At 38.7% G+C, this 144,179-nt stretch overlaps 1 protein-coding gene across 6 annotated transcripts; it reads left to right on the forward strand.

Moving 5' to 3' along the window:
- The first annotated feature begins 24,794 nt into the window (after positions 1-24,794).
- On the forward strand, positions 24,795-106,428 carry MAGED1 (MAGE family member D1). 6 transcript variants are annotated; one of them, XM_032620082.1, is made up of 15 exons: positions 24,795-24,855; positions 67,483-67,586; positions 67,691-67,778; positions 100,270-100,343; positions 101,054-101,782; positions 102,444-103,112; positions 103,245-103,308; positions 103,525-103,604; positions 103,833-103,924; positions 104,151-104,230; positions 104,322-104,364; positions 104,637-104,699; positions 105,273-105,387; positions 105,622-106,007; positions 106,217-106,428. In XM_032620082.1, the coding sequence occupies exons 4-14, from the start codon at positions 100,299-100,301 to the stop codon at positions 105,997-105,999; spliced, it is 2,358 nt and encodes a 785-aa protein (XP_032475973.1). In that variant the 5' UTR covers positions 24,795-24,855; positions 67,483-67,586; positions 67,691-67,778; positions 100,270-100,298; the 3' UTR covers positions 106,000-106,007; positions 106,217-106,428. The 6 variants fall into 6 exon arrangements, with proteins under 6 accessions (XP_032475973.1, XP_032475972.1, XP_032475970.1 ...); XM_032620079.1 differs by lacking the exon at positions 67,691-67,778 and having other exon boundaries at positions 24,815-24,855; XM_032620081.1 differs by lacking the exons at positions 67,483-67,586; positions 67,691-67,778 and having other exon boundaries at positions 24,801-24,855.
- The last annotated feature ends 37,751 nt before the right edge of the window (positions 106,429-144,179 follow it).

A 144,179-nucleotide genomic window follows, 5' to 3' on the forward strand; every position in this document is an offset into this window, starting at 1 on the left:
ATTCATTTTCCCTGGCTGCTTATTATCAGCAGGTCTCCTGATAAATCCTCCTGGCCATTGCCACCAGGCTCCATTGGGTGTTGGTGATGGTATTTCTATTCACCTCAGGAGAGAAATAAGCCTACCTGGGCTTTCTGCTGCTGATAGGTTGGAGTTTGGGAAATGCCAGGCCTGGTGTGTGTGTGTGTGTGTGTGTGTGTGTGTGTGTGTGTGTGTGTGTGTATGCGTGTGTGTGTGTATTGTGGTGGTGGTGGTGGGGTTGTCATAAGACACTCTGCCACCATGCTGTTCCCACAGTCCTGGGGCCCTAACTAGCTTGCCTTCCTCTTTCCACCTTTCAGAGTCCTCATTTAGTTCCTTCTTGCATTATTTCCAGAGTTTATAGTTAGAAGGGAGGAGCAGGAAAAAATGAGTCCATGGCTGCTCACTTATACCATTTTTAGAATTCCTTTTTTTTTTTTTTTTTTTTTTTTTGCGGTACGCGGGCCTCTCACTGTTGTGGCCTCTCCCGTTGCGGAGCACAGGCTCCAGACGCGCAGGCTCAGCGGCCATAGCTCACGGGCCCAGCCGCTCTGCTGCATGTGGGATCTTCCCAGAGTGGGGCACGAACCCATGTCCCCTGCATCGGCAGGCGGACTCTCAACCACTGCGCCACCAGGGAAGCCCAGAATTCCATTTTTATTTATCTGTAGTGTTTCTGAGTGTATCTCTCTGTATAGATTTTTAGTTATTGTTCTAAGTATTACATTATACACTATACATATTATTCCATTATACATTGTAGGTACATTACTTATCACAGTCCACCCATGTCTTCATTTTTTAGTTTAAGTAAAGTGTAGAAAACGTTCCAGTTTTTAAGTCCCTTTGCTCTCCCTTATTATAATATAATCATCTTAAATATTTCTCTACATACTTTGTGAACCACTTAATGCTATAATTTATCCTTCAATTCCTAAACATAGTTTAGAAAACTAAAGAGAAAGAAGTCTACTATATGTACCCCTAATTTTTCTCTTTTTGCTGTTCTTTCTTCCTTCTCAATGTTCCAAGACTCCTTTCATCATTTCCTTTCTATTTAAAAAAATTGTTTCTAGCCATTCTGTTGGGAACAAATTCTCTTAGTTTTCCTTCATCTGAGAATGCCTTCATCTCCTCCTTTTTTCTGACAGATATTTTCTCTGGATATAGATTTTTATGTTAACAGTTCTTTTCTTGCAGCACTTGAAAAATGTTTTACCACTTCCTTCTAGCCTCAATGTTTATGATGATAAATTTATTGCCAATCTAAATTGTTTCTTCCTTATGTATAATTCATCACTTCTCTCTTGCTGCTTTCAAGAATTTTCCCCCAAATTTGGGAAATTTTCTTCCAATATTTCTTCAAATACACTCACAGTTCCACTCTTTTTCTCTCTCCTGTGAGTCTCTGATGACAGGAATGTTAGGTATTTTGTAATAGTCCAAGTACCTGAGGCTCTGTCATTTTTTTTTCAGTCTCTCTCTCTGTTCATATTAGGTAAGTTTATTGTTCTATATTCAAGTTCACTTATTCAGTTCTGTCTTCTCTATTCTGGCTCCGAGTCCATCCAGTGATTTTATTTTGGTTTTTGTATTTTCAGTTTTAAAATTTCTATTTGAGCCTCCTTTATGTCTTCTATTTCTTTGCTGATACTTTATATTTCTTTGCTGAGATTTTCAACCTTTTTTGTTTCAGGTGTGTTTGTAATGCACATTGAAACATTTATATGAGGGCTGCTTTAAATACTTGTCAGATAATACCAATATCTGTGTCATCTCAGTGTTGGCACATGTAGATTGTCTTTTCTCATTCCAGTTGAGATTTTCCTGGTTCTTGATATGATGAGTGATTTGTGTTGTATTTTGGACATCTTTTGTAGCATGTTATGAAGACTCTGGATCTTATTTAAATCCTTCGTTTCAACAGAATCCCTCTGACACCATACAAGTGGGAGAAGGGGAAGTGCTGCTTTATCATTGCCAGGTGTATGTGGAAGTCTAGGTTCCTCACTCAGCTTCCCTTGATACCCAGGAAGGGAGGGGCTCCTCGTTACCGTTAAAAGGTGGACAGGAGTTCAGGCTCCCTACTTGGCCAACACTAAGACTACCCTATCTGTATGTTGTGGGGCACCTCATTACTGTTCCCTGTATGGCCTCTACTGAAACCACAGGGGAATGCTTCCTTGTCACTGGGTGAGGATAAATGTCTCAGCTCCCCACTGGGCTTTGTCTGAAACCACTCTGATTCAGGAAAAGACATGCCTTGTTACAGCCAGGTGAGAATGGAAGTCTAAGCTCTCCACTCAGCCTTTATTGACCAAGGGGTGAGGTAAGGCCACATTATTTTCCATGATGTTTGGCTGGAGTAAGGCAATAATTGCCTTAATTTTCCTACCTTGTTATGCTGATGCTTGTTATCTTTTCCCAGTTCTTTGGCTACAGAAATAAGGCTTTTCTTGAAAATGTACCCATTGGCATTTCTGGGTTGCTAGATTCTGTTGCACCCAGTCTTGGATATATGAGACAAAAGAAAAAAAATTTAGGAACTCACTGCTGTGTTGTACTTCATGTCCTGAGGTTCCTAGCTGGTCTGATTTCTTCTTTTTGCCTATCAAGTGTAAGGCTTTTAGCTGTTCTTAGTGGAAAGAATGAGAAGTGTGTCTACTTTATCTTGTCCCATAAACTGACAGGTGATTTTTAATGAGAATTTTAGTTTGCAAGTGGATCAATAATTTATATCTTTGCATCAGTATGTTCTCTTCATATCTACAATGGAAAAAGTCCTAATGAGAAGGTTTCCTTGGCGCACAAATAAGAGTCATAGTTCTTATGGGTTATGTCAATGAACCTAACATACTCATCGCTCCTACCAAAGGAATTAAATGTTTAAATTTTCTTCTTAATATACTACTTGCTGGACTCCATACTGACACCCCATTCTCTCTTTGTTTACTAGCTTTTCTACAGCCTGTGTCCAATATAGTCTATTAGATTTCAAGTTTCTTGGATTCTAGCCTATGCTTTTCATATTGTACTCGTCATTTTCATGGATCTAGGCATTGCTAAACTACTTCAGATACAAATTTGTAGACATGGTTGCAAATACAGCATACATAGTAGTCCATGATACATTATATAAGAGCATTTTGGTATCTGAATAATACATGATAATTTTTTTAAATGAAGTTAATATACCTTACTGGCATGATAAAATGACTTCATAAGTTTAGAGAAAGATAGAACTCAATTATCTAAAGTTCTTATGATCACTAACTTTAAAATATAACATGTTAAAGACGTTTAAGATGGTATATAGAATTGTACAGTGTAGGCCCATGCACCCACCATCCTGCCTAATAAATTAAACTATACTAATGCTAATGTTTTGTGTTCTTTGAATCATTATTATGGTTCTGCAAATTTTGAGTACAGAGTAAGGAACATAAGAGTTGATGTCGGGCCTAGGATCTAGTCCAAGCTTTACTATTCACTAGTTAATTGACCTAGGCAAGTCACTTAACCTCTTTGACACTCAGTTTACTCATCTGTAAAACGGGTAGGGAAGGTGCCTATTTCACAAGGTGGTTGTAACAGTTAAATTAGATGATTTTCTTAGTTAAGATGTTTTATCCAGTGCCTGGCACCCAATAAATGTAGTTTCTATTGTCATTTTTGTATCATCCCAAGCAGTGCGAGGAAAACAATAGTGAGTAGGCCATTATTCTAGTCTTCAAGGAGCTTGACAAAAAGTAAGAAGGATAAATTGGATACAAAAACAGCTACTATAAGAGCTGTGGTAAGATAAATACCACAAGGGTAGGATTGCCAAAATGCTGTGAGAGTTCAAAGGTTTGGAACATGGTAGCTGATGTCAGAATTTTGTACCCAATTGTTACATGTGTGATTTTGTTAACACTGAGGTCTGGATATACAGCATTAAATCTAGGAGGGCAAGTACGCTACCACCCCCCTTCTTATATCCATGGGCAGATACTACTTCTTGATCTCAGATATGGCCTTAAAATTTTCTTGACATACTGCCTCAAGTCATCATTATTAATCAACTGGAGTTGTCCCTGAAATAGCGTAGGTACCTAAAGTATGATGCTCCTGGGAGGACATCAAGAAGAAAGGGACATAGGCTAACAGTGCCAAATAGTAGAAGCAAGAGATAGAAAGGTATTAAATTTTGAAGAAAGTCATCATTGGTGAATTTTGAGAGACACATTACATTAAATTGGATCCATAGTAAAGGTCATAGAGTTTGGAGCTTGAAGTGGATAGAGTTAATGGTCATTGGTGTTGTGGGCATCAAGGAGCTTTGAGGCTAAATTTGGATGGGTAATCCAAATAAATGTTGAAGTTGCCCATGAAGACAGCAGAAATTGCAGTGAAAAACAAGAACTGACTACAGTAGTTCCACCTTATCCGAGGTTTTGCTTTCTGTGGTTTCAGTTATCCAGAGTCAACTGCAGTCCAAAAATACTAAATGGAAAATTCCAGAAATAAAAAATTCATAAGTTTTAAATTGCACGCCATTCTGAGTAGCATAATGAAATCTCTAGCTGTCCCGCTCTGTCGCAGGCATCCCTTTGTCCAACATGTCCTGCCTGTTAGTCTCTTAGTAGCCGTCTAGGTTATCAGATTGTTGCAGTTTCGCAATGTTTGTGTTCAAGTAACCTTATTTTACTTAATAATGGCCCCAAAGCACAAGAGTAGTGATGCTGACAATTTGGATACACCAAAGGGAAGCTGTAAAGTGTTTCTTTAAAGTGAAAAGGTAAAAGTTCTCTACTTAAGGAAAGTAAAATATATGCTGAGGTTGCTAAGATCTACAGTAAGAACAATCTTCTATCTGTGAAATTTTGAAGAAGGAAAAAGAAATTCATGCTAGTTTTGCTGTCGCACCTCAAACTGCAAAAGTTAGGGCCGCAGTGTGTGACAAGTACTTAGTTAAGATGGAAAAAGCATTAAATTTGTGCAATAAGATATTTTGAGAGAGAGAAAGACCATATTCACTTAACTTTTATTACAGTATATTATTATAATTGTTCTATTTTATTATTAGTTATTGTTAATCTCTTATTGTGCCTAATTTAGAAATTAAATTTTATCATGGGTATGTACATGTAGGAAAAACATTATATATATATATATATATATATATTTCAGTACTTTCTGCAGTTTCAGTCATCCACTGGGGGTCTGCTCTTGGAATGTATCCCCTGCAGATAAGTGGGGACTTCTATACATGTTGAAGAGGAATGACCTAGAACATAGTAGACTATAACAAGGAAGAAGATTTGTTTACATGTCTACTGCCTCCCTCTACTAGATTGTGGCATCTCAAAGCCAAGGAATTATATCTTATTTTCTTGTAATCTCAGCACCTAGTACAGAGTACAAAACATTGAATGAATGGTTGAATGAATAAGGGAATGTTTGGTGATGATCAAGCAAGTGAATGTAGGCAATGTATTAGAAAGCAAGTTGAAAAGACCACCACAAAAGAGATTAGATTGGGGACTAAAGAGAAGTGCTGAAAGCTGAGTTTCCCTTGAGCAAATTGTATCTTCCTTTTCCTGAGTCTTCAATAGGCAATTTGCCCTATTAAGCACTCATCCTTACCTCAGTCTATTTCAAAGGCTCTCATCCTTGTCTGCAAGTTAGAAACACCTAAGTAATTTTATTAAAAATTCAGTTGCCCTAGCTGTACTCCCCAGACCAATCAAATCAGAATCTCTGGAAGTATGGCTTAGTCATCAGTATTTTAAAAAGCTCCCCAGGTAATTTGTGCTGCCAAGATTGAGAACTACTGGGTTAGGACTGGCTAAAACAAAGTACAAGTGTATTAAATTATTTAATTACACAAAAATTCAGTTTTACAGCCAGAATTAATTTCTAGTACTTTTTAAAATAAGAAATGGGGCTTCCCTGGTGGCGCAGTGGTTGAGAGTCTACCTGCCAATGCAGGGGACACGGGTTCGTGCCCCAGTCCGGGAAGATCCCACATGCCACGGAGCAGCTGGGCCCGCGAGCCATGGCCACTGAGCCTGCGCGTCTGGAGCCTGTGCTCTGCAACGGGAGAGGCCACAACAGTGAGGGGCCCATGTACTGCAAAAAAAATTTTTTAATAAATAAATAAATAAAATAAAATTAGAAATGAAGTGTCTCAGTTCTCAACTTCTGTTTACAATGTTTATTCCATGATTACATAGTACCTGGAGGCCTACAGATGGGTTGTGTTAGGCCTTCATAGTGCTGAAAAGTTTTGAATTGATTGCCAACATTTAAAAATCAGATTTTACATAAAAATAGCAGCTTCCAACTTCTCTTGAAAATTAGAGGTGCTGGTAACATGATGTTTGCAAAATTTATTGAGAATGCAAGTTCACTAGTGGTACCAATCAGTCAAAACTGAATAGCTGATGCCCCAGTTAGATGGAAATATTCAGTTGTGTTTCCTTTTTTTTCTTTCTTTTTTTTTGTTCTGATTAGAGATTTACCCATTTTATTGATTTCATAGAATGAGCTTTTTGTTTCATTAATTATTCTGTGTTGTTTTTATATTTTCTTTTTCATCAGTTTCCACTTTGATCTTCACTATTCCCTTTCTTCTGCTTACTTTGGGATTAATGTTCTCTTCTTTATCTAGCTTCCTAAGGAGGTCATTAATTTGAAACCTTTCTTATTTTCTAATGTAGACGTTCAGTGCTATAAATTTCCTCCTAAGTACTTCTATATTTTTATATAATTGACATGTAACATTACATTAGTTTCAGGTGTAAAACATAATGATTCAATATCTATTCTAAGTACTTCTTTAGCAGTATCCCACAAAATTTGATATACTGTGTTTTCATTTTATTCAGTTAAAAGTAATTTTTAATTTCCTTCTTGATTTACCCTATAGTCCATGAGTTATTTAGAAGTTTATTATTTAGTTTCCAAATATTTAGGGATTTTCCAGAGTCTTTCTGTTATTGATTTCTAATTTAATAACTTTAGCATCTGATAATATACTTTGTATGACTCAGTTCCTTTAAAATGTATTAGGACTTGTTTTTATCCCACAGAATATGATCTATAACAGCAAATGTTCCATGTGTACTTGAGAAGAATGTGTATTCTACTGTTTTTGGGTACAGTGTTTTGTAAATGTCAATCAGGTCTAGCTGGTTGATTGTATTGTTCAAGTTGGCTTCATATCCTTGCTGATTTTCCGCTTACATTTTCTATTAGCTATTGAAACAGGAATATTGAAATCCCTGACTATAATTGTAGATTTGAATATTTCTCTTTGTAGCTGTGAGATAATAGAAAATGTATATTGGTCTCAGACCCCAGTTTCTGACACAGAGCTCCTAAAACCCTTGTAAGTTCCTAAGGGATAAGAGTACTAGAAACATCTTTTGTTACAATATTTGGTCTTTGACCTCAGTTCCTGAAACAGGGCTCCTGAAACCCTTGGAAATTTCTAAGTGATAATAGCACTAGGAGCATCTTTTGTGCTAATGAGGTGACTCTGGGTGGGCTTCTGGACAGGAGGTGGTCACCAGAATGATGAAGTCATGGTGAGAAGCTTGGAATTCTCAGTTTCACCCTCCCATCCTCAAGAGAGGGAAAAGGGGATGGAAATGGAGCTAATAATTCATTATGCCTACATGAGGAAGCCTTCATAATATCCCAGTAGTATAGTATTCGGAGAGCCTCCACGTACTAGGACGGTGATGCATCCCAAGTTCGTGGAAACAGAAGCTCCTGTGCTCAGGACCCTCCCAGGCCTTCATCTATGTATCTGTCTATTCATCTGTATCCTTTATCATATCCTTTAATAAACTGGTAAATATAAGTGTCTCCCTAAGTTCTGTGAGCTGCTGTAGCAAATTAATCAAACCTGAAGATGAGGCTATAAGAACCCAGTGGTCAGAAGCACAGGTGACAACCTGGACTTTCAGTTGGCATCTGAAGTGAGGGGAGCAGTCTTGTGGGACTGAATCCTTAAACCTGTGGGATCTGATGCTATCTCCAGGTAGTGTCAGATTTGAATTGAATTGAGTTAAATTGTAGGACACCCAGCTGGCATCACATAATTGCTTGGTGTGGGAAACCCACCCACACATCTGGTGTCAGAGTGTGATAGTAGTGTGAGAGTAAAGGAAAAACACAGGAAGAGGACTGGTTTGTTTTTTTTTCCTAACACAGTTCTATCAGGTTTTGCTCCATATATTTTGACACAATGTTATTAGGTACATAAGCATTTATGATTGTTATGTCCTCTTATTTAATTGACTAATTTATCATTATTAAATATCCTTCCTTTTCTGTGATAATATCCTTTACCCTAAAATGTACTTTGTCTCATAAATTTAACATCTCCAGGTTTCTCTCCACTAGAGTTAACATGGTATACCTTTATCAAATCTTTTATTATATTTTTGCCTTTGCCTATATTTCTTATAGGCAGCACGCAGCTGTGACTTGTATTTTTATCCAGTCTGCCAATCTATAACTTTAAATTGGGGTGTTCAGACCAGTTACATTTTGTCATTATTGATATGGTTTAGTTTGAGTTTAGTATTTTTCTATTTATTTTTATTATTTTCTATTCTATTTTTCTATTTATTTTCTATTTGTCCCATCTGTTCTCTGTTTCTTTCTTTCTCTTTCTCTGCCTTCTTTTCCATTAGTCAAGTATTTTTCTGATTCCATTTTATCCCCTTTGTCAGTTTATACTATAACTTTTTGTTTTGTTATTTTAATGGTCAGTCTTAGATGACATATATCTAACTTATTGTAGCCTACCTTCAAGTAATATTATACCACTTTGGGTACAATATAAGATCCTTAAAATAGTCTGCTCATTCTCCCCTCCTGGTCTTTATTCTATTGCTGTATACATTTTACTTTTACATATATTATAAAACTTACAATACATTATTATTTTTTTGTTTAAACAATCAATTTTCTTTTAAAAAGTTTTAAATAATAAGATAAATATTTTCATATAGTTATAGTTTTTGGTACCATTTCCAGAGGAAAAACACATTACTGTGTGTCTCCTCCATTTTCAATACTCTAACACTACTTCACTTCTGACACCAGATGTGTCAGGGTGGCAGGGAGGTTCCCCACAGCACACAATTCTGCACCAGCTGGGTGTCCTACAACTTAATTCTGACACTATCTACCTGGAGATACCGTCAGATACCAAAGGTTAAGGATTCAGTCCCACAAAACCGCCCCCATCACTTCAGATGTCAATCGCAAGTTCAAGTTGTTACCTGTGCTTCTGACCTGCTGACTATAAATCAGAGGTTTCCATGACCCCCTCCTCAGATTCAATTAATTTGCTAGAGCAGCTCACAGAACACAGGAAAACATTTATTTACTAAATTACTGGTTTATTATAAAAGGAATAGTCAGGTGAAAGAGTTGCATAGGGCAAGGTATGTGGGAAGGGGCAGAGTTTCCATGCTCTCTGGGCGCACCCCACTCTTCTTGCATCTCAGGATGTTCAGCAACCTGGAAGCTCTCTGAGCACGTCCATTTGGGTTTTCATGGAGGCTTTATTACATAAGCATGATGAATTAAATATTTGGCTATTGGTGATTGAACTCAATCTTCAGCCCCTCTCCTTTTGCTGGAGGTTGTGTGTGTGTGTGTGTGTGTGTGTGTGTGTGTGTGTTTAGGGGGTAAGCTGAAAGTTCTAACCCTCTGATCAAGGTTGTTTTCCCCTGGCAACCAGCCCCCATCCTTAGTGGCTTTTCAAAAACCACCTCATTAACATAATCTCAGACGTGGTTGAAAGGGGTTTGTTATGAATAAATAACAAGACACCCATTTCACCTTTATGCCCTAAAACTATTTCAGGAACTGAGGACAAAAGACCAAATATTATAACAAAAGATGCCCTTATGGCTCTTATGCAGGAAACTTCAAGAATTTTAGGAGCTATGTACCAAGAACAGCAGATGAAGACCAAATATATATTTCTTATTATTAATAACAATATCACACTATTTCTGGCCCTCTTTATTCCTTTCTGTAGATACATATTGCCATCTGGTATCATTTTTCTTTTTCCTGAAGCACTTTTAGTATTTCTTGTAGTACAAGTCTGCCAGTAATAAATTATTTCAGCTTTTATATGTCTGAAAAGTGTCTTTATTTTTGCCTTTATTTTTGAAAGATATTCTTGCCAGATACAGAATTTACCTTACCATTTTATTTCCTTTCAGTATTTTAAAGATTTTTCTGCACTGTCTTCTTACTTGCATCGTTTCCCAGGAGAAATCTGATGTCATCATTTTCTTTCTTCCTCTGTACATAACAAGTCTTTTATCTCTGGGTGCTTTTAAGATTTTATCTTTTTCACTGGTTTTAAACACTTTGATCATAATGTAATAGGTGTAGTTTTCTTCATTTTTCTTGTGCTTGGAATTCATTTATCTTCTTGGTTCTGTGAGTTTATAGTTTTTATCAAATTTATACATTTTCAGCCATTATTTCTTCAATTTATTTTCTGTCTCCTTCCCTTCTCCTCTCTTTCAGACTCCAATTATCCTTTCATTAGTTACTGGTCCATAGCCCACTGATACGCTGTTCATTTTTTATAACTCATTTTTCTCCTGTTTCATTTCAGATAGTTCATGCCATCAAGTACATTAATCTTTTCTTATGCAACGTCTAATCAGCCATTAATTCTATCCATCATATTTTTCATCATAAAAATTTTATTTTTCATCTCAAGAATGTCTATTTGGGTCTTTTTCATATATTCCACATCTCTACTTAACTTTTTGAACATTTGGAATTGGAATACAGTTATAATGTCTATTTAAATGTCTATGTCTGCTAATTCTAACATCTCAGCTTTGAATCAGTTCTAATTGAATTTTCTCCTCGATAATTTTTGTTTATATTTTTATGCTTTTTACATTCTTTGTAATTTTTAATTGAATACTAGCTAGATATTATAGATTTTACCTTGTTCAATGTTAAATATGTCTCTATTCCTATAAATATTCTTGACATAGTTCTGAGAAATAATTAAGGTACCTGGAAATGGTTTGATATTATTGGGTCATGCTTTTGTTTTATTACAGTACTGGAGTAGTGCTCATTCTAGGCCTAATGATTACCTGCTACGGAAGCTACCCCTCTGTGTACTCTAACCTCATGCTCCATGAATTTTGAGGTGTTTTAGTGTGGCTGGTGGGAACAGGCATTATTTCTGGCTCTACCTTCCCAGCATATACTGTTAGTTCTAATCCTATTGGGTGATTCTATATCTGGCCTTGGGTACTTTCCTCACATGCATGTTCTGATAAGTCATCAACTGAATGCTGAAGGGGAATCTCAGTAGATATCTGAAGTTTGACCTCTGTGCAGTTTCTTTTCTTTAGTACTCTCTCCTGAAAGTTCTAGCCACCTAGGTCTCTCTGGACGCTCAGCCCCATGTTCTCAATGCAAGGAGTCCATCAGTCTTCTCCTCAATTCTCCCTCCCTATGTAAATTGATACAGCCACTATGGAGAACAGTATGGAGGTTCCTTAAAAAACTACAAATAGAACTACCATACGACCCAGCAATCCCACTACTGGGCATATACCCTGAGAAAACCATAATTCAAAAAGAGTCATGTACCAAAATGTTCATTGCAGCTCTATTTACAATAGCCAGGACATGGAAGCAACCTAAGTGTTCTTCAACAGATGAAGGGATAAAGAAGATGTGGCACATATATACAATGGAATATTACTCAGCCATAAAAAGAAATGAAATTGAGTTAGTTGTAGTGAGTGGATGGACCTAGAGTCTGTCATACAGAGTGAAGTAAGTCAGAAAGAGAAAGACAAATACCATATGCTAACACATATATATGAAATTTAAGGGGAAAAAAAGGTCATGAAGAACCTAGGGGTAAGACGGGAATAAAGACACAGATCTACTAGAGAATGGACTTGAGGATATGGGGAGGGGGAAGGGTAAGCTGTGACAAAGTGAGAGAATGACATGGACATATATACACTACCAAACATAAAATAGATAGCTAGTGGGAAGCAGCCGCATAGCACAGGGAGATCAGCCCAGTGCTTTGTGACCACCTAGAGGGGTGGGAAAGGGAGGGTGGGAGGGAGGGGGACGCAAGAGGGAAGAGATGTGGAGATATATGTATATGTATAGCTGATTCATTTTGTTATACAGCAGAAACTAACACACCATTGTAAAGCAATTATACTCCAATAAAGATGTTAAAAAAAAATTCTCCCTCCCTGCACTATAGCCCAGAAAATCTCTCAAAGCAGTAAACTGGGGCAATCTTTGAGCTTACTTCATTTGTTTCCTGGATCTCTGGATTGCTAGATCTCTGGATATCCAGTGTCTTGAAAACTGATGTTTCATATTATTTAAAACATCTTTTGGTTGTCCCAGCTTTGAGGGTAAATCTTGTTTTTTTACTCCATATTATCCATAAGAGAAATATCTGTTCCTTTTTCTTATGGTCTTTTAAATTGAGGTATTTTACATGAAATAATATGCACTACTCATGTGTGTAGAGCTCAATTATCTAAATATCTGTGCAATCATTGTCCAGATCAAGTTATTAAAATTGTTAAGCACTCCTAGAAGGTTCCCTCATCCTCCTCCACTACTTTGTTTTATTGCAAGACAGCTACCTTGTTCTTATGCTACAGTCACGATAAATCCATGTAATTTTATTGCTGCCACACTTCAGCTATCAATCCCTGTCTTCTGTCTTCTAGAAGTAGTCTCACTTCAGATATTTTTTTAACAGGTGTCTATTATAGAACAGAGTGGATTTATTTGTACTTTTTAAAAATTGAGGTATAAAAACTGGACAGCTACATGTAAAAGAATGAAATTGGAACATTTCCTAACACCACATACAAAAATAAACTTAAAATTGATTAAAGACCTAAATCTAAGACCAGATACTCCTAGAGGAAAACATAGGCAGAACACTTTTTGACATAAATTGCAGCAATATATTTTTGGATCCGTATCCTAGAGTAATGGAAAAAAAAAAGTAAACAAATGGGACCTAATTACACGTAAAAGCTTCTGTACAGCAAAGGAAGCCATAAACAAAACAAAAAGACATCCCACAGAATCAGAGAAAATAGTTGCAAACAATGCAACTGACAAGAGATTAATTTCCAAAGTATACAAACAGCTCATACAGCTCAATATCAAAAAAAAAAAAAACAACCCAATCAAAAACTGGGCAGAAGACCTAAATAGACGTTTTTTCCAAAGAAGACATACAGATGGCCAACAAACACATGAAAGGATGCTCAACATCACTAATTATTAGAGAAATGCAAATCAAAACCACAATGAGATATCACCTCACACCAGTCAGAATGGTCATCATCAAAAAATCTACAAACAATACATGATGGAGAGGGTGTGGAGAAAAGGGAACCTTCCTACACTGTTGGTGGGAATGTACATTGGTGCAGTCACTATGGAGAATAGTATGGAGGTTGCTTAAGAAACTAAAAATAGAGTTACCATATGATCCAGCAGTCCCACTCCTGGGCATATATCTGGAGAAAACTCTAATTCAAAAAGATACATGCACCCCAATATTCATAGCAGCACAATTTACAATAGCCAAGACATGGAAGTGACCTAAGTGTCCATTGACAGATGAATGCATAAAGGAGATGTGGTAAATATATACAACAGAATATTACTCAGCCATAAAAAAGAATGAAATTGTGCCATCTGCAGCAACATGGATGGACCTAGAGATTATCATACTAAGTGAAGTAAGTCAGACAGAGAAATACAAATATCATATGATATCACTTATATGTGGAATGATACAAATGAGGTTATTTACCAAACAGAAATAGACTCACAGACTTAGAATACAAATTTATGGTTATCAAAGGGGAAGGGGGGAGAGATAAATTTGGAATTTGGGATTAACAGATACAGACTACTATATATAAAATAGATAGACAAGACCTACTGTATAGCACAAGAAACTATATTCAATATCTTGTAATAACCTATAATGCAAAAGAATTTGAAAAAGAAATATATATATAAATGAATCACTTTGCTATATACCTGAAACATTGTAAATCAACTCTACTTCAATAAAAAAAATAAAAATTAAAAAAATAAGTAAATAAGGTAGTGGAAAAGAATGATAAGGAATGTAAAGAACCCAAAATAGGTGCACAATTGGAGTTAATCCAGCTGGGCAACTCTGGGAGATAGTGAATGCATCTTAGAGTTATATCAATTAAGGTAGAAGAAACTACTGTATTTAGCCACTCACTCCCATCACTCATTAGTTGAGCATTACTTCTAAGGGAAATATCTCTCTAACACTTTTGGCTTGTTCTGATTGAAAATAAGTGTACTCCTGTAGCAAGAAACAAAATCAAAAGGTCCCTCAGACAGAAAGTTGAGATGTTCAATAAGGGCAACCTTCATTGTAAAGACGTGAGTGTGGGCAGGATATGGTCAGGGCAAAAATATCTGCCACAGTGTCTATTTGATACTTAGTGATTATGTGGGGTATACAAAACCTTCAAATGTCAAACAAGATATGAGTATTAAAGTGTTAATTGACAATATTAAATACTATAAAGATTTTCTTAAAGAACACGTGGATCAACATAAATAAAAAGTACAGATAAATCATTTACGTTCAAAGATATGACAGTTCTAGGTGGGAAATGAAAGTAATAAAAATAAGAAAATGCAGTATATTTTTTGATCAGCCAACATAGTGGAAAACAGATGGAAATCTAAACTTTGAAAAAAAATAAAATTGAGGTATAATTGACATATAACATTATATTAGTTTCAGGTGTACAACATAATGATTTGATATTTGTATGTATTACAAAATGATCACCACAATAAGCCTAGTTAACATTTGTCACCACATATAGCTGCAAAAACAATTTTTTTTATAAGGACTTTTAAGATTTACTTTCTTAGCAACTTTCAAATATACAATCCAGTATTATTAACTAACTATAATGACCATCTGTACATTACATTCCCATGACTTATTTATTTTATAACTGAAAGTTTGTACCTTTTGACCCCCTTCACTGATTTTGCCCACCCCCTACCCCCTGCCTCAGGCAACCACCAATCTGTTTTCTGTATCTATGAGCTTGTTTTTTTTGTTTCTTTGTTTTGTTTTGTTTTTAATTCCACATATAAGTGAGATCATCAGATACTTGTCTGTGACTTATTTTACTTAGCATAGTACCCCCAAGGTTTCCATCCATGTTGTCACAAATGGCAAGATTTCCTTCTTTTTTATGGCTGACTAGTAGTCCATTTCATATATATATATATATATATATATATATATATATATACCCATCTCTTTATCTATTCTTCCATTGATAGACACTTAGTTTTCTTGCATATCTTGTCTATTGTAAATAATGCTGCAATGAACATGGGGATGCTTATATCTTTTCTAATTAGTATTTTAGTTTTCTTTGGATAAATTCCCAGAAGTAGAATTGCTGGATCATAAGGTAGTTTTATTTTCAGTTTTCTGAAGATCCTCCATACTGTTTTTTATTGTGGCTGCACCAATTTACATTCCCATCAACAGTGAACAAGGGTTCCCTTTCCTTCACATCCTTGCCAACACTTTTTGTCAAATGATACTGAGCCTGAGTATTCATATTTTCCCAGTTTGACACCAAAACACACCCAATCTCACCATTACCAGTTATTTATCATTCACATAGTAGCCTATCAATAGATGCTAGTAAAAGTGAGCATTGCTAATAGAATTACAACCATGACTCCAATCAAGAAAAGTAGCATGATGCTGTGGAAAAAGTAGTGGCTTACCTCCTCTTTTTCATCTTTCCTGTCTAGATAGCAAGTCAAAAACTTTATTTTTAAATCCGTGGTATTCTTTCCTGAGTTTATGATATTTTTTCATCTGCCAATTACCAATTTTTCATGTTTCCCAGACTTCAACAGTCAAAAAACTTAAATAAGTAATAAAGGAATATTTCTTTGATTCTGCTCCCACCTAGTCTTCAGAAACTTCAGTCTTTGCCAAATTGCACCTAAATGACTTTGAGAGAACCCAGGGAGGTTTCTTTTGCCCTCCAGGTTTTCTTACCTTGCTTATCATAAGAATTACCTCAGAATCCTCTCACACCTACCCTTCTCCTCCTCTCCTCCTCCTCCTCCTCCTTCATCTCCTTCTCCTTCTCCTTCTCCTTCCTTCTCCTTCTCCTTCTTCTTCTTCTTCTTCCTCTTTTCCCTCTTCCTCTCCTTCTCCTTCTCCTTCTCCTTCTTCTGTTAACTTTTTTGTATAGTATGAGGTAGGGGTCCAAATTCATTATTTTGTATGTGGCTATTCAGTTACTGAGGACCACTGAAAATACTACTCTGTCACTATGAATTCTTGTCACTCTTGGTCTATGGTTGATGAAAATCAATAGACTAATTGCAAGAGTTAATTTCTGGACTTTCCACTTCATTCCATTTATCTATATGTCTATTTTTATGCCAATATCACAATGTCTTGACTGCTCTAGGTTTGTAGAAAATTTTAAGACCAGGGATTCTGTGTCCTTCGATTTTGACCTTATTTTAAAGACTGTTTTAGCCATTGTGAGCCCCATGAATTTCCATATGAATTTTAGGGCTACCTTGTGAATTTCTGCAAAAATAATCTATGTAGGATTTGATAAGGGATTCCACTGAATCTGTAGATCAACTTGGAGAGTATTGCCATCTGAACAGTACTAAGTTTTCTGATTCATGAACTTGGGATTTCTTTCCATTTACTTAGGTCTTCTTGAATTACTTTTAATAATGTTTTGTAGCCTAAGAGTATAATTTTTAAACTTCTTTTATTAAATTTATTCCTAATTATGTTTTCTGATTCTATGGTAAGTGGAATTATTTCCTTGATTTTATTTTTGGATTGTTCAATGTTAATGTATAAAAATATAACTGAGTTTCGTATATTGATCTTGTACTTTACAAGCATGCTAAACCCATTTAGTAGTTCTAATAGGTTTTCTTTTGGAGATTCTTAGGATTTTCTATAAACGAGATCACGTCTTCTACAAAGAGAGAGAGTTTACTTCTTTTCAATCAAGATTTCTTTTTTTTAAATCTTGTTGCATAACTGCCCTCTATAGAACCTCTAGTACAATGCTCTAGTACAATGTTGAATAGAAGTGGTGAAAGTGTATATCCTTGCCTTATCATTTATCTTACAGAGAAAGCATTCAATCTTTAATTATTAAATATGATAATAGCTGTGCATTTTTCATAGAAGACCTTTATAAGGTTGAGGAAGTTCCACTCTATTTCTAATTTGGCTTTATTTTTTTAATCATGAAGGGGTATTGGATTTTGTCAAATGCTCTTTCTGTGTCTGTTCAGATGATTTGTGGTTTTTGTCCTTTATTCTATTGATACGGTGACTTACTTTAATAGATTTTCAGATTTTATACTAACTTTGCATTTATAGGATATATTCTACTTAGTCATAATATGATCCCTTGTATATGCTGGTAGGTTTGGTTTGGTAGTATTTTTTTGAGGACTTTTGCATAGAGGTCTGTAGTTTTCTTTTCTTGTCATGCCTTTGTCTGCTTTTGTTAATAGGAAAATACTGGCCTTGTAGAATTTGGGAAATATTTCTTTTCTTCTATTTTCTGTAACAATTTGTAAAGAATTGGTATTGATTTTAATTAATCATTTAAAAGTTTGGTAGAATTTATCAGTGTGTCTGGACCTGGACTTTTCTTGTAGGAAGTTTTATAAATTACAAATTCAATCTCTATAGTTGTTATAAGTGTATTTTGATTCTCCACTTCTTGAGTTAGTTTCAGTAGTTAGATGAAATGGACAAATTCCTAGAAAGAATCAAAGTATTCTAATTTATTGGGAACAGTTGCTCATAGCATTCTCTTATATTCTTTCTTGTTTCTTTAATGCCAGTAGTAACACTCACTCTCTCATTCCTCATTTTAGTAATTTGAGTCTTCTGTCTTTTTTCTCTTGGTCATTCTAGATAAAGAGTTATGAATTTTGTTGCTCTTTTCAGAGAATTGATTTTTTTGTTTTGTTGATTTTCAATTTGTTGTTTTATGGCCTAGTATATTGTCTAACCTGGAGAACGTTCCACGTGTACTGGACAAGAATATGTAGTCTGCCTATTTTAGGTGGAGCATTCTATAGATGTCTGTTAAGTCTAGTTTCTTTATAGTGCTGTTCAGGTCTTCTAGTTCCTTGTTGATCTTCTGCTTTATTGTTCTAAACATTTCTGAAAATAGACTGTGAAAGTTTCCAACTATTATTGTTGAATTCTCCATAACTCTCTTCAATTCTGCAACTTTCTGCTTCTTTCATTTGAAGCTCTGTTTTGGGATGTATATATATTTACAAATTTAATATCTTACAGGCAGATATACTCTTTTATCCTTATAAAGTTTTTCCTTTATTTATAATAAACATTTCTGTTTTAAAGTCTATTTTTTCTAATATTATTGTAGCCACTCCAGCTTTTATACCTAATAGTGAAAAGCTGAATGCTTTCCCCTTAATTTCTGGAACAAGACAAAGAAACTATACTTACCTCTTCTATTCAACATTGTATTGGAAGTCCTAAACAGTGCAATTAAGCACGAAAAATAAATAAAATTTACACTAATTGGAAAGGGGGAAAAAACTTTCCGATTTGCAGACATAATTGTCTAGAAAAAAATTCATAAGCAATCTAGTGGGAGGGAGACGCAAGAGGGAAGAGATATGGGGACATATGTATATGTGTAACTGATTCACTTTGTTATAAAGCAGAAACTAACACACCATTGTAAAGCAATTATACTCCAATAAATATGTTTTCTTAAAAAAAAAAACCTAGAAGTATCAAGTGAGTTTAACAAAAACTCAGGATATCAGTCAACACACAAAATCAATCATATATCTAAATACTAGTAATGAAATTTTTAAAAATTATACTAACTCCAACATTTAAACAAAATAGAAGAAACAATACAATTTATGATAGCTCAAAAAGGGAAGCAATTAGGTGTGAATTTAACAACAACAACAACGAAACAAACAGGATCTGCATATTGAAAACTGTAGGACACTGATTAAAGGAAACTACGAAGATCTAAAGAAATGGAGACAGATCTAGTGCTCATGTATTTGTAGAGTCCTCTTTATAAGAGAAAAGGGAACACTCTTGCACTGTTGGTGGGAATGTAAATTGATACAGCCACTATGGAGAACAGTATGGAGGTTCCTTAAAAAACTACAAATAGAACTACCATACGACCCAGCAATCCCACTACTGGGCATATACCCTGAGAAAACCATAATTCAAAAAGAGTCATGTACCAAAATGTTCATTGCAGCTCTATTTACAATAGCCAGGACATGGAAGCAACCTAAGTGTTCTTCAACAGATGAATGGATAAAGAAGATGTGGCACATATATACAATGGAATATTACTCAGCCATAAAACAGAATGAAAGTGAGTTATTTGTAGTGAGGTGGATGGACCTAGAGTCTGTCATACAGAGTGAAGTAAGTCAGAAAGAGAAAAACAAATACCATATGCTAACACATATATATGGAATCTAAGAGAAAAACAAAAAAGGGCATGAAGAACCTAGGGGTAAGACGGGAATAAAGACACAGACCTACTAGAGCGTGGACTTGAGGATATGGGGAGGGGCAAGGGTAAGCTGTGACAAAGTGAGAGAGTGGCATGGACATATATACACTACCAAATGTAAAATAGATAGCTAGTGGGAAGTAGCTGCATAGCACAGGGAGATCAGCTAGGTGGTTTGTTACCACCTAGAGGGGTGGGATAGGTAGGGTGGGAGGGAGGGAGACGGAAGAGCGAAGAGCTATGGGAACATATGTATATGTATAACTGATTCACTTTGTTATAAAGCAGAAACTCACACCATTTTAAAGCAATTATACTCCAATAAAGATGTTAAAAAAGATGACAGGGCTTCCCTGGTGGCGCAGTGGTTGAGAGTCCACCTGCCAATACAGGGGACACGGGTTCGTGCCCCAGTCCGGGAGGATCCCACATGCCGCGGAGTGGCTAGGCCCGTGAGCCATGGCCGCTAAGCCTGCGCGTCTGGAGCCTATGCTCCGCAATGGGAGAGACCACAACAGTGAGAGGCACGCGTACCGCAAAAAAAAAAAAAAAAAAAAGATGACAATTATCTCAAGTTAATCTATAGATTTAACACAATTTCAATCAAATCACAACAGGATTTTTGGTTGTTATAGGAAACCTGATTCCTTAATTTATAGGGAAAGTCAAAGAATTAGAATCACCAAACCAACTTTGAAAAAGAAGAATATATTTGGAGGAATCACACACTACTTGAGATTAAGATTTACTTTAAAACTACAGTTATCGGGATAGCATGGTATTGGTGAAGGGATTACACATAGATCAGTGGAAAAGAATAGAGCATTCAGAAATAGACCAATACAAATATGGTGAATTGATTTTTTTAACAAAGGTACAGATTCAATGGAGAAATAATTGTCCTTTTAACAAATTGTGTGCATACTAAAATCACAGAGATTCTACTACATATCTATTAGAAGGCTAACGTAAAAGTAGTGTAAAGAATACCAAGTGCTGGCAAGGATGTAGAGCAACTATAATTCTCACACATTGATGGTGGGAACACAAAATGTTATAGTCAGTTTGGAAAACATTTTTGCAGTTTCTTATAAAGTTAAACATCTACACATCATAACCATTTATGAGCAGTCCTGTTTCTAGGCATTTCTTTTGAGAAATTAAAATTGATGTTCACACAGAAGACTGCATATGAATGCTATAGCTGCTTAATTCATCATCTTCAAAAGTGGAAACCACCCAAATGTTTTTCAACTGGTGAATTGATAAACAATTTGCAACACATCCATATGATGAAATACACTTCATAAATAAAGACTAATGAATGGTTGATATATGCATCAACTTGGATGAATCTCAAAGGTGTTATCCTAGGTAAAAGAAGCCTGGCTCAAAAGGTTACATATTCTATGCTTCCATTTATGTGACATTTTAGAAAAGAAGAAACTAGATTGAAAGAGAACATTAGGGATAGGGAAGACTGTGTGACTAAAACAGGATATCATAGGAACTTTTGGGGGTTATGGGAGCTGAACCATCTCTCAACCAAGATAATCATTAATAAATTTCCTTGGGCTATGCAGTCCTCCTCTGCCTCTCATCAACTACCCTATCCATCAATCCATGTCTTTCTGTTCATATAGGCATGTGTTTCCTTTTTAAAATTTTATTGAAATTTTTTATCCTATTCCATTTAATCCCTCTACAGGTTTAAATGTATGCATTTTTCCTTATTCTACTTTTTACTCTCACTGTGAATCTGTTATTTTAGCGGTAACTTTTGAATATTTCTTATAATTATTTAACTTAACAATGTCTGAACTTTAAAAATATATTAACCTCTCTCCCAAACAAATGAATTCTGATGTTCATCTCCTCCTGAGTTGTATGATATTTTTGTTCAGAATCTTTGAATCACCATTTTTTTCAACCCCAGCAATCAGTATGATTATTATGTTTTTATACACACCATGTTTTTTTAGATTGACATACATGTTTATCATTTTATTTGCTCTTAATTCCTTAGCTTTTCAGACTGTCCTTCTGGTATCATTTTCCATAGCCTGTAGTGCAGTAATTTTCAATCTTATCTTTGCATCAGAAAGGAGCTTTAGGGGCTTCCCTGGTGGCGCAGTGGTTGAGAAGTCTGCCTGCCGATGCGGGGGACGCGGGTTCGTGCCCCGGTCTGGGAGGATCCCACATGCCGTGGAGCGGTTGAGCCTGTGGGCCATGGCCGCTGAGCCGGCGCGTCCGGAGCCTGTGCTCCGCAGCGGGAGAGGCCACAGCAGTGAGAGGCCCGCGTACCCCAAAAAAAAAAAAAAAAAAAAAAAAAAAAAAGAAAGGAGCTTTAAAGGAGGTTTAAAAATATATGTAAATGCCTGACCTCACTCCTAAGCTTTAGATTAATTTTGGCTGGGATGGGGATCAGGCATTGGTATTTAAAAAAAGAAGAAAGACGAAAGCTCTCCTAGTGATTCTAATGGGCACCCAGAGTTGAGAACTACTGTTTTATAAGGTCCATATTTATGTTATTTTGTTTATTGCTTGTCTTCCTAACTAAGATGTAAGTTACAAAAGTGCAGGGATTTTTTTCACTCTTTTATTTATGCATGTATCTCTACTGCCTTGAACAGTGACAATTACACAGAAGTTGACCAACAAATGTTTGTTGAGTGAATGAAAGAAAGTGCTAAGAATACTAAACATGGCAGAGAAGGGGAGCAGTTGTCTGGTTTTGGTTAAGGAGTGAAACGAAACATCAGCAAGGTTTCATGAGAGATAAAATGTGAGCTGACCTTTGAAAGATGAATATGAGTTAGCGGAGTGTGAATGCACAGAGATTTGGGATCTTGGTGCACTTTCCAAATTATAAATGGTTGTGTAAGACTTGGATTTAGGGTGGGAGAGGTTGAGTGATGAGAGATGGGATGAGAGAAAGAGACAGAGTTAGACAACCAAGGCTTTTGTATACCATGGTTGGCATTTGGGGAGTAATATAGAAGGTCTGAACTAAGATAGTGATCCTGGTTACTGAGAGAAGTGAATAAAGTTTATAAATGTTCAGTGAGCTCTTCTATAATGGCAACCCTCTTCCCGTCCCCCACATAGTGTAACCCCCATAGTACATTGCTATCCCATTTACCTGGTTTATTTCTATGTAGCGCTTGTCACCACTTAACATGTGTTTTCTTAAATATTTTATTAGCCATGAAACAAGAATGTAAGTTCTGTGAGGGCAGAAATTTTTGTCCATTTTGGTCATGGTTCTATCCTCAGGGCCTGGTGCATATTAATCTGCTCAATAAATATTTGTTACATGAAATAATCAAAATTTTGATTGTGGAGGGCATCAAGGAAAATGCTCAGGTTTCACTGCCTCTGGATTTCTGATAATCCACTGACTATTTTTTTCCAGCTCAGTTCCAAATACAATTAATTCTTAATAGCGTAAACCCCTCATTTTCTGTATTTGGTCATTGATTACCACAATAGCCTCTAAACCAACCTCTCTGCCACCAGGTTGCACTGGTACAACCCATTTTCTATATTTTGGTTTAAAACATTACTAGATGCTTTTTGTTGTTGTTGTTGAGGCAAGAGATAGAGACTTTATGTGGAAAGCCAGCAGATGGAGAAGATGGCAGACTAGAGTCCCCAGAAAACCATCTTGACTAGATGCTTTCTCGCTTAAAATTCATTTTTGGTTTTCTGTTTTCTTCATAATAAGCCGTAACATGGCATGCAAGGTCCTTCTTTGTCTGGCCTCTTCTTACATCCAGGCTTCATCTCTCATCACCACTTCTTTCACACCACACTTCAAATCCACTGTCATTCTTCCTTTTCATTCATCCATTCAATCACTTATTGAACATTAAACCAGCCTTTATTGAGCACCTTCTAGGAGATAAGGTCTATTTTAGGTTTTTAGTATTCACCAGTCAATTGGATAGCCATAGTTGCAACACTGTCTTCTCTTTACCGATTATTATTGTCACATTACAGTGCTGCTAGTTGTTTATGTGTTCATTTCCCCCACTGGTTGGAGGGTCTTGAAATCCAGGACTATGTCTTATTCTTCTTTATATGGACAATATCAGAAGCAGAACCTTACATTGAGTGGTTGTTCAAAATCTGTTGGGTGAATGACAAAATATGAGTCAAATGTTGAAATGAACTATACAAATACTAGCAAAAGTAAGGAACTTGTGTCAGCCCCCGTCATTGCCTTGACCACATTTTGGTCGTTTACTCATTCTACAAACATTTATAATCACCTATTTTATGCTATACTCTATGTGTTTAAATGTCGCCTTTAGCCCCTCCCTATGTTGTGGGGTTCTAGTGCGATGCCTCTGGGTATAGAATAGTGTTTGGTACATTTGTGGATTTATTGAAAATAACCACAAAAGAGGAGGCCTGGGGTACAGATTTTGGGCCCAGAAGAGCTTTCTGGAGGTAATGACAATAGTTAACTCAATATTGAACTTTTAACCAGAGTAAGGATTATTCTTATTATTGAAACTTTTTGTCAAATTATCATTGTCTTCATTCTCAGGGGGAGTATACAAGTATACAAGAACGCTTTCTAAATGAGTTCACTTTTATTTATTTGGAAATTTGAGTATGGCACGTAGCTCTCTGGATACCATTCCAAGACAAAAATGATTCAGATTAAGAAGTTTTAAAAATCTTGAAATCGAAGTATGCCACTAATAAACATGAATTTATTATTATTTTTTTAATGTCAGGAAGCAGTATATCAGTATCGTAAATACGTAACTGTAGACATCCGAGAGTTAAGGGACTAAAGGTAAGGGAGGTATTTGAAAGTCTGAATCAGGAAGGCGAGGTGACAAATTGGATACGTAGAGTTTGGCGGAGATGCTGTAGTTCCTGGGATGACTAGGGCTAGGATTTGTAAAAAGTTACTGATTCCCTCTTCCAGACATCTTACGTCACTATCCGGGTTCCCATCTGGTGAGAGAGCCACTGAGATATAGTATTTCAAGAGCTTGCTAGAGAGGCACAGGAAGTTGTCTGGAGTGAAGGCGGGAGGAGGGTGTGGCGGCCCGGGCTAAAGCTTCCTCCAAACAAAAGAAAATAGCACTTCCGGTCACGCCATCGTCGCGTCGCGGCGTTCTTCATCAAGGTGAGTGTAAAGAAAGGGACTGGTAATTTTCACAAGTGAGTCCGCAGACACCTCAGGGACGGTTTCCTCCTTGCTTCAACACGAGGTGGAAAGAATTCATCCCCAGGGTACACTGAGGGATGTTTCTGACGCTTGTGGTTCCGATCGCTCACTCTCTCCTCTCTCTTACGCCTCAGGAGATGGCTGGCCGTCATCCCCTTCCGCCTTCTGACTTTCGTGGTCCTTTTATCCCTGATTATTCTTCACTTCTCCTCTTTATCCCGAATCCTCTAACCAGTCTTTCTGAGTTTGGGTCATTCCCTCTACCACCGATTTCTTTCCTACCTCTTACTCCCACCTTCCAACCCGCTCCCCTCTTAGCCTCAGAACTTTTGCTACCTCCTTCACCCACTCTGAACCTACATTCTTCCTTCTTTTTACTTTCGACCCCAGTATTTTACTCCCCCTGAAGACTTCTGATCTCTTCGGTCCCACTCCTGCAGAGGCCGGTGAATTATATACTTTCTGAAATTAGATGTGACTTCAATTTCAAGGGCAAGGCTGGCTTTTGTTCTTTTTAAAAATAAGAAAAGGAGCAGGAATTTTAGAGCTCTCAGAGACATAGGAACTTGTTCAAATTATGTCCTTTTATGTATTTATTTTTTACCCCAAATGAAATCACATATCAGGTATTGCACTGGTTTCAGCCCTCCACTCATGACACTTAAAAAATTTTTGGTATACAATTGAATCCCCAAATTTTTAGAGTGGCAAACATAGTAGATTTTGCCTATAATTTGGTGTCAGCTTTAGAGGCTGGAAGCTTTCCCATCCCCTTTAGAATTTCTCACAGAGCAGAAATGGTTGACAGATATGACATCCAATCACAAATTTATCGTTTCATATGAGTTCGGTTTATTATGTAAATCTTTTTCTGGTGTCCAGTAGCAACATTGAAGAGCAAGTTGGCAGAATTTTCAGGCAAAGATTTTTTTCTAGGAGCTTCGCATGTATTATCTATTTGGTGCAATATGAACTTTGTCTTTTTTTTTCATTTGTTGCAATGTGAAATGTATTTTTCTGCTCCATTTATCATGTGTAATTTGTCTTGTGAGAATATTCATTAATTATCACAATTTATTATTTCAGTTCTTTACCCAAGGGAGAGGTAATGATCATTAAATTTATAATGAGTGTCAGGGATTTTTCAGGCTCTAAAGAGGAATTTAACCAGAGATCTCTTTGAACAAGCAACTTATTCCTTCTTCCTCCTGTAGCTAATGTGTTAGGCTTGCCAAAATAAGAGATGATTCTTTTTTCTAGGCCAGGTATAATTTTCAGTTCTTTAACGAGGAGACTGAGGTTTCATGACACCAAAACACTTAGGAACTTTTTCAAAGGGTATTGCTGATGTCTATTTATTATCTATTCAAATAATAATTTAACAGCACTTAAATATCACACTGTCTTTAACCCACTGGGGGTGCATCCATCCATCCATTCATTCAAGAGTTTTTTTATTGAATAGCTTTTATACGCCAGACAGTGTTTTAAGCACTGAGGATACAACAGTGGAAAATAAAAACAAGAACAAAGTCCTTTAAACTACTCGAGAGGCAATAAGTGAATATATAAGAAATATATAATAGATTGTGATGGGGAGGCTGTACTATGTTAGATAGGATGGTCAGGAAGGCCTCCCTGGTATGGTGACATATGAGCAGAAACCTAAAGGAAGAGAGAGCACAAACTATACAGTTACTAGTGGAAAAAAATAGGGTATATCTATGACAGTGTCTCTGCATTTGTTGGTCACTCTGCTTCCAACATTCCCTCTCCTCCCTTCTGCTTGTGGTCACTTTACTGTATAGCATTAATGAACCACTCTGCATACTCAGATGATCTAATCTGTCCGTGTAAATTCCCCATATTCTCTTCTGCTTGGCTAGCTTCTTGCTACCATTTAAGTGAATTGTCAGTTACCAGCCCCTCTAGGAAGACGTATCTCTGTCTCTATCCTCACCTCTTCCTCAGTCTGTTTATTTGTGGTGCATTGTGTGCTGTCCTACAGCATACTTGCTTTCCTCTCTCACTGCTCTTATCACTGCGTGTTCATAATATGTTGCCCATAAATGTTTGGTATGGTAAATTGAAATGAATTTAGTGGCTCCCTAATTAATGTTCAAAACCACTCTCTAAAGTCAGTATCATCATTGTCATTTTCCTGATGATAAAACCAAGACTCAGGTGGATAGTAACTTGGTAGTGGAGTTAATGGAGTTAAAGTCTGTCAGACACTAAGTCCTGGCCTGGTCCTCTCTTTCTCTGTCTCTTTTCATTAATGAGAAATAGAAAATACACAGAATATTTTATTTTATTAGAAATAGTCTGGGTATAAAAATTTCATTTTGTAAGTTTCCTTTCACAAGTCAGATTATATCAGGTGCTTGATTTACTTCCTAGTTATAAATATTAAGAACTGAGAGGTGTGATTACTCTTTTTACTTGAATATTTTTTAATAAAATATTTAAACAAGCATAAGTTGAAAGAAGAGTACAATTAATGCTTTTATACTCTGAACCTAGATTCAACAGTTGTTAACTTTTGCCATATTAGCTCACTTATTCACTGACTTGCTCACTATTCATCCATCCAGTTTTTAAAAATTGAAGTATAATGTTTTATCTGTTTTTTGACCTATTTTGGCTGAACCATTTGAGATTTGTGGGCATTATTTTTAAGTAAACTTAAATACATGCAGAAAGGTGCACATATAAGTGTACAGCTCAAAGCATTTTCACCCCTGTGTAACCTACCATATGATCTATCAATTCCACTCCTGGGTATATATCCAGAAAAAATGAAAACACTAGTTTAAAAAGATGCATGCACCCCAGTGTCCATAGCACCACTAATTACAATAGCCAGGATATGGAAGCAACTCAAGTATCCATCAACAGATGAATGGATAAAGATGTGTATATATACAATGGAATATTACTCAGCCATAAAAAAGAATGAAATCCTGCCATTTGCAGCAATGTGTATGGACCTGGAGAATATTATGCTTAGTGAAATAAGTGAGACAGAAAGACGAATACATTATGGTATCACTTATATGTGGAATCTAAAAAACAATACAAACGAATGTATATAGCCAAACAGAAACAGACTTAGAGATATAGAAAACAAACTAGTGGTTACCAGAAGGGAGAGGGGCAAATTACAGGTATGGGATTAACAGATACAAACTACTATGTATAAAATAGATAAGCAAGGAGGATATGTTGTATAGCACAGGGAATTATAGCCATAATCTTGTAATAATTTTAATGCAGTATAATCTATAAAAATATTGTCACTGTGCTGTACACCTGAAACTAATATAATATTGTAAGTCAACTATACTTCAGTAAAAAAAAAATAGAAAATGATGAGTATTTGAAATCCCTTGAATGTATTCCCTACCAGTCACAAACTAAACTCCAAATTAATCACATCTTGGCTTCTATCACTGTATAATAATTTTGCCTGTTTTTGGACTCTATAAAAATATAATAGTATAGTATGTATTTTTTGGTGTTTGACTTATTTGGCTTAAGATTTTGCTTTTGAGATTGATCCAAGTTATTGGACGTAGTAGTAATTCCGTCATTCTTATTGCTGTGTATTCCATTGTGTGAATATACCACAACTGATGGGCATTTTGGTTTTTTACATCTTTGGCCTGCAAATAGTACTGTAAACATTCTAGAACATGTCTTTTGGTGATTATATGCACAGCTTTCTGTTGAGCATACACCTAATAGTAGAATTGATGAATCACAGGTTATAGATAAGATTAGCTTTAGTAGATACTGCCAATTGGTTTTCCAAATTGGTTGTACTAAAAAACTCCTAATAGAAAATTTTAAGAGTTCCATTTGCTCTAGAATATTGCCAACACTTGTCATTGTGTTGTCTTCCTAAGGAAAAAAAAAGTAGCCATTCTAGTGGTTATTAATGGTACCTCATTGTGGTTTTAATTTGCATATCTCTGGTGATAAATGTGTGTCTTTTCATGTTTGTTGGCCTGGGTATCTTTTTTTTGAGGTGCCTGTTCAAGTCTTTTGACCACTTTTTCTCTTTGACTCTCCTTTTCTTATTGATTTGTAGGAGATCTTTCTATATTAAGGATGTGAATACTTGTTAGATCTATTTATTTGCAAATCTCAGTTGCTTGCATTTTCAGTCTCTTAATGGTGTCTTTTGATGAACTGAATACAGGCACACCTTGGTTTGGTTCTAGACCATTACAATAAAGTGAATATCACAATAAAGCAAGTCTTATGAAATTTTTGGTTCCCAAGTACATATAAAAGTTAATTTTACACTATGCTGTAGTATAGTAAGTGTGCAATAGCATTGTCTAAAAAACAATGTACATACCTTAATTAAAAGATACTTTATTACTAAAAAAAGTTAACCATCATCTGACGACACAGGGTTGCCACAAACCTTTAATTTGTAAAAAATGCAATATCTGAAGTGCACTAAAACAAGATATGCCTGTATCTCAATTTTAATATTGTTCAATTTATAATTTTTCCCCTTCATGAGTAGTGCTTGTTTGTCCTGGTTAAGAAATCTTTGCCTTTCCCAAGGTCATGAAGATAGTTTTCTATGTGGTGTTACTGTTTAATCTCATTTATATTTCCAATTCATTTGATATTCATTTTATTGTATGTTGCCAGTATGAGTTATGGATATAGGTAAAGGCCCACTGTTTTGTTGTTATTGTTGAAACAGACATACAGTCAATCCAATACCACTTATTGAAAAGATCATCCTTTCCCTCCTATAGTGTCATCATCTTTTTCATAAATCAAAGGTTAGGTTATATATGACGGTTTGTTTCTGGATTCTGTTCATTTTGGTTTCTCTATTCTTATATGAGTACCACTGTTATAATTAATGTAACTTTATAATGTATCTCATTTATGGTCAGTAAGTCCTACAATTCAGCTCTTTTTCTTCAATAATGCTTTGGTTATTCTTTTCTTTTTTTATCGGTATGCGGGCCTCTCACTGTTGTGGCCTCTCCCGTTGCAGAGCACAGGCTCCGGACGCGCAGGCTCAGCGGCCATGGCTCACGGGCCTAGCCGCCTCGCGGCATGTGGGATCTTCCCGGACCGGGGCACGAACCCGTGTCCCCTGCATCGGCAGACGGACTCTCAACCACTGCACCACCAGGGAAGCCCTATTCTTGGCCTTTTGAATTCCAATATACATTGCTGAATCAGCTTGTCAATTTTCACAAAAATCTTTCTTGGCATTATGATTGAGATACCATTTTAATAGATCAGTTTGAAGAGGACATATGGCACTTTCCCCATAAATATCTCAGTGTTCATCTCCTAATAATAGGAACATTTTGTAAATAATTTTTTTTTAAAACATCTTTATTGGGGTATAATTGCTTTCAAATTGTGTGTTAGTTTCTGCTTTATAACAAAGTGAATCAGCTATACATATACATATGTTCCCATATGTCTTCCCTCTTGCGTCTCCCTCCCTCCCACTCTCCCCATCCCACCCCTCCAGGCTGTCACAAAGCACCAAGCTAATATCCCTGTGCCTTGCGGCTGCTTCCCCCTAGCTATCTACCTTACTACGTTTGTTAGTGTGTATATGTCCATGACTCTCTCTCGCCCTGTCAAAACTCACCCTTCCCCCTCCCCATATCCTCAAGTCCGTTCTCCAGTAGGTCTGCGTCTTTATTCCTGTCTTACCCCTAGGTTCTTCATGACATTTTTTCCCTTAAATTCCATATATATGTGTTAGCATACGGTATTTGTCTTTTTCTTTCTGACTTACTTCACTCTGTATGACAGACTCTAGGTCTATCCATCTCATTACAAATAGCTCAATTTCATTTCTTTTTAAGGCTGAGTAATATTCCATTGTGTATATGTGCCACATCTTCTTTATCCATTCATCCGATGATGGGCACTTAGGTTGTTTCCATCTCCGGGCTATTGTAAATAGAGCTGCAATGAACATTTTGGTACATGACTCTTTTTGAATTTTGGTTTTCTCAGGGTATATGCCCAGTAGTGGGATTGCTGGGTCATATGGTAATTCTATTTATAGTTTTTTAAGGAACCTCCATACTGTTCTCCATAGTGGCTGAACCAATTCACATTCCCACCAGCAGTGCAAGAGTGTACCCTTTTCTCCACACCCTCTCCAGCATTTATTGTTTCTAGATTTTTTGATGATGGCCATTCTGACTGGTGTGAGATGATATCTCATTGTAGTTTTGATTTGCATTTCTCTAATGATTAATGATGTTGAGCATTCTTTCATGTGTTTGTTGGCAGTCTGTATATCTTCTTTGGAGAAATGTCTGTTTAGGTCTTCTGCCCATTTTTGGATGGGGTTGTTTGTTTTCTTGTTATTGAGCTGCATGAGCTGCATGTAAATTTGGGAGATTAATCCTTTGTCAGTTGCTCCATTTGCAAATGTTTTCTCCCATTCTGAGGGTTCTCTTTTGGTCTTGATTATGGTTTCCTTGGCTGTGCAAAAGCTTTGAAGTTTCATTAGGTCCCATTTGTTTATTTTTGTTTTTATTTCCATTACTCTAGGAGGTGGGTCAGAAAGGATCTTCCTGTGATTTATGTCATAGAGTGTTCTGCCTATGTTTTCCTTTAAGAGTTTGATAGTTTCTGGCCTTACATTTAGGTCTTTAATCCATTTTGAGCTTATTTTTGTGTATGGTGTTAGGGAGTGATCTAATCTCATACTTTTACATTTGCCTGTCCAGTTTTCCCAGCACCATTTATTGAAGAGGCTGTCCTTTCTCCACTGTACATTCCTGCCTCCTTTATCAAAGATAAGGTGTCCATATGTGCGTGGGTTTATCTCTGGGCTTTCTATCCTGTTCCACTGATCTATCTTTCTGTTTTTGTGCCAGTACCATACTGTCTTGATTACTGTTGCTTTGTAGCATAGTCTGAAGTCAGGGAGCCTGATTCCTCCAGCTCCTTTTTTCGTTCTCAAGATTGCTTTGGCTATTCGGGGTCATTTGTGTTTCCATACAAATTGCAAAATTTTTTGTTCTAGTTCTGTGAAAAATGCCAGTGGTAGTTTGATAGGGATTGCATTGAATCTGTAGATTGCTTTGGGTAGTAGAGTCATTTTCACAATGTTGATTCTTCCCATCCAAGAACATGGTATATCTCTCCATCTATTTGTATCATCTTTAATTTCTTTCATCAGTGTCTTATAATTTTCTGCATACAGGTCTTTTGTCTCCTTAGGTAGGTTTATTCCTAGATATTTTATTCTTTTTGTTGCAGTGGTAAATGGGAGTGTTTTCTTGATTTCACTTTCAGATTTTTCATCATTAGTATATAGGAATGCCAGAGATTTCTGTGCATTAATTTTGTATCCTGCTACTTTACCAAATTCATTGATTAGCTCTAGTAGTTTTCTGGTAGCATCTTTAGGATTCTCTATGTATAGTATCATGTCATCTGCAAACAGTGACAGCTTTACTTCTTTTCCGATTTGGATTCCTTTTATTTCCTTTTCTTCTCTGATTGCTGTGGCTAAAACTGCCAAAACTATGCTGAATAAGAGAGGTGAGAGTGGGCAACCTTTTCTTTTTCCTGATCTTAGTGGAAATGCTTTCAGTTTTTCACCATTGAGGATGATGTTTGCTGTGGGCTTGTCATATATGGCCTTTATTATGTTGAGGAAAGTTCCCTCTATGCCTACTTTCTGGAGGGTTTTTATCATAAAAGGGTGTTGAATTTTGTCGAAAGCTTTCTCTGCATCTATTGAGATGATCATATGGTTTTTCCCCTTCAATTGGTTAATATGGTTTATCACATTGATAGATTTGCGTATATTGAAGAATCCTTGCATTCCTGGAATAAACCCCACTTGATCATGGTGTATGATCCTTTTAATGTGCTGTTGGATTCTGTTTGCTAGTATTTTGTTGAGGATTTTTGCATGTATGTTCATCAGTGGTATTGGCCTGTAGTTTTCTTTCTTTGTGACATCCTTGTCTGGTTTTGGTATCAAGGTGATGGTGGCCTCGTAGAAGGAATTTGGGAGTGTTCCTCCCTCTGCTATATTTTGGAAGAGTTCGAGAAGGATAGGTGTTAGCTCTTCTCTAAACGTTTGATAGAATTCACCTGTGAAGCCATCTGGTCCTGGACTTTTGTTTGTTGGAAGATTTTTAATCACAGTTTCAATTTCAGTGCTTGTGATTGGTCTATTCATATTTTCTATTTCTTCCTGATTCAGTCTTGGCAGGTTGTGCATTTCTAAGAATTTGTCCATTTCTTCCAGATTGTCCATTTTATTGGCATAGAGTTGCTTGTAGTAATCTCTCATGATTTTTTTTATTTCTGCAGTGTCAGTTGTTACTTCTCCTTTTTCATTTCTAATTCTATTGATTTGAGTCTTCTCCTTCTTTTTCTTGATGAGTCTGGCTAGTGGTTTATCTATTTTGTTTATCTTCTCAAAGAACCAGCTTTTAGTTTTATTGATCTTTGCTATCGTCTCCTTCATTTCTTTTTCATTTATTTCTGATCTGATTTTTATGATTTCTTTCCTTCTGCTAGCTTTGGGGTTTTTTTGTTCTTCTTTCTCTAATTGCTTGAGGTGCAAGGTTAGGTTGTTTATTCGAGATGTTTCCTGCTTCTTAAGGTGGGCTTGTATTGCTATAAACTTCCCCCTTAGAACTGCTTTTGCTGCATCCCATAGGTTTTGGGTCGTTGTGTCTCCATTGTCATTTGTTTCTAGGTATTTTTTTATTTCCTCTTTGATTTGTTCAGTGATCACTTCATTATTAAGTAGTGTATTGTTTAGCCTCCATGTGTTTGTATTTTTTACAGATCTTTTCCTGTAATTGATATCTAGTCTCATGGCGTTGTGGTCAGAAAAGATACTTGATACAATTTCAGTTTTCTTAAATTTACCAAGGCTTGATTTGTGACCCAAGATATGATCTATCCTGGAGAATGTTCCATGAGCACTTGAGAAAAATGTGTATTCTCTTGTTTTTGGATGGAGTGTCCTATAAATATCAATTAAGTCCATCTTGTTTAATGTATCATTTAAAGCTTGTGTTTCCTTATTTATTTTCATTTTGGATGATCTGTCCATGGGTGAAAGTGGGGTGTTAAAGTCCCCTACTATGAATGTGTTACTGTCGATCTCCCCTTTTATGGCTGTTAGTATTTGCCTTATGTATTGAGGTGCTCCTATGTTGGGTGCATAAATATTTACAATTGTTATATCTTCTTCTTGGATCGATCCCTTGATCATTATGTAGTGTCCTTCTTTGTCCCTTTTTTTTTTTTTTTAACATCTTTATTGGGGTATAATTGCTTTACAATAGTGTGTTAGTTTCTGATTTATAACAAAGTGAATCAGCTATACATACACATGTGCTCCCATGTGTCTTCCCTCTCTTTGTCCCTTTTAATAGTCCTTATTTTAAAGTCTATTTTGTCTGATATGAGAATTGCTACTCCAGCTTTCTTTTGGTTTCCATTTGCATGGAATATCTTTTTCCATCCCCTTACTTTCAGTCTGTATGTGTCTCTAGGTCTGAAGTGGGTCTCTTGTAGACAGCATATTTAAGGGTCTTGTTTTTGTATCCATTCAGCCAATCTGTGTCTTTTGGTGGGAGCATTTAGTCCATTTACATTTAAGGTAATTATCGATATGTATGTTCCTATTCCCATTTTCTATATTGTTTTGGGTTCGTTATTATAGGTCGTTTCCTTCTCTTGTGTTTCTTGTCTAGAGAAGTTCCTTTAGCATTTGTTGTAAAGCTGGTTTGGTGGTGCTGAACTCTCTCAGCTTTTGCTTGTCTGTAAAGGTTTTAATTTCTCAATCAAATCTGAATGAGATCCTTGCTGGGTAGAGTAGTCTTGGTTGCAGGTTTTTCTCCTTCATCACTTTCAGTATGTCCTGCCACTCCCTCTGGCTTGTAGGGTTTCTGCTGAGAGATCAGCTGTTAACCTGATGGGGATTCCCTTGTGTGTTATTTGTTGTTTTTCCCTTGCTGCTTTTAATATGCTTTCTTTGTATTTAATTTTTGACAGTTTGATTAATATGTGTCTTGGCGTATTTCTCCTTGTATTTATCCTGTATGGGACTCTCTGTGCTTCCTGGACTTGATTAACTGTTTCCTTTCCCATATTAGGGAAGTTTTCAACTATAATCTCTTCAAATATTTTCTCAGTCCCTTTCTTTTTTTCTTCTTCTTCTGGAACCCCTATAATTCGAATGTTGGTGCGTTTAATGTTGTCCCAGCGGTCTCGGAGACTGTCCTCAGTTCTTTTCATTCTTTTTTCTTTATTCTTCTCTGCAGTAGTTATTTCCACTACTTTATCTTCCAGGTCACTTATCCGTTCTTCTGCCTCAGTTATTCTGCTATTGATCCTATCTAGAGTACTTTTAATTTCATTTATTGCGTTGTTCATCGTTGCTTGTTTCATCTTTAGTTCTTGTAGGTCCTTGTTAACTGTTTCTTGCATTTTGTCCATTCTACTTCCAAGATTTCGGATCATCCTTACTATCATTATTCTGAATTCTTTTTCAGGTAGATTGCCTATTTCCTCTTCATTTGTTAGGTGTGGTGGGTTTTTTCTTGCTCCTTCATCTGCTGTGTGTTTTTCTGTCTTCTCATTTTGCCTATCTTACTGTGTTTGGAGTCTCTTTTTGCAGGCTGCACGTTCGTAGTTCCCGTTGTTTTTGATGTCTGTCTCCAGTGGCTAAGGTTGTTTCAGTGGGTTGTGTAGGCTTCCTGGTGGAGGGGACTAGTGCCTGTGTTGTGCTGGATGAGGCTGGATCTTGTCTCTCTAGTGGGCAGGTTCACGTCTGGTGGTGTGTTTTGGGGTGTCTGTGGCCTTATTATGATTTTAGGCAGTCTCTCTGCTAATGGGTGGGGTTGTGTTCCTGTTTTGCTAGTTGTTTGGCATAGGTTGTCCAGCACTGTGGCTTGCTGGTCGTTGAGTGAAGCTGGGTGCTGGTGTTAAGATGGAGGTCTCTGGGAGATTTCCACCGTTTAATATTATGTGGAGCTGGGAGGTCTCTTGTTGACCAGTGTCCTGAAGTTGGCTCTCCTACCTCAGAGGCAGAGCCCTGCCTCCTGGGCTGGAGCACCAAGAGCCTTTCATCCACACGGCTCAGAATAAAAGGGAGAAAAAGTAGAGAGAATTAGTAGAAGTATGAGGAAAGAAAGAAGGAAAGGAGGAAAGGAAGGAAGGAAGAAAGAAGCAAAGAAGGAAAGAAAGGAGGGAGGGAGGGAGGGAGGAAGGAAGGAAGGAGGGAAAGAAGGAAAAAAGACAGAAAGAAAGAAGATACAGTAAAAATAAAATAAAGTATAATATAGTTACTGAATTAAAAAATATTTAGAAAAAAAAAGGGACGGATAGAACCTTAGGACAAATGTTGGAAGCAAAGCTATACAGAGAAAATCTTACACAGAAGCATACACATACACGTTCACAAAAAGAGGTAAAGGGGGAAAAATCATAAATCTTGCTCTCAGAGACCACCTCCTCAATTTGGCGTGATTCATTGTCTAAAGGAGGGAAGGAAGGAAGGAAAGAAAGAAAGAAAGAACGAAGGTAAAGTATAATAAAGTTATTACAATTAAAATTACTTATTAAGAAAAAAAAAATTTTTAAAAGACCATGGACGGATAGAGCCCTAGGACAAATGGTGGAAGCAAGAGTATAGAGACAAGATCTCACACAGAAGCATACACGTACACATTCACAAAAGGAGGAAAATGGAAAAAAATCATAGATCTCGCTCCTAAATTCCCCCTCTTCAATTTGGGATCATTCCTTGTCTATTCTGGTATTCCACAGATGCAGGGTATATCAAGTTGATTGTGGAGCTTTAATCCGCTGCTTCTGTGGCTGCTGGGAGAGATTTCCCTTTCTCTTCTTTGTTCTCACAGCTCACAGGAGCTCAGCTTTGGATTTGGCCCTGCCTCTGCGTGTAGGTCGCTGGAGGGCGTCTGTTTTTTGCTCAGACAGGACGGGGTTAAAGGAGCCGCTGATTCGGGGGCTCCGGCTCACTCAGGCCGGGGGTTGGGGGATGGGGGAAGGAGGGGCACTGCGTGCGGGGCGGGCCTGCGGCGGCAGAGGCCGGCGTGATGCTGCGTGACGCTGCGGCAGAGGCCGGCGTGACGTTGCACCAGCCTGAGGCCCGCCGTGCGTACTCCCGGGGAAGTTGTCCCTGGATCCCGGGAACCTGGCAGTGGCGGGCTGCACAGGCTCCGCGGAAGAGGGGCGTGGAGAGTGACCCGCGCTCGCACACAGGCCCCTTGGTGGCGGCAGCAGCAGCCTTAGCGTCTCCCGCCCGTCTCTGGGGTCCGCGGTTTTAGCCGCAGCTCGCGCCCGTCTCTGGGGTCCGCGCTTTTAGCCGCAGCTCGCGCCCGTCTCTGGGGTTCACGCTTTTAGCCGTGGCTCGCGCCCGTCTCTGGAGTTCCTTTAAGCAGCACTCTTAAACCCCTCTCCTCGCGCACCAGGAAACAAAGAGGGAAGAAAAAGTCTCTTGCCTCTTCGGCAGGTGCAGGCTTTTCCCCGAACTCCCTCCCGGCTAGTCCTGGTGCACTAACCCCTTCAGGCTATGTTCAAGCCGCCAACCCCAGTCCTCTCCCTGCGCTCCGTCCAAAACCGAAACCCGAGCCTCAGCTCGCAGCCCCGCCCGCCCCGGCGGGTGAGCAGACAAGCCTCTCGGGTTGGTGAGTGCCGGTCGGCACCGATCGTCTGTGCAGGAATCTCCCCGCTTTGCCCTCCGCACCCGTCGCTGTGCACTACTCCGCTGTCCCGAAGCTCCCCCCTCCGCCTCCCGCAGTCTCCGCCCGCGGAGGGGCTTCCTAGTGTGTGGAAACTTTTCCTCCTTCACAGCTCCCTCCCACTGGTGCAGGTGCCGTCCTTATTCTTTTGTCTCTGTTTTTTCTTTTTTTCTTTTGCTCTACCCAGGTACGTGGGGAGTTTCTTGCCTTTTGGGAGGTCTGAGGTCTTCTGCCAGCCTTCAGTAGGTGTTCTGTAGGAGTTGTTCCACGTGTAGATGTATTTCTGGTGTATCCGTGGGGAGGAAGGCGATCTCCGCGTCTTACTCTTCCGCCATCTTCAAGGTTCCCCCCTCTTTTGTAAATAATTTAATTGCCATTATCTCACTAAGAAAAGTTAACAATAATTCCCTAATATCATCTAATACCTACCTACTCCATTTTCAAATTAATTTTTTTCCCCACAACTATTTTATACTTGGTATTTAAAACCATCAGCCAACATAATGTGTTTTTTTTTAACATCTTTATTGGAGTATAATTGCTTTGCAATGTTGTGTGTGTTTCTGCTGTATAACAAAGTGAATCAGCTATATGTATACATATATCCACATATCCGTTCCCGCTTGAATCTCCCACTTTCCCTATCCCACCACGCTAGGCGGTCACAAAACAGCGAGCTGATCTCCTTGTGCTAGGCAGCTGCTTCCCACTATCTATCTATTTTACATTTGTTAATGTATATATGTCATTGCTGCTCTCTCACTTTGTCCCAGCTTACCCTTCCCCCCCCCATGTCATCAAGTCCATTCTGTACTTCTGCGTCTTTATTCCTGTCCTGCCCCTAGGTTCATGAGAACCATTTTTTTTTAGATTCCCTATACATGTGTTAGCATATGGTATTTGTTTTTTCTTTCTGACTTACTTCACTCTATGACAGACTCTACGTCCATCCACCTCATTACAAATAACTCAATTTCATTTTTTTATGGCTGAGTAATATTCCACTGTATATATGTGCCACATCTTCTTTATCCATTCACATGTCAATGGACACTTAGGTTGCTTCCAGGTCCTGGCTATTGTAAATAGAGCTGCAATGAACATTGTGGTACATGACTCTTTTTGAATTATGGTTATCTTAGGGTACATGCCCAGTAGTGGAATTGCTGGGTCGTATGGTAGTTCTAGTTTTAGTTTCTTAAGGAACCTCCATACTGTTCTCCATAGTGGCTGTATCAATTTACATTCCCACCAACACTGCAAGAGGGTTCCCTTTTCTCCACACCCTCTCCAGCATTTATTGTTTGTAGGTTTTTTGATGATGGCCATTCTGACTGGTGTGAGGTGATACCTCATTGGAGTTTTGATTTGCATTTCTCTAATGATTAGTGATGTTGAGCATCCTTTCATGTGTTTGTTGGCAATCTGTATATCTTCTTTGGAGAAATGTCTATTTAGGGTTTCCACCCATTTTTGGATTGGTTTGTTTTTTTGATATTGAGCTGCATGAGCTGCTTATATATTTTGGAGATTAATCCTTTGTCAGTTGCTTCATTTGCAAATATTGGCTCCCATTCTGAGGGTTGTCTTTTCTTCTTGTTTATGGTTTCCTTTGCTGTGCAAAAGCTTTTAAGTTTCATTAGGTCACATTTGTTTATTTTTGTTTTTATTTCCATTTCTCTAGGAGGTGGGTCAGAAAGGATCTTGCTGTGATTTATGTCACAGAGTGTTCTGCCTGTGTTTTCTTCTAAGAGTTTGATAGCGTCTGGCCTTACATTTAGGTCTTTAATCCATTTTGAGTTTATTTTTGTATATGGTGTTAGGGAGTATTCTAATTTCATTCTTTCACATGTAGCTGTTCAGTTTTCCCAGCACCACTTACTGAAGAGGTTGTCTTTTCTCCATGGTTTATTCTTGCCTCCTTTATCAAAAATGAGGTGACCATATGTGCGTGGGTTTATCTCTGGGCTTTCTATCCTGTTCTATTCATCTGTATTTCTGTTTTTGTGCCAGTACCATACTGTCTTGATTACTGTAGCTTTGTAGTGTACTCTGAAGTCAGGGAGCCGACTTCTCCAGCTCAGCTTTTCTTTCTCAAGCTTGCTTTGGCTATTTGGGGTCTTTTGTGTTTCTGTACTAATCGTGAAATTTTTTGTTCTAGTTCTGTGAAAAATGCCGTTGGTAGTTTGATAGGGATTGCATTGATTCTATAGATTGCTTTGGGTAGTATAACCTGTTTCACAGTGTTGATTCTTCCAATCCAAAAACATGGTATAGCTCTCCATCTGTTTGTATCGTCTTTAATTTCTTTCACCAGTGTCTTATAGTTTTCTGCATAGAGGTCTTTTGTCTCCTTAGGTAGGTTTATTCCTAGGTTTTTTATTCTTTTTGTTGCAGTGGAAAATGGGAGTGTTTCCTTAATTTCTCTTTCAGATTTTTCGTCATTTGTGTATAGGAATGCAAGAGTTTCTGTGCATTAGTTTTGTATCCTGCTGCTTTACCAAATTCACCTCTAGCAGTTTTCTGGTAGCATCTTTAGGATTCTCTATGTATAGTATCATGTCATCTGCAAAGAGTGACAGCTTTACTTCTTCTTTTCTGATTTGGATTCCTTTTATTTCTTTTTCTTCTCTGATTGCTGTGGCTAAAAGTTCCAAAACTATGTTGGATAATGGTAGTGAGTGTGTACAACCCTGTCTTGTTTCTGATCTTTGAGGAAATGGTTTCAATTTTTCACCATTGAGAACGTTGCTGGCTGTGGGTTTGTAATATATGGACTTTATTATGTTGAGGTAAGTTCCCTTTATGCCTACTTTCTGAGGGCTTTTTATAATAAATGGGTGTTGAATTTTCTCAAAATCTTTTTTTTCATCTATTAAGATGATCATATGGTTTTTCTCCTTCAGTTGGTTAATATGGTGTATCCCATTGATTGATTTGTGTATATTGAAGAATCCTTGCATTCCTGGGATAAACCCCACTTGATTATGGTGTGTGATTCTTTTAATGTGCTGTTGGATTCTGTTTGCTAGTATTTTGTTGAGGATTTTTGCATCTATGTTCATCAGTAATATTGGCCTGTAGTTTTTGTTTTTTGTGACATCTTTGTTTGGTTTGGGAGTGTTCCTCCCTCTGCTATGTTTTGGCGGAATTATAGGTGTTAGCTCTTCTCTAAATGTGTGATAGAATTCGCCTGTGAAGTCCTCTGGTCCTGGGCTTTTGTTTGTTGGAAGATTTTTAATCACAGTCTCAATTTCAGTGCTTGTGATTGGTCTGTTCATATTTTCTACTTCTTCCTGGTTCAGTCTCAGAAAGTTGTGCTTTTCTAAGAATTTGTCCATGTCTTCCAGGTTGTCCATTTTATTGGCATATAGTTGCTTATAGTAATCCTCATGATCCTTTTTATTTCTGCAGTGTCAATGTTGCTTCTCCATTTTCATTTCTAATTCTATTGATTTGAGTCTTCTGCCTTTTTTTCTTGATGAGTCTGGCCAATGGTTTATCAATTTTGTTTATCTTCTTAAAGAACCAGCTTTTAGTTTTATTGATCTTTACTATCATTTTCTTCATTTCTTTTTCATTTATGTCTGATCTGATCTTTATGATTTCTTTCTGCTAACTTTGCGGTTTTTTTTGTTCTTCTTTCTCTAATTACTTTAGGTGTAAGGTTAGGTTGTTTATTTCAGATGTTTCTTGAGGTAGGATTTTATTGGTATAAACTTCCCTCTTAGAACTGCTTTTGCTGCATCCCATAGGTTTTGGGTCATCGCGTTTTCATTGTCACTTGTTTCTAGGTATTTTTTGATTTCTTCTTTGATGTCTTCAGTGATCTCTTGGTTATTTAGTAGTATATATATATATTTTTTTTTTTTTTTTGCAGTACGTGGGCCTCTCACTGTGGTGGCCTCTCCCGCTGCAGAGCACAGGCTCCGGACGTGCAGGCTCAGCGGTCATGGCTCACAGGCCCAGCCGCTCCACGACATGTGGGATCTTCCCAGACCGGGGCACGAACCCGTGTCCCCTGCATCGGCAGGCAGACTCTCAACCACTGCGCCACCAGGGAAGGCCTAGTAGTGTATTGTTTAGCCTACATGTGTTTGTAATTTTTAAAGATTCTTTCCTGTAATTGGTATCTAGTCTCATAGCGTTGTGGTCAGAAAAGATACTTGATACGGTTTCAATTTTCTTAAATTTACCAAGGCTTGATTTGTGACCCAATATATGATCTATCCTGGAGAATGTTCCATGAGCACTTGAGAAGAATGTGTATTCTGTTGTTTTGGGGTTGAATGTCCTATAAATATCAAATAAATCCATCTTGTTTCTTGTGTCATTTAAAGCTTGTGTTTCCTTATTTATTTTCATTTTGGATGATCTGTCCATTGGTGAAAGTGGGGTGTTAAATCCCCTACTATTACTGTGTTACTGTCGATTTCCCCGTTCATGGTTGTTAGCATTTGCCTTATGTATTGAGGTGCTCCTATGTTGGGTGTATAAATTTTACAAGTGTTATGTCATTTTGGATTGATCCCTTGATCATTATGTAGTGTCCTCATTTGTCTTTTATTTACGTTTATTTTAAAGTCTATTTTGTCTGATGTAAGAATTGCTCCTCCAGTTTTTTTTTTTGATTTCCATTTGCATGGAATATCTTTTTCCCTCCCCCTAGTTTCAGTCTGTATGTGTCCCTAGGTGTGAAGTGGGTCGCTTGTAGACAGCATATATACGGGTCTTGTTTTTGTATCGATTCAGCCAGTCTATGTCTTTTGACAGGAGCATTTAACCATTCACATTTAAGGTAATTATTGATATGTATGTTCGTATTACCATTTTCTTCATTGTTTTGCGTTTGTTTTTGTATGTATTTTTCTTCTCTTGTGTTTCTTGCCTAGAGAAGTTCCTTTAGCATTTGTTGTAAAGCTGGTTTGGTGGTGCTGAAATCTCTTAACCTTTGCCTGTCTGTAAAGGTTATAATTTATCCTTTGAATCTGAATGAGATCCTTGCTGGGGAGAGTAACCTTGGTTGTAGTTTTTTCCCTTTCATCACTTTAAATATGTCCTGTCAGTCCCTTTGGCTTACAGAGTTTCTGCTGTAATATCAGCTGTTAACTTTATGGGTGTTCCCTTGTATGTTATTTGTTGCTTTTCCCTTGCTACTTTGAATATTTTTTCTTAGTATTTAATTTTTGATAGTTTGATTAATATGTGTTTTGGCGTTTTTCTCTTGAATTTATCCTGTATGGGACTCTGCGCTTCCTAGACTTGATTGCCTATTTCCTTTCCCATATTAGGGAAGTTTTCAACTATAATCTCTTCAAATATTTTCTCAGTCCCTTTCGTTTTCTCTTCTTCTTCTGGGATCTCTATAATTCAAATGTTGGTGCGTTTAATGTTGTCCCAGCGGTCTCTGAGACTGTCCTCAATTCTTTTCATTCTTTTTTCTATATTCTGCTCTGACATTGTTATCTTTTTTCTTTTTTTTTTTTTAAATTATTTATGTATTTATTATTATTATTATTATTATTGGCTGTGTTGGGTCTTCTTTTCTGTGTGTGGGCTTTCTCCAGTTGCGGCGAGTGGGGGCCACTCTTCATCGCGGTGCGCGGGCCTCTCACTGTCGCGGCCCCTCTTGTTGCGGAGCACACGCTCCAGACGCGCAGGCTCAGTAGTTGTGGCTCATGGGCCTAGTTGCTCCACGGCATGTGGGATCTTCCCAGACCAGGGCTCGAACCCGTGTCCCCTGCATTGGCAGACAGATTCTCAACCACTGCGCCACCAGGGAAGCCCTATCTTTTTTCTTTATTCTGCTCTGCCATTGTTATTTCCCCTATTTTATCTTCCAGGTCACTTATCCGTTCTTCTGCCTCAGTTATTCTGCTATTGATTCCTTCTAGAGAATTTTTAATTTCACTTATTGTGTTGTTCGTCATTGTTTGTTTAGTCTTCAGTTCTCCTAGGTCCTTGTTAAACGCTTCTTGTATTTTCTATTTCCAAGATTTTGGAGTATTTTTGCTATCATTACTTGAATTCTTTTTCAGGTAGAATGCCTATTTCCTCTTCATTTGTTTGGTCTGGTGGGTTTTTACCTTGCTTCTTCATGTGCTGTGTGTTTTTCTGCCTTCTCATTTTACTTTACTTACTGTGTTTGGGGTCTCCTTTTTGCAGGCTACAGGTTCGTAGTTCCCCTTGTTTTTGGTGTCTGCCTGCAGTGGGTGAGGTTGGTTCAGTGGCTTGTGTAGGCTTCCTGTTAGAAGGGACTAGTGCCTTTGTTCTTGTGGGGGTGGCTGGATCTTGTCTTTTTGGTGGGCAGTGTTGCGTCTGGTGGTGTGTTTTGGCGTATCTGTGAACTTAGTATGATTTTAGGCACCCTCTCTGCTAATGGGTGGGGTTGTGTTCCTGTCTTGCTAGTTGTTTGGCATGGGACGTCCAGCACTGGAGTTTGCTGGCTGTTGGATGGACCTGGGTCTTAGCTTTGAGACAGAGATCTCCGGGAGAGCTCTTGCTGATTGATATTACATGCAGCCGGGAGGTTTTTGGTGGTCCAATGTCCTGAACTCGGCTCTCCCACCTCAGAGGCTTAGGCCTGACACCAGGCCCGAGCACCAAGACCTTGTCAGTCACACGGCTGGCGAATCAACTAGCCCTGAAAATGGATGGTGCTGGAGCGTGGGGCCCACACCCTCCATTGCTGGCAGATGGAGAGTGTGGGAGAGGTCAGGGGTGACAATGCAGTGTCCTAACATGTTTTTATATTTCTTAAGATTTTATTGTCATCATTTTCTATATTTTATTGAACTTGTTATATATTTAGTACTTTTCAATTCATTGCATTCATTATTTCTTCTATTGCTCAAACTATCAAGTTTGGAAGGAGCCAGTTGGAAGTCTTTCACATTGGCTTGTGTTTTTTTTTAATTGAAATTTTCAGATAGATTTAAAGTAGAAAATAGTAAAACACACACACACACCCAAAAACTGTGCATGACTCTATTCCTAAGCTTCAACAAGTAATACCATTTTGCCAATTTTGTTTGATCTTTTCTCCTGACCCACTTTTTTCACTGGGACATATTAAAGCAATCCCAGCCATCCTGTCATTGCACAGATAAATAACTCATTCTGTATCTCTAACTCATAGGTGCGTTATATAAGGAACCACTAGGCCATTATATTTACCTAATAAGTTTAATAATAATTCTTTATATTATCTAATGCTCAGTCCATATTCAAATTTCCATGATTGTCTTAAAAATGTCTATTTACAGTAGCTTTTTAAAATATATGTCCAAAGGCCATTTATTGCTACTGGATATTTTTCTCTTGAGTCTCCTTTCCTATAAATCCTCTATACACCCCTCCCCACCCCCAATTTTAAAGACCATTGATTTATTGGAGAAACTAAATCATTTGTCTGATTGACAAATGGATTTAGATGATTGTTTCTTTGAGGTGGTTTTTATTGTGTTTTCCCCTCCTCATGTTTCCTATTCACTGGCATTTAGAGCTAGAGGCTTGAGTAGATTCAGTTTAATTATTTTTTAAGGGAAAGAATCATTTCAGGCAGTGTTACACACTTTCTTTTGCATTTCATCATGTGTCATTTTATCTTTTTAACTGATGCTGGGATTGATTTGTGTTTGCAGGTGATCTCAGCCTGATACCTCCATTGTAGCATTTCCTACCACCCTTTCTCCTGTTGATTTTAGCAGCCATTGAAGATAATTGTCTAATTCATTATTTCAGTAGTGGTTGGAAAGTAGTGGTCTAATTCTAGCACTCATTCTCCATTTGTTAGCTGGGATTATTTTATAAAGGAGACCTTTTCCTTACCAGGTATCTTTTTCATCCTGAAATATGTTTCATGAAAAGAAAGTCAAGATTTACAAACAGAAATAGACTCACAGACATAGAAAACTAACTTATGGTTATCAAAGGGGATAGCAGGGTTGGGGGGAGGGAGAGATAAATTAGGAGTTTTGGATTAATGTATGCATACTACTATATATAAAATAGGTAAACAACAAGGACCTACTCTATAGCACAGGGAACCATACCCAATATCTTATAAAAACCTATAATGGAAAAGAATCTGAAAAATTATGTATATTATATATATATATATATATATATATATACATTTTCACATATGTGTGTGTAAATGAATCTCTTTGCCATACACTTGAAACTAACAGAATATTGTAAGTTAACTATACTTCAGTTAAAAAATGAGTTACCGTTAAAAAACAAAAGGATAAATACTTTTTTATCATTTATTAATTTTCAGAGAATTGGTTTCCTAGAGACCTTCATTGTTTAATATCATTAGGAATTCATGGATTTTTATGTAGTTAATGTGTATCCATTGTGATTAAAAAATGTTTTTTACTGTGGTTGGTTTACAATATTGTTTTAGTTTCATGTACAGCACAGTGATTCAGTTACATTTTTATTCAGATTATTTTCCATTATAGGTTATTACAAGATATTAAATATAGTTCTCTGTGCTATACATTAAATCCTTGTTACTTATCTATTTTATATATAGTAGTGTGTATCTATTAATCCCATACTCCTAATTTATCCCTCCTCCCCCCCTCTTTCCCCTGTGGTAATTATAAGTTTGTTTTCTATGTCTGTGAGTCTGTTTCTGTTTTTTTAAAATTTATTTATTTTTATTTTTATTTATTTTTGGCTGTGTTGGATCTTTGTTGCTGAGTGCAGACTTTAGTTGGGCGAGTGGGGGCTGCTTTTCTCTGCGGTGCATGGGTTTCTCATTGCGGTGGCTTCTCTTGTTGGGGAGCATGAGCTCTAGGCACGCAGGCTTCAGTAGTTGTGGCTCGCGGGCTCTAGAGCACAGGCTCAGTAGTTGTGGCGCATAGGCTTAGTTGCTCCGCGGCGTGTGGGATCTTCCCGGACCAGGGCTCGAACCCGTGTCCCCTGCATTGACAGGTGGATTCTTCCCACCAGGGAAGCCCTGTTTCTGTTTTGTAAATAGATTCATTTGTATTATTTTTTAGATTCCACCTGTAAGTGATATCATATGATATTTGTCTTTCTCTGCCTGACTTACTTCACTTAGTGTGATATTCTTTAGATCCATCCATGTTCCGGTGGCAATATTTCATTTTTTAAGTCTGAGTAGTATTCCATTGTATAGAAATACCATATCTCTTAAGCCTGTAGTCTGTTGATGGGCACTTGGGTTGCTTCCATGTCTTGGCTATTGTAAATAGTGCTGATATAAGCATTGGCGTGCATATATTTCTTTGAATTAGAGTTTTTGTCTTTTCCAGATACATGCCCAGGAGTGGGATTGCTGGATCATAGGATAGTTCTATTTTTAGTGTTTTAAGGAATCTCTGTACTGTTTTCCATAGTGGCTGCACCAATTTACATTCCCACCAACTGTATAGGAGGGTTCCCTTTTCTGCACACTCTTTCCAGTACTGATTATTTGTAGCATTATGATTTTTTTTGATGCTCAAATTGTGCCATTTTATTTTATTTATTTATTTTAAATATATTTTATTTTTTAATTATATTTTTATTTATTTGCCTGCGTTGGGTCTTCGTTGCTGCACTTGGGCTTTCTCTAGTTGCGGCAAGTCGGGGGCTACTCTTCATTTTGGGGCATGGGCTTCTTATTGCACTGGCTTCTCTTGTTGCAGAACATGGGCTCTAGGCACGCAGGTATCAGTAGTTGTGGCACGTGGGCTCAGCAGTTGTGGCTCACGGGCTCTAGAGAGCAGGCTCAGTAGTCATGGCGCACAGCCTCAGTTGCTCTGCAGCATGTGGGATCTTTCTGGACCAGGGATCGAACCCGTGTCTCCTGCATTGTCAGGTGGATTCTTAACAACTGCGCCACCAGGGAAGTCCTATTTATTTTCTTAACTTAATTTTTATTGTAGTATAGTTGCTTTACAATGTTGTGTTAGCTTCTACTGTACAGCAAAGTGAATCAGCTATACGTATACATATATCCCCTCTCTTTTGGATTTCCTTCCCATTTAGGTTACCACAGAGCATTGAGTAGAGTTCCCTGAGCTATACATGAGGGTCTCATTAGTTACCTATTTTATACATAGTATCAATAGTTGTATATATGTCAATCCCAATCTCCCAGTTCATCTCACACCCCCCTTGGTGTCAATATATTTGTTCTCTACATCTGTGTCTCTATTTCTCCTTTGCAAATAAGATCATCTATACCATCTTTCTCGATTCCCCATAAATGCATTAATATACGATATTTGTTTTTCTCCTTCAGACTTACTTGACTCTGTATGACAATCTCTAGGTCCATCCATATCTCTACAAGTGACCCAATTTACTCCTTTTTATGGCTCAGTAATATTCCATTGTATATACATACCACATCTTCTTTATCCATTCCTCTGTTGATGGACATTTAGGTTGCTTCCATGTCCTGGCTATTGTAAATAGTGCTGCAATGAATATTGGGGTGCATGTATTTATTGAGTTATGGCTTTTCTCTGGGTATATGCCCAGTAGTGGGATTGCTAGGTCATATGTTAGTTCTATTTTTTAGTTTTTTAAGGAACCTCCAGACTGTTCTCCATAGTGGCCATATCAGTTTACATTCCCACCAACAGTGCATGGTTCCCTTTTCTCCACACCCTCTCCAGCATTTATTGTTTGTAGATATTTTTTGATGATGGCCATTCTGACTGGTGTGAGATGATACCTCAGTGTAGTTTTGATTTGCATTTCTCTAATACTTAGTGATGTTGAGCACCTTTTCATGTGTTTGTTGACCACCTGTATGTCTTCTTTGCAGAAATGTCTATTTACGTCTTCTGCCCATTTTTTGATTTGGTTGTGAGTTTTTTTTGGTATTTAGCTGCATGAGCTGTTTGTATATTTTGGAGATTAATCCTTTGTAAGTTGCTTTGTTTGCAAATATTTTCTCCCATTGTGAGAGTTGTCCTTTTGTCCTATTTATGGTTTCTCTTGCTGTGCAAAAGCTTTTAAGTTTAATTAGGTCCCATTTGTTTATTTTTGTTTTTATTTTCATTACTCTAGGTGGTGGGTCAAAAAAGATTTTGTTGCATTTTACATCAAGCAGTGTTTGCCTATGTTTTCCTCTAAGAGTTTTACAGTGTCTGACCTTACATTCAGGTCTTTAATCCATTTTGAGTTTATTTTTGTGTAAGATGTTAGGGAGTTTTCTAATTTCATTGTTTTACATGTAGCTGTCCAGTTTTCCCAGCACCACTTGTTGAAGAGGCTGTCTTTTCTCCATTGTGTATTCCTACCTCCTTTGTCATAGATTAGGTGACCATAAGTGTGTGGGTTTATCTGTGGGCTTTCTATCCTGTTCCATTGATCTATATTTCTTTTTTTGTGTCAATACCATACTGTCTTCATTACTGTAGCTTGGTAGTATAGTCTGAAGTCAGTGATCCTGATTCCTCCGGCTCTATTTTTCTTTCACAAAATTGCTTTGGCTTTTCGGCGTCTTTTGTGTTTCCATACATAGTTCTTTGAAAAATGCGATTAGGAATTTGAAAGGGATTGCACTGAATCTGTAGATTACTATGAGTAAGATAGTCATTTTCTCAGTTATGTTTTTTTAACACCTTTATTGGAGTATAATTGCTTTACAATGGTCTGTTACTTTCTGCTTTATAACAAAGTGAATCAGCTATATGTATACATATATCCCCATATCTCCTCCCACTTGCTTCTCCCTCCCACCCGCCATATCCCACCCCTCTAGGTGGTCACAAATCACAGAGTTGTGCTATGTGGCTGCTTCCCGCTAGCTCTCTATTTTACATTTGGTAGTGTATATATGTCCATGCGACTGTCTCACTTAGTTCCAGCTTACCCTTCTCCCCGTGTCCTCAAGTCCATTCTCTACATCTGCGTCTATATTCCTGTCTTGCCCTTAGGTTCTTCAGAACCTTTTTTTTTTTTTTAGATTCCATATATGTGTTAGCATATGGATTTTTTTTAACATCTTTATTGGAGTATAATTGTTCTACAATGCTGTATTCGTTTCTGCTGTATAACAGTGAGTCAGCTATATGTATGCATATATCCCCATATCTCCTACCTCTTGGGTCTCCCTCCCATCCTCCCTATCCATCCCCTCTAGGTGGTGACAAAGCACCAAGCCAATCTCCCTGTGCTATGCGGCTGCTTCTTGCTAGCTATCTATTTTACATTTCGTAGCGTATGTATGTCCATGCCACTCTCTTTCTTCCTCCCAGCTTACCCTTCACCCTCCCTGTGTCCTCAAATCCATTCTCTACATCTGCATCGTTTGTCCTGTCCTGCGCCTAGGAATTTGAGGACCGTTTTTGTTTTTTTTTTTTTTTAGATTCCATATATATGTGTTAGCATACGGTATATGTTTTTCTCTTTCTGACTTACTTCACTCTGTATGACAGTCTCTAGGTCCATCCACCTCACTACAAATAACTCAGTTTCGTTTCTTTTTATGGCTGAGTAATATTCCATTGTATATATGTGCCACATCTTCTTTAGGCATTCATCTGTCAGTGGACACATAGGTTGCTTCCCTGTCCTGGCTATTATAAATAGAGCCACAATGAACAATGTGGTACATGTCTCTTTTTGAATTATGGTTCTGTCAGCGTATATGCCCAGTAGTGGGATTGCTGGGTCGTATGATAGTTCTATTTTTAGTTTTTTAAGGAACCTCCATACTGTTCTCCATAGTGGCTGTATCAATTTACATTCCCACCAACAGTGTAAGAGGGTTCTCTTTTCTCCACACCCTCTCCAGCATTTATTGTCTGTAGATTTTTGATGATGGCCATTCTGAGTGATGTGAGGTGATACCTCACTGTAGTTTTGATTTACATTTCTCTAATGATTATTGATGTTGAGCATCCTTTCCTGTGTTGGCAATCTGTATATCTTCTTTGGAGAAATGTCTGTTTAGATCTTCTACCCGTTTTTGGATTGGGTTCTTTAGTTTTTAGTTATTGAGCTGCATGAGCTGCTTGTAAATTTTGGAGATTAATCCTTTGTCAGTTGCTTCATTTGCAGATATTTTCTCCCATTCTGAGGGTTGTCTGTTGGTCTTGTTTATGGTTTCCTTTGCTGTGCAAAAGCTTTTAAGTTTCATTGGTCCCATTTGTTTATTTTTGTTTATATTTCCATTTCTCTAGGAGGTGGGTCAAAAAGGATCTTGCTGTGATTTATGTCATAGGGTGTTCTGCCTATGTTTTCCTCTAAGAGTTTGATACTTTCTGGCCTTGCATTTAGGTCTTTAATTCATTTTTAGCTTATTTTTGTGTATGGTGTTAGGGAGTGTTCTAATCTCATACTTTTACATGTACCTGTCCAGTTTTCCCAGCACCACTTTCTGAAGAGGCTGTCTTTTCTCCACTGTATTTTCTTGCTTTCTTTATCAAAGATAAGGTGACCATATGTGTGGGAGTTTATCTCTGGGCTTTCTATCCTGTTCCCTTGTTCTATATTTCTGTTTTTGTGCCAGTACCATACTGTCTTGATTACTGTAGCTTTGTAGTATAGTCAGAAGTCAGGGAGCCTGATTCCTCCAGCTCCATTTTTCGTTCTCAAGATTGCTTTGGCTATTCGGGGTCTTTTGTGTTTCCATACAAATTGTAAATTTTTTTGTTCTAGTTCTGTGAAAACTGCCAGTTGGAGTTTGACAGGGATTGCATTGAATCTGTAAATTGCTTTGGGTAGTAGAGTCATTTTCACAATGTTGATTCTTCCAATCCAAGAACGTGGTATATCTCTCCATCTATTTGTATCATCTTTAATTTCTTTCATCAATGTCTTATAATTTTCTGCATACAAGTCTTTTGTCTCCTTAGGTAGGTTTATTCCTAGATATTTTATTCTTTTTGTTGCAGTGGTAAATGGGAGTGTTTTCTTAATTTCTCTCTCAGATTTTTCATCATTGGTGTATAGGAATGCCAGAGATTTCTGTGCATTAATTTTGTATCCTGCTACTTTACCATATTCATTGATTAGCTCTAGTAGTTTTCTGGTAGCATCTTTAGGATGCTCTACGTATAGTATCATGTCATCTGCAGACAGTGACAGCTTTACTTCTTCTTTTCTGATTTGGATTCCTTTTCTTTCTTTTTCTTCTCTGATTGCTGTGGTTAAATCTTCCAAAACTATGTTGAATAAGAGAGGTGAGAGTGGGCAACCTTGTCTTGTTCCTGATCTTAGTGGAAATGCTTTCAGTTTTTCACCATTGAGGATGATGTTAGTTGTGGGTTTGTCATATATGGCCTTTTTCTGTTGAGGAAAGTTCCCTCTATGCCTACTTTCTGCAGGGTTTTTTTCATAAATGGGTGTTGAATTTTGTTGAAAGCTTTCTATGCATCTATTGAGATGATCATGTAGTTTTTCTCCTTCAGTTTGTTAATATGGTGTATCACATTGATTAATTTGCATATGTTGAAGAATCCTTGCATTCCTGGAATAAACCCCACTTGATCATGGTGTATGATCCTTTTAATGTGCTGTTGGATTCTGTCTGCTAGTATTTTGTTGAGGATTTTTGCATCTATATTCATCAGTGATATTGGCCTGTAGTTTTCTTTCTTTGTGACACCTTTGTCTGGTTTTAGTATCAGGGTGATAGTGTCCTCATAGAATGAGTTTGGCAGTGTTCCTCCCTCTGTTATATTTTGGAAGAGTTTGAGAAGGGTAGGTGTTAGCTCTTCTCTAAATGTTTGATAGAATTCGCTTGTGAAGCCATCTGGTCCTGGGCTTTTGTTTGTTGGAAGATTTTTAATCACAGTTTCAATTTCAGTGCTTGTGACTGGTCTGTTCATATTTTCTATTTCTTCCTGGTTCAGTCTCGGCAGGTTGTGCATTTCTAAGAATTTGTCCATTTCTTCCAGGTTGGCCATTTTATTGGCATAGAGTTGCTTCTAGTAATCTCTCCTGATCCTTTGTATTTCTGCAATGTCAGTTGTTACTTCTCCTTTTTCATTTCTAATTCTATTGATTTGAGTCTTCTTTTTTTTCTTGATGAATCTGGCTAATGGTTTATCAATTTTGTTTATCTTCTCAAAGAACCAGCTTTTAGTTTTTTTGATCTTTGCTCTTGTTTCTTGCATTTATTTCTGATCTGATCTTTATGATTTCCTTTCTTCTGCTAACTTTGGTTTTTTTTTGCTCTTCTTTCTCTAATTGCTGTAGGTGGAAGGTTAGGTTGTTTATTTGAAATGTTTCCTGTTTCTTAAAGTAGGATTGTATTGCTGTTAACTTCCCTCCTAGAACTGCTTTTGCTGTATCCCATAGGTTTTGGGTCATCATGTCTCCATTGTCATTTGTTTCTAGGTATTTTTTGATTTCCTGTTTGGTTTCTTCAGTGATCACCTCCTTACTAAGTAGTGTATTGTTTAGCCTCCTTGTGTTTGTATTTTTTACACATCTTTTCCTGTAATTGATATCTAGTCTCATTGCGTTGTGATTGGAAAAGATACTTGATACGATTTCAATTTTCTTAAATTTACCAAGGCTTGATTTGTGAACCAAGATATGATCTATCCTGGAGAATGTTCCATGAGCACTTGAGAAAAATGTGTATTCTGTTGTTTTTGGACGGAATGTCCTATAAATATCAATTAAGTCCATGTTGTTTAACGTATCATTTAAAGGTTGTGTTTCATTATTTATATTCATTTTGGTTGAACTGTCCTTTGGTGAAAGTGGGATGTTAAAATCCCCTATTATGATTGTGTTACTGTCAATTTCCCCTTTTGTGGCTGTTAGTGTTTGCCTTATATTTTGAGGTGCTCCTACGTTGGGTACATAAATATTTACAATTGTTATATCTTCTTCTTGGATTGATCCCTTGATCATTATGTAGTGTACTTCTTTGTCTCTTGTAATAGTCTTTATTTTAAAGTCTATTTTGTCTGATATGAGAATTTCTACTCCAGCTTTCTTTTGATTTCCTTTTGCACAGAATATCTTTTTCCCTCCCCTTAGTTTCAGTCTGTATGTGTCCCTAGGTCTGAAGTGGGTCTCTTGTAGACAGCGTATATATGGGTCTTGTTTTTTATCCATTCAGCCAGTCTGTGTCTTTTGGTGGGAGCATTTAATCCATTTACATTTAAGGAAATTATCAATATGTATGTTCCTATTACCATTTTCTTAATTGTTTTGCATTTGTTATTGTAGGTCTTTTCTTTCTCTTGTGTTTCCTGCCTAGAGAAGTTCCTTTAGCATTTGTTTTAAATCTGGTTTGGCGGTGCTGATTTCTCTTAATTTTTGCTTGCCTTTAACGTTTTAAATTTCTCCATCAAATCTGAATCAGATCCTTGCTGGGTCCAGTAATCTTGGTTGTAGGTTGTTCCCTTTCATCACTTTAAATATGTCCTGCCACTACCTTCTGGATTGCAGAGTTTCTGCTGAAAGATCAGCTGTTAACCTTATGGGGATTCCCTTGTGTGTTATTTGTTGTTTTCCCTTTGCTGTTTTTAATATGTTTTCTTTGTATTTAATTTTTGATTAAATACATATTTATTAAATATGTGTCTTGGCGTGTTTCTCCTTGGATTTATCCTGTATGGGGCTCTCTGTGCTTCCTGGACTTGATTAACTCTTTCCTTTCCCATATTAGGGAAGTTTTCAACTATAATCTCCTCAAATATTTTGTCAGTCCCTTTTTCTCTTCTTCTTCTGGAACCCCTATAATTCGAATGTTGTTGCGTTTAATGTTGTCCCAGAGGTCTCTGAGACTGTTCTCAATTCTTTTCATTCTTTTTTCTTTATTCTGCTCTGCAGTAGTTCTGCTCTGCACTGTTTTATCTTCCAGGTCACTTATCCGTTCTTCTGCCTCATTTATTCTGCTATTGATCCCATCTAGAGTATTTTTCATTTCATTTATTGTGTTGTTCATCATTGCTTGTTTCCTCTTTAGTTCTTCTAGGTCCTTGTTAAATGTTTCTTATACTTTCTCTATTCTATTTCCAAGATTTTGGATCATTTTTACTATCATTATTCTGAATTCTTTTTCAGGTAGACTGCCTATTTCCTCTTCATTTGTTAGGTCTGGTGGGTTTTTGCCTTGCTCTTTCATCTGCTGTGTGTTTTTCTGTCTTCTCATTTTGCTTATCTTACTGTGTTTGGGGTCTCCATTTTGCAGGCAGCTGGTTCGTAGATCCCGTTGTTTTTGGTGTCTGTCCCCAGTTGCTAAAGTTGGTTCAGTGGGTTGTGTAGCCTTCCTGGTGGAGGGGACTAGTGCCTGTGTTCTGGTGGATGAGGCTGGATCTTGTCTTTCTGGTGGGCAGGTGTACGTCTGGTGGTGTGTTTTGGGGTGTCTGTGGCCTAATTATGATTTTAGGCAGCCTCTCTGCTTACGGGTGGGGTTGTGTTCCTGTTTTGCTAGTTGTTTGGCGTAGGTTGTCCAGCACTGTAGCTTGCTGGTCGTTGAGTGAAGCTGGGTGCTGGTGTTAAGATGGAGGTCTCTGGGAGATTTTCACCGTTTGATATTACGTGGAGCTGGGAGGTCTCTTGTGGACCAGTGTCCTGAAGTTGGTTCTCCCCCCTCAGAGGCACAGCACTGACTCCTGGATGGAGCACCAAGAGCCTTTTATCCACTCGGCTTGTATCCAGAAGAAAGCACAGAGAGACCACTGGGAAAGACGCTTGGCTGCAGAAACCAGGCTGCCTAACCTGGCCGAACAAACCTGGAGCCAGGCCGAGTTTCACTTGCTCACAGGGTGCCTCGTGCAGAGGCCTTGCACAGCCCTTCAGCACAGATTCCCTGTATGCTATAATTTATAAACCACTCTGTCAACCTACGACAGTATTTTTCAAAAGCATTTTTGTTATTTTGAATCCCTGTGTGGACATATTGAAAACAGCACTCCAATGATTGTTGTAAAGCAAAGGATGCAACCTTTCACGCCACCGTAGTCTCGAAGCTCCCACCCCTGCTCCTCAGGCCGAGTCCCCATGGGAACCCTCCTTATTAATTTTCTGTCTGGATGATCTGTCCATTGGTGTAAGTGGGTTGTTAAAGTCTCCAACTATTAATGTGTTACTGTCGATTTCCCCTTTTATGGTTGTTAGCATTTGCCTTATGTACTGAGGTCCTCCTATGTTGGGTGCATAAGTATTTACAATTTTTATATATTCTTTTTGGATTGATCCTCTGACCATTATGTAGTGTCCTTCCTTGTCTCTTGTAACAGTCTTCATTTTAAAATCTATTTTGTCTGATATGAGTATTGCTACTCCAGCTTTCTTTTGATTTCCATTTGCATGGAATATCTTTTTCCCTCCCTTTAGTTTCAGTCTGTATGTGTCCCTAGGTCTGAAGTGGGTGTCTTGTAGACAGCATACATACGGGTCTTGTTTTTGTATCCATTCAGCCCGTCTGTGTCTTTTGGTTGGAGCATTTAATCCATTTACATTTAAGGTAATTATCAATATGTATATTCTTATTACCATTTTCTTAATTGTTTTGGGTTTGTTTTTATAGGTCTTTTTTCTTCTCGTGTTTCACACCTAGGGAAGTTCCTTTAGCATTTGTTGTAAAGTTGGTTTGGTGGTGCTGAATTCTGTTAGCTTTTGTTTGTCTGTAAAGGTATTAATTTTTCCGTTGAATCTGAATAAGATCCTTGCTGGGTAGACTAATCTTGTTTGTTGAAATTGTGCCTTTCTAGAAATTAGGAGTCCTTTTTGTTTGGTTCCTGTATCATTTTCACATGATTTCATTAGATCTTGATTTCACTGCTCTTTGATATATTTTCAGCTCATCGTGTATACTCCCTGCTCCAGCCCTGGAATCAGTTTTTTTGCAAGGAATTGTGTATTCTTTCAGTAGGGATTGGTACTTAGAAAACAAGATGTGAATTCTCAGAGGATTTTTTTTTTTAGTCCTGCTGCCTGACCTTTTGTTATGCCATTTTCCTCACTATTTTGAACATATTTGAATGACTCCATCAACATTGCATTGAAAATTTGCTGAGCATGACCATTATTTGTTTATGTACTCATTCATTCAGCAAAAATGTATGGAGCACTTACAACCAGGTATATGGTCTTATGTTCAGTGCAGGAGATGTGAAGGTAAACCTGACTGGTTTCCAGTCCTTGGTGAAGATTCATTATTGTGGGGATATGAGTAAATAAACAGGCAATGTCTAAAGACTGTGATCAGTACTATGGTGGACATAGGCAAGTGGGATTGACAGTCTGTGGGAGCACAGATTGGGCACCTGAAAATGCTTTGGAATGGGGAGATAATGGTTGATATTGGATGAGTAGAAGTATGAAGATGAAAGAGCCATGAAGGGTGTTCCAGTCAGAGGAAGCTGGAAGAGGCAGTGGGATCTTGATGTATTCAAGGAGAGGTATGTATGTAGTTAGTTATAAGCGGAACATAAATTTTATGTAGGGGAGGAGAGACAAAACTGGAAACATGAATGGGGGCCAGGACATTGAGAGCCCCAGAGGTCAGGTCAGAGAACTGGGATTTCACTCTGAAGGGTATGAGGGAGAAGTAATGCAGTTGTCTTAAGCAGATGAGATATATAATCACCCCTGTGATGTACTGATGATGCATTGGGTGGTAGATGGGAGTGGGGCAGTATGAGAATGGTAAGAAGGAGAGAAGTGTAACTGTCAGGAGAGAGATAATGTCATGTTACAGTGCACTTTAGATGTGTGTGTGATACGTGGGAGAATTGTGTGTGTGTGTGTTACAATAGGTTATAATATACACACTATAGGTTATATATACACACAATAGGTTATATATGTTATATATACAGTTGTATACAACAGATTATGTATAAAACACATAATATATAATGTATATACATATACATAACTTTCCCACACACCACACACATGTATAGAATAATATGTAATATATACACAATAGATCTGTGCATACACATGGATGTAGTGTTGTATGTCTGTAATTCTGTTTGCTCATGTATATCCAGGGGCCATCTCATTGCCACAGGTCTAAAATAGAGAATATTTCAGTGGAGAAACATCCCCCAAGGAAAGCTGAAGAGTGGGAAAGGGCTAACAAAGACTGTCTCCTTGACCAAACTTTAGTCATGTTCCTTTGAGCCCTCTTTTCAACTAAACCTCATCCTTGGGCATTGTCTTTGGCCTGCTTAGTTTTAGAAAGGATCCTGCTAATTCAATTTAGCCAGAATCCCCCAACCCTTGCTTGATATTTTAACACTCTGGTCTGCCTTCAGTGAGAATCCCAAGTTAGTTTAGCAACTATCACCTTCGTCTTGATGTTTCCTTTTAGTAATTTTCTATAGCTTCTTGGCTATAGATCCCCAGCTGTCTTTACTCAGAGTTGAGTCCAATCTCTCTCCCCTATAGCAATAGTCTTGACACCTATCACAATAGTCCTCAATAAAGTCTTTCTTACCATTTTAACAAGTGTCAGAATAATTTTTTCTTTAACAGGCCACACCAAAACTTTTGCCTATTGTGCTCTTCCTCGTCAAAGCTCCACCAGTTGGCACCGAGGCCCAGTTGTGTATCCTTGAGTAATCTGAGAATTCCTCTTCCTCCTCTCCTTCCTGGGATTTAAGGGTATGAGGTGATTTTTTTTTTTCAGCTTCTCCCAGAGGTTAGAATGTAGCTTTAACAGTTATCTCTGGGAGGGTGGAATGATGATTGAAGATGCTTATCTCCTTTTATGTGTTTCTCTGTGCCAGGCACTGTTGTACACTAATGAACATGTATTGCACTTCTTTTTTAAAACTACTATCTTAAACTTTTAAAAATATAAAATGTGAAATTTATCTACATGGATATATAACATGTGGATTTGAGAGGGTTCTGTTAGGTTAAGGATTTAGGGGAAACCAGAGCAGTGAGCGTGTATGGATCAGTGCATTGATGAAGGCTAAAATACAGCAGGCCAGTAGTGTAATTGGCGAAAGTGTTGATGAAGTGAATGTAGACTACTGTGTCAAGACTCTTGTCTATGAAAAGTAGAATAGATAACAAATGGTATGTGTATATTTTTAGGATGAGAGATCTGAGCGTGTTTATGTGTTCTGCAGAGGAGGAGCTAATAAAAACAGAGGTTATTGAAAATACAGGAGAGAAATGGGGTAACTGGAGAAGCAAATGTGAAAAAGCTGTGGTATCGAGAACACGTGGAAGGACTGGCCATGAACAAGAGAAAGGGTATCACTTCTGATATCGCAGTTAAAGAGGGTCAGAAAGGCTTGTTTGTGAGGTTTTGGAAAGGCAAGAGATTGAGGGAGTTTCTTTCTTGCCCCAATATATTCTCTCTGAATAAGGCAGTAAGGGCATTCTGGAGTGTGAGAGGGGATGACCAGGAGCCAGAGGAAAGAGGAAGAAGGTTGCACCCTTCTTTGGTTAATGAGAGAAGATTGATGGGCAGTAATGAACACCTCTGTGAGCTGGAAATAAAATGTTTTTAGTCTTATCCTTTTTTCCAGATGTGTTCGGCTGCCAAAAAGTGGGAGCTAGGAAGGCAAGCATTGGGTTTGATTTTAGACCTGTGAATGTGTGATGATGATTTTGGGTGGTGGGAGGTTTGAGGGGCTAAGTAGATTATTGAGGTTACTGATGAGATTAGTTCAGGTTATAGACCATGGGATTTAGTCTCATCAGGAAAAAGTGTGTTCTCAGGAGGATTCTGTAGAACCAGAGAAGGAGAAGCTGTGTGAATATGTGGGTGGGTGTCAGTGAAGCTGTGTGGAGGTTTCAAAGCTCAAAGAGTGGATGTTAGATAGAGGTGGAATGGCAGACAAGAAATCATGGTCAGAGTAGGATATAGGAGCTTAAGATTTCAGAGGGAAAGTAGTTCTGGATGATGAGAAGTTTCCGTGGGTGGGTGAGTTGGAGTAGAAGGAGGTCAAGGAACTGTGAAGCTGGGGTGATGGACAAGTTAGCCATGGATCATCAAAGATAGTAGGAAAGGTTTAGCGTGTAAGAGTAGAGAGGAAGGTGAGAAAGATGCTCTTTTGTGGAAGAAGGGGTGAGTGTAGCTAAGAGGCACATGGCATGACAAAGGAGTGGGGATTTTTACAGAAGGGAGGAAGAGTTAGGGAATGGAAGCAGCAATGGCCAGCGTGAGTAGTTGCCCTTAACCAGCTTTGCAGCAGATCCCTTGGATAGTCCTGGCTTTGTTTCAACTTTGTCGTTACTTCACAAACCTTATTTTATTTTTGCCAATAACCAGGGCCAAGAAAGGACTGGCGGTAAAATCTTGAATGTAAGGGGAGCTAAGATAGCATTCTATTCACTGCTTCCTGTACCTGGAGGGACTTGAACAACTGCCCTTAGCAACTTTAAGGGAAATGGCACTGCTGGTAGGACCCTGGCCTGCCCAGGCTTCCCTTTCCAAAAATCCTATCGTAAATGAATGTGGATAACCAGTCCTCATAGCTTTTACAGAGGGGTGGATGCTTTTTATGTCATTCCTTATCTCAGAAAGGTTGAGAACACGTGCACTTAGGGGATGCTTTAAGGGCGTTCCATAGGGAGGCCCGAATTCTTTCTTTTTTCTTTTTTAATGTTTTTTGAATTGTGCAATATAACAAAAATACCAAAAGTTGCATAAAATGTAAATGTACACTAAAATGAATAATTATAAAGTAAACACCCGTAAAAGAACCTTCCAGGGCCAAATATAGAACATTGCAAGTTCTCCAGAAGCCTCGTCTTATCCCTGTTTCTCTCCCAGAGGTAACCATTTATCCTGACTTGCCTTTTATGATAATCATTTCTTTGCCTATGTATACAGATACATGTGGACACACACATCTGTCTATACATTCTACTGTTTATGGACATTTGGATTGCTTTCAGTTTTGGGGTATTGTGAACGGTACTGCTGTTCTTATATATGTCTCCTGTTCCACATATGCTTGAGTTTCTCTAAGATATATATCTGGGAGAGGGATTATCTGGTATTAGTTTATGCATATTTTCAGCTTTACTAGATAGTGGAAAATTGATTTTCAAAAGGATTGCATCAATTTTAACTCCCACTAAAAGTATATGAGGATACATACCTTGGTTCTTTTCTCCCCCAGTCTTGAGGCCAGAAAACTATGGCTCAGAGATGATCAGGGGTAGCCAGGACTTGTAATTTGCTGTGGATATGGGGGCGGGTCTTGGTTACTATTTCACATTTCTCCTGGAACAATTGCCCTTAGCTGCTTCAGTAGGAGAACCTTGGTTTGGTCCTATCTTTTCCAGAGTTTCTAGGCCCAAGAATTGGGCCCTAGAATTGAGTGTGGTTGCTCAGCCTCTGAGGCCATTTGAGAATGAAGACAGCTGGGTTAGCATCCTACAATGCTCCTCTTTCTTGGATGGTCCAAACAATTGATCTTAGCAATTAGCCAGAGGTTCTGTGGGTGGGCTCTGACTCAGTTAACTCTTCCTCAAACTCAAGGGTCAAGAACCAGAACCAGGAAGTGATCAGAGATAATTAGCGTCTATGGCTAGCAGAATATGAAGACTGGGGTAGTGGCTTAGATGACCCTGTGTCTTTGGAGGATCCTTGAACAGCCATCTTTAGCCATCTCCAAGGAGGGAGCTGGCTTGTTCCTTTCTTTTACACAGTCTGTCCCTTAGGGAGTCTTTTCCTTAGGGAGGGCCCTGGCTTGTTTGTTTCTCACCCAAAATCTCAAAGATTGAGAACCTTGGTTGGTTTATTTCTGTGGCCAGTTAGAAGTGAAGATGGCTGGGTAAGCATTTGGAGTGCCTCCTACAGTCTCATCTTATGTTTGTTTGTTTATGGCACACCTTTAATTACCTGAATTTTGTAGAAATACAGTTGAAGTGATCAAAAATTGCATATGAGTTTATCAACTTTTAGAAAATTGACAAAATGTTTTATATGAAGGTGTGAAATATTATACATATGTATTATTTTTTAATTTTAAAACTAGTAATGGAATAATAAATAATTCCAAACCTTAATTAAAATTAGTATTTAATGTACTTCTTGGACCTGATTTACTTCACTAATATTAGAGCATATTTAAAATTAGGAGATGCTTATTTCGTATTTTAGTTCTCTGTTTCTTTACTTTTTACTATTGTTATTATTTTTGCTTTCTCTATGCATGTTGAGAATTTGAATTTTCAAGATATTGAAAACAGTGGCATATTTATTGTGGTTCTCCACTTGATGTCCTTTCATCCTTTGGCTTCTATTTGTGTCAATCTGTTTAATACTCTTGGCTGCATTTCCATACATACTCACAAGGCAGAGTTATTCTAGAAAACATCATCCTTCTTTACTACCAGTTGAACACTACAGTGTAGTCCTACAATACAGTTAGTATAGGACCCAGTTATCTTTTACAACACGTTGGGCTCTGCTCTGTATCACAGGGCAAGCCACCTGAGGATGTCCATCTGATAGATACTTCTTGAGTAGCATGTTATGCAGAGGTTTCACATAACAGTGTGTGTGGTTTACCAGTTGGGAATTTTGGGACCAGGGATGTGGGAGAACCAGCAGGCTCAGGAGAGAACTATTTCATTTATGGCTAGAAGGTGAAGGGGGTGTTCTATACATCACTGAAGGGTGTGGTAAGCTTATTTTTCAAGGAGGGGGATCCTGGAGGTCACAAAGGAAAGATTCTAGGTGGGAAGGAGAATAGTGAACTGATAGCTTCAAGAGGCAATGAGCGTGGCTTGCTACTTTTCATTCCCTCTATTTTCTTGATTATCAGAAAAATATTTTCCCAAGACCCTCGTAGACAGGAAGTATGAGTGAAGAAAGAGGGAAGTTACAGAAGGTGAGAGAGGAAAACATACATAGTCTGAGAATGTCAGAAGTGGTAGGATACCTGTGGGGAAGATAGATTGATTTCAAACCTTAGAAAAGTTAGCTAGACCATTAATTAATTAATCAATCAAGAAAATAAGTAAAAAATGTAGTGATATAGACTCTGCTGAATAATGAGGACATGTTGTTGAATTAGATATATTTTCTACTGAGTCTGGTGGGTGAGATAGACACAGACATTACAACAGGGAGTATTATGACAGAGAGACCAGGGTGTGGTGCTTTCAGTAGAAATATGGAGGAGGATATCTCTAACCCCGGGGCTCAGAGAAGGCCTCCTGGAAGGCACCATGGTAAGAACTTAATTTTCCATAGAAGTAGCAGTTAATCTGGCAGTGGCTGAGAATCCTCTGAGTGTGGGGACCAGAGAGCAGGTGGTCATTTAGACCATGTACGGTAGCTACCTGGGTATGTCATCTAGCCTTGAGCTTGGGAAGTACCCGAAGAAATGAGCAGTTGAGAGGCCATTCTGGTCTAGAAGAGCTAGGGAAAGGGGACAAATAGAAATAGTTTCATAAATGGTTCAGTTTATGCTATAATATTGATCACCTTAGCCTTCATGGAAGAGCAGCTACTTCCATTTCCCCATGAAATTATCAGTTTCTCTTTATGACATGTTTTTTGCATCTTGTTTAGGGAATTCTTTCTCACCTTGATTTCATAAAGGTGTTTTACGGTATCTTCCTGTAAAATTTTTATAATTTTCTTTTCACAATTAGGTTTATGATTCACTTGGAATTTATTTTTATGTACTATATGATGTAGAGATCTTTTTTTTTTTCTGAATGATTAATTGGTGGTTCAAGGACTATTTACTGAGTTGTCTGTTCTTTCTCCACAGATTTATAATGCTGTCTCTATAATATACCAAGTTGTAATGTATGTATATATCTGTTTCTAGGCTTTCTGTTCTCTTCCACTGGTCTATTTGTCTATTTCTATACTAGTATTACACTGTTAATTACTATAGTTTTGTAATGCATCTTAATATTTGGTAGGGAAAGACCCCTTCCTTAACTCTTCCTCAAAAGTATATTCTTTGCCTTTTACTTTTCCATATGAATTTTGAGATAAGCTTAATATGGTCTCTAAGAAACTGAAATTTTGATTAGAACTGCATTTTAGTTATAGATTATAGATACAGAAATGGCATCTTTACAACAATGAACGTGGTTTATCTCTCCTTTTATCTAGATATTTTTAACGTCTTTGAAAAAAGTTTATTATAATTTTCTCTGCAAGGGTCTCATGCATATCTTGTTAGGTATATTTCTGTGTACTGATAGTTTTTATGCTCTCGCTAATATTTTTAAATTACATTTTGTAATTCATTGTGACTGATATATGGGAATGCTTGTTTCTGGTGTATAGTTTCTAGATCCATTCACCTTACTAACCTCTTTCTCTAGATCCAATTGTTTGTTTGTAGATTTTATTGAGTTTTTATATAACATTTATGTAAGTCATACTTAAAAGTACGTGAATTATACCTGTACAGCTCAGTGAATTATCACAAAGTGGTTTTGGTTTGTTAATGTAATTTGTGAATAACTGTAATTATTTTTCCCTTTCAGTCCTTATACCTCTGTAAGTTGATATCATTGTGTATAAAGTAAAGTAGAATTCTTTTCTGAAACAAGTTCACTTGAGCATCTCTGAGGCCTCATGCTCTAATGAGCTGTGTTTGACGTGTAAATACTTTAGAAGTCATCAAAGAAAGGAAATTACCTTTATTTGGAAATTTTAACAGTACTTAATAAAAGAGCCTACAAGGTGGTAGTATTTCAGTTAATTGACTACTGTCCAGGATTTGGTCTTTAGCATTTGTGAAATGCTAAAATGAAACTTGGTGATAAACAAGTACAAATTAATTTACTGAGACTAAGATTCAGAGAGAAAAGCACACACGTCTCACACTAATATTTTCTTGTGGCGAGAACACTCAGGTCCTCTCTCTAGCATATGTCATTTGGGGTACTTGGGAAGTCAAACTAAGAAAAGAACATGTTGCTTACTGTGAGATCATCGAGTTAAAGCAAAAAGGTAGAGTATCTCACAAACATGGAGTCTTTTGTGCAACTGTGGATTGTTTGAGGAATACATTTAGATGTTCTACCCTGTCTTCATCACACCCCAAGCAGTTTGAGAGGCAGCAAGATGTAGTGAAATAATACTGGACTTTGTAGTCAGTAGACAGGGATTTAAATCCTAGCTTATAGTGTACTGACGTTAGGGGTTTCATTTTTCTCACTGGTGAAATAGAAATCATGACACTGTTCATTTAAAAGAAATATATCCTCTCAAAATATTTGTTACATAGTAAATCCAGCAGAATCATGGATTTATATTTGTTTATCCATGCCTATGGGTAGAGAGGAAAGTGCCAATGATCTTTTCCTAATTTGTCAGAATGGTCTTAGAAGTATTAATCTGTTTTTAAATATAGAGATGGCAATTTCAGCTTTATCACCAGATGTATTAGTTTCCTATTGCTGCTGTAATAAATTATGGCAAACATAGATAATAAACACAGATTTATTATCTTGTAGTTCTGGAGGTCAGCAGTCCTAAAATCAAGGTGTTGGCAGGGCCGAGCTCCCTCCAGAGGCTCTAGGGGAAATCGGTTTCCTTGCTTTTTCCGGCTTCTTAAAGGCTGCCGGCGTTCCCTTGGTTCATGGCCGTTTTCCCTATCTTCAGATCTACCAGTATATCGTCTTCAACTCTCTGACTCTGACCTTCTACTTTCATGATCATATCTCCTTCTCTGACTCTCATCCTCCTGCTTCCTTCTTATAGACTCTTGTAATTACATTGAGCCCACCAGTATAATTCAGGATAATCTCTCCATCTCAAGATCCTTAATCACACATGCAAAGTCCCATTTGCCATGTAAGGTGACATACTCACAGGATCAGGATGTGGCCATCTTGGGAAAGCCATTATTCTGTCTACCACACCAGGTTAATGAATTACCAAATAAGATACTTAATTAGAATTACGCATTTCTTTTGTGGGTTATTTTCATAGAAAAAAGCATCAATTTCTAAAGTTGCAAGAGTCTTATAAAATGCCTTTCTTTAAATAATACTTCTAAGGAAAGATATGTATTAACAGAGAATAGAATTAGTTGGTAACAGTTATGAATATTCATGTCTCCATATTGTAAAAGAGAACAAGATTGACATTCTCATTAAAATTCTCAATTTAACATCTTTCAAATTTAGATTATTTGAAATAATTGTGAAGCAAAATGGTTTCCACCCCTTCAAGGCTGTAGGGAGAGAGTACAGAGCCCACATTTCTTTTTGAGTTTCCTTTTGTTGATTGTGAACATTTGCATTTGTAAAGTTAGGCTCTGGAATTTCACTAGCTACTTTTAAAGAAAAAGCAGGTCTGGAGCCCAATTTTGCTTGTAGAAATGGAGAAAGGGCTGAAAAGGATTTTCTGTGTTATCAGTGAAATTATATATTTTGTGCCTTGTAAAGTAGTTGTTAAGATTCAGCGTGATCACTTTTACGAAGTCCTGACACCTGCTTCAGTGAGTGAGAGCAGTTTGAGTCTCTTACACTCTTCTGTACTTTCCATCTTTTGTCTCTTATAAATTTCCTGACTTGTCTTAAATTTTCATAAATTATTTTCCTAATCTCCTGATTAAAGCTATATCTTGAGTTTTTCATTTGGGGTATTGTATTTTTTTTAAGTTGATTAGGTTTACTTGTGATATACCACTTGTTACAGTTTTCTGTTGCTTGGAAATATCTTTAAGTTTGTTACTTATTTCTTTATCCATGGTAAAATACTGATTTTATGGTTTGTGTTTGCTAATCCCAGTGTTTGAAGTCTTTTCTGTTATCAGCTGACCCTGCTGAATTGCTTCTTTGTCTAATTCAAGGTTCAAGGATCCCAGGGCAAGTCCTGTGGTTCAACCTGAGCTACAAAATGACCTGCTTCCTACCCCGAGATGGTAGTCTTTGGGGTCCCAGCTTATTGTAGGGAGGGTCTCCTGATAGTTTTCCTACTCTGTGTAGTTCTGGGCTTTATCTGGTTTCCTTTGCCTTTCAAGGCAACTGAAATATAGAAAGTTAAATTTTGGGGAGATTGCCTCTCTGCTTATATTTACTTCTCTAGGTTCCCCTTTTCCCATGGTGTTGCTCTGATATTTCCATATTTTTATTGCCCTGTCTTTTTATTGTTTTCAAGTAGTTGTTACTTATTTCTCACCAAGATTTTTTTTAGTTGTTTTATCATGAGGGTTTGTCCAAACAAGCTGTGGGGGCAGAACTAGCAAATTTTCCTAGAACTCTTCCATTTTCTTTTGAGATTAGGTTTAGACTCAGAACGTCTCATTACCTTTTGGGTTTTTATTTGCTTTATTTTATAGAGGAAATATCTGTTGGCTGAGGAAATATGTACAACCTAAAAGTAGGGAGTTAAGTTTGATTCGGGGACCTTACTGAGGGAGGAGACAGGGTATATAGGAGTTCTTTGCTGGAAAAAAATGTAGTCGAACATCAAAATATTACTGCTAATCACAAAAATAGACATCTCAAGTTAACGATTTTAGTACTTTTCTATGTATGGGAAGATGCAAGAGTCCAGGCTCAAATTATTCCTTAGACACGCATCTTATAACTGTCTAGGGCCAGTATCCCCAGCACAGAATGCTTCCTGTTTTTCTCCATTGTGAATTCCTTTCAGGGCGCACCATGCGGGAGGGGTGGGGGGTGGCTGCAGTGGCTGCTGACTTGATGGCTGGCAACATTTGTTGTTTACTGGAATGGCAAGCAACACTCCCTTTGCACATCCAGTGCTCAGAAAAGTAAGGATATTTGCCCAAGGTCCAATAGCAAGTAAGAAGTAACATTGGGATTTTAGCCTTGCTCTCTTCAACCCCGAAGCCTATGTGCTTAACCAATTCAGTGCACTGTAACCTTTGGATTCCAGTGTTTTCTGTTCCTGGATTATGGAACAAATCCATGGAGAGTAAATGACTTGTGTTTTTCTTATCAGGTTTTCATCCCTCAAGGTCAGCGCCCTCTCCGTGGCTCTTGGGAACACAAGCATTTCTATGCCTCTTTCACAAGACCTTTGCCTGGTTCTAAAACATCTAATAAGTAAGAAACCCCCTTCTATCACCCCCCCTATACCCTTCAGAACTGAATTTGACATGCAGTACCCCACCTCTAACCACAAACTTTTATTTCCTTTTCAACTGCAGGATTTTCCACATCAAAAGACCAAAATAAATTCCTATCTGAATTTGGAAAGAGCTAAGGACAAAAGAACCCAGAAAGAAATCCTCTTAGGTGAGCAAAGGAAGGAAAATGAGGTAGGGAGGGACTTGTGAACTTACAGCTTTATTAGGTAGTGTTAGGATAGTTTTGGAATTTTGGTTGGTGAATGCCCACGAGGCCCCTTGGCATGGTAGAAAACACAGGAGCTTAAGAGCCAGGCATACTTGAATTGGCTGTCAGTTCCCCTACTTACTAATTCTAAAATATTGAGTAACTCAGTTTCCCTCTCTGACCATCAGTTTCTTCATCTATACATTTGTAATAATAATACCTATCTCTCAAGGTTTCCATGTGAAATATAGTATTTCAGTGAGTGTTTGTGCTTGGTATATGCTTACTAAATAGTTGTAGTAGTTGTTGTCTTTATTGTTGCAACTGTAGGGGTGGGAAAATTTTCCCTTCTTCCTTTATAGGTCCCTTGACTGGTCTAATAATTAAACTGACATAAGACAGATTAACAGGATAAAAACAAATTTAATTTTGTATGTACAGGAGTCCCACAAAAATGTGAGACTCAAGTGATCAGAACAGAGAGCTGTTATACCTTGTAGATTAAAAAAACAATGTATTGGGCTTCCCTGGTGGCGCAGTGGTTGAGAGTCTGCCTGCTGATGCAGGGGACACGGATTCGTGCCCCGGTCCGGGAAGATCCCACATGCCGCGGAGTGGCTAGGCCCGTGAGCCATGGCCGCTGAGCCTGCGCGTCTGGAGCCTATGCTCCGCAATGGGAGAGACCACAACAGTGAGAGGCCCGCATACCGAAAAAAAAAAAAAACAATGTATTTATGAAGAATCGACAAGGCAAAGGGGTTTGGCCTAGAAATAGTAAATAGTAAAGAATTAACAAGGTTTGTTTGTACAGCCTTCTCGGGCCCTAAATTCCCTGTCTCTGGTGATAAGGATGCCTTCTACCCTTCTGGTACAGGGAGGATATCTTTCTCTTGAGAAAGTTTTCTCCTGCTTTCAAGGGGACAAAGGAGGGTCAGAGTATTGTTCTTGCACCAGCTGGTTCTCAAGTACCTTTAATTCAAAATAATCAATATGCCAACATGGCATATTTTGGGGTTACATATTCTAAACCCCTGTACCCCTCTCAAACTCTCCATCTGGTGGGTACTGTAAAATCAGGCAAAAGAGAATCTTTCTTTTCCTGTTTTCTTTTTGGTTACCTTTTTGTTAGCATGCCCAGTTACTTCTCCCTTCTCTATTGCTTCCCCTTCTTCAGTGCCCTGAGAATGAATCTCTTGCCGTCTCCCTTCTTCCAAATCCTTGCTTTTCTCTCTTAGTTCTACACATTCAACACCTCCTTTGTTCAGGTCATCTTCCCATTGCCACTCAGTTGAATCTCTTTCGTTGTCTCTGCCATTAGCCTCCAAACAAACTAGTCATCCTCACATCACTTTGCTTCTCCAAGTCCCTCTCTCCCTGAGTTGGGAGGCCACCTAAAAGTGAGACAAAGCCATGAAGTCCCTAGACCTTAGTTTTCTGACTAATTTTCTTTCTACCTCATTTTGGCAGCTTCATTTCATCAAGTAAAAGTTATATGTGTTTTTTCTATCTATTCTGTGTTTGCTTATGGATATCTTTATCTTTTTTTTTTTTACATACTTTGTATTATAAAGGTAGACACATGCTCATCGTGAGGATTTTGGAGAACAACAAAACTTTGTAAGGAAGGAAATAAAAATTGTCCATTTCATTACCCAGATATAAATCCTATTAACTAATTGATATATTTCCTTTCAGTATATACAATTTTGTATCCTGCTGTGTTAGTTTCCTAGGACTGCCATAACAAAGTACCACAGGCTGGGTACCTTAAACGGCAGAAATTTATTTCCTCAGAATTCTGAGGCATAGAAGTCTAAGATCAAGGTGTTGACCAGGTTGGTTTCTTCTCAGTCCTCTCTCCTTGGCTCGTAGATGGCTATCTTTTCCTCCCTGTGTCTTTACATGGTCTTCCCTCTATGTGTCTCTGTGTTCTAACTTCTTCTTATAAGGACACCAGTCATATTGGATAAAGGCCTACCCTAATGATCTCATCTTAACTAAATTACCTCTTTAAAGGTCCTATATCCAGGTACAGTCACATTCTGAGGTACTGGAGGTTAGGACTTCAACATGTGAATTTTAAAGGGACACAATTCAGCCCATGCTTTCTCCTCTAAAACCTGTTTTCTTTAAAAATTATCTCACATGAGAATCTCCCTTGTCAGTAACAATTTTGGGCAACATTTTTGTTGGCTGCGTAATATCCCATCATAAAAGTATACTGCAATTTATTTAACCATTTCCATGTTTTTGGATATTTTGTGTGTTTCCATTTTTTCACTAATATAAATGCTTCAATGAATCGTTTTGTACATGAATCTTTATTTGCATATCTGACCATTTTGTTCGGTAGATTGTTTAAAGAGTAATTACTGGCTCAAAAGGTACGACTATTCTCTGGCTCATAATTACACACTGGAAAGTTGTTTTCTAGAAGTTTTTATCAGTTTACATTCATACCAGCAAGGACAGCAGTCAAACATGCACTCATATAAACTGCTTGGTGAGAGTGAGAGAGGAACAGTTAATCTCACATGGTTGTTTCAATTTAGTTATTGATGACTGATAAGGTAAAATATTTCATGTATTTATTTTTTATATTTCCTTTTTTGTGACTGGTTTACATATGTTTTTTGCCCATTTATGTTTGAGGATCTATCATTTTAGATGATAAGCTTATGACTAAGACTAGGATCTATTTCAATGAGGGAAATCTCAGAAAAAGCCAAATTCTGAAGAATATTATGGATCCAGAATCCAAGACCAATTGGTCAGAGTCTCTTCTGTGGAGAAGACTTGGCATGTGATGACATACACTGCAAGAAAGCTTTGCAGGGAAGAATCTAACATATTCCTTTCTCCAGGGAAGTCTGTTGTGGGCACAATACTGCCACTTATAAAAATAATCTTACTGGAGAGAAAGGCTGAGAGTGCATTGGCTGAGAAAAGGCTGAGCTAGATGTCTGTTATATGAGGAAAGCCCCTAGGAGAAAGAGCATAGAGATATGGTTCATAGGACTATGACTTTGCACAGTTTTTAGAATGTGTGAGACACTGGGAAATTTTTGATGCACAGAAGCCCTACATGTATGATTAGTGTCTAAAAGTATTTTGTTAGTGTTCAAGGTTGATGCCTCAGAGTACTCTAGTAGAGAGAAATCCTGTGAAGGTAATGAATATAAAGGAATTTTTAGTCATGAGGCCGATCTTAATTTGACATCTGAGGATTCACACCTGAGAACTTATTAATTAATATGGCTGTAAAAATGTGGGAAGGCCTTCAGGCAGAACTCAGTTCTCTTTCAACACCAGAAGTTTCATAGGGTGGGGAAACTTTCCCAATGTGAAAGAAATTGCAGTGAATAATCAAGGTTTTTCCACCATATGAAAATGCATAGTGAAGAGAAACCCTATGAGTGTATTAACTGGGAAAGACTTCAGGACAAGCTCAGACATTTTCTTTTGAAACATGAGAGAGTTCCAAGGTAAGAAAATGGTTGCAATGCCTGTGTGGAAGGCTTTTCAGATCTAGCTCAAATCTTATTAAGCCAAAAAAGAATTCATGGTGCAAAGAAAGCTTATGCATGTAATGAATGTGGGAAGGGTTTTGGTGATATCAGTCCTTATAGAATATCAGAAAATTCATAGTGGAGATGGAAGGAGATCCTTGTTTATCATCTGCAAATTCATAGTGGAGAGAAACTACTAGACTGAATAAGCCTTCAATTAGAGGCTAAGTCTTATCTATCATTAAGTGATTCATAAAGGCAAGACCCTCAATGTATGTAAAAAATATGAGTGGGCTTCCCTGATGCCGCATTAGTTGAGAGTCCGCCTGCCAATGCAGGGGACGCGGGTTCATGCCCCGGTCCGGGAAGATCCCACATGCCGCGGAGCAGCTAGGCCCGTGAGCCATGGCCGCTGGGCCTGCGCGTCCGGAGCCTGTGCTCCGCAACAGGAGAGGCCACAACAGTGAGAGGCCCGCGTACCGCAAAAAAAAAGAAAAAAAAAATGAGTATGCTTTCCTTAGGATTTAGCCTTATTTGGTATCAGTGAGTTCATAGTGCAGTGAATGTAGAAAGGCCTTCAATTTGAAGTGTAATCTTGCTCAGCATTAGACAGTACAGGAATTTGATTAATGTAATGCTGTGGAAAGGTCTTTGTGAGAAAAATCAAATCTTGGTAAAAATGAAAAAAGATTCATAATAAAAGTTAATTAAAATACTTTCCATTTATTGCATATAATTATACACCTACCATGTATACTACTACTATAAGAACTTTACATAGTTTGTTTAATCATTTAATTCTTGGAACAGTCGTATAATATAGGAACTCTCATCCTTGTTTTACATGTGAAGAAACCAAGAAAAAGAGATGGAAGAATTTTCCCAAGGTCACACAGCTATCACTGGAAGAGCCAGGGTTTGAATCCTAGACAGTTTAATTATTCTAGGTTTATACTGGCAATGTGTAAATCTTCAGAGATTTGTTAGCCTTTATTCATCATTAAGTGATTCATTCCAGAAATCACAATTCACTCTTCAGTGCAGTGAGTTTTGGTAGCCTTCAGTCAGTTTTGGAATCTGGTAAATACTGCCAGAAACTCCACATTGAGCTCCAGAAAATTGAGTAAAGGTTATAAAGAGTTTATTGCTTTGAATAGAGATCACCTCCAAACTTGAAAGATTTCATTAATAACTGGATTCTCTTCTTAAATGTTCACCACAACCACTTCTCATGGTGTAGGCTCTGAAATTGGCTAGGTCAGTTTCATCATCACGAAATAAGGGAGAATTGTCCAGTTCTACAAAAGACTGAGTAGGAATGGAGGCCAGACAGATGTGTGTGCTGGAAGCTTCAGGAAAGGTTCCAGATCATTTTAGGAATTATAACCATAAAAGCCAAAATAAACCGAGAAAATCTAGCCGATAAGAAGTGGAGAAACTAGTGTATATGGAATGATTTTCCTCCCGGTATGGGTATAGACATAGGTTGCTTGTCTATCACCCAGTATTCAGAGGAACTACTGCTTGAAATTGCCATAGGAATATTCAGTGCCTTAGCATTGACAGATCGGTATGCCTTCCAGAAACTCAAGGTATAAGAACTCTAATACATTGATTTTTATATCCTCTCACTTTAAGAAGGCAGCATGGCGATTTCCCTGGTGGTCCAGTGGTTAAGACTCTGCGCTTCCACTGCAGGGGGCATGGGTTCAATCCCTGGTTGGGGAAATAAGATCCCACATGCCGTGTGGCACGGCCAAAAGAATAAAAAAAAAAAGAGGCAGCATGGTACAGCAGAAAAGTATTTGTGTTCTAGAATCAGCTATACCTAGGTTTATTTACCAGCTTAACCACCTTCTAGCTGTGTGACCTTGGTTATATTTAATAAATCTCTCTGAGTCTCATGTTGCTCATTTTTTGGGTCAGAATATTAATACCACAACAAGTTGTAAAGATTCAAGGGATTTTAAGGGTTATAAAGTGTCTAGTGTAGTGCCTGGCACATAGTACACACTTAATGAATGTTTGCTATAATTTTTTTAGTTCTTCCAGGGCCTCAACCCTCTATAATACAGAGCTCCCCGACCCCAGTGTTTTACAGCTGTGTTGAGATATTAATCACTTTAGACCATGAGCTTCTGCTAAGTCATATGGTACCTTTGTGTGAATTGGAATATGGTATCTCTTCCTCAAAACATTTTATTACTACCTGCCAGAAAATTGTCATAATAAATGCAAATATCTATGATGTGCACAGTATGAATGATACCCTGCAGAATCATGTGATGCACAGCTTGCACAATCTGCAAATGGTAGGCTAAATAGTGGACCTCCAAAGATGTCTGTCTTAATTTCCAGAACCTGAATATGAACCTAATATGTTACTTGAAATGGTAAAAGGTTAAGGATTTTAAGATATGGAGATTGTCCTAGATGATTAGGGTGGGCTCAGTATAATCACAAGGCTCTTTATAAGAGATAGGCAAGATGGTCAGAGTTATAGAGAGAAGATATGTGGGCAGAAGCAGGGGTCAGAGAGGAAAGAAGATGCTAAGCTGATGACTTTGATGATGAAGAAAGGGACCATAAGCCAAAAAATGTAGACTCTCTAGAAACTAGAAAAAGCAAGGAAATGATTCTCCCCTAGAGCTTCCAGAACAAATGCAACCTTGTGAACCCATTTTAGACTTTCGACTTCTAGAACTGTAAAAGAATAAACTTATGTTGCTTTAAGCCACTAAGTTTGTGGTAATTTGTAGTGACAATAGGAAACTAATACACTGTACAGGCAGCCCAATTTGCCTGGAGCTTCCAGGCCAGTTACTTCTGGCAATGAACAGTCTTGTTCAGTATAGCCCCATGTCTGTAGATAAGTTATCATTTTGTATATGTGTTATGGTCTTAAGATTTGGAAACAGTGCTCCAATAGATTGTTGTTCCATTTGAGAAAGGAACTTTTTCTCTTCTGTACTTTCCCAGGGGTTCTGGATGCAGAAGGAATGAAGATAAGTTGATCCATTGTTTCTCCAAGTGTGATATGCCTGGTAGCTCAGGTGCAGCACTTTGCTTGTTATCAGATTTCTGATCCTTAGAGAGGAATATTTTCTGAATCAATTGAGATGAAATTGAAGTATAAATCAGAATACCAATATGTGGGGTTTTGTCTCTTCTGATGACAAGATGTCTCTTCAATGGGTAGTGCTGGATATATACAGACAGAATTTACCTCCTGATGCCAATTTTTGCTACAACATACTGTTGCAAAGAGTGTTTAGGAGATACTCAGCCATTAGTTATGTTAATTCTCCCATGTTAATTCTCTTAGATCAACTCCAGTAATTACTGAGGCACTCCATTGTGACAGCCTACATTCCAGGATAAGAAATAAATTTTATATCTTGTGCCAATTCCAATTGATTGAAATCGGTTTTCATAATATGCTGGCTTGACAATGATTCTGAGGTGCAAGGGGACAATTCTATGGTAGATTACTGATGTCTGCCATAGATAGGAGATTGGCATCAGGCTGGCCTCATATATTACATCCTTATGATGATTCTTTTATTTATTCAGAAACATTTGTTAAGCATCTTCTTTATACCAGGCACTGTGATATATATTTTGAATAGAGAGATGAAAAAGATATGTTCCTAGTCCTAGAGAAGCTGATATTAGTAGAAGAGACACATAAACAAATGTACACAGCAAAATATCACAGATGCTTGATAAAAGTCTATATAGAATACATTAGAGACACAGAGGAGGACCATAGTTAATTCTGTTGGGTGGGAGAGGGTTCCAGAAAGAAATTAATGCCTAAGTCCTGCAAGGTGTGTAGATGTTGTCAGCTTTAACTGTTGGGGCTGAGAAATAGAAGAGAGTCATTCCAAGCAGTGGTGGTATGAGCAAAGACACATTATATGAAATAATTCAATGTTTTCAGTATATTTATGGTATGTTCAAAATGGTTAGTATACTTGGAACATAGAAAGTGAGAGGGTATTTAATGAGAAGAAGATAGTGGCCAGATCATTGAGAGCCTTGAATGCTATACTAAGAACCGTGGGGAGATATTGGGATTTTAGTCAAGGGATTATTAACAGGAACAGATTTGCATTTTAGAAATATCCAGTGAATGAGTTTTTTTAAATTAATTTTTATTGGAGTATAGTTGCTTTACAATGCTGTGTCCATTTCTACTGCACAGCAAAATGAATCAGCCACACACATACATATATCTCCTCTTTTTTGGATTTCCTTCCCATTTAGGTCACCACAGTGCATTAAGTAGAGTTCCCTGTGCTATATAGTATGTCCTCATCAGTTGTCTAGTGGATGAGATTTTGATGGATAGACTGGAGAAGACAGAACTGGGTACAGGGAGATGAGTTCAGAGGCTATTACACAAGAGGAGAGATGTTGAAGCCTGAGTTAAGGCAGTGGGAATGAAATTAGAATACATGTATGTGAAAAATTAAGAACTCAGTGGCTGACTGGAGGATATAGGGAGGCCGATGAGAAGAAGGAATCTAGGATGATCTTCAGTTTTCTTTCTGCCTTGGGTGGTTGAAATGTAAAAACCATTCCATGAGCTGGAGAACTCAGAATGAGGAACAGGTTTGAGGGGAAAAAATGATGAGTTCAATTTTGAACAAAGTCTGAAGCACCTTTGGAATGTCCAAGAGGAAGTATCCAGTAGGCAGTCAGGAATTTATTCTGCTGTGAAGCAAGTAGGGTTACAGATAGATTTGGAGGTCATCAAGCATAGAGGTGCTGGTTTTAATTAAGGTATGAATGAGCTTGCCCCAGGAGAGTGTGTGGAGTGAGAAAAGGTGGGGGCGGGGCAGAATCTCAGAAATACTGGCATTTGGGAGTGGGGATGGGGGCAAAAAAGCTGAGAATGAGGGGCTTCCCTGGTGGCGCAGCGGTTGAGAGTCCGCCTGCCGATGCAGGGGACTCGGGTTCGCGCCCCGGTCCGGGAGGATCCCACATGCCGCGGAGCGGCTGGGCCTGCGCGTCCGGAGCCTGTGCTCCGCAACGGGAGAGGCCACAGCAGAGAGAGGCCCGCGTACCAAAAAAAAAAAAAAAAAAAAAAAAAAAAAGCTGAGAATGAGCAGCAGGAAAGGTAGGAGGGGAACCAGGGGAAATACTACATTCTTGTTGTGCTCTCTTGTGGCAGTCTGAGTTTCTTTCCCAGAATAAATTTCCCCTCTCCTGTCTTCAGTCTCCCCCGTCTCTGACTATCTTGGACCCATAATTTCCAGTTCCACCCTACCTGTGAGACTGGGGCTACCAGGTCCTGTGGTGGTCACTTCTCAAGTGTTAAACTCCCCTTTGACTATTGCTACAATTTAAGAACAATTTGGAACACCCACTTCCCTGAGTTGCAAAAGAATAAAAGGCAAACATTGGGGGCCCTTCACTTTCTACATTTATATGCTCCTCACCTCTTGATCTATTCTGTTGGCCATATTAATTTCAGTAAATCCCAGTTCTCATCATATCCCTTTCCTTTATAATTAACTAGCGCCCTTTATAATGAAAGTATATTCTATTTTGTATTTTTATTATAGTAAGTATAATATTTAGATACAATATATTCTATATTATAATAAGGCCTATATATGGCTTAAAAATATATAGTCATAACAAAAAATAGCAGTATTTAGCTTCACCTCCCCACACTCACCAGGCTCAAGTGCCTGAAGTAACCAACTTTGAAATGTGTTAGCTATTTATTTTGGTTTTTATCTCAATAATTCTAAACAATACGGCTATACTATTATTTCTTGAGTTACTTATTTCAGGTATTAGCTGTTGACTTCCTGTTGTGGTAGATGAAGATTAAACTTTCACTTTTCCTCTCCTACTTCCCTTCTCCATCCTTTTAATATAGTTATAGCATACATTTTTAATGATAACATTTACATTATTGTGTGTGCATTGTTCACTAAAGAGACCAGTAGTGAATTGTGATTACATTTTTCTTGTACACATTTTTATCAATTCTAGATTTAATAATTGCTTTTCACTTGCATTTTTTATATATTACTATCTTTTCCATCTAATCTGTATGTCTGTTTTTTTTGTTTTTGTTTGGGTTTTTGCATCATGCTCAAGTAAGTTAGGTTATCCAGAAAATTTATTTTCTGGAAATCCCCTTTCTAGAGCTTTCTGTCCTATTCCAGTCTGGACTATTTCCACCCCCAACTCCTGGAAGCTTTTAGAATTTCTACTTTATCACTGATATTCTGAAATTTCATGGTGATGTGTGGATATTTGTGTATCTATTGTACTGGACACTTGGTAGACTCTTTCAATGTGTATGTTCTTGTGCTTAAGCTCTGGAAAATTTTATTGCAAGCTCCATAAGGACGGAGATTTTTATCTAATTTATTTCTGTGTCCACAATGCCTAGAATAATGCCTGATACATGATGGGCACTTATTATTTGTTGAATGAATGAATTATTATTTACATTTAAAATAATATGAATAAAATAATGCCAGTAAACCCACCATCCAGGACAAGAAATAGAACATTAGCCATACCTTAGTGCCCCCCCTGCCATGTGCGCTTCTCCAATCACCCCTCCCGTTTACCTCCATCTAGAGGTAACACTTCTCCCTGACTTTTGTATTAACAGTCCCCTTGGTTTTCTTATAGTTTTATCACCTTATATGTATGTCCCTAAACAATATATTGTTAATTTAAAAAAAATTGAAAAGCACGCATTTAGTTGCATGAGAAAAGGGTAGTATTGCCCCTGTTAGATAATGTGTCCTAGGAAAACATAGGTTCTGAGTCAAAGACTGACTTCAGCGTTCCTGAGAATTTAGTAAAGCCATTTCTGGGAAAATTAGTGATTGAAATCATGAAGTTTCGTGTAAAGTTCTTTGCCTGTCTGGCTTTAATTTTTCTATTGTAGATAATTTTTTCTTTCTATCTGTAAGCTTGTAAGATGTTTTCTTTATTCTTTGAGTTCAGGAATTTGATCAGGGTATGCCTAAGTATGTTTTATAATGTAAGCTTCATGAAGGCAGGGATTTTTGTCTGTTTTGTTTACTGATATATCTCAAGGGCCTTAGAACCATGCCAGACACATAACAGGTCCTTATTAAATGTATTGATTAGATTAACATATAGCACCATAAAGTAATGAATGGATAGGTGAATGGATAAATGAATTAGTCAGTGTCAATCTTGTCTGGAATTCAGAGGGATCATATGGTTGTTCCATTTTTAGTTTTTTGAAGAGCTTCCATACTGTTTTCCATAGTGGCAATTTACATCCCCAGCAACAGTGTACAAGGGTTCTCTTTTCTCCACATCGTTGCCAACATCTGTTATTTGTGGACTTTTTGATGATAGCCATTCTGACAGGTGTGAGGTGATATCTCATTGTGTTTTTTTTTAATTGAGGTACAGTTGCTGTACAATATATGTTTCAGATGTACAATATGCTAATTCACAATTTTTAAAGGTTATATTCCATTTATAGTTATTATAAAATATTGGCTATATTCCCTATGTTGTACAGTATATCCTTGTAGCTTATTCACTTTATACCTAGTAGTTTCTGCCTCTTAAATGCCTACCTCTGTCTCGCCCCTCCCCCTTTCCCTCTCCCCACCGGTAACCACTAATTTGTTCTCCATATCTGTGAGTCTGTTTCTTTTTTGCTATATTCACAAGTTTGTTTTATCTTTCAGATTCCACGTATAAGTGATATCATAGAGTATTTGTCTTTCTCTGTCTAACTTATTTCACTTAACATAATACCCTCCAAGTCCATCCATGTTGCTGCAAATGGCAAAATTTCATTCTTTTTTTATGGCTGAGCAGTGTTTCATTGAATATATATGTCACATCTTCTTTATCCATTCGTCTGTTGATGAACACTTAAGTTGCTTCCATATCTTGGTAATTGTAAATAGTACTGCTAGTGGATTAGCAGTATTGACCTTGTTGTATTTGGGTCAGTACCACTAGAACACCCAACTATGTGCAAGTATGAAAAGTGTTCCTATGCAAAAGAGGTCACATGTGAAGTCCAGTTCTCACACTGCTTTATTTCCAGAGAACAGTTGGCATTTCTGTACAACACAAATTGTCCTAGGGTAAAAACTGAAAATTCCAATATTTGGGCCTAGTTACCTTGGACACAAATTGTACTCTGAAATGGTGTTATTTCACTAATAAGCAGACAAGCACAGTATTTAAGTTTGTATGCAAGGGCTCAAAAGCTAACACAAAGCTATCTAGCAAAAAGAAAACAAAAGAAATAGCCAAAATGTCTGTTAGAGTATAAATTTCCAGAAAACTTGTTAACAAGAACATCCTATCAGACTAAATTCTAGTTTTTTCTTAAAAGGGTTTTTTTACCCCTTAAGAAATGGTTCACCAATGTATAATCTTGTCTTTCTCTAGTAAGGCTTTCGTACATCTGGATGAATATCTAACTCCTTTTCTAGTATTTCACATAAAGGTTTGCCACCCTATCCCATGAAAGAATTCTAAGCAATCTTAAGTGCTAATCAAAAACAAACTCCACCTTGAAACTTGTTTGTGTTAAAGACAGATAAAGCCAGTAAAGAGAATTTACATGATTTCAGTGGTCTACATTGTGTGGGAATTGTAAGGGATCAATAAATAACACTTGTCTTCCCTGCCTAGGTTCAAAACCAATTGAAATATAAATGTAGGAATCAGATAGATGGAGATCAAAACATCATCTTCATTACTAATAAAGCTGGTTGGAGAAGATGGTTTTAGTGTGGAGTTCCAATTAGTGTGGACCCCAGAATTAGGCAAATTTGCCCAGACAACTGCAAAACCACAAGACTCCAGGCCAAAGTAGGCCCCTTATTGTATGGCAGGGAGCCAGTCAGAATGCATGTTCACTATAGGCACACAGATTCCTGAAAGAGAAGCAGAGAGCAAGGGCCCAAGCCAAGCCTGCTCAGATATTTCTCCTAAACATACTAGTCATATAACTCATCTCTTTTCCCATGGACAGAAAAGCAGGAACGTTAGTCTAGTTGAAGTTCTTCCACATGGAAGCATGAGAAGTAAAGATTAAGCGTTCCATCTAACATAGCTTAGTGATATCTTCAGTATTGCCATTTGCTTGAACCTGTCTATCCTCTACAGTACCAAAAATATCACAATTTTGCTTTTAGCTTCACAAAAAAACTGTTGGGATATTTTAGGAAGACTTAAGTATAGTGCAAATAACTTAACTGCATAGTTTCATATTAAAGTCATATCAATGGAATATTTAAAAACTTCATCTAAATGCAGTAACAAAACATGAAGAAATGTTTCTTAAAGGCAAATGTACCAAAAGGAATCCATTTACAACTAGCTAAAGTGGGAACACAAAATATTGTAACTTTTGACCATGGTCTGTTCCTCTACTTACTAAAGCTTTGAAATGAAGCTTCATGTAAGATATTTCCCTACTATATCTGCATTCATGTAATAACCACATATTGGGAAAGTATGTGGTATGGGGTGGGAGAGAAGAGAAGGGAAGGGAAAAAAGAGAAAATGAGAAAGATTGCAGGGGATGGGCACCATGTGTAAAATTGTGGATGATCTGAGCTGTGTATTTGATGCAGAGATGGGGAGAGTATTGAGTGACAGTGGGATAGTGGGGAGTGATGTGAGCAAGGTATGTGTGATCATGGTGGCAATGGGGACGGTGTGAATAATAGTGGAGGATGATATGAAATCACTGAAAATGAAGTCAGGGACAATGTGAATGTTAGTGACAGGACAAGATCAGAAAGTATGTGATAATGATAGGGATGCAGTGCATGTCATACTGTGGAAGATGAGAACTGTGCATATGTATGGTTGTGTGAAAGAGTAGGGAGGGAGAGAAAATAGTGAGAAAGGACACGATATTAATGAGACCCTGAGATGCTTGTGTGTTTGAAAATGTGGATGGGGCATTTCAAGCAATAATAGGAGGACGTAGACAGTGGGTGGAATGGGGAAAATGTAGTGTGATGGTAGAAGATAGGTACATGGTGGAAGTGATAGGGTTAGTGTGTTTGTATATTTGAGTGTGATGCTGGGGGCAATAAGAAGTATATCAATTAGTGGGGGCAGATAGGTACAGTGAGCATGCATGACAATGGGGAATGGTAATATTTATGATAACTTAGAGCATGGAAATCATGAGTGTCTGAGTGGAGTTGTTGAATAAAGTGTGTGATGGGTAAATGCAGTTTCTGAGTGTCAGTGAGGAATGGCAAAAGAGTGTGTGAGAATGGAGGTGATGTGGTTATTGATTGTGAGTGTGTATGATATGGAGATAGCATGAGCATGTGGGAAAGGAATTTTGGAGGATGATGGAGGTTTTATAGTGGGGATGTGGACTGTGTGTATGATAGTGGATATGGATAGGCACTGTGTGATAGTGTAGGGATTGAGGAATGGTAGATGTGACTGAGTGATGGAGATGGTGTGTGTGATAATGGAGGTTGATTAGAGGTACTTATATTTGACAGTGGGTGTCATGGTACTGTATGGACACTTGTGTGTATGATAGTACAGGATAGGATAATGTATGTGCAGAAATGGGAGTAATAAAGACAGTGTGTGGGTTAGTGTGATAGTTTGGAGAACTGGGATAGTGTGTGGAGATCATAAATCATAGTCATTATCATATAAGTCATAGAGGGAATCATGTGTGAATGAGATAGTGTATTAAAGATTCTGTGTGTGTGTTTGTCAGAGAGAGAGAGAGAGAGATTTCATGTTTTGTGATAGGCATTTGGAATTGCATTTGGATATGAGTAACAGAGACCTGAAAAGTAAGTTGCTTAAAATGACTAGAGGATATCTTTATCTTACTAAAACAAATCCAATGGTATAAAGCCCAGGACTTCCATGATTTCATCAGTGTCTCAGGTACCACATATTTTTTTGTTGTTATTCCATGATCCTTAGCATGTGGCTCCCATCATGGTTGCAGGATGGCTGCTGCAACTCCACCCATCATTTACATGTTCCAGGTAGGAAGATGAGGAAGAGGAGAGGGCAAAATAACTTGTCAGTAGAATTCATCTCCTTTATACAGAGCTTTCCCCCAAATCCTACCCAACAATTTCCATCTACATCCAGTGGACAGAACTGTGACACATGACCACCACTGTCTGCAAGGGTGTCTGGGAAGTATGTTTACAATTGGGAACATTATCACCCATAATAAAAATCAAGGTTTATTTAGTAAGAAAAAGGGATGTTGGGTTGGATACAGCCAGTAGAGAAAGAGGTTGAAGATACGGGAGAGAGGGTTTATAATTAATAGATTAAAATCCCAGAGGTGAGAGACACAGTATTCAGGGTACAGGAACACTATATGATTGGCACAGTTTGAGTTGCTGGGGATATCGTAGGCAGAAATAAACATGTTTTCTCTACCCTCATGGAACTTACTGTCTTGTGAAGAAGACAGACATTAATCACAGACCAAATTTTTGTGAAGTTGACACTGCTGTGGAGGGTAAGTAGGGGGCTTTGTGAGTAGGTTTAAAGAGGATTTGATCTACTCAGGGAGGTGAAAGATGGAGGAAGTGATGATTGAGCTGAGACTTGAAGGCAGATTCAGAGTTAACTGGATGAAGGATGGATGGATGGTTGGGATGGGGGAAAGTGTTCCCAAAAGAGGAAACAGTGTAAACAAGGGCATTTATGTGCTGTTTGTTTTTAAATTTTTATTTAATTTAGAATATTTGCTATTGTTATGTCTTCAAGTTCACTTGGAACTTGAATTAACTAGGAAAGTTCACTAATCTTTCCTAGTTAATTCCATCCAGTGTATTTTTTATTTCAATTCTGCTTTTTATCACTAAGCCCGTGATTTGCACCTTATTAAATATATCTCATTTCTCTACTTAACATGACCATTCTTTTTTCTAGCCTTTTGGACATATGGAACATAGTTATAATAACTTTTTTAATGTGCTTGTCTGCTAAATATAGCATCTGTGTAAGTTCTGGGTCAGTTTGGATTGATTAACTTTTTTTTCCTCCTCATGATGGGTCCCATTTTTCTGTTTCTTCATATGCTTGAGTTTTTTTTTTTTTAATTGCATGCCAGGCATTACGAACTTTACTTTTTGGTAAAATTTTGGTATAAAGGTTTACCTTTTGGTGCTATTATTGTATTATTATACATCTTCTTGAGCTTTATTATGAGAAGCAATTACTCGGAAGCAGTTAAATCTTTTTCAGGCCTTGCTTTTAAGATTTATTAGGCAGGACCACAGCATTGTTCTGCTAAATTATCCCAGCCTACTGAGGCAAGCCCATCTGAATACCCCATGCCTCAGGAATTGAGTTTTTCTGCTCTGGATGGTGGGAACAGGCATGATCCCCAGACCTGTCTGAGCTTCTGACACTTGTTCCCTCTAACACTTTCAGGTGGTTCTTTTCCAAGCCTTGGATAATTTCTTTATATGCATTCACTAATCAGTACTCTCCTGAATATTTTATGGCAATCCTTCAAAGGTGTCTGGAATTCTCCCTAAGTGCAGCGCTCTCCTTTTTGGTATTCTGTTCTCTGAACTCTAGCCACCTTGGTCTTTCTGGTCTCATCTCTGTCACCTAAACTGAGTGAATCCTTTGGACTTTGACTGCATTCTCCCTCATTGCACCACAAACTGGAAACTCCCCCAAGTTGTAAAGGTTCACCTCATTTTCCCTCATCTCTCAGGGATCACTGGTTTTCATTCCTGGATGTCCAGTGTCTTGAAAAGAATTATTTCACATTTTTTGTCCTCCATTTTTTTAGTATGTTTGTCAGGTTGGAGGGTAAATTGAGTCTCTAGCTTGCCTCTTAGGAAGCTATATGGTGGAGACTTGTTTAAGAATAATTTCCTTTCTTTTCTTTCCATTTTCATTTCCATTTCCTTTTTCTCTTCTTCTTTACTCTTCCTCTCCTCTCCTTTGAGCTGGTTGGTTTCCTCACTACTGCCAAGTATCAGATATAAGTGATAGCTGTACTTTAAAAATTTGTGTTATCAGATGAGGAGAAAGAGCCTGAAAAAGAACAAGAAATTTATTCAAAATCAAGGATTTGAGGAAGATTTTGGATCACGGGTAATATGACCACATATTCCAAGGATAACTTCATAACTCTGAGTTTAAGAAACTTCTGAGTGTAAAGACAGGTTAAAGAGACAGATTAACCTCCCTTCAAAGGATAGATGTTTAAGCCTTAGGATAGATACTCACAGAATTGGCTCCCAGCCAGGGAGCTTCCAAGACTATGGTAAGTATTAGAATAACTGTGCTCTAATCTTAGACACTGTCCTACGTTAGGATGAATCTATACATAGGACAGACAGCCCATGATGTGGGTCACATGATCATAGCTTCAGTCCAACTTCAGAGATTATAAGTCACCAAGAAGTTCATGATGGTGAGAAACATGTGCAAAGAGTATTGAAGAGCCTTTAACCAGGCTTCAGATCTCGTTAACATCAGAAAATTCATCAGCAGAGATAAGCCCATGTATGTAGTGATCATGGATGATCTTTCAACCAGAGTTCAAGTTGCTCAACATCGCTAATCATCAGAGGAGTGCAAGTCAAAATCAAAGTGAGGTATCACCTTACACCTGACAGAATGGCTATCATCAGGAAGAACACAAATAACAAATGTTGGCAAGGATGTGGAGGAGAAGGAACCCTCTACACTGTTGGTGGGAATGTAAATTGGTGCAGCCACTATGGAAAACAGTATGGAGGCTCCTCAAGAAACTAAAAATAGAACTACCATGTGATCCAGCAATTCTACTCCTGGGTATATATTCGAAAAAAACCAAAAAACACTAATTCAAAAAGATATATGCACCCCAGTGTTCATAGTAGCATTATTTACAATAGTCAAGATAAGGAAGCAACCTAAGTGTCCATCAACAGATGAATGCATAAAGAAGATGTGGTATATAAATACAGTGGAATATTAACCATAAAAACAAATGAAAGTCTGCCATTTGCAACAACATGAATGGACCTAGAGGTATTATGCTTATTGAAATGTCAGACAGAGAAAGACAAATACTGTATGTTATCACTTATATGTGGAATCTAAAAAATAAAACAAACAAATGAATATAACAAAACAGAAACAGACTCCCAGATACAGGGAACAAGCTAGTGGTTACTAGTGGGGAGAGGGAAGGAGGGAGGGGTAGGGGATTAAGAAGTATGAATTACCATTTATAAAATAAATAAATCACAAGGATATATTCTACAGCACAGGGAAATATAGCCATTGTTTTATAATAATTTTAAATGAATATAATGTATAAAAATATTGAACCACTATGTTGTATACCTTAAACTAATATAATATTGTAAAACAACTATAATTCAATATAAAAAAAAGTTATTAAGTGTAGTTGAATACATGGTGAAGAGAAGCCATAGGAATGCACTTAACGTAGAGAGGTCTTCAGGAGCGAGTCAAACCTTAGTAATCATCAGAAATTCCAATCTGGAGGGAAACTGTTGACTATCCAAAATGTGATAAAATACTCCCCTCTCTTCTTATCTCATGCAGATTCCCCCAGTCTCTATAAGTGGTTCTTTGGATCCCTCTTCACATGGTTTTGGCAAGGGAGTCGCATGCCCTTCCCTTCCTCAAGGGAGAGAAAGACAGTCTTTCCCAAGCCAAGGACTCACAACACTGTAAATTGTTCTCTAATTCTTTCTAGTCTCTTAAGTACATTTGGGCTGAGAAGGAATGGAATAAGTATCAGTAGTATGAGTAGTCTGCCACCCCTGCCTAAGCCCTATTGGATTGTGTTCAGGACTCCTTGGTGGCTCTCTTTAGAATATGGGGATACTTGGCATCTTTTTTTTTTTTAGCTATGTGGCTTTAACCAAAATTCTGAGGCAACTGTAAAAGTCCCAGTGAATATCCTGCTGAATTTGTATTGTGTTTTCTTACTTTATACTTCATGCTTCTGTCATGAAAATCATCAAAAGAGTTCAGATTTTTATCATTTCCCACTTAGAGCATAGTCTTGAAAGGTAAGTTACTGAGAAAGTATTTTTAGGCCCTAAATACACATTTCCAAATTAATCTCCAGAAAAATGAATATTTATTTGGCTTTTGGATTGGGAAGGACATCTGTAGCATTAAAAATATAGAGGAAATGACAATGGAAAAGAAAGTAATGGTTTACATTTTTTCCTAGATCGAGAATTCATGAACAAAATTAAGAGGCAAGCCACAAACTAAAAAATAAATTGCAGCAAATGAGCTAGATATAAGGTTAATAATCTTAATATTTAAAGAACTCTCACAACAGAAGTACAAATGTCTAATAAACATTGAAAGTGTGTTCCACTTCATTAATCTTGAAAGAAATGCAATTTAAATCAATTAAATATCATTTTGTCTATCAAACTGGAAAATATTTTTCAAGCAAACACTCAACACTATCAGAGGTACATGTGACCTCTTCTACATTACTAGTGTTGATCAAAATCTTTCTGGAAAGCATTTTGGTATTATTGAATAGCAACCTTAAAATAGTTCATACACCTTTGACCTAGTAATTCCATTTCTAATAATATACCATGAGAAAATAATTTGAAATATGCACCGAAGTTTGTGGGGAAAAAAATCACCACAATGATAATTTAATGAACAAAAATAAATAGAAATAATACTTTTGTTAATTAGTCATAGGTAAATTCATATCATTGGATATTGCATAGTTATTATAAAGGAAGTTTGCAAAGGCTTTTTAATGTCATGGAAAATGTTATGTCAAGATAATTGTGATGTAACATCATATACTAAAAAACAGTCTCAGGTGGAATATATCATTTACCATTGTGCATGTGCGTGTGTGTGTACTATGTTGGAGTTGGTATGGTATCCCAGTGCTTTTCAGATTATCCTTGTTTCATTAAATGAATCAGGAAATGCCATAAAGCTGAAGTATGTGATGACTTGTCTAAGCCCAGCTCCCTGTTATAGTTGTCGTTAAAGCTTTGTGATTCTCAAATTAGGCGGTTTAGAAGTTTTATATTGATGCTGAACATTAAAAGACACATATGGAGCTAAATCATATCCCAGGTATATGAGAACATTCAGATATACCTCTGGATTTTCCAATGCAAATGATAGAGGGCCTGTGTGTCACAAGATACCAAGAGCCCTTATGGCAAGATCATCTGATAAAATATCAAACATCCTCAAACTGTGTGGAAGTTCTACTTGCAGGCTTCTTCCTCTTGTCTCTTCTGGTAACCTTCTGCTTATTAATGGAATATTAATTGCTAGGTGGTGGGAGGGAGGAATTAACTGGAAGGGAAATGTGGAGTATGCAGGAAGGTGAAACCTATTTAAGTTTATAAAAAAATCATTTGATGTAACCTCGAGATGTCAGTTTGGCTGATCCCGTGATACAAATTGGCATGAACAGCTCAGTAAGGTTTCTTAAAATTGTGTGAGCATGACTGGACTCAGTTTGTTTACATTAGACTGAGATCCATTAGTCCTTGAAAGCAGGTAATATGTGTGTTTTTGCTCATCATTATTTCCCCAGCACTTACCACAATACATAGCACCTCTTAAGCATACAGTACTTTAAAATTTCTTTCTTCATTCTTACACATATGTAAATGAAACAGATGAAATCAAGTTACCTCCATTCCAGAAAACATGGAAGAAGGATTTAAGAATTCCATAATGCTCATTTTGAGGCACCATAATATTTTATGTTTGGGCCTCAATGAACAGTATCTTTGTAAGAGTTTTAAGAATCATATTTTGAATGATTAGTCTATCATTCACTTAGAAAGGGGTGTTATAATAGCATGATATGATTTTGGTTTTATTATTCCTTCTTGCACATCTATTAAATTATGATTTGTATATTATTCTGTTTACATTATGCAGTGAACTTTTAATCTAGAATGTTTTGCCTTAAAGTACTATGTCTAATATTAATACATCTTCTTTTTTTAATTGTGTGCCATAACTTAATTCATCCTTTTATTTTATCCTTGCTATATGTTTATGGTTGAAATATTTCTATTGTGAATTGCATGTAGTTGTTTAATAATGGAAAAATGTATTGCATAAATTTCCTTTGATTAAAGCATCCCAGAATGTCTATAATTGTAGTTTTGATTTCCTCTTTGAAGGAAAGCTTCATTTATTCCCTCTCTGATGCTTTTCCTGTCTTTATGTAGTTCTGCACTTCTGCCCTATATCATTTTCCTTGTGCCTGAAAAATCTTTTGACACTTCTTGCAGGGCAGATCTACTGGTGATGAATTCCTTCAGTCTTTGCTTGTCTGAGAAAGTCTTTATATCTCCTTCACTTTTAAATGATACTTTTGCTAGACATAGAAATCTAGGTCACTGGATTTTATTCTTTTAACATTTTAAATATTTCATTCCACTTTCTTCTTGCATGCTTGGTTTCTGCTGAAGTCTTCTGTAATTCTTATCCTTGTTCTGATATAAGTATACTTAGAATTTTTTTCCTCTGTCTTCTTCCAATATTTTTTTTTGTTTTTGGTTTTCTGCAGTTCGAATATGATGTTCCTCAGTGTAAATTTTTTAGTATTTACCTGCTTGGTGTTCTCTGAGTTTCTTGGACCTGTGATTTGTTCTCTTCATTAATTTTGGAAAAGTCTTAGCCATTATTATTTGCAATATTCTTCTGTTCCATTCTCTCTCTTTTCTCCTTCTAGTGTTCCAGTTATGACATAGTTGTATCCTTTGAAATTATCTCACAATTCTGGAATGTTCTGTTCTGTTTTTTTTCATTCTTCTTTCTATTTATATCAGTTTGGCAAGTATCTCTTGCCCTGTCTTCAAATTCACAAACTCTTTCCTCAGCTGTGTCCAGTCTACTAATGAGCCCATCAAATGCAGTCTTTATTTCTGTCATCAGATTTTTTTATTTCTAGCATTTCCTTTTGATTCTTTCTTAGGATTTTCATCTCTCTGCTTACATTACCCATCTGTTCTTGCATGTTGTTTGCTTTTTTCATTAGAGCCTTTAACATATTAATTATAGTATGTTAAATTCCCTAATAATTCCAATAGCTCTGTCACATTTGAGTCTGATGCTTGCTTTGTCTCTTCAGACTTTTTCTTCCTGCCTTTTGGTGTGCCTTGTAATTTTTTGTTGAAAGCTGGACAGGTCATAGGAACTGAGAGAAAGAGAAGCCTCTATTGTGAAGATTTATGTTAATCTTGTTAGGAGTTGGGCTTTGTTTAAAATTTACTTTAGCAACAGGTGGCAGAGGCTTCATATTCCTCTAGCGTCCTCTCCTCTCTTGACTTTGGGCTTCCTTAGAAAGTCTCTGTCTTGCAGCTCATTCCACTATAATCCACTATAATATAGTGGAGCCCTGTTGGTATGGTGGTATGGTGTGGGGGAAAGGGAGTGTTTTGTAATATTCCAATTAAATTTCAGTGTTTTAGTGGGCCTGTGACCCTTACAAGTACTTCTTGTATAGTCCCCACATCTCCACCCACACAACTGTCCCTCTGCCACACATACTCCTTAGGTGAGACAAGAAAGCTAGAGGGAGGCTGGAGTGAGAAAAATAATGTCCTACCTTCATAGCTCTGGGACAGGGCTCTGGTAGTCCTTCTTCCTGGAAAGTAGGGTGTTGTTACGGATAAGGCTCTGGGCATATTTCACAAGGATAATCACAAAGACTCTTACCCTCCTCCTGCTGGGGCTGCCAAGGTGTCTTTCTCGTATCTTTACTGTGAGAACCTGGTGAGATTCCTGGAAATAAAGCCCATGAAAGTGTGCTTTCTCAACAAGACTACCACTCCCAGGAGTTTCTCACTCTCATTCTAGTCCATATTCAGCCTCTAGCAGTTTGTCAAAATTTTCATTTAAGAGTTCCTACAAGGTTATGGCTCTAGTGGCTTCTGCCTTAGGTAAGCAGATCTTGTCTGTGACTCTTGATTTGCCTGTCCCTCAATATTTCAGGATGGTGGTTTGCTCTGAAACTTTGTTTCTCCTTGAAGTCCAAGAAAAGTCATTGACTTTTAGTTTGTTTAGCTTTTTGTTCTTGTTAGCACTTCTTTTCAAGACTGTATCTCTAGCCTCATATTCATTTTGGGAAGAAAAGCAAAGAAGAAGTAAGAAGTCAGTAGATATTGTGGGTTACTGAAAAAAGGAGAAACCTAGACCCTGTGTTACAGGGATGGGAAGAAACCCAAGATAGGTTTGTAAGATCCTCTAGCAATGTGGCCTTGTGCCTCACTTCTTGGGTAAGGCCAGGAAGAGGACAAGGACAAGACTACAAACTAAAAATGGTTGTGTGGTATCTATATGCTTTCTGAGCTTTGGGCTTCCTCACATAGTTTCTCTCAGCTCAGGATATCATGGGAGTATAAGAAGAATATGTTAATCAAAGACAGCCTCACAGAGATGAACATATGATAGGAGTAGCAGAATATTTCCCATGTATATGAGTGGGATATGACACCCTCAGAGAGAGTCAGACCCCAAAAGGGGCTTTGTGGTAAAGAATTAGGCTCAACTCAACAGCTACCTGCTTGGACAAACATTGGTAAACCAGATATGACATCATGTCATGCTGGCATGGACATGTGATACTCAACATATATCACCCATCCTGATGTTTTGACACTAAGATACCATAACTTACAATCCCAAAGAATGGGGTGAGGAGAATTTCACACTGCTGGAGTTGAGTTTCAACCACTCAGTAGATTGGGAACTTGACAGAGTTCAAGTTGAGTTGCAGAGAAAAAGAAAACTTACATTTCCTGCATACCTAAATTTGTCAGATAACATCCATACCTGATGAATAACGAGCAGCAGAAAGTATGTGATAAATGCTGAGTATCACACACAAATTTATCTATTCAAAATGTGGGGCACGTGGCGCTTACTGGTTGAAAACCACAGTGGTCTTACCTCTAGGCAAGAGTGACGTCCTGTGAGAAATTACCTCTGGCACTTTGATGGGTACCAAATATAAAGGGAACTAGGTATTTGAGGAGAAAAAAAAAGTTCTAACATTAAGCATTCTTCTCTCTACAGACTGAAATCTGCCAATAGTGAGGTGTGATTCCACATCATTCCTCCTTCTCCCTCTCCCCCATCCCCCTTCCTCTTCCTCCTCCACCCTGCCCCTCTTACTTCAGACACTCCTCTTTCCTCCCTAGTTATTTTCTCTACACCTTCCTTTCTCTTTCTCTTCCTTCCCCTTGTTTATTTTCCTTTCTTTTTCATTTACCCCTTAATCTCTCTATCTCCTTCCACCTCCCTTTCACTCTTCCATCCTACATCTCTTCTCCCTTATGCATTCTACTTCCTCATTCTCTTTCCTCCTGCTTTGTCTATTTCAACTTAGTATCCATTCCTTCTCCATTCTCTTATTTCTCCTTATCTTAATAATTCCATTTACTTGTAACTGCTATTGTCACTCATTCTTTCTTTTATTACTATTTTCTTTTTTCTTCTTTCCTTCCTCCCTTCTCTTTCTCTTCATCCCCTCTCTTTTCAACTTTTCTCTCCATTTCTCCCTCACTTCATGCATCCTTCTAGCAATAGGATGATGAAAAGTGAGAGAATAGAATGGAATTGAGGTGTACTTAAAATGGTAGAATCAACAAGAATAGGTGATGGATTAGATTTGGGAACAAGGCAGAAAGAAACATGAGTAACTAAGTAAAATAGGAAGAGAAATAAACTACTAAATATGTTGTTTGAAAGCTACTTATAAAAAAGCAACAAACATTCTAAATGGTAAAATCATTTCAAGAAAAAGAAAGGGATGTTACTTTTTCAGATTATTGCCCAATATTGTTTTTGTTATTTCAGCAAGTCATATAAGACATCAAAATGACTGCAATATATATTGTTAATTAAGTGATCAAATTATTTTTTTCTTATAGTATGATTTTACATTAGAAATCTCAATAGTTATAACTTTTTTAAAAGCCCCCAACTAGAATTGGGGGCTTCTGCTTCCAGCAGGAAGAGGTAGATGGTATAGATGTACTCTTCCCTATTTGTCACTGAGCATTATATATAAACCAAACGTGTGATGACCCTGAAAGTAGGAGATAAGATGGCATGCTCTCTAGGAAATTTGGATCCCAAGCAATGACGTGGTGGTGAGTTCCCTGGCTATGTAATTAGGCACCTGGTCTCTCCCAATCAGGGTGGTATCAGTAAAAGCTTAATATGGAGCTGGAACTCTCACTTAGCCCTCAGTAAAAAGAAGCCCCTCTCTCCCAGGTGTCAGTGGAGGCTGAGTAGGAATGTGGACTTCCACCCACATGTGGTAAACCAGAAGATTTAAGTAAGATTCAGATCCTTATAAGATGCAAAATATCCTGGATGCAATTGAAAATCAATTGTCATATCAAGAACTATGATAATCACAACTGGAATGAGAAAAGACAGTCAACACACACCAACACCAAGATGACAGATATTAGAATCATCTACAAGGGTTTCTAAACAGCCTTGATAAAAATGTTTCAATGAGCAATTGTTCATAGGACACATGAAAGAATAGAAAGTCTCAGCAAAGAAATAGAAAATCTTCAAAAGAATAGAAGATATAAAGAAGAATTTTTAAAATTTAGGAACTGAAAAATCCAATAAATGAACTTAATCAATAGATGAACTCAACAGCAGAATAAGATGACAGAAGAATGAATTAGTGAACTTGAAGGTGAAATGATAGAAATTATATCTGACAGAAAAATAGACTGAAAAACAAAAATAAATAGAGCCTTCAGGTATTTGTTGGACTATTGCAAAAGATCTAACATAGGTGTCATCATAGTCACAGAAGGAGAGAAGGAGGAAGGGCTGAAAAAGTGGCTGAAAACTTCCAAAATTTGGAGAAAAGCATAATCAGATAGACTCAACATCATCAGCCAACAGGATCTAATTGATATTTATAGAACACTCCACCCAACAACAGCAGAATACACAAAACTCTGATGAAAAAGTCAAAGAAGATCAAAATAAAAGGAGAGACATACTGTATTCATGAATTAGAACAATCAACATAGGAAAGATGTTAATTCTCCCTAAATTGATATACAGGTTGAATGCAGTTGCTATCAAAATTACAGTAAGATGCTTTGTAGATATAAATTATTCCAAAATGTGTGGAAAAACAGAAGAACTAGAATAATAGATAAAATAATTCTGAAAAAGAAGAATAAAATTCTATCCAACTTCAAGACTGTTGTATAACTACAGTAATCAGGACTATTGCAGTACTGATGGATGAGTAGACACATAGACCAGTGGAACAGAATAGAGAACTCAGAAATAGCCTCATGCAAGTATGGCCAACTGATTTTTGACAAAGGTGCAAAGATAACTCAATGGAAGGATTAGCTTTTAAACAAATTGTGCTGGGATGATCAGATGGATTTCTGTAGCTCTGCCTCTCCCATACCCCCAAATAAAACTCGACCTAGACCTCACATCTCATTCAAAATTTAAGTCCAAATGGATGATAGACTCCCATATGAAAGTTAAAACCTGGGCTTCCCTGGTGGCACAGTGGTTGAGAGTCCGCCTGCAGATGCAGGGGACACGGGTTTGTGCCCCGTTCCGGAAAGATCCCACATGCCGCGGAGCAGCTGGGCCCGTGATCCATGGCCGCTGAGCCTGCGCATCCGGAGCCTGTTCTCCGCAACGGGAGAGGCCACAACAGTAAGAGGCCCATGTACCACCAAAAAAAAAAAAAAGTTAAAACCTTAAGTCTTTTAGAATATAATATAGGATAAAATCTTCAGATCCTCATGGCTTGTTGAAGGGTTCTTAGAAATGACACAAAAACCACAGTCTTTGAAAGGAAAAAAAAATCAATAAATTGGACTTCTAAAAAATTTGCCATGTGACTCTGTTAAGAGGATGAAAACACAAGCTACAAACTGGGAGAAACCAGTTTGCGAACCATATATCTGACAAAAGACTCATACATAAAATATATAAATTCTCAAGGTTCAACACTTTAAAAAAAAGAAAGAAAACAATCAATTGAAAAATGGACAAAAGACATGAAGAAACATTTCTCCAAAGAGGATATATTGATGGCAAATAGGCATATGTTAAAAATGTTCAACATTATTAGCCATTAGGGAAATGTAAATTATAACCACAATGAGTTATTATTTCACATTTATCAGAATTCCTAAAAATATGCAACACATGCTGCCAAGGATTTGGAGAAAATAGATCCACTCACATATTGTTGGTGGGAATGTAAAATGATACAATCACTCTGGGAAAGTTTGGCAAGTTTCTTATAAACCTAGCATGCTCTTATTACACAATCCAGCAGTTGCCCTCTTGGGCATTTATCCCAGAGAAATGAGAACTTATGTTCACAGAAAAAACTGTACAAAAATGTTTATAGCAGCTTTATTCTAATAGCCCAAACTGGAAACCACACAGATGTACTTCAGTGGGTGAATGGTTAAACCAACTGTGGCACATCTATACCATTGAATAGTACTCAGCAATAAAAAGGAGAAAACCACACAACTTGGATGTATCTCACAGGCATTATGCTGAGTGGAAAAAGTCACTCAAAATGTGACATACTGTGTGATTCCAATTTTATAATCTTCTTGAAATGTTAAAATTACAGAGATGGAGAACACATTAATGGCTTCCAAGGGTTAGGGATAGTGGTGGGAATGGAGGTAAGTGTGACTATAAAGGGGTAGTACAGGGAAATCTTTTTGGTCACAGAATAGTTCTGTATCTTGGTTGTTGTGGTGATTACTGTGGAAACCTCCACATGTGATAAAGTGACATAGAACTATACACACATGTGATACCAATGTCAATTTCCTGGTTTTGATATTGTATTATATGTATATAGATATGCACACTGAGGGAAGCAGCTAAAGGGTACATAAGACCTCTCTGTACTATCTTTGCAATTTTCAGTGTATCCATAATTAATTTTTAAAGTTTAAATATTCTTTAGTATGTTAAAGTGGTAGAATTAATAAAATAATTTGCTAAGAGCAGCTGGCCCAGCTGTATTTCAAAAATCATGCCATAAATATTGGCATGGTTGGATACTATTACTGTCACCACTGAATACTGTATACTGGATGCTGCCCTTGGCCCTGCTACCAATGCTGTGCCTAGAAACTGGATTTTCTTGCGGTTCCTGCTCCCACCATCACAGATAAGGCATTGAATTCCATCATTGAATCTTTGAATCACTCCTTTCAGATCAAGTGTTAGGTTGGAATTATGACTGTGCAGTAGAAGACTTGACTCGGCAGGTCTGGGGTGTTCAAACCCTGTGCATTCCGAAAAATGTCTGCACATTCCAAAGAAAGGTCCAGCTCTTGACAAACCCCTGGGAGATAACCTCTAAGCCTTTGGCATATGGTGCCTGATTAGAGTCTCTTTGTTAACCCGGGGCTTTGGGCCAACAGATGGTTTATGTTAAGAGTATGATTTATAGTGGGACCTTGAGCCTTGCGGCATTATTTTGACCTCTGCACAGGCTGAAGACTGAGTAAACTAAGGTTAGCCACCCAGGTGTTCCATGCCTACGTGACTGACCTCCAGTAAAATCCCAGGCGCCAAGGCTCAGGTGAGCTTCCCTGGTTATCACACATCTTGCTGGGAGAATTAAGCACTGCCATACAACTCCACTGAGAGAGGACAACTGGAAGCTCATCCCTGTTCTCTCCTGGACTTTGACTTAATGCACCATTTAGCTTTGTGGATTTAAATCGGTATCCTTTCATTGTAATAAACCATAGCCATGAATGTAGCACCTGTCCTGAGTTCTGTGAGTGCTTCTAGTGAATCATTGAACCCGATGGTGGTCTTCAGGACCCCACCACACTGGTAAATCCTAGATCATATTCTCTTAGCTGCTAAGGGAATGTGCATAAGTGAATAATATATCTGGCCTTTTTGGCAGATATATTCTTGCAGTTGGAACTGTTACATAGTATAGAGTATACACACTTACTAAAATGTGAAAAAAAACATTTGCAATACATCTAGCTCTAAGGGATTTCAATAAGCATCTGTAGGACTGTACCAAGAAGTCCGCAAAATAATTAAGACAAAGACAACACAAGAAAAATAGGTAAAAGACTTGCGTAAGTACTTTCCAAAAGAAATCCAGTAGGTCCATTCTTATATGAATATGTGGTCCACTACTTACTTATCAGAAATGTAAATTAAAAACACAAGGAGATACCAATAAAATACACATCAGATTGGAAAAAAAATTGGAAAAGTCTTATGACACCAAACGTAGAGTATATCAGTCTTACTCCTGGGCATCTGATGTCATAGGAATAAATATTGAGCATTAAAATATAAGGATATATGTACAAGTATTTTATTGCAATGTTGTTGGTATGTGCTCCCTCCCTCCGCCAAAACACCTGGAACCAAAATGAATTACTATCAGTGAGGAAATGGTTGAATACATTGTGGTCCATCCCTATTATGGAATATTATGCAGGAATGTAAAGGAATGAATCAGAGGTAGATTAGCATTAACTAAGATAAATCAGATGCATTAAAGTGTATATAATATGATCTTAATTTTTGTAAAACAAAAAACATGGAACATGTTTGGACATAAAAGGATATTAAAATGGCTGTTAAAAATGCATGTCTCAGGACTTCCCTGGTGGTGCAGTGGTTGAGAATCCACCTGCTGATGCAGGGTACACAGGTTTGTGCCCCGGTCTGGGAAGATCCCACATGCCGCCGAGTAGCTGGGCCTGTGAGCCATGGCTGGCTGAGCCTGCGCGTCCGGAGCCTGTGCTCTGCAACGGGAGAGGCCTGCATACCGCAAAAAAAAAAAAAAACAACCATGTCTCAGATGAGGGTATAGAGGTGAAAGAAAGTGGGAGGCAGTAAGTAAAAGAATGCAATTTAAAGTATGGCATATATAATGTAATCCCATTTATGTAAGAATATATATGCATAAAGTGTATGAAAAGGTAGCATCAAAATCTTAATAGCAGTTATCTCAAGGTGGTGAGATTTGGAGTGATGGCTACTTAATTTCTAAAATATTTAGGTAATGTTTGAATTTTTAATGATGAATATGCATTATTTGTGTAATGAGTAAAAGTAAGTGAATTCATCACAGGAAAGAAAAAAGAGTGCCTCTCAGGTTTCTTGCATAAGCAGTAGGGTGGATGGTGGGATTCATTCATTCATTAAATATTTTTTGAGCATGTAAAATATGCCAGGCATCATTTTAGGTGCTAGGGATACAGCAATGAATAAAACAAAAATTCATCTCTCTAAAAGAGAAGGGCATGACTAAAGGAGAAACACAATGTGCTGAGGAGGAGGATATATGGGACCTGTTAATAGTAAAAATACCAAGACAATTGCAGAAGTGAGGTAGTCTGTTGGATTATAGATCTAGAACTCATAAGCCAAGTCAAGAACTGGAAATACAGATTTGGGAGCAGAAAGCATATAACATGGTGTTTCAGACCTTTCCTGAGTCTGATCACGTCCCACTGCAGACACTTTACAGAGGAAGTGCTGAGGAAAAACAGGCAGCTTGACAGGGGAGGTTGCTATGCAACAGATGAGGAAAGTCATCCAGCCAGGCAGAATTGATGTTGGCCCTTGGGGACCAAATGCTGCAGTTCTTCCCAGCATTAGCTTCCTTTCATATGTTGGCTCCTGGCAGGAGCTGATGCAAGAACAAATGTGAAGTGTACAAAGATCTACCTTGGATTTTTGGAGAGTATCAGTTCAATTTGAGTCATTTCACATCTGTATATCATTTTCTGCCTTTTTGAGCTTCTCCAGTCATTCTGGAAGTGCAGCATGTTTGTTGTTGGGTAGGACCCCAGTAAGTGCTACTTGTGCTTCCCGTTGAGAAGCCGGGCTCAGAGAATTCCAGTGGCCTGAGTGGGCTCATGCAGCTAGTGACACACTGGTCCAGCACTCCATCCCACGAATTGAGGCCCAGCCCTGGAAGGAAGCAGGGCAAACGTTTACTCTTAATCAAGGCTTGCCATGGCTCAGACATACAGGTGCCTTATTGTCCTGGCTGCTCCAGCAGGCACCAGAAAGGCCTCAGGGACAGCGTTTGTGCCACTCATAGCAAAGAGGCCTGACGGAGCAGGGAGTGGACCCCAAGGAGCAATTTGCACAACGGGATGGACGCACGTAGAGCAGGCGGGGAGGGGGGAGCGGGGGACTTCCACCTGTGCCCTCCGGGATGCAGAGCATGAGCTTAGGTCTCAGGGAACCGAACACTTGCTTGCTTGGGACAGGTGCTGACAGAGCAGGGGAGGTGGGGTGGATCTGTTGCTCAAACTGAAGAAGGGAGGGTCCCTCAGTCCCCAGGCCAGCGATGGTGCAACAAGGGTTTTTAGGGTCTGGAAGACCCAGGCCCACATTTTGCATTTTCTGTTTACTGGCTCAGTGTCCTTGTCTAGTTCATGTAATGTCTAGCTCAGCGTCTTTATCTGTACAATGGAGATGCTGATATCCACCTCCCAAGGCTGCTGTGAGAGGAAAACAAGCTCCAGCGTAGATCGTGCTGTGAAGTACACGTTGTGCCCTTCCCTCCCCTCCTCCCCGCCTCCACACACAAAATAAATAGCTGGAGCTGCAAAAGGGCAGGAAAGAAGCTAATGTTTATGAGTCTGGAAGCTGTTGGGTGGGGGGGAAGATCATGTAGAGTCACGTGACAGGCACAGACTTTTTCTACCTCCATTAATGTATCCTCTCTGGCCATTCCTTTTCCTAGGCCCCCTAAGTGGATGAGCTTATTTTTAGCAGGAGCCAAGCACTTGTTGCAATTAGAGACCCCACACAGAGACCTCCTTAATAGTGACCTAAGTGCTGCTAGACTAGAGGGTGGAGTTGCATGCCCACCTGACAGGAGGGGCCTTGAGAGGGAGGGATAGAACAGAGACGCATTGCGGAAAAGGTAGGGGGCCGGTGTGTGGGGCAAGGGGTGGGATCTAGAGGCACAGCGCATCTGTTTGGGGGAGGGGATATAGAGGAAGGGGAGGGACCGCTGTAAACTGTCCACCTGGTTGGTGGTGGGGTGGTGTGTTGGCAAAGGGGCGGGACTGCTTCCCGCTGCACATGCGCAGCATAGCCTTCAAGGCGAAGCTTTTGTTGGGGAAACGGGTGGGACTCTTATTTGGTCGGTCAGTTCTTGCGCATGCGTACAACCATGTGAGGCGGTGGGTGGTATATTAGGCGAAGAGGCGGGGTCGTCCTAGCTGCCGCGCTGGCATTTTCTCCTGGACAAGGAGAGGGTGCGGCTGCTGAGAGCAGAACACTGCAATCCCGATCCTCTGAGTCGTGAAGAAGGGAGGCAACGAGGGGGTTGGGGTTGGGACCTGAGGCAAGGTGAGAATTAGCCCCCAGACAGGGCATCTTGCCCCCTGGTGCGGGCCCCCCATTTTTCATCCCGATCCCTTTACCCCGGATTCTGATCCCTCTTCCACTCCCCGAACCCCGATTCACACACCCCTCACCTGAACCTCCCTTATTCAGAATCCCCGTTCGCTCTCTGAACCCCTCCCATCGTTCAGAATCTCTGCAGATTTCTCGACCTCGATCTGTACTGTTATACGATTCCTCCTGATTCGAAAACTCCATTCAATTTCCCAAATGCGAATCCCAACGCAATCTGCCTGGATTCAGAACTCTTATCTGAACCCCGATTTGAAGCTTCTCCCCGTCGTAGCTTCTCGGGATTCAGAACCTCCATCCGGACACCCATTCACTTTTCGCACTCCGATCTGGCCCGTTCCCCTCACATTCAGCACCTCATCCGCCCCCACAATCAAACCTCAAACACCACCATCTCCCCAAATTTGTTCCTTCGCATTTGCCCTCTGTAGTATAATGCCCAACTCCTCCTCCACACCCCCCAGGCTCTGCTCTTGCCAGAGGGACAGGAACCATGTCTCAGAAAATGGACTGTGGTGCGGGCCTCCTCGGCTTCCAGGTGAGATCTCCACTCCCCTCCCCACCATTTCCCTAGCCGACAGTTCCCCCCGGGCCCCTTTGGCTGTCCAGACGCCTGGATCCGATTTTGCCTTCTTGGTGCCTAGATTCCGTCGTTTTTCAAATTCCCATGGTTTAAGGGCGCGGGGTGGGGGGGGTCGTCCCTTTTCAGCCATCAGTCCCTGCTCAGAGAAAAGGGAGACCCTGTTAGTAGTCAGGGCAATCTGCCCAGAGAATCCTGGTTGGGTAAGGAACCTTTTTTTTCCGTAGTCCTGAGGCTTGTAGAGCTCTCTGCCGCCCCCTCCCCCAACCTCCCGCCTCCACCCTCCCTTTCTCCAGCATTCCCCACCCCCTGCGACCCCCTTATTCTCCTCAACTCCTCAAGGCGGCACTCTTGCTCCGCCTCCTCCTCCTGAGCTCCTACTTCACTCTGCATTGCCCTGTTCTAACCTCACTCCTAGATCAGCACCCCCCATCCACTTTGCCCCCTCTCCTCATTTGGCCCCACCCCTTGTTTAGCCCCTGCCCCACTCAGCCCCTACCACAAGTTTTGTTATCCCTTAATCCACGCAGGCTGCTAGATCTCTTCCTCAGCCTTCCTCTTTTTGCACCAACCGCTCGCCTGCACCATCCCTGCATGTTCTCTCCCCTATCCTCCCAACCCCACTTCGCAGACCCAGAGATTTAATTTTTTTCCCCCTGTATTTGCAGGCTGAGGCCTCCGTGGAAGACAGCACCTTGCTTATGCAGACCCTGATGGAGGCCATCCAGATCTCAGAGGCTCCGCCTACCAACCAGGCCACAGCAGCTGCCAGCGCACCGAATGCTAGTCCTCAGAGTTCACAGTCCCCAACAGCCAGTGAGATGGCTGATATGCAGGCTTTAGCAGCTGCCACTAAGCCTAAGACAGCTTTTAAGGCCCAGAATGCCACCACAAAAGGCCCAAATGCTGCCTATGATTTCTCTCAGGCTCTTAATGCCAAGGAGACTCCCAACACACCGCCTACAGCAGCCTTTAAGTCCCAGAATGCCCCCCAAAAGGGCCCAAATGCTGCCTATGATTTTTCCCAGGCAGCAACCACCAGTGAGTTAACTGCCAACAAGTCGGAGATGGCCTTTAAGGCCCAGAATACCACTACTACGGTGGGCCCAAATGCCACCTACAATTTCTCTCAGTCTCTCAGTGCCAGTGAGATGGTCAGCACTCAGCCCAAAACAGCCTTCAGGGCTTGGAATGATACCACTAAGGCCCCAGTAGCTGATACCCAGACCCAGAATGTTAACCAAGCCAAGATAGCCACTTCCCAGGCTGACATAGAGGCTGACCCATGCCCAGGTATCTGTGAATCTGATGGTGCAGCTGCACAGACATCAGCAGATGGTTCCCAGGCTCAGAATCTGGAGTCCAGGACTATAATTCGGGGCAAGAGGACCCGCAAGGTGAGATCCCTGCTAGTTCCACTTTGCTTTGGGCGCTCTCTTTTCTTCTCTGAGGTTGTTCATTTGTTCTAAACAAAACAAAACAATATATGCAACTGTCTGTATTTGACTAGGTTGTAGGGGATGATAAAGGTGAAAGTGTTAATTCCTGTTCTCTGAGTGTCCACAGACTAATGGGGAGAGGAGACATGGACACATAATATATACAGCCTGTATGTAATTCACTTTACGTTTTGAAAGTAGCCACCATGTGTTATGTCTTGGCCTAGACACATTCACACAGGTTATCTGACTCACTAAATCTTCAAGGTACCTCATACCGGCTAGGGATCATAGTTTCAGTTTTATGAGAAGGAAACTAAGTCCCAGAGAGGTGAAGTGACTTGAGTGATTTGTCCAGGGTGGTACAAGCAGAGCCAGTGGTGGACATGGGAAGAGGAGAAGCCTCAGGCCCCACCCTTGGGTTGCTCCTGGCCTGGTTCAGAGATGAAACTCCTGCCTGGAAGACAGTGAAAGACAAGCCCAGGACTCAGGGTGACCATTGGCTAGTGGGTCAGGCTGTCACTACAGGTGAGGGTTTTAGGGGGCCTTCCTGGAATAGATATGGTGAGGACATAGAAACAGTTGGTGACCCTGACCTTCCTTTTCTCTGATGATGCAGATTAATAACTTGAATGTGGAAGAGAGCAGCAGTGGGGATCAGAGGCGGGCCCCACTGGCTCCAGGGACCTGGAGGTCTGCACCAGTTCCAGTTACCACTCAGAGCCCACCTGGCGCACCCCCCAATGTGCTCTGGCAGACCCCATTGGCTTGGCAGAACCCATCAGGCTGGCAAAACCAGCCAGCCAGGCAGACCCCACCAGCACGTCAGAGCCCCCCAGCTAGGCAGACCCCACCAGCCTGGCAAAACCCAGTTGCTTGGCAGAACCCAGTGATCTGGCCAAACCCAGTGATCTGGCAGAACCCTGTGATCTGGCCGAACCCCATTGTCTGGCCTGGTCCAGTTGTCTGGCCGAACCCATTGGCCTGGCAGAATCCACCTGGATGGCAGACTCCACCTGGATGGCAGACTCCACCAGGCTGGCAGGGTCCTCCAGATTGGCAAGGCCCTCCCGACTGGCCACTACCCCCTGATTGGCCACTGCCACCCGATTGGCCACTTCCCACTGACTGGCCGCTCCCACCTGACTGGATCCCCACTGATTGGCCAGTTCCACCTGACTGGCAGAACCTGCGCCCCTCACCAAACCTGCGCCCCTCTCCCAACTCGCGTGCCTCACAGAACCTGGGTGCCTCACAGCCCCGAGATGTGGCCCTTCTTCAGGAAAGAGTAAGAACTGTAACTCCCCAGTCACTTCTCCCCCCACCCCTTGCTCTTTTCATTGTTGTCTTTCCATCTATAATTCAACCAAGTGTTCTGTAAATATCTTATAACTTTAATGATTTCCTTTTTCCCTCCCAGGCGAATAAGTTGGTCAAGTACCTGATGCTTAAAGATTACACAAAGGTGCCCATCAAGCGCTCAGGTAGGTATCCAGTGCCCTCTCCTGGAGCTCTGCTCTTCCCCTCACCCCGTGCTCTGTGGACATCTCTTTGCTTATATGTCCCCTCCTCTTCAATCCCGTCCTTCCATGGTTGAGTCTTCCTTTTTCACTGACTGTGCTCACCTGGGCAGGGCTGGCAAAGAGGTCGCAGCTCTGTGGTCCTTGCTCAGCTCAGGTGCTCCCTCCTCTCTCCTACAGAAATGCTGAGGGATATCATCCGTGAATACACTGATGTGTATCCAGAAATCATTGAACGCGCATGCTTTGTCCTGGAGAAGGTGAGAAGGCAGCCCTGAGGAACAGAATGATGGGGAAAGGGTTTTTGGTTTTTGTTTTTGATAGATATCATGGGAAAGTCTTGATTAAAAAGATTCATGGGATTCCTACTGGGAGTTTAGGGCAAATCTCACAGGGAGGCGAAGGAGTAGCTAAGTGTGGGTAGTACTGAGTGGGGGTAGCTTATGCTAGATTTTGTAATTTCATAGTCTGTTTTCTTGTCCCTGTAGAAATTTGGAATTCAGCTGAAGGAAATTGACAAGGAAGAACACCTGTATATTCTCATCAGTACCCCTGAGTCCCTGGCTGGCATACTGGGAACGTAAGATGGGAAAGGAGGTGGAACATTGCCTTTCTCAGTGATGCTTTTTTCCTGGAGTTTCGAGTAGGCCAGGGTCCAGGATTCAGGGTCACATAGCGGGTCATGGGCAGACCTGGGGTAGAATTATCCCCTAGCTGAGGAATACTGGGGAAGCTAGATGGGTAAGCTGCCTGGGGTGTCTCATGCAAATGACTGCTGAAAATATATTCTTTTTGTACTTCTTTAGGACCAAAGACACACCCAAGCTGGGTCTCCTCTTAGTGATTTTGGGTGTCATCTTTATGAATGGCAACCGTGCCAGTGAAGGTGAGTGGCTGGGCCAGCAGCTGGGGGTTGGCTACCGCCTGTTTTCCATGCTCATTTTCCGTCCCTTGTCTCCCCTTGCCTCCCATTGCAGCTGTCCTCTGGGAGGCACTACGCAAGATGGGACTGCGTCCTGGGTATGATTGGGCTCTCTCATCTCTTGCCTGTTTATATCATCCTTTGGCAACAGAGGATGGTCCCAGGATTGCATCAGCCTGGTGGTCTAAGGGAATTGGTTTGGGGAGGTACAGAGCCCAAGGATGTGACCTGGGTGGATGGGGAAATAGTCCTGACCTCTCTGCCTCTTCTCTTGTCTCTGACCTCTGTGCTGGAAAACTCTTTTCTTTCTTTTGGGCAATGTCATAGTGTGTGATTATGGATCCCTTTTTTTTGTTGTTGTTACTATCAGGGTAAGACATCCCCTCCTTGGAGATCTGAGAAAACTTCTCACTTACGAGTTTGTAAAGCAAAAGTAAGTGATGCCTAAGCAGCTTTGTCTGGTCTTCATGAATTCTGTGTGCTGGTCAGCCTCAGAAAGCCCTTTCCATGCTCATTTCTTATACTAACTATACCTATACCTATGCATATACACACACATATATACGCAGGAGTATTTATTGAGTATGCTCTTTGTGGTTGGATTTTCCTGCAGTATAGTGATCTTGCAAGTGGAGCCTGTCCACCACGCCCACAGTAGATATTCCAAAGGCTGAGCTTAGCTGAGGCTTTGCAATGGGCCTATCTGTGATTCAATGACAAGATTATAAGCACTTGGAGCTAGAGCTGTGACAGAGGGGGTGAAATTAAGTGTTGTCCTTTCTATGACCCTACTCAAGCCACCCTCCAGGCCTAGGTGACTGCTTTGTGTAAAAGCACTGGCACAGGAATTCAAAGGCCTGATTATTAGAGGGTAAATCTGTGTTTAGGAATGAGACTGGGGGGAGTTGCTACCTGAAATCTGGGATGTCAGAATCTCAGATTATTATGCATTGATGGACTATCATTCTGCCTGGGTAGAAACAAAGGCCTTTCTCCTCTTTCTAAGGTACCTAGACTACAGACGAGTGCCCAACAGCAACCCTCCTGAGTATGAGTTCCTCTGGGGCCTCCGTTCCTACCATGAGACTAGCAAGATGAAAGTGCTGCGATTCATTGCAGAGGTAATAGAGGAACTGCAAGACTCGATAGGTTAAGGGATGAACTATGACTGACTGGGAAAATTCCAGAGCAGGAATGAGATTTTAGGTATCGCACACGGTAGGTACCACATTATTGGTGGTATTTGTTGTTACTACATAAACAATAGCACAAAGTAGGGTGCTAAATATATAGTAGGTGCTTCATAAATATTAACTAATACTATTATGGGTTTTATTTTCTATTCCTCATCTCAGGTTCAGAAGAGAGACCCTCGTGACTGGACTGCGCAGTTCATGGAGGCCGCAGATGAGGCCTTGGATGCTCTGGATGCTGCTGCAGCTGAGGCCGAGGCCCGGGCTGAGGCAAGAACCCGCATGGGGATTGGAGATGAGGCCGTATCTGGGCCCTGGAGCTGGGATGACATTGAGTTTGAGCTGCTGACCTGGGACGAGGAAGGAGATTTTGGAGATCCCTGGTCCAGAATCCCATTTACCTTCTGGGCCAGATACCACCAGAATGCTCGCTCCAGATTTCCTCAGACCTTCGCTGGCCCCATTATTGGCCCTGGTGGTACAGCCAGTGCCAACTTTGCTGCCAACTTTGGTGCCATCGGTTTCTTCTGGGTTGAGTGAGATGTTGGGTAGGTATATCACTTTGGACTGGGCACTTAGGGTCATTGGGAGATACAGAATTCATGGGAATGTATTTATGTGCTCTAGCTGGGAGTCATAGGAAACACATGGTGGGGAGCAGAGGGAAGTATGTGGAAGCAGTATTTGTTATTTATGTTCCTTACTATTTGGTATATAGCATTGACTTTTACATTTTTTTTCTTTTTTATGTTCACAGATATTGCTAATCAGTTGCAATAGTCTTTCCCCTGAGTGAGGCTGAAGCCTCAGAATCCTTCTAAACACAGCTATCTAGAGAGCCACATCCTGTTGACTGAAAGTGGCATGCAAGATAAATTTATTTGCTGTTCCTTGTCTATTGCTTTCTTCCCCCCCTTGTGTGCTGTCAAGTTTTGGTATCAGAAATAAACGTTGAAACTGCAAAGTGAATTAGATGTGCTCCCTGTTTTTTCTGTGTTTAGGGAGAGATCAACATGTTTATATGGGAGAGATGGGGCCTCAGTTCTAGCTTGAAGGGCGGATCAGCTTTCTAACTAATGGATAGGGAAACAAAGGAGTGATTGATGAACACGAATGCTAATGAGGTCTAAAAAAAAGTATGGTATTAAATATCACTGATGTGACTCATATGTGATAGATATGCTGCTAGGTGTTTTGAAGTGACATTGAAAGATGAAATAATGAGAGAGGGTGTAGGCGGTCAGACAGTTGCATTTAAGAAGACGGAGGAGGTAGAACTCCAGGTAATAATAATAAAGTTCGGAGAGTGGGTAGTTGAAGGTAAGGGGAGATAACTGTTCCTGGAGATAATGTTCTGGGGACTCCAGGGTGTTGGTTATATTATCCATGTGGAAAGTGAAATGACCCCAGGATGGGGGCAGGAATAGGAGCAGAGAACATGATGAGCCAGGTGCCAGAGTTTCCTGTGTGAGAAGGAAGATCTCATACCCCTAGTCATATTGCTCATAAAGGGTCAGTCCCACTGGTGCCCCTTACTTCTGGAAATGCTGCCCAGGAATCTGCCTCTAGAAAGCCTTCACAATCCCCACCCCCACAGGAACAGGGCCTCATCACAGAGACAAGTTCTTATGCATAGTGAAGGAGGCCTCACAATGGCCACTTCTCCCCCTCCTGCAGGGAGAAAGAGGAACATTTGTTGCTCAGGGAACAAGAATTGAGAAAGTAAGACAAAGCTCCATGCAGAGCCAGACAGTCTTTCGGCTATGACTGTGAACAGGGATAGCTTGAGCTGCTGAGGTCTTGCTGGAAGCAGAGCTCTCTCGCTGAGGATCAACTTAGAGGCCATAACTTCCTCAGAGGCTTAGTGTTACCTGAGCATATGGGCAAGGGCAGACGCAGGAGCTCCTGCGGTAGAAGAAAGCAGGAGCAAAGGCAATTTGATCTGGGAAGGGCTCAGTAGTGGGCAGGGACAGTGTCCAGGGCTTCCACAGTTTCCCGGGTGACGTTCACATTCTGAGAGGAGAGAACCCAGTATTAGCAGGAAGCAGCCAGCAGTGTGGAGCCCCTGCCCCTCCCTGCCTCTTGTCCTTACTGCCAGGCTCCCCTCTTTCAGCCAGGCCTGGATCCTGACCCTCTTCTCAGGCAAGCCTGGGGGAACCTCAGCCAGAGAGGCCTTTTAGGCAGGGTTGCTCTAGCTGTGCGTGTCTATGGTGCCTCGGGTCTGGGCTGTGGTTCCTGCATTTCTGGGTGCTGGTTATTCTACCTGTTGGTGGAAACACCCAAGCTCTGTGGGACTGGGGCTGCCTTTCTGCAGGGGAGGGTGCTTTCACCGCGTGCCAGCTTAGGCCACAGAGTCCCTCACCTACCTCAGGCTTCACCCGATGTGTGTTTACAGCCTCCATGTTCAGGTAGATGGACTCCACTTTGCAGCCTCAGAAAAGAACAACCCGTTCATCCATAAGCCACCCGGGTAAGCACAGGTCTTCCCTGAGGTGTCATTCCCTCCTCCACCCGTCACCACCCACACCCCCAGCTCCACGCTGTGCGCAGACTGTGACTGCCCTTTAGGGAGGGGAATTTAGACCACTTGTGTGATGTCAGGGGAAGACACTAGGCCTAAGAGACAGGAATGGGGTATCCCCCCAGCTCTGCCCCTAATAGTCTCAGACTTCTCTGAGCCTCCCTTGCCCAGTTGTCAATGGGAATGAGAGATGACAAGAGATGATTTTTGCACCCCTCCCCAGCTCGTGTCTATGAGACAGAAACCTAATAATAACAATGGAGCTCTGTGGATCCTCCTAGCTGTGTTAGGTGCTAAAGTGGTGGAAGAGTCCTGGGGCCTCTGCCTTGTGGGGACCAGTCCCAGGTAAAGTTTATTTCCAGAACTATGCGGTTATGGCAACATCAGAGGTGTGGAAGATCACAAGGGAGTTCTAGGAAGCCTGAAGAAAGAGGAGGATGGTATCATTGGGGCCTGGAGCTGGCAGAGGAGGCCCAATGCCTATGGAAGCCCCCTTAGCTCCATCCCTGTGGATTGAACCCTAATCCAGACTTCAGTACACCATCTGCCCTATTCATACCCCAGAAGAGATTTGATTCCTTCCCTTCACTGCTCATGAAATTCTGGTGCAATTTGGACAGTTGGCAAAATCTGAATAAGGTCAGTTAGTGGTCTGTTAGTATCAATGTTAGTGGTCTGATTTTGATTATTCTACTGTTTTCTGTAAGAGAATGTGTTTGTAACTTACTCTCAAAATATTTTAAAATTTGTGTCCACATGTATGTGTGTATAGAGTGTGAGAGACAAGGAGAATAACACAAATATAGTAAAATACTTACATTGGAGAATCTAGGTTAAGTGTATATGGGAATTCTTTTTACTATCCTTGCAACTTTTTTGTGAGTCTTATCAGAATAAAAAGTTAAAAAATTATTTTTACTTTAACTAATATTTACTGAAGTTCACTTATCCAACATCTACACACACTCCTTGCCATTGCACCCTTTGGAAATATATATATATATATATATATATATATATATAATATGAATATATAGAATATTGCATCCAGATCTAAGTCCAGGGATAATGGTTCATCCTAATTAGCAGAGATTTTGAATGAGGACATTTGGGAAAATGGACACAAAACAGATCTAGGGAAGTGGTATATGGACTTCTTGGAACCAGTCAGGAGCATGAGACTATTAGTGTTAGATGTGACCGCTCACACCAATATGCTTTCAGTAATCAGGTGGGCAATATGACCCATTCAGTGGAGGTCAGTAAACCTCTTTTCTCAGACACTCCTGTGCTTCCTTAATGGGCACCTGTAGAAAGTGGTCATGGTGGCATGAACAGAGGCTAATACATGACCTCAGCAATATGGTTTCACTTTACAAAGGCTGATGTGACCACCCCCGCTGCTGAATGCCCAACTTGTCAACACTGTACTGAATTCCTGTTACATATCAATCTCAAGGGGACCAGCCAGGTACCTGGGGGTAAGTTAATTAATTTGGAGCCATTATATCATGGAGGAGTTAGTTGGCTTTATTTAACTCATCCCCAAAGGGAGCCAAACCTGAAGTGTTATCAGTCATAGTATCCATGTGCAAGTTCAGGGTCTTCAGATGGCATCCATTCTTCCTCTAGTTCAATACAATACTGCATCAATATTCTGTAATAAGATGGATAAATAAAAAATAAAACTACCACCAACTCACCATATATAAAATAGTAAGAAAAGAGAGTAATAGTAAAAAGAAAGTAATAAAAAGGGGCACACTAAAATATATACATATATGCATATTTTTGCATGAGTTAGTTGGGCAACTCATTTTGCATGAGTTGCATGGGGATGAGTTAGTTGGCTTTAATTTCTCTGGAATAAGTGAGTATTCTAGACATGGATTTGCCTTCACTGCCTGCAGTACTTCTGTCAGTACCACCATCTGTGATCTTACAGAATGTTTTATCCATAGTTGTGAAATTTTATGCAGACTTGCTTCCGATCAAGGGACATTTTAAAACTAAAAAAGTGTGGTGATTGGCTTATACCTACGGAATTCGTTGTTTTATCATGCACTCCATTACTCATAAAAAATGTTGTCCTTATAGAGTGGAGTAATGACTCTACTGAAGACAGTTATGCCACAAGTTGAGAGACAACACCTTGTGTGTTAGAGGTGCTGTCCTACAATATATGCTATGTGTCTTGAACTAGCCACCATATACAATATATAATGTCATCTAGTCAACAACCAGAATTCCTAGGTCTAAGAACTGAAGGATGGAATTTAGAGCTGCTCCTAAAGGCCTATTCACAAAATGTTTCTGGTCCTTGCAACTTTGGACTCTACTGGTTTAGAATTTTTAGTAGGCACCTGGCTCCAAGCTGTATAGTTACCTTCAGTCATAAAGAGATGAGAAGTTTGCTTTCCCTCTGTATAAAGCCAATTAGCTGACGCAGATGGTCACCCCAATTACCAGATAAAGTTAGTGACAAATGGTGCTGTCAAGTGCTAACATGACTGATTTCAATCTTCAAGGGAAAGTAGGGTTGCTGCTACATAATGGGTGCAGAAAGGAGTGTGTCTGGAGACCAGGAGATCTTCTAGTGTGCCTTATCATGTCCCAACATGGTTAAAATTATTAGACAGCTACAGCAATCCCATACAGGCAAGGCTACCAATCTCTCAGACTTCACATAAATAAATGTTTGAATCATTCTTCTACATAACCCATCCAACCCAGTCAACCCATGCTGACTGGATGAAAAGAAACATAACAGGAAGAGTGAAGAAAGAAAGTTTATATCAACTTTGACCTAGTAACCAGTTTTAGAAATGAAGGCTGCAGTAGCTACCATATTTGATTCTTTGCAAAAATATGCATATATGTATATATTTTAGTGTGCCCCTTTTTATTACTTTCTTTTTACTATTACTCTCTTTTCTTACTATTTTATATATGGTGAGTTGGTGGTAGTTTTATTTTTTATTTATCCATCTTATTACAGAATATTGATGCAGTATTGTATTGAACTAGAGGAAGAATGGATGCCATCTGAAGACCCTGAACTTGCACATGGATACTATGACTGATAACACTTCAGGTTTGGCTCCCTTTGGGGATGAGTGAATACATTTCTTCTTGTATGAAGAATAGTTGCATGTTGCCATTTTCCAAAGTATAAGATGGCAAAAAGTATGTGTAGATGTTGGACAAATGGACTGTAGAGAATATCTGTCTTGTTGGTATACATTCATTCTCCTAATGGCACTCAATTTCCTTTTAAAATAATAGAGTTCCCCCATTTTTGTGGTAGGAAGAATTCTAGGATGACTCATGAGATCCCCACCCTTGGTGTACATACACCTTCTCACCATTATTCAATAAAAGACTAATCTAGACACTGCTGTGAAGGGATTTTCCACATGTAATAAGGTCCCAAATCAGTTGACCTTAAAACAAGACGATCATCCTGGGTGGGCCGGACCTAATCAGGTGAGATCTTAGTGGGGCCTGTACTCTTCCTGTTAAGAGATATTTGAAGACTGAGAGAGATTTAATACATGGAAATCATACATTCCTGGATTTGAAGATTGAGGGGCTATATGACAAAGAAAATGGGTGGCCTCTATGAACTAAGTGAGGCCCTCAGCTGATAGCCAGCAAAGAAACGAGGACCTCAGACCTACAGCTCAAAGACAGGAGTTCTGCCAATAATCTGAATGTGCATGGAAGTGGATTCTTCCCCAGAGGTTACAGAAAGGAATGTAGCCTGCTGACTCCTTGATTTCGGGCTTGCCTGAACAGAGAACCCAGGCAAGCCATGCCTGGACTTCTGACCTACAATTACTATGAGATAATAAATGGATGTTGTTTTCCACTCAAATTGTGGTCATTTGTTTTTCATTAATAAAAAACTGATACATAGTCTTTGTGGGATGACATGTTCAGATGTGTGCCTCCTCCCACTGAAATGTTATAAGCCAGATTCTTCCTCTCCCTGTCCTGGTATTGTCAAGGGGCAGGCATGCAACCTACTCTTCTCAATCACATGTCCTTTCCTTGGACTTTGAAACTTAACTGATTGACACAAGAGTAAAAAAAATGGTTTATGGGATTTTTATCCCGAGGGCAGCATTCTGATCAGACTATTTCTGTCTTTGTGCTCCCTATCCAGTTCTTAAGTTCCTTTCTCCAGTCTCCCTCCAGTTCTGTGAGTCTCTGATATCTTTCTAATAAAGCCTACTTATTTACTTTGGCAAGAAAGACTTCCTATTGCTTATAAGCAGTGATGTGCTGCGGCCAGCTTGCGACTGTGTGCACTTCATCCTGCCTTTACATTCAGTGAAACTGGTAACTTGAAGTTGACCATGGTGAGATTATATACTCTATGAAAAGCGGCAAAGACTACCAATCAGGGATATTTTTGTTTTGTTTTGAGAACCAGTTGTTAACCATTTACCAGTATACCATTGCTTACAATAAAAATCTTAAGTGATGGAATATGTGAGTGCATGGAAAAGGGCAGGGATACTGTGAGCTCTAGGAGAGCTGAGACAGCAGGATGTTGTAGAAAGAACTTGGACTTTGCCATCAGAGAGCCCTAGCTTCTAATTCTGCCTCCCCCAGTGGTGTCACTTGGGGCAAGTATTTTCTCTTCTCTGTGTTTTAGCTTATTTATCTATGAAAGTATATGAGAAAGCCCATATACAACAAACCCACAGCAAACATCATTTTCAATGGTGAAAAACTGAAAGATTTCCTCTAAGATCAGAAACAAGACAAGGATGTCCACTCTTGCCACTTTTATTCAACATAGTTTTGGAAGTCCTAGCCACGGCAGAGAAGAAAAAGAAATAAAAGGAATCCAAATTGGAGTAGTAAAACTGTCACTATTTGCAGATGACATGATGCTATATGTAGAAAATCCTAAAGATGCTACCAGAAAACTACTAGAGCTAATCAATGAATTGGGTAAAGTTTTAAGATACAAAATTAATACACAGAAATCTCTTGCATTCCTATATGCTAACAATGAAAGATCAGAAAGAGAAATCAAGGAAACAATCCCATTTACCATTGCATCGAAAAGAATAAAATACCTAGGAAGAAACCTACCTAAGGAGGCAAAAGACCTGTACTCAGAAAACTATAAGATACTGATGAAAGAAATCAAAGATGTCACAAACAGATGGAGAGATATACCATGCTCTTGCATTGAAAGAATCAATATTGTCAAAATGACTATACAACCCAAAGTAATCTACAGATTCAATGCAATCCCCATCAAATTAGCAATAGCATTTTTCACAGAATTAGAACAAAAACTTTTACAATTTGTATGGAAACACAAAAGACCCGGAATAGCCAAGGCAATCAATTTTTTTGGTTTATTTTTAAATTTAATTTTATTTTTTATACAGCAGGCTCTTATTAGTTATCTAGTTTATACATAGTAGTGTATATATGTCAATCCCAACTTCCCAGTTCATTCCACCACCACCCCCTCCCTCCACGCTTTTCCTCCTTGGTGTCCATATGTTTGCTGTCTACATCTGTGTCTCTATTTCTGCAGCCAAGGCAATCTTGAGAAAGAAAAATGGAGCTGGAGGAATCAGGCTCCCTGACTTGAGACTATACTACAAAGCTACAGTAATCAGGACAGTATGGTACTGGCACAAAAACAGAAATATAGATCAATGGAACAGGATAGAAAGCCCAAATAAACCCACACACCTATGGTCACCTAATCTATGACAAAGGAGGAAAGAATATACAATGGGGAAAAGACAGTCTCTTCAATACCTGGTGCTAGGAAAACTGGATAGCTACATGTAAAAGAATGAAATTAGAACATTCTCTAACACTATACACAAAAGTAAACTCAAAATGGATTAAAGACCTAAATGTAAGACCAGATACTATAAAACTCTTAGAGGAAAACATAGGCAGGACACTCTCTGCCTGATCTTTTTTGATCCATCTCAGAGAGTAATGAAAATAAAAACAAAAATAAACAAATGGGACCTAATGAAACTTAAAAGCTTTTGCACAGCAAAGGAAACCATCAGCAAAATGAAAAGAAAACCCACAAAAATGGGAGAAAATATTTGAGAATGAAGCAATCGACAAGGGATTAATCTCCAAAATATACAAACAGCTTATGCAGCTCAATATCAAAAAAACAAACAACCCAATTTTAAAAACTGGGCAGAAGGTCTAAATAGACATTTCTCCAAAGAAGACATACAGATGGCCAAGAGGCACATGAAAAGATATTCAGCATCACTAATTATTAGAGAAATTCAAATCAAAACTACAATGAGTTATCACCTCACGCCGGTTAGAATGGCCATAATTTAAAAAATTCTACAAACAAGAAATGCTGGAGAGGGTGTGGAGAAAAGGGAACCCTCCTATACAGTTGGTGGGAATGTAAATTGGTAGAGCCACTATGGAGAACAGTATGGAGATTCCTTAAACAGTAAAAATAGAGCTACCATATGATTCAGCAATCCCACTCCTGGGCATATACCCAAAGAAAACTATAATTCGGAAGGATACATGCACCCCAATGTTCATTGCAGCACTATTTACAATACCCAGGACATGGAAGCAACCTAAATGTCCATTGATGGAGGAATGGATGAAGAAGATGTGGTACATATATACCATGGAATATTACTCAGCCATAAAAAGAATGAAATAATGCCATTTACAGCAACATGGATGGACCTAGAGATGGTCATAGTGAGTGAAGTAAGTCAGACAGAGAAAGACAAGTATTATATGATATCCTTTATATATGGAATCTAAAAAATATGGTACAAATGAACTTATTTACAGAACGGAAATTGAGTCACAGATGTAGAAAACAAACTTATGGTTACCAACGGGGAAACGGGGGTGGGGGATATTGACATATAGACACTACTATATATAAAAGATAACTAATTAAAATCTACTGCATAGCACAGGGAACTCTATTTGGTGCTCTGTAATGACCTATATGGGAATGGAGTCTAGAAGAGAGTGGATACATGTATATGTATGGCTGATTCACTTTGCTGTACAGCAGAAACTAACACAGCATTGTAAATCAGCTATACTCCAATAAAAAAACTTAATTAAAAAAAAGAAAGTACATGAGGAAAATTCAGTATTTGGCAACAAAGCAAAAAACAAACAAACCAACAAACAAAAAAACCCACCAAAACCACTTAGTGCTTACTTTTCCCAGGCACCTTTGCAATTTTGTTGGGATCATCTGACTATTTCTAGCCAATGGATAGAGGTAATATGTACATTTCCAGGACATCACCTAAGAGCCCATATATCTTTAAAATAATGTGTGCCCAGCAGACTCCTGGAGGAGGTTCCCTGCATGGGTAGCTTGATGTCATGGTGGAAGTGGGACTGTTAGTAGTAGAATGAGAACATGGAAGGACTGGGGTGGCCTCTAAATCCTGGGTCTGGCCCCAACTTTCTCTATCTCTGCCAGAGCACTGAAGTACAAAAAGGTTCACACGCAGAAGTAGTTTTTAGTAATTTGGTTTGTTATGGAGAGGTGCAGGTGAATGACATAGACAGACTGGATTGGGGGTTCCCAGTCCAAAGGGAAACAGAGGAACAAGTGTAAGCTGGGGCCAGATTAAAGAAAATCCCCAAAGACCAGCCTGGGCAGCTTAGACTCTCTTCTGGGGTATTAGTCATCCATGCACATGATGCCAAATTTTTTACCCATTAATTTTAGTATCATTGATAATTCTTGCCTCATTCAGTTATTACCATGCTTATTGTCCAGAGATGACTTTCTATTTTCATCACTTTTTCTACTTTTTAAAAGTTGGATTTCTACTATTGAATTCTCTGCTATAAAGAAATTTCTTTCTCTTCTCATGTAAGAATGTATATATGTATGTATGCATGTATGTGTGTGTATGTATATCAGTGTTGACTCTGATTATTATTCTATTCAATACAGTATAATCCTTTACTAAGATTTATTTAGATATGCAAATACTTACAGATTTGATCAGTAGGAATCCCTTCTAGTTGACTCTTCAGTTCATTTGATGCATCCCCATCATTTATTGAGCATTTCTTACATTTGGCACAGCAAGGTAATACAGACTCATTTTGTATGTTTCCTGCCTCAGCCATCATACATTTCACCATGGAGCTCTTGCTTTTTTTTCTTCAGTGGGAAATGGTGTTTATAAACCAAGACCTGTGTGCTAAATGTACTCACTGCTATTGAGGTATCATTGCTACAGGCCATCTCAGAAGACAGATCTAGGAGAAGTGTGTGTGTGTGTGTGTGTGTGTGTGTGTGTGTGTGTGTGTGCATCCACATTTTAATCTATTGATATTTTACATCCATTTAAAAAGCAATGAGTTCATACTGTTACCTCACTTCCAGTCCAACACAGGATTCATTTCAACCTTCTCCCTTTCAATAATTGTAATCCCCTTCTCCAACAGTGAGAAACCTGGCTCTCATTATCCACTAATTTATTTATTTGTTCAATGCTAGTCTACACAAAATTTAGTTTCCGAATTTTTAACCCATACTTCTTAAAGAAAAATAAAATCAACAACAAAAACGACAATAAAACTATTACTTAGGGCTTCCCTGGTGACGCAGTGGCTGAGAGTCCGCCTGCCGATGCAGGGGACACGGGTTCGTGCCCCGGTCCAGGAAGATCCCACATGCCGCCGAGCGGCTGGGCCCGTGAGCCATGGCCGCTGAGCCTGCGCGTCCGGAGCCTGTGCTCCGCAACGGGAGAGGCCACAACAGTGAGAGGCCCACGTACAGCAAAAAAAAAAAAAAAAAAAAAAAAAAAAAAAAAAAAAAAAAAAAACCCTATTACTTAGAGTTCAATATTTAAGTTGGTTTTGTTGTTAGTCCTAAGGCATACAACGCACTTTTCAAAAGTCACTTTGGGGGACTCTTGCTTCCAGAAATATGGAGTAGACGTACTTAAAAAATATTCCTTCCAGAAATAAACCTTTAGACAGTAACTGCAAAACATCATGAAAAATCTGCAGTGCACTCCAACACCCTCACCCCCAGTGAAGGTCAAATGGAGAGCCTAGATTTCTACCCTCGCATGGGTATAGACAGGCACTACAGACTCTGACCTTGCCAGGATGGTGTCAGAGAAAAGTAAATGGGGATCCAGAACTTTTGTCCTGTCTGGGTGGCAACTAGTTCCACTCCTCACCTCAGATGTCAAGACCATGTGCAGAAGTAATGAGTAGTCCTTCCCCCTTCTGATTGTGGTGATGTCAGAGAATACCCAAGTAGAGAGTCAGAAATTTCACCACCTCTAGGGTAAGGAGTCTACCATCATCTCTGGAAGTGTCAGTGAAGGCAATATGAGGAGCCTGGACTTCTACACCTACCCAGAAATAATGAAGCACCCCTCCATCTCCACTGGGATGGTGTCAGAGAAGGTCTGTAGAGAGCCAGGACTATCACTACCCCTTATCCTTAACAAGGCCACCATACCACTGTGTCAGTAGAAACCACATGGGGTGCAGTAACAAAACACTTCTGCGTCTACCAGCCAGGGTGATATCAGCAGAAGCCTAAAGAGGAGCCTGAACGCCTGCCCCTGCACAGTGGTAATAAGGAGTCTCTCTTGCACTCTGGGTATCAACAGAGGCCAAGTGGAGAACCTGCACTTCAACTCCTACCTAACAAGAATGAGGCAATGCCACCTTTCAACAGCTGGAGCAGTGTCAGAAGTTGCTTGCTAAAACATAAATTTAAGTAAGATATCGAGTCCCATCACAAAATACACCAAATTTCCAAATTTCAATATGAAATCACTCATCATAGTAAAACTCAATTTGTGTTTTAAATATTTTAGTTCAATTTTTTTTATTATGACAAAATACACATAACATAAAACTTACTATCTTAAGCATTGTGCAACCACCACCATCATCCATCTCCAGAATTCTTCATCTTGCAAAACTGAAACTCTGTACCATTAAATGATAACTTCCCATGACCCAGCCTCTGGTAACCACCACTCTACTCTTTGTTACTACAAGTTCAGGTTTTTTGTTTGTTTGTTTTTATTATATTCTACATATAAGTGAAATCATGTAGTATTTGTCTTTCTCTGACTTATTTCACTTAGCATAATGCCCTTAAGGTCCATCCATATTGTCACAAATGGCAGGATTACCTCCTTTTTATGACTGAATAATATTCCATCATATATAATTGGCTATTGTGAATAATGCTGTAATGAACATGGGGGTGCTGATCTCTTTAAGATAGTTGATTGCATTTTCTTCAGATATATACCTAGAAGTGGGATTGCTGAATCATATGTTAGTTCTATTTTTAGTTTCTTGAGGAATGTTCATACCGTTTTCCATAGTGGCTGTACCAGTTTACTTTCCCACCAAGAGTGCGTAAAAGTTCCCTTTTCTTCACAGTCTCTCCAACACTTGTTGTTGCTTGTCTTTTTGATAATAGCCATTCAAACAGGTGTGAGGTGATAGCACATGGTAGTTTTGATTTGTATTTCCTTGATAATTAGTGAAGTTGAGCATCTTTTCATGTGCCTGCGGGCCATTTGTATGTCTTTGGGGAAATGTCTGTTCAAGTCCTTTGCCCATTTTTTAATAGGATTCTTTATTGTTTTGCTATTCAGTTGTATGCATTCTTCATATGTTTGGATATTAACCTCTTATCAGATAGATGGTTTGTAAGTATTTTCTCCCAGTCTGTAGTGTACCTTTTTATTGTATGGATTGCTTCTTTTCCTGTGCAGAAGTTTTTTTTGTTTCATGCAATGCCACTTGTTTACTTTTGCTTTTCTTACTTGTGCTTTTGTTGTCATATCCAAAAAAATCATTGCTAAGACCAATTTCAAGGAGGTTTTTACCTATGTTTTCTTTTAGTAATTTTACAGTTTTGAGTCCTATGTTTAAGTCTTTATCCACTTTGAGTAAACTTTTTGTGAGTGGTGTAAGATAGAGGTCTGATTTCATTCTTTTGCATGTGAATATACAGTTTTCCCAACACCATTTGCTGAAGACACTATCTTTTCCCCATTGAATATTCTTGGCTCTCTTATCAAATATTACTTGACCATATACGCATGGGTTTATTTCTGGGCTCTTGATTCTATTCCTTTGGGCTATGTGTCTGTCTTTATGCCAGTGCTATATGGTTCTGATTACTATAAATTTGTAATAAAATTTGAATTCAGGAAGTGTGATGCCTCTGCTTTGTTCTTCTATCTCAGGGGTTGCTTTGACTATGCAGGGTCTTTTGTGGTTCCATACAAGTTTTAGGATTATTTTTTCTACATCTGTGAAAAATACCATTGGAGTATTGATATGGATTTCACTGAATCTATAGATGGTTTGGGGTAGTATGGATATTTTAACAATATAAGTTCTTCCCATACATGAACATGGAATATCTTTCCACTTGTGTCTTCCTCAATGTCTTTCATCAATGTTTCATAGTATTCAGTGTACACATCTTTCACTTCTTTGGTTAAATTTATTCCTAAATATTTTATTATTTTTATGGTATTGTAAATGGGATTATTTTCTTCATCGTTTCAGATAAGTTGTTGTTAGTGAGTAGAAACATAAGTGATTTTTGTATGTTGACTTTGTAATCCTGCAAATTTAGTGAGTTTGTTTATCAGTTCTAACAGATTTTTCGTGGAGTCTTTAAGGTTTTCTATCATGTCATCTGCAAACGGAGACAATTTTATTCTTCCATTCTGATTTGTGTGCCTTTTATTTCTTTTTTCTTGCCTAATTTCTACTAGAACTTCCAGTACTATGTTTAATGGGAGTGGTGAGAGTGGGCAACCTTTTCTTATTCCTGACCTTAGCAGAAAAGCTTTCATAGTTTCACCATTATGATGTTAGCTGTGAATTTGTCATATATGGCCTTTATTATGTTGAGGTACATTCCTACTACAGCCAAGTTGTTGAGAGTTTTTATTATGAAAGGATGCTGAATCTTGTTAAATGCTTCTTCTGCATACATTGAGATTATGATATGATTTTTGTATTTCATTCTATTAATGTATGTTACATTTGTTGATTTGCATATTTAGACCCATCCTTGCATCACAGGGATAAATCCCACTTGATCGTGGTGTATGATCCTTTGAATCTGCTGTGAAATTTGGTTTGCTAGTATTTTGTTGGGAATTTTTATAAATATATTCATCAGGGATATTGGCCTATGTTTTTCTTTTCTTGTATGTCTTTATCTGGCTTTGCTATTAGGGTAATGCTGGCCTCATAAAGTGAGTTTGGGAGTGTTTCCTTCACTTCAATTTTTTGGAAGAGCGTGAGAAGGATTGGTATTAATTCTTCATTGAATGTTTGGTAGAATTCACCTGTGAAGTCATCTGATCGAGGGCTTTTATTTGTTGGGAGTTTTTTTTGTTTTGTTTTTAATTACTGATTCAATCTTCTTAGTCATTAGCCTGTTCAGCTTTTTTATTTCTTCATGATGCAGACTTGGTAGGTTGTATGTTTCCATAAATTTATCCATTTCTTTTAGAATATCTAATATTATGGCATAAAAGTGTTCTCTCTTTTTTTCTTAGTATAATTAAAAGTTTGTCAATTTTGTTTATGTTTTCAAAAAAACCAAATCTTGGTCCCAGTTCAGAAAGCTTCCTGGGCATGAAGGCTCGAGAGTTATTTCATAATAAGAGTGAGAGCCAGTGCAATGAGGATCGCATGATCATCAGCAGCCTTTCTGAGACCCTAAAGACAGAGCTGGGCAAAGATTTAGGTATGGAAACCAATACTGCCCTGAATCTAGATGGCCTGCACCCATCTCCCTCACACCTGGACAGTGTTGGATGTCTCTGTGTCCTGGACTACAATGAGACTCATCATGAACACAGCTAAAGATGATGGTAAATCAGTGTTAACTTGTGTATTGCTGGAAAAGAACAGGAGGTGTGAAAAAAACCCACTCAGTTTCATTCATCTTTTATATTGTGTTCTTTGGTCTCTTTTTCATTTATTTGTGTTCTGATCTTTGTTATCTTCTTCCTTCTGATAACTTTGGGCTTAGTTTGTTCTTTTTCTATTTCACTGAGGTGTAAAGTTAGGTTGTTTATTTCAGATTTTCTTTTTTCCTAAGTCCCTCTTAGAACTGCTTTTGCTGCATCCCATAAATTTTGGAATGTTGTGCTTCCATTATTGTTTCTTTTAACATATTTTTTATTTGCTTTTAATTTCTTCTTTGATCTATTGGTTGTTCATAAACATGTTTAATCTCTACCTGTTTTTAAATTTTTCAGTTTTCCTCCTGCTATTTAGTGTCATACCACTGTGGTCTGGAAAACTACATGATATGATTTCATTCATCTTAAGTTTAAAAAAACTTATTTATTTATTTATTTACTTACCTAGGCTGTGCTGGGTCATAGTTGTGGCACACAGAATATCCATTGCGACATGCAGGAACTTTAGTTGCATCATGTGAACTCTCAGTTGCAGCATGCATGCAGGATATAGTTTCCTGAAGAGGGATCGAACCCAGGCTCGCAGCAAAGGGAGTTCATAGTCCTACCCACTGGACCACCAGGGAAGTACCTCATTCATCTTTTTTTTTAAACATCTTCATTGGAGTATAATTGCTTTACATTGTTGTGTTAGTTTCTGCTGTATAACAAATTGAATCAGCTATATGTACACATATATCTCCATATCCACTCCCTCTTGCACCTCCCTCCCACCCTTCCTATGCCACCCTTCTAGGTGGTCTAAAGCACCGAGCTGATCTCCCTGTGCTATGCAGCTGCTTCCCACTAGCTATCTATTTTATATTTGGTAGTGTATATATATGAATACTACTCTCTCTCTTCATCCCAGCTTACACTTACCCCTCCCTGTGTCCTCAAGTCCATTTTCTACGTCTGCAACTTTATTCCTGTACTGCCCATAGGTTCATCAGAACAATTTTTTTTAAGATTCCATATATGTGTTAGCATATGGTATATGTTTTTCTCTTTCTAACTTACTTCACTCTGTATGACAGACTCTAGGCCCATCCACCTCACTACAAATAACTCAATTTTGTTTTTTATGGCTGAGTAATCTTCCATTGTATATATGTGCCAGATCTTCTTTATGCATTTATCTGCCGACGGACACTTAGGTTGATTCCAAGTCCTGACTACTGTAAATACTGCTGCAATGAACATTGTGGTACATGTCTCTTTTTGAACTATGGTTTTCTCAGGATATATGCCCAGTAGTGGGATTTCTGGGTCATATGGTAGTTCTATTTTTAGATTTTTAAGGAACATCCATAAGGTTCTCCATAGTGGCTGTATCAATTTACATTCCCACCAACAGTGCAAGAGGGTTCCCTTTTCTCCACATTCTTTCCAGCAGTTATTATTTGTAGATATTTTGATGATGGCCATTCTGACCAGTGTGAGGTGATACCTCACTGTTGATTTGATTTGTACTTCTCCAATGATTAGAGATGTTGAGAATTCTTTTGTGTGTTTGTTGGCAATCTGTATATCTTCTTTGGAGAAATGTTATTTAAGTCTTCTGCCCATTTTTAGATTGGGTTTTTTTCTTGATTCTGAACTGCATGAGCTGCTTCATATTTTGGGGATTAATCCTTTGTCAGCTGCTTCGTGTGCAAATATTTCCCCCCATTATGAGGGTGGTCTTTTCGTCTTCTTTATGGATTCTTTTGCTGTGTAAAAACTTTTAAGTTTCATTATGTCCCACTTGTTTATTTTTGTATTTATTTCCATTTCTCTAGGAGGTGAGTCAAAAGGGATCTTGCTGTGATTTATGCCATAGAGTGTTGTGACTGTATTTTCCTCTAAGAGTTTTATAGTATCTGACCTTTCATTTAGTGCTTTAATCCATTTCGAGTTTATTTTTGTGTATGGTGTTAGGAAGTATTCTAATTTCACTCCTTTACATGTAGCTATCCAATTTTTCCAGCACCACTTACTGAAGAGGTTGTCTTTGCTCCATTGTATATTCTTGCCTCCTTTATCAAAGGTAAGGTGACCATATGTGTATGGGTTTATCTCTGGGCTTTCTATCCTGTTGCATTGATCTATATTTCTGTTTTTGTGCCAGTGCCACACTGTCTTGATTACTGTAGCTTTGTAGTATAGTCTGATGTCAGGGATTCTGATTCCTCCACCTCCATTTTTCTATCTCAACATTGCTTTGGGTCTTTTGTGTTTGCATACAAATTGTGAAATTTTTTGTTCTAGTTCTGTGAAAAATGCCAGTGGTAATTTGATAGGTATTGCACTGAATCTGTCAAATGCTTTGGGTAGTATAGTCATTTTCACAATGCTGATTCTTCAAATCCAAGAACATAGTATATCTCTCTTTCATCAGTGTCTTATAGTTTTCTGCATACAGGTCTTTTGTCTCCTTAGGTAGGTTTATTCCTAGGTATTCTATTCTTTATGTTGCAGTGGTAAATGGGAGTGTTTCCTTAATTTCTCTTTCAGATTTTTCGTTAATACTATATAGGAACACAAGAGATTTGCATTAAATTTGTATCCTGCGACTTTACCAAACTCACTGATAGCTTTAGTAGTTTTCTGGTAACATCTTTAGGATTCTCTATGTATAGTTATCATGTCATCTGCAAACAGTGACAGCTTTAGTCCTTCTTTTCCAATTTGGCTTCTTTTTATGTCTTTTTCTTCTCTGATTGCTGTGGCTAAAACTTCCAAAACTATGTTGAATAATAGTGGTGAGTGTGGGAAACCTTGTATTGTTCCTGATCTCGGTGGAAATGGTTTCAATTTTTCACCATAGAGAATGATGTTGGCTGTGGGTTTGTCATATATGGTCTTTATTATTTTGAGGTAAGTTCCCTCTACACCTACTTTCTGGAGGGTTTTTTTCATAAATAGGTGTTGAATTTTGTTGAAAACTTTTTCTGCGTCTATTGAGAAGATCATATGGTTTTTATCCTTCAATTGGTTAATATGGTGTATCACATTGATTGATTTGCATATATTGAAGAATCCTTGTAATCCTGATATAAACGACACTTGCTCATGGCACATGATCCTTCCAATGTGTTGTTGGATTCTGTTTGCTAGTATTTTGCTGAGGATTTTTGCATCTATGTTCATCAGTGATATTGACCTGTAGCTTTCTCTCTTTGTGATATCTTTGTCTGGTTTTGGTATCAGGCTGATGGTGGCCTTGTAGAATGAGTTTGGGAGTGTTCCTCCCTGTGCTATAATTCGGAAGAGTTTGAGAAGGATAGGTGTTAGCTCTTCTTTAAATGCTTGATAGAATTCGCCTGTGAAACCATCTTGTCCTGGGCTTTTGTTTGTTGGAAAATTGTTGATAACAGTCTCAATTTCAGTGCTTGTGATGGGACTTTTTTTTCTGTTTATTTCTGGTTCAGTCTCAGAAGGTTGTGCATTTCTAAGAATTTGTCCATTTCTTCCAGGTTGTCCATTTTATTGGCATATACTGCTTGTATTAATCTCTCATGATCCTTTATATTTCTGAAGTGTCAGTTGTTACTTCTCCTTTTTCATTTCTAATTCTATTGATTTGAGTCTTCTCCCTTTTTTCTTGATAAATCTGGCTAATTGTTTATCAATTTTGTTTATCTTCTCAAAAATCACCTTTTAGTTTTATTGATCTTTGCTCTTGTTTCCTTCATTTCTTTTCCATTTACTTCTGATATGATATTTATGATTTCTTGCCTTCTAACTTTGGGTTTTTTTTGTTCTTCTTTCTCTTATTGCTTTAGGTGTAAGGTTAGGTTGTTTATTTCCGATGTTTCTTGTTTCTTGACGTAGGATTCTATTGCTATATACTTCCCTCTTAGAATTGCTTTTGCTGCATCCCATAGGTTTTGGGTCATTGTGGTTTCATTGTCATTTGTTTCTAGGTATTTTTTGATTTCTTCTTTGATTTCTTCAGTGATCTCTCGAATAGTACGTAGTGTATTGTTTAGCCTCCATGAGTTTGTATGTTTTACAGATTTCTTCCTGTAATTGATATCTAGTCTCATAGCATTGTGGTCGGAAAAGATACTTGATATGATTTCAATTTTCTTAAATATGCCAAGGCTTGATTTGTGTTGCAAGATGTGATATATCCTGGAGAATTTACCATGAGCACTTGAAAAGAAAGAGTATTCTGTTGATTTTGGTTGGAATGTCCTATAAATATCAATTAAATCCATCTTGTTTAATGTATCTCTTAAATGCTGAATTCTCTTAGCTTTTGCTTGTCTGCCAAGGTTTTAATATCTCTATTGAATCTGAATGAGATCCTTCCTCGGTAGAGTAATTGTGGCTGTAGCTTTTACCCTTTCAGCACTTTAAATATGTCCTGCCACTCCCTTCTGGCTTGCAGAGTTTCTGCTGATAGATCAGCTGTTAACCTTATGGGGATTCCCTTGTATATTATTTGTTGTTTTCCCCTTGCTGCTTTTAATATTTTTTCTTTGTATTTAATTTTTGATAGTTTGATTGATATGGGTCTTGGCATGTTTCTCCTTGGATTTATCCTCTATGAGACTCTCTGCACTTTCTGGATTTGGTAGACTATTTTCTTTCCCATGTTAGGGAAGTTTTCAACTATAACCTCTTCAAATGTTTTATCAGACCCTTTCTTTTTCTCTTCTTCTTCTGGGACATATATAATTCGAATGTTGGGGTGTTTAATATTGTCCCAGGTGTCTTGGAGACTGTCCTCAATTCTTTTCATTCTTTTTTCTTTATGCTGCTCTGTGGTAAGTATTTCCACTATTTTTTTTCCATGTAACTTATCCGTTCTTCTGCCTCAGCTGTCCTGCTATTGATTCCTTCTAGAGAATTTTTAATTTCATTTATTGTGTTGTTCATCACTGTTTGTTTGTGCTTTAGTTCTTCTAGGTCCTGGTTAATAGTTTCTTGTATTTTCTCCATTCTATTTCGAAGATTGTGGATCATCTTTACTATCATTACTCTGAATTATTTTCAGGTAGACTGCCAATTTCCTCTTCATTTGTTTGGTCTGGTGGGTTTTTATCTTGCTCCTTCATCTTCTGTGTGTTTCTCTGTCTTCTCATTTTGCTTAACTTACTGTGTTTGGGGTCTCCTTTTCACAGCCTGCAGGTTTGAAGTTCCTGTTGTTTTAGGCATCTGCACCCAGTGGCTTAGGTTGGTTCAGTGGGTTGTGTAGGATTCCTGGTGTAGGGGACAGGTGCCTGTGTTCTGGTAGATGGGGCTGGATCTTGTCTTTCTGGTGGGCAAGGCCGTGGCCAGTGGTGTTTTGGGGTGTCTGTGAACTTAGTATGACTTTAGGCAGCCTCTCTGCTAATGGGTGGGATTGTGTTCATATCTTGCTAGTTTTTTGGCATGGGGCGTACAGCATTGGAACTTGTTGGCCGCTGGGTGGAGCTGGGTCTTAGTGTTGAGATGGAGATCTCTGGGAGAGCTGTCACCGATTGATATTATGTGTGGCAGGGAGGTCTCTGGTGGTCCAATGTCCTGGAATCAGCTCTCCCACCTCCAAGGCTCAGGGCTGACACCTGGCTGGAGCACCAAGACCCTACCAGCCACCAGTCTCAGAAGAAAAGGAAGAAAGAAATGGCAAAATAGTAATAATAGAATTTTAAAAAGAGAGCAACCAAACCAATAAACAAATCCACCAATGATAACAAGCACTAAAAAATAAACTAAGATAAATGTAAAACTCAGAAACAAATCCATCGCAGAAAGCAAGCTCCAAGTTTACAGTTGCCCCCAAAGTCCACTTCTTCAATTTTTGAAACATTCCTTGTCTATTCAGTTATTCCACAGACGCAGGGTTTATCAAGTTGATTGTGGAGATTTAATCCACTGCTCCTGAGGCTGCACGGAGAAATATCCCTTTCTCTTCTTTATTTGGCCAGCTCCTGGGGTTCAGCTTCGATTTTGGCCCTGCCTCTGCATGTAGGTCCTCTTCAGGCATCTGTTCCCCACCCAGACAGGAAGGGTTTAAAGCAGCGTCTAATTAGGGCTCTCTTGCTCAATCAGGCTGTGGAGAGGGAGGGGTACAGTAGTCATAATTGAAATGCAGGGCAAGCCTGAGGTGACAGAGGCTGGTGTGATGTTGCCACAGCCTGAGATGTGCCGTGCATTCTCCCAGGGAAGTTGTCCCTGGATCTCGGGACTCCCTCCCGGGTAGTTGTAGCACACTAGCCCCCTTCAGGCTGTCATCACACAGCCAACCCCAGTAGTCTCCCTGGGACTCAGCAACAGGGGTGCAGAGGGCAAAGCGGAGAGATTCCTGCACAGAGGATCAGTGTCAACCAGCACTCACCAACCTGAGACACTTGTCTGCTCACCCACCGTGGTGGGTGGGCGATGGGTGCTGAGGCTCAGGCTTTGGAAGTCAGATCCCAGGGAGACTACTGGGTTTCGCTGTGTGAAGACAGCCTGAAGGGGGCCAGTGTGCCACAACTAGCTGGGAGGTAGTCTGTAAAAATGTCTGGACCTGCCGAAGAGGCAAAAGACCATTGTTCTAGGGTGCACAAAGAAAAGGGATTCCTTCCACATGTGCCCACAGAAGGCAGAGCACCGCCTAAGTGAGCTTCAGAGACAGGCGTGAGCTGCAGCTATCAGCTCAGATCAGAGAAACAGGCATGAAATGCTAATTCTGCTGCCACTGCCACCAATAATCCTGTGTGCAAGCACAGGTCACTACCCACACCCCTCCGGGAGCCTGTGTAGCACACCACTGCCCGGGTCCTGAGATCCAGGGACAACTTCCCTGGGAGAATACATGGCACACCTCAGGCTGTGGCAATGTCACTCTGGCCTCTGTCACTGCAGGCTTGCCCCGTATCTCAATTATGACTACTGTACCCCTCCCTCTCCACAGCCTGAGTGAGCAAGAAAGCGCTAATTAGATGCTGCCTTAACCCCTTCCTGTCTGGGTGGGAAACAGATGCCTGAAGAGGACCTACATAGAGAGGCAGGGCCAAAATTGAAGCTGAACCCCAGGAGCTGGGTGAACAAAGATGATAAAGGAATGTTTCTTTGTGCAGCCTCAGGAGCAGTGGATTAAATCCCCGAAATCAACTTGATAAACCCTGCATCTGGGAATACTTGAATAGACAAGGAATGTTTCAAAAATTGAAGCAGTGGACTTTGGGAGCAAATGTAGACTTGGGGTTTGCTTTCTGCAATGGATTTGTTTCTGAGTTGTATATTTATCTTAGTTTAGTTTTTAGTGCTTGTTATCATTGGTGGATTTGTTTATAGGTTTTGTTACTCTCTTCATTTTTTAAATTTTTAAAAATTTTATTGTTACAATTTTACCTTTACTTTCTGCCTTTTCTTCTGAGACTGCTGGGTGGCAGGGTCTTGGTGTTCCAGCTTGGTGTCAGGCCTGAGCCTTGGAGGTGGGAGAGCCAAGTCCAGGACATTGGACAACCAGAGACGTCCCAGCCACACATAATATCAAATAGCGAGAGCTCTCCCAGAGATCTCCATCTCAACACGAGGACCCAGCTACACCCAACGGCCAGCAAGCTCAAATACTGGATGCCCCATGCCAAACAATGAGCAAGATACGAACACAATCCTACCCATTAGCAGATAGGCTGTCTAAAGTCATACTAAGTTAACATAGTAAGTTAAGCAAAATGAGAAGACAGAGAAACACACAGCAGATGAAGGAGCAACGTAAAAACCCACCAGACCAAACAAATGAAGAGGAAGTGGGCAGTCTACCTGAAAAAGAATTCAGAGCAATGATAGTAAACATGATCCAAAATCTTCAAAATAGAATGGAGAAAATACAAGAAACTATTAACCAGGACCTAGAAGAACTAAAACGCAAAGAAGCAATGATGAACAACACAATAACTGAAATTAAAAATTCTCTTAAAGTAATCAATAGCAGAATAACTGAGGCAGAAGAACGGGTAAGTGACATGGAAGATAAAATAGTAGAAAGAACTACCACAGGGCAGAATAAAGAAAAAAGAATGAAAAGAATTGAGGACAGTCTCAGAGACATCTGGGACAATATTAAACACACCAACATTTCAAATTATAGGAGTCCCAGAAGAAGAGAAAAAGAAAGGGTCTGAGAAAATATTTGAAGAGGTTATAGTACAAAACTTCCCTGACATGTGAAAGGAAATAGTCTATCAAGTCCAGGAAGTGCAGAGAGTCCCACACAGGATAAATCCAAGGAGAAACATGCCAAGACACATATTAATCAAACTATCAAAAATTTTTTTTAAATAGTAAAGAAAAAACGGAAAAACAGAAGAAAACGTACAAGGGAATCCCCATAAGCTAAACAACTCATCTTTCAGCAGAAACTCTGCAAGCCAAAGGGAGTAGCAGGACATATTTAAACTGATGAAAAGGAAAAAGCTACAACCAAGATTACTCTACCCAGCAAGGATCTCATTCAGGTTCGACAGAGAAGTTAAAACCTTGGCAGCCAAGCAAAAGCTAAGAGAATTCAGCATACAAATGATACATTAAACAAGATGGACTTAATTGATATTTATAGGACATTCCATCCAAAATCAACAGAATACACTTTCCTCTCAAGTGCTCAAGGACATTCTCCACGATATATCATATCTTGGGTCACAAATCAAGCCTTGGTATATTTAAAATTTGAAATCATATCAGGTATCTTTTCCAACTACAACACTACGAGACTAGATATAAACTACAAGAAAAGATCTGTAAGAAATACGAACACACGGAGGGTAAACCATACACTACTTAATAATCATGTGGTGGCTGGAGAAATCAAAGAGGAAATTAAAAAATGCCTAGAGACAAATGACAATGGAGACACGATGACTGAAAACCTATGGGATGCAGCAAAAGCAGTTCTAAGAGGGAAGTTTATAGCAATACAATCCTACTTTAAGAAACTGGAAACACCTCAAATAAACAACCTAAACTTGCACATAAAGCAATTAGAGAAAGGACAAAAACCCCCAAAGTTAGCAGAAGGAAAGAAATCATAAAGATCAGATCAGAAAAAGAAATAAAGGAAATGAGAACAAAGATCAATAAAACTAAAAGCTGGCTCTTTGAGAAGATAAACAAAATTAATAAACCATTAGCCAGAAGCATCAAGAAAAAAAGACAGAAGACACAAATCAATAGAATTAGAAATGAAAAAGGAGAAGTAATAACTGACACTGCAGAAATACAAAGGATCATGAGAGATTACTACGAGCAACTCTATGCCAATAAAATGGACAACCTGGAAGAAATGGACAAATTCTTAGAAATGCACAACCTACCGAGACTGAACCAGAAAGAAATAGAAAATATGAAAAGACAAATCACAAGCACTGAAATTGAAACTGTGATTAAAAATCTTAAAACAAACAAAAGCCCAGGACCAGGTGGCTAAACAAGGGAATTCTATCAAATATTTAGAGAAGAGCTAACATCGATCCTTCTCAAAATCCTCCAAAATATAGCAGAGGGAGGAACACTCCCAAACTCATTCTATGAGCCCACCATCACCCTGAAACCAAAACCAAACAAAGATGTCACAAAGAAAGAAAATTACAGGCCAATATCACTGATGAACATACATGAAAAAATCCACAACAAAATACTAGCAAACAGAATCCAACAGCACATTAAAAGGATCATACACCATAATCAAGTGGGGTTTATTCCAGGAATGCAAGGATTCTTCAATATACGCAAATCAAACAGCGTGATACACCATATTAACAAATTGAAGGAGAAAAACGACATGATCATCTCAATAGATGCAGAGAAACCTTTTGACAAAATTCAACACCCATTTATGACAAAAACCCTGCAGAAACTAGGTACAGAGGGAACTTTCCTCAACATAATAAAGGCCATATATGACAAACTCACAGGCAACATCATCCTCAATGGTGAAAAACTGAAACGATTTCCACTAAGATCAGGAGCAAGAAAAGGTTGCCCACTCTCACCAATATTATTCAACATAGTTTTGGAAGTTTTAGCCACAGCAATCAGAGAAGAAAGAGAAATAAAAGGAATCCCAATCGGAAAAGAAAAAGTAAACCTGTCACTGTTTACAGATGACATGATACTTTTCATAGAGAATCCTAAAGATGCTACCAGAAAACTACTAGAGCTAATCAATGAACCTGGTAAAGTAACAGAATACAAAATTAATGCACAGAAATCTCTGGCATTCCTATACACTTATGGTGAAAATTTTGAAAGTGAAATTAAGAAAACACTCCCATTTACCATTGCAACAAAAAGAATAAAATATCTAGGAATAAACCTACCTAAGGATACAAACAACCTGTATGTAGAAAAGTATATGACACTGATGAAAGAAATTAAAGATGATAGAAATAGATGGAGAGATATACCATGTTCTTGGATTGGAAGAATCAACATTGAGAAAATGACTGTACTACCCAAAGCAATCTACAGATTCAATGCAATACCTATCAAACTACCACTGGCATATTGCACAGAACTAGAACAAAAAATTTCACAATTTGTATGGAAACAAAAAAGACCCTGAATAACCAAAACCATCTTGAGAATGAAAAATGAAGCTGCAAGAATCAGGCTCCCTGGCTTCAGACTATACTACAAAGCTACAGTAATCAAGACATAACAATACTGGCACAAAAACAGAAATATAGATCAATGGAACAGGATAGCAAGGCCAGAGATAATCCCACACACATACGGTCACCTTACCTTTGATAAAGGAGGCAAGAATATACAGTGGAGAAAAGACAGCCTCTTCGATATGTGGTGCTGGGAAAACTGGACAGGTACATGAAAAAGTATGAAATTAGAACACTCCCTAATACCATACACAAAAATGAACTGAAAATGGATTAAAGACCTAAGTGTAAGGCCAGACACTATCAAAGTCTTAGAGGAAAACGTAGGCAGAACACTCTATGACATCAATCACAGCAAGATCCTTTTTGACCCAATTCCTAGAAAAATGGAAATAAAAACAAAAATAAACAAATGGGACCTAATGAAACTTAAAAGCTTTTGCACAGCAAAGGAAACCATAAACAAGACCAATAGACAACCATCAGAATGGGAGAAAATATTTGCAAATGAAGCAACTGACAAAGGATTACTCTCCAAGATTTACAAGCAGCTCATGCAGCTCAATAACAAAAAAACAAACAACCCAATCCAAAAATGAGAAGAAGACCTAAATAGACATTTGTCCAAGTAGATATACAGATTGCCAACAAACACATGAAAGAATACTCAAAATCATTAATCATTAGAGATATGCAAATCAAAACTACAATGAGATATCATTTCACACCGGTCAGAATGACCATCATCAAAATATCTAGAAACAATAAATGCTGGTGAGGGTGTGGAGAAAAGGGAACACTCTTGCACTGTTTGTGGGAATGTAAATTGATACAGCCACTATGGAGAACAGTATGGAGGTTCCTTAAACAACTACAAATAGAACTAGCTTACGACCCAGCAATCCCACTACTGGGCATATACCCTGAAAAAACCATAATTCAAAAAGGGTCATGTACCAAAATGCTCATTGCAGCTCTATTTACAATAGCCAGGACATGGAAGCAACCTAAGTGTCCATCATCAGATGAATGGATAAAGAAGATGTGGCGCATATATACAATGGAAAATTACTCAGCGATGCAGGGAAACGAAATTGAGATATTTGTAGTGAGGTTGATGGACCTAGAGTCTGTCATACAGAGTGAAGTAAGTCAGAAAGAGAAAAACAAATATCATATGCTAACACATATATATGGAATCTAAAAAAAAATGGTCATGAAGAGCCTAGGAGAAGACGGGAATAAAGACCCAGACCTACTAGAGTGTGGACTTGAGGATACGGGGAGGGGGAAGGGTAAGCTGGGACAAAGTGAGAGAGTGGCATGGACATATATACGCTACCAAACATAAAATAGATAGCTAGTGGGAAGCAGCCGCATAGCACAGGGAGGTCAGCTCGGTTCTTTGTGACCGCCTGGAGGGGTGGGATAGGGAGAGTGGGAGGAAAGGAGACGCAAGAGGGAAGAGATACGGGAACATACGTATATGTATAACTGATTCACTTTGTTATAAAGCAGAAACTAACACACCATTTTAAAGCAATTATACTCCAATAAATATGTTTAAAAATCAAACAAACAAATAAACAAACAACTGAATCCAAATCTGGGCAAAAACCCTAAATAGACATTTCTCCAAAGAAGCTATACAGATTGCCAACAAACGCATGAAAGGATGCTCAACATCCCCAATCATTAGAGAAATGCAAATCAAAACTACAATGAGGTATGACCTCACACCAGTCATAATGGCCATCCTCAAAATATCTACAAACAATAAATGCTGGAAAGGGTGTGGAGAAAAGGGAACCCTCTTGCACTATTGGTGGGAATGTAAGTTGATACCGCCATTATGGAGAACATTATGGAGGTTCCTTAAAAAGTAAAAATAGAACTACCATACCACCCAGCAATCCCAGTACTGGGCATATACCATGTGAAAAGCGTAATTCAAAAATAGTCATGTACCACAATGTTCATTGCAGCTCCAATTACAATAGCCAGGACATGGAAACAACTAAGTGTCCATCGACAGATGAATGGATAAAGAAGATGTGGCACATATATACAATGGAATATTACTCAGCCATACAATGAAATGAAATTGATTTATTTATAGTGAGGTGGATGGACCTAGAGTCTGTCATGCAGAGTGAAGTAAGTCAGAAAGAGAAAATCAAGTACCATATTCTAACACATATATATATGGAATCTAAAAAAAAAAAAGTTTCTTAAGAACCTAGGCAAGGGGTAGGAATGAAGACGCAGACCTAGAGAATGGACTCTGGACCCGGGGAGGGGGAAGGTTAAGCTGGGACGAAGTGAGACAGTGGCATGGACTTATATGTATTACCAAATATAAAATAGCTAGCTAGTGGGAAGCAGCCGGATACCACAGGGAGGTCAGCTTAGGGCTTTGTGACCATATAGAGGGGTGGTATAAGGAGGGTGGGAGGGAGATGCAAGACGGACGAGATATGGGAATATATGTATATGTATAGCTGATTCACTTTGTTATAAATCAGAAATTAACACACCATTTTAAAGCAATTATACTCCAATAAAGATGTTTAAAAAAACCAGAAAAACAAAACAAAAATCTTAAATTTGAACACACCCTAAAGTTCTACATTTTACTCTCCCTCCCCACATTTTCTGTATTTGATGTCACCATTTACATCTTTAATATAGTATATTCATTAAGAAATTATTAAGCTGTATTGAATACTTTTGCCTTACAACTTTTATACTACAGTTATAACTAATTTACACACCACCATTAGAATATTAGAGTATTCTGAATTTAACTATACATCTACCTTTACCAGTGAGTTTATACTTTCATATATTTTCATGACACTAATTAACTTCCTTTCATTTCAGCTTGAAAAACTCCCTTTAACCTTTCTTATCAGGCTGGTCTAGTTATGGTGAACTCTTTCATGCTTTGTTTGGCAAAATTTTTATCTCTTTTTCAGTTCCAAAGACAGCTTTGCCAGGTAAAGTATTCTTGTTTGGAATTTTTTTTTTCTTTCAGTGCTCCCTTTTGACTTACAAAATTTCTACTGAAAAATCCACTGATGTCCTTAAGGGGGTTCCCTTGTATATAACAAGTCAGTTTTCTCTTGTTGCTTCTAAGATTACCTGTGTCTTTAACTTTGGACAATTTCAATATGTCTCAGCATCGGTCTCTTTTGATTTATATTTTTGTTATCATTTGGGTTTCCTGCATCTGGATTTTTGTTTCTTTCCCCAGGTTTGAATAAGCTTCATAACCCTTTCTCTCTCTCTCTTCTCTTCTGAGACACTTATAATTCATATATTGATCCACTTGATAGTGTCTCATAAGTCCCTTAAACTATCTTCACTATTTTCATTCTTTTTTATTTTTGCTCCTCTGATTGGAAGATTTCTCCTGGCCTGTCTTTTAGTTCTCTGATCCTTTCTTCCACTTGATCTAATCCGATGTTGAATCCTTCAATTGAAATTTTCAGTTTAGTTACTGTTTTCAACTCTATGATTTCTGTTTGGTACTTTTAAATATTTTCTCTGTTGAAATTCTCACTTTGTTCATGCCTTGTTCTCCTGACCTGGTGAGTATATTTATGACCATTATTTTGAACACTCTGTCAAGTAAGTCGCTTACTTCCATTTCATTAAGGTTGGTTTCTGGAGATTTATCTTGTTCTTTTGTTTAGAACTTATTCTCCCACTTCTTTATTTTCCTTGACTGTGTTGGTTTTTGCACATTAGGTGAAACAGCGATATCTCCTAGTTTTGACAGACTGACCTCATGTAGGTGATGAACTTCATCAATCAGCCCAGCCTGAGCTCCTGGTTGCTTTTCAAATTTTCTGTTTGCCCAAGCTGCCATCTTTGTTCTTAGTGGCTCCCAGTAGATTAAGATTACCAAGACTTTCAGGGTCCCAAATGTTTGGGAATGCCTACATTTCTGTTCAGGCTCCTAAAGGACTACTAATTTACTACCCCTTCAGCTTCCTGATGCAGACTAATTAGAAGTTCAACTTTTTGGATGCAGGTGGTAATGTCAGAAACTTAGATATGCAGTTTGGCCTCTGTCAGGGAGAAACCAAGAGCTAGGTGTTCATACCTACTCGCTTAGTCTTGAGCCAGAGGGAATAGACATTAGAGTGCTTATGCACTCTTATAGAACCACCTCTTTTTTCTGTGTATTCTAGGGGATTCGTGAATGCCAAGCCCCATCATCTCCCAGAACTAAGTAATTTTGGAGCTCATTCCCCATGTGGCAGCCATAACAGTTAAGGTGCTAGATTTATGAGAAAATTCCTTCCAAAAAGAAGCTGGATATTTGATTGTACTGTTGGAGTGAGCCAGTGGGAGAAGGTGGGGAACATGGCCACCAGCTCTTTCTGGCTCCTGGGAGGATCACAGTCAGCTCTCACATGCAGGCTGATTAGAAGCCAGACCTTCAGGCAACAGCTGGGAAAGTATGCAGTCAAACTTCTTCCAGGGAGAACTTGGGAAATGGGTGTTTTTGCTGTTCCCTCTGTGCTGAGCCTGGGGATATAGCTTCAGGAAGTTCTAATGCACCCACTTAAAAACTGATTCTTTGTTTAATATAATTAATATCTAGCGAGTGCCAAGCCCCATTGACTATCAAAACTAAGAAGACTCATCCATTGGGTAGAAGCTATAAAAGTTGGGATGCTTGCTGTCTGTGCAAGTTCCTTCCAGGAAAAAGCTAGTGACTTGGTTTTTTTGGAATGAACTGGAGAGAGAAGGTAGCGGATAATGCTCACCAGCTCTTTCAGGCTTCAGGGAGGATCTCAGTCAGCTCTCAGATACAGGCTGATAAGAAACTGGATCCTCAGGCTGCAGCTGGGAAAAGACGCAGTCATAACTCTTCCAGGGAAAAACTAGGAGATTGGCATTTTTTTCCCGCTCCATCTGCACTGAGTTTGGGGAGGCGATAGCTGCAGGATGTGTTCATATGTCCATTTAACAACTGCTTTTTTCTTTGCTATGATCCTATGAGACTCATATATGCTGAGCCCTATTGGCTCTCAGAGCTAGGTGATTTGAGTGGCAGACTTAAAAACTGGACACTAAGAGGGGGATTAAGATGGCAGAGTAAGAGGATGTGGGACTCACCCCCCTCCACGAACACATCAAAAATACATTTACATGTGTAACAATTCTTATGAGAAACTAACTGGAAACTGGAAAAATAACTCTTATACAACCAAGGCTATAAGAAAGATACACACGTAATTGGGTAGGATGAAAAGAAAAGCATTGGGTCAGGACCTATGACCCTGGGAGGGGACTAAGAGGAAAAGGGAGATTACACAGGTGGACATTCACCCTGGAGAGTGAGTGGGTTAAGCCACAGACTGGGTGTCCCAGCCCTGGGGACCTATGCACAGGAGACAAGCCCTCTTGGCTGCTTGTAGAATCACTGGGACAGGTAAAAAACTGGAGATACATAGACTCCACTTATGAGGGGTGTGTAGGTGCTGGCTTGCCACCAGACAGGACGGAGAGAGGTGTGTCCTAATGGCTGCCATCTCACTGCACTCCTCAATCCAAACTGAGTGAACACTCACTCCATGCCATAGCTAGGAACTGAATCTATTGTGGCCAGGACCTGGGAAAATAATCTAGGAACAGAGGTAACCTGGGGGACCAAGGTGTTGTCCAAGTGAGGCATCAGTGGCCATTGTTGGCACTAGCTCAGACAGCATTACAGAAGCAGCCCAGACTTCTGACTGCCACTTGAATTCCCACAATCACCATGCCCGTTCCCCAGCCCCAGCCAAGCAAGTGCTCCAGTCAAGGCCACTCCATGCCACAATGTAACACTAGAGCTAGGATGACCACAACAGGTGAGAAGGCTGTGTCTGAGCATAGCTACAGATGCCTACACAGGCAGACCATCAGACCTCAGTAAACACTGCCCTCCTTTGGGGCAAAGGCCACAGTGCAGGAAGAAGGAAAAACACACAATGGAAACAGAGCCAGTTTGAGCCTGATCCTCAAGGCTTTCACTCTAGCAATTTGGGAGCAGGCCCTGCCCCTGACAGGGTGGTAATGGCCACTGAGTAGAGAGAAAACCCTGCCTCACACCCTGCACAGACTCTAGCTCCTCCATCAAAAGCCACACCCCCTACCAAAGTGATGGTGGCCAGGACATGATGAGGAAAGACATGACTGGTGTCCACATCAAATCCATCCCTCACACCAGGAGCACTGGGCATATGAAGTCTACATAGGGACATGCCCACCTAAGAACAACCCTTCAAGACCACAATAGATAACTCTTTCAGCTAAATTCTTAGATACAGAGAAAGTTAAGTAGAATAAAAAGTCAGAGGAACTACTCTCAATTGAAAGAGCAAGAGAAAATCCTTGAAAAAATAGTGAAATAGAGATAATCTGTCTACCAGACAATAAATTGAAAACACTGATAATAAAAATGCTAAATGAATTAAGAAAGAGAATTGATCTGAGCACAGGTCATTTTAACAAACAACTAGAAACTATAAAGAAGACCCAATCAAAAATAGATAATTCCATTTCTGAGATAAAAAGCACACTAGAAGCAATGAATTGCAGACTAAATGACACAGAAGAATGCATAAGTGATCTGGAAGATAGAATAATGGAAATCACCCAATCAGAACAGCAGACAGAAAGACAAATTTTAAAAAATGAAAGCAACATATGACATCTATGGGATAACATAAAATGTGCCAACGTTTGCATCATAAGAGTTCCAAAGGAGAAGAGAGAAGGGGATCAAAATGTATTTGAAGAAATTACGGCTGAAAACTTCCCAAACTTAAAGAAGGAAACAGATACAGAAAGCACAGAGGGTTCCAAAAACAGGTGAACCCAAACAAACCTACACCAAGACATATCATAATTAGAATGGCAAAAGTTAAAGATAAAGAGAGGTTCTGAAGGTAGCAAGAGAAGAACAAAGAGTCATATACAAGGGAATCCCCATAAGGCTATCAGCTGATTTCTCTGCAGAAACTTTGCAGGCCAGAAGGGAGTGGCATGATATATTCAAAGTCCTGAAGTGGAAAAACTTGCAACCTAGGATACTCTACCTAGCAAGATGATCAGTTAGAATAGAAGGAGAGATAAAGAACTTCTCAGACAAGCAACAATTAAAGAATTCAGCAATACTAAATCTACCCTAAAATAAATATTGCAGGATCTTCTCTAAATGGAAAAGAATCTATAGAAAAGGGAAAATCCCAGTAAGAAAGGCAAATATATTGTAAGAATAGAAGATCACTTAAACCAGAACATAGATTAAAAGACAGAAAAATTGCAAAAGTAAATATAACTATAACACAAAGTAAAGGTATAAGCATGAAGATGTAAAATATGACATCAAAAACACAAAATGTGGTGGAGGGGAGAAAAAAGTGTAGCTCTTTTAGACTGTTTGAACTTAAATACTATCAGTTTAAAGCAAGTACCTATAATTATGGGTCAACATATGTGAACCACATGGTAACCACAAATCAAAAACTTACAACAGGTACACAATAACCACAAAGAAAGAAACTCAAGCATACTACAAAAGAAAAGCATTAAACCACAATGGCAGGAGAAAAAGATGAAGAAATGAACAGAGAGGAACTACAAAAACAACTGGAAAACAAGTAATAAAATGGCAATAAGTACATAACTATCAATAACTACTTTAAATGTCAGTGGACTAAATACTCTGATCAAAAGACATAGAGTGGGCTGATTGGATAAGAAAACAAGACCCTTCAATATGCTGCCTACAAGAGACTCACTTCAAGTGAAAGACACACAGACTAAAAGTGGATGGAAAAACATATTTTATGCAAACAAATGACAAGGAAGCAGAGGTAGCAATACTCAGACAAAATAGACTTTAAAACAAAGGCTATAATGAAAGACAAAGAAGGGCATTATATAATGATAAAGGAATAAATACAAGAACAGAATATTACACTTGTTTACATATACGCATCCAATACAGGAGCACCTAAATATATAAAGCAAATACTAACAGATGTAAAGGGAGAAACTGACAATAATACAATAATAGTAGGAAAATTGAACATCCCACTGACACTAATGGACAGATCGCCCAGACAGAAAATCCATAAGGCAACAGTGATCTTAAATGACACAATAGACCATTTAAACTTAATTTATATCTATAAGACATTACATCTAAAAACAAAAAGCAGAATACATAATCTTTTCAAACGCACATGGAATGTTCTCCAAGATAGATCACATACTAGGTCTCAAAACAAGCCTCAACAATTTTAAGAGGATAGAAATTATATCAGGCATTATTTCTGACCATGACAGTATAAAACTAGAAATCAATTACAGAAAGAAAAATGGGAAAAGAACAAACATGTGGAGACTAAAATACACACTACTAAAAAACCAACAGTCAATGATGAAATCAGAAAATACCTCAGGAAAAATGAAAATTGAAACACAACTTTCCAAAATCTCTGGGATGTAGCAAAAGCAGTTCTAAGAGGGAAGTTCATAGAGATATAGGCCTTCCTCAAGAACCAAGAAAAATCTCAAATAAACAACCTAAACTACCACCTAAAAGAATTAGAAAAAGAACAAACAAACCCCAAAGTCAGCAGAAGGAAGGAAATAATAAAGCTCAGAGAGAAAATAAATACAATAGAAATTTAAAAAATAGAAAAGATTGATGAAACCAAGAGGTATTTTTAATAAACATTTTATAAATTTGTTTTAAATTTTGTACTAATGGATGTCTCTAAATCTTGCATCCAACAAATGCAAAACACCTATTTCTCCATGACGCATATACATTACAATTGCAAACAACTTGTCTATTAGAGAAATTTCAACAAATTTCCAAAGATTGATATTGAACAGGAGAGGTTCTTCAACTACAATGGATTTAAGGTTTATTTTTTAATTTAATATAATTTATATTTTTATACAGCAGGTTCTTATTAGTTATCCATTTTATACATATTAGTGTATATATGTCAATCTCAATCTCCCAATTCATCACACCACCACCACCCCACCTGCCAAGAGGTATTTTTTTGAAAGGATAAACAAAATCAACAAAATTCTAGCCAGGATCACCAAAAGAAAAGAGAGCACCCAAATAAACAAAATAAGAAAGGAAAGAGAAGAAATAACATCTGACACTACAGAGATACAAAAAATCATAAAAGAATACTATGAACAGTTATATGCCAACAAAGACTCAATATGATAAAGATAGCATTTCTTCTCATGTTGGTCTATAGGTTTAATTCCTATAAAACTCTCAGCAGGATATTTTGTAGATATAGACAAGCAGATTCTAAATTAATATGGAAAGGCATTAGAATATCAAAAACAATTTTGAACAAAGAATAAAGCTTGAAGAATAAGACAATCTGATTTTAAGAATGACTATGAAGTGTTTCTCAATCTCAGTACCATTGACATTTAGGCTAGCTGACATTTAGCAACCCCACCACCACCTCCAATTATGAAAACCAAAATATCCCCAGCTATTGCTAAATGTCTCTTAGGAGCAATATTATCTCTCATCAAGAACCACTTAGTATAGTAATAAAGACAGTGTGCTATTTGCGAATATATAGACATATAGACCAATGGAACAGAATAGAGATTTGACAAACTGAGAAACAGATCCACACAAATATGGGTATTTGATTTTTTTTTTTTTTTTTTTTTTTTTTTTTTTGCGGTACGTGGGCCTCTCACTGTTGTGGCCTCTCCCGTTGCGGAGCACAGGCTCCGGACATGCAGGCTCGGCAGCCATGGCTCACGGGCCCAGCCGCTCCACAGCATGTGGGATCCTCCTGGACTGGGGCACGAACCCATGTCCCCTGCATCGGCAGGCGGACTCTCAACCACTGTGCCACCAGGGAAGCCCGGGCATTTGATTTTAACAACAGTGCAAAACAAATAAATAAGACAGGACAGTATTTTCAACAAATGTTGTTGGAGCAATTAGACATCCATGTGCAAAAAAAGAACTGAACCTTGAATTAAACCACTCACCTTATACAATATTTAAGTTAATATAGATTATAAATCTAAATATCAATGTAATATTATAAAAAGGAGAGAACATAGATAAATTGTTGCTTGAATTAGGCAAAGAGTTCTTAGATATAACAGCAAAAGCATCATTGATAAATTGAATTTCATTAAAATTTTGCTTTGCAAAAGTCACTGTTAAGAGAATTAAAAGACAGACTACATACTGAGAGAAAATATACAAATCACATATTTAACAAAGGGCTTGTATCCAGAAGATATTTTTAAAACTCTCAAAATTCAATACTAAAACAAACAAGAACATTTGAAAATGGGCAAGAGACTTGAACAGACACTTCAACAAAGACAAATAAGAATGTGAAAAGATATACAACATCATTAGGTAAATGCAAATTAAAACCGCGATGAACTACTACTACTTGCCTGAATGTCAAGGATGTGGAGAAAATGGTTCTCTCATACACTGTATGATAGAGATTTCTGTGGTGATGGAATAGTTTTGTATCTTGACTGCCATGGTTGTTACAAGAATTTATACATGTGATAAGATGGCATATGACTGTACATACATTTTATGTGTTAATTTTCTGGTATTCTACTATACTATGGGTGTGTAAAATGTAATTGGGGAAATTGGGTGAGAGGTACACAGTACCTGTACTATTTTTTTCAACTTCCTGTGAATCTATAATTATTTCAAACTAAAAAAAATTTTTTAAGCTAATGAAACTACCAGGTGCTAGAAAGACTGTGGAACAAGTGGAAATTTCATACATTGTTAATAGGAAGGCAAAGTAGTAAACAGTTTAGGATATGGTTTGGAGGATTTTTACGAAGTTAAACATACATTTGCTATATGACCCAGCAATCACTCTTGTGGGTATTTACCCTTGACAAACGAATTTATAATTAAACATAAACCTGTATATGAATGTTTCTACCTGCTCTATTCAAAATCTTCACAATTCTGAAAACCAGACAAATGTCCTTCAACAGGTAAATGGATTAAAAATCTGGATACAGCCGGGCTTCCCTGGTGGCACACTGGTTATGAGTCCACCTGCCAATGCAGGGGACACGGGTTCGTGCCCCGGTCTGGGAAGATCCCACATACCGTGGAGCGGCTAGGCCCGTGAGCCATGGCCACTGAGCCTGCGTGTCTGGAGCCTGTGCTCCGCAACGGGAGAGGCCACAACAGTGAGAGGCCTGCGTACCGAAAAAAAAATCTGGATACAGCCAATAAATGGAACATACCTCAGCAGTAAAAAGAAGTGAAATATGGATAGGTGTGATAACTTGGATAAATCTCAAAAGCATGCTTAGTCAAAGAAGTCAATCTCAAAGAGTTACATAACATATTGTTCTATTTATATGATATTCTCAAAAAGATAAATGTAATGTAGAACACATTGTGATTATTGTCAGGACAAGGACTGGGGAGAGAGTGTGACTATAAGGCAGTGGTACATAACTACAGGAGATTATTTTTCTCCTCCCAAGGGAACATTTATTTGGCAATGACTCCAGACAATTTTGATTGTCACAACCAGGTGCTGGGGGGAGGTGGTAGCTGCTACTCGCACCTCGTGGGCATAGGCCAAGGATGCTTCTAAGCATCCTACAGTGCACAGAAAAACTCTCCCCAACAAAGAAGTATCCAGCCCAATATATCAATAGTGTCAAGATTGAGAAATTCTGCTATGATGAAATGGCACAAGGGAGTTTTGGAAATGATGGCACAGTTCTCTCTTCTGACTGTGGCAGTGGTTACATAAATGAGTGCGTGTTTTAAAATTCATAGGACAAAGGGAAGAGATCAATTTCAATGTATGATGACTTTAAAAATAAAATAAATTAAAAATGTTATACCACCTGAGTTGTAGCCCCAAATAAAGCAGATGGGAGCTATTCAATACTGGTCTAAATATATAATAGCAATAATCAGAGGGGCAAACCAGAAGGTGCAAAATGCTGTCAAAGTATGCACAATGTTCTATAGCCCAAGTCCAAGATTTTTATGCACAACAAGTTGAGAAACTTTGAGCACTAGTATACAAATTCATATCCAATGACTCCAAACCCATAATGTTTCTGAAAATCTATTGTTTTAAAAACAGAGGGCTCTTTCAGGATCTAATATCTCCCAAGTTAAAAAATATTTAAACAAATTTCTTCTCTTTCTTGTTTCACTTCCATTTATTTTATTATAGTCTTAAAATTTTACTTTAATACATTTGATTCTAAATAGAATGTAGGCTGTGTAGGCTATAAGCCTATTGTTGTCAAATTCATTTCTGTCAAATTATCTTTCTTTCTAGCTATCCACATATTAATCTATACTTTTATTTCACACATGAAGAAATATGTATCAGTTAATTTTTAAAATTAAACTTTTAATTTTGAGGTGACTGTAGATGCTCATAAAGTAAGATTTTTAGATTTGCTTTTTAAAAATTCAGCATAATGCTTTTTTTCTTTCAGCATAATGCTTTTAAGATTCATGCATGTCATTGCTTATAAATTGTTAGCTCGTTTTTATTGCTGAGTAGTATT

Source organism: Phocoena sinus, chromosome X, assembly GCF_008692025.1.
Source record: "Phocoena sinus isolate mPhoSin1 chromosome X, mPhoSin1.pri, whole genome shotgun sequence".
Lineage (NCBI taxonomy): Eukaryota > Metazoa > Chordata > Mammalia > Artiodactyla > Phocoenidae > Phocoena > Phocoena sinus.

Coding starts and splice junctions, on each gene's coding strand:
- MAGED1 (XM_032620079.1), top strand. CDS start 67,541: ATGCCTCTTTCACAAGACCTTTGCCTGGTTCTAAAACATCTAATAA. Junction 101,783..102,443: donor GGGGCAAGAGGACCCGCAAG/GTGAGATCCCTG, acceptor CTGATGATGCAG/ATTAATAACTTGAATGTGGA. Junction 104,231..104,321: donor TGGCAACCGTGCCAGTGAAG/GTGAGTGGCTGG, acceptor CTCCCATTGCAG/CTGTCCTCTGGGAGGCACTA.